Source organism: Heptranchias perlo, chromosome 7, assembly GCF_035084215.1.
Source record: "Heptranchias perlo isolate sHepPer1 chromosome 7, sHepPer1.hap1, whole genome shotgun sequence".
NCBI lineage: Eukaryota > Metazoa > Chordata > Chondrichthyes > Hexanchiformes > Hexanchidae > Heptranchias > Heptranchias perlo.
The window spans coordinates 61,686,660-61,830,838 of NC_090331.1; the positions used below are offsets into that span (position 1 = coordinate 61,686,660).

Consider the following 144,179-nt stretch of genomic DNA (forward strand, 5'->3'; position numbering starts at 1 on the left):
AAATTTAGTTTCAAAAGCCTTGGGTAAGCTAAAAGTATCATTAGAATGTTTATCCTCAGCACTTTTAAGTAGCACGGTTCATTTTTTTCAGCAACTACATAATAAATCACTAAAAAAAGTTCTTATGGTGCAATATCTAAATGCACAATGGGATGGTTAACTGTTTGGAGACCTGACTCCAAAACAGTGGCCCTGACAATGTTAAGAAGGCAGCAGCACAATAAAATTGGTTTCTTGATAGAGAACTAGAGTAAGTAAAACTATTTTAACATCGACAGTTTGGACACGGTCTCAAGGAAATTAATAAGGTATCCAGGATGTTAAATTGCAGTGAATCAGCTCCTTCAACTGTCACACACCCAGCAGAATGATGGTGATAAAGCTTCAAAGGCTTGATACTCAATATTGAAACAACACATCTTGCGGTTGAACAGGAACTCTGTCTCACTGTAACTTCTCTCTCTGGTAGGGCCGTGGGGCCTCACATGTTGAGCACTGTACAGCTTGTGACTTCGTCAACGATTATACATAATGCTCAATGAATATACATTCCCTTGAGGAATAAAAACTCCACAGGAGAAATGATCCAACCATGGCTAACTGGAGAAGTTAAGGATAGTATTAGATTAAAAGAAGAGACTTGCAATGTTGCCAAAAAAGAGTAGTGAGGGTGAAGATTGGGAGGGTTTTAGAAATAAGCAAAGGATGACCAAGAAGTTGATAAAGAGGGAGAAAATTGAATCTGAGAGTAAACTAGCAAGAAATATAAAAACAGATTGTAAGAGCTTCTACAAGTATGTAAAAAGGAAGAGATTAGTGAAAGTAAATGTGGTCCCTTAACGGCAGAGACAGGAGAAATTATAATGGGGAATAAAGAAATGGCAGAGACATTAAACAAATATTTTGTATCAGTCTTCACGGCATCATATAATCGTTACAGCACAGAAGGAGGCCATTCGGCCCATCGAGTCTGTGCCGGCAGTAGAAGACACAAAAAACATACCGGAAATAATGGGGAGCGAAAGGTCTAATGAGAGTGAGGAACTTAAAGTAATTAATATCAGTAAAGAAAAAGTACTGGAGAAATTAATGGGACAAAAAGCCAACAAATCCCCTGGACTAGGAAGTTGTGGTTTGAGTGCGGATAATAGAATTGTCAAGGAAGATCAGGTTTGTTGCTGTTGGTCAAGAACAGCATAATTCTGTCACTGAAGAAAGCAAATTAAAGATCCCATCATTTTTTAGCTATGTCACATAGAAAAAGACTAGAATTATCTTTCCATATTGCGTATTGAGAGCACACTGCCTTTATTGTTCATCATAGCAGCATAGAGCATAATCTAAATTTTGCTGTAAAGTTTGGCTTTTAAGGTTCAGTTTGCTACCCGTGAATATCACTTCTAAAAATAAAACAGACACACGTGTGAAATAACATGAATAATTTTATTTTTATTTTTCCAAATATTTAAAAACTTTCTATGTAATCCTTTTATACAGTTATGGTCACACCATCCTGCAGAAACATAGACCCGTCATCACATTTAAACACACAAGGACATCCTTTTGGCTTGTTATCTTAATAGTATATAATGGCACTCTTTCATTAAGTCCTTGACTGTTGCCTTGTATTCATAATCACACAAATGATTCTCTCAGTGAGAAAATAAAACACTCAGCAGCTGTGGCCACAACCATTTTCAGTGAAGACAATAATAAACATGAATAAACCACAACAATAGCCATGAGTAAATGCTTGCCCTCAAAGCTATGACATTCATACAGCAAATAATAGGTTTGAGGAGATAAGATCCTCTTTGGTTTGGTTGAAAGCTGTATTTTAAAATTTTCAGAAATAAAACTTACACTTTTTTTTATTTACTGAAACCTTGTGTAGGAGTTACAATCTGTCCTGTAGAATCCCTTCAATTCCATTCCCACAAAACACAGTTTTTCCCTACAGAATACACAATTTACCCCATAAGATCATGTATATTTTATAACTGGTTATGCTACAGTGGAATAATTTAAGGTTTGTTGGAAACTTTATGTCACACAATCCATAGAATAGATTCTGAAATTTGTCTGCACCCCCTTTTCATCAGAATTATTTGTTATTAAATATTAGACATGCTTTTACAATGTTCAGTTGCCCTTTTATTATAACTATGATTTTTTTTTTAATCTCCTTCATCCTTATGGTAATTTTGTTATCCTTCTGATTTAAGTGTTAAAAGAATTTTTGCCTGGTTTCCTGTTTCAGCTTAAAATCTTGTTCGGTTTCTTGAAATAAGTTCTGATAAGGAGAGATTATAAAAGTTATGGCATTCAGAAGGTTAAAATGTGGAAATCTCTGCCACAAACCATTTGTTGAAAGAGTCCATGAATTCTTTCAGATAATTGCGTGAAAAAGGAGAATACTAAAGGGTATTGAGCAATTGAGTGGGATTAGACAAGTTGCGCAGAAAAACATTGGTGCAGATTTGATGGGCCAAGGAACCTATTTCTGTACTGTAACATTGTATGCTTTGATGAATAGATTCAGATATTGGTTACCACACTGTCATGTCACCTTTTACAAATTATGGGATTGATTCAAAAAATGTTAAAGGATCCCATGGAATTTTTAAATGGGGGAACCAAACATGTATTTTGTTACATGTTTAATATAAGCCCAGCCCTCAGAAAGTTCCATCCCAGCTTGTCCTTGAAGAAATTTAGAGACTTTGTCAAATCTTCTCCTCTCCCTCCCCCCAGAAATGAAGGGCAGCCAGACGTTCAGTATAGTTTCCAAGTCCTGTTGGAATCTTTGAGAAGCTTGGTGCACACAAAGCAGAGGTTTACTCCATTTATGAGAGTTAATAATAAACACACTACACAAGTCAAAAAAAGTAATACTGCCTCAATACCAGAAAACAGCAAAATGTAAAAAGAGTAGTTTCACATTTTGTTACTGTTTTTACTCCCCAAGCAATAAATACACCAAAACATCACAAATCATATTTACAGAGAAAAAAAGTTACAATAATTGAGTACTATTTTATTTTCCAGCATTATGAAATTCAAAAATTCAATACTGCAAGATAGTTATGTAATAACTGTTTTCTTATGTGACAATTATAAGAACCTGTTTTTATATAAAATATAGAAAACGTAAAACTAATATATCATTAGGGCAGTGAACCTAAACCCTGAGGGAATGTTAAGAAGATTTTTTTTTCTTCACAAGTTGAAGTTATACCACGAGCTGAGATTGGAATTGGTCAGCTGTATAACAATGTTGGCACAAGTGAGTGAGTGACTGTACAGTAATTAGGATATTAGTTGATCAACATGACAAAGACCATCTTTCTGTGGAATTAGAATCTACTATTGCACCTACCTTCACTGCCTGACAGTTTATGAGACAATAATACCAGCTGGTTTGAAGACCAGAAATACAAGAATATTTACAAGTCTCTTGTTTCAGTGGAGGATACTTTCTTCCAACTGTGTCACAGGCCACGAATATATCCGTAATGTCCTTCATTTCATCTCATGTAAATTAAATGATTGGGAAATAATAGGGTAGCGTTTGATGATGAAAATAACTTTCAGTGCAGACTCAGCTGAGCTCTTCCATTGAAGTGAAAGGAGAAAATTCACTGTCATTGAAATCTTCATCACCAACAGGCACTCTCGGTTATTCTTTAGGTGTATGTTTCTCCTGTTTTCAGACTAATGATTTCAATGTCATGAAAACTCTTACCATTTACATATTCACTATTGGATTCATGATTATACAGACTTCCATGTACTTCTGTAATGGAAGTTCCAGTGCAAGAGGTAGAACGCATGCCCTCAGAGTGGGTCAGACTATTTCCAAACTGAATGTTGTACTGCATCCAATGGCGTCTTAAAATAGCTTGAACCTATCACAAGAAGAGAAAGAGATTCAGATCATTTCTGTCACACCAACTTTTGCTCAGTCATCTCATCTCAATTTTTACAGGATACATCCCGTGGAAGTTTCAGATTGGAACAGACCAGTTCAGATGCTGAATTCAGTCCACAGTTACTACTAAGAATTTTATTTCAAGAATAATCCTCTAATATTATTAAGTCATTACACCATTAGCAACACACTCTGCAGCTTCAATAACAACTGTATGGGGTTTGTTTTGTTTTGTGTAATGATGGAGAATTTTGGGTTTGTTTTACTGGGGTTTTAATGGTATTTTTTTAAAAAACAGAATCTTTTTTGTTCATCTTTACTAAGGGTAGCTGGTGTGTAACAGTTAGAACTGTTAAACTGCATTCAAACTGCTTCAAGATTTAAAAACCTCCATGATTTATACAGCCAGATATTGTAATTAATTATTAATAAGCAGACAATTGTTTAAAGAAAATTAAGGAAAATATAAAATCTATATTGTGATTCTATTTGACAAACATCATAGTTATTCGGTAAAGATCTATTTACATTCCCTTTAGTCCTATAAACACATGTTGACCTTAGTTAATGTAATAATATTGAGCAGTTTCTTACTGATTCTACCCATTTTATCCTTTTTGGCAGTATTTGTGCTCCTCAAAGTGACAGAGTTGCAAGCACATTTTATGTTTCTGTACCTGTGGCAAAATCAAAACACTCACAGGTCAGCTACAGTTTGCGTTACACATAAAATTATGCTCCCTCAAGCACATCACAAGAAAAGATCACAACTATACTGTCTCTATATTTATATAAACTGTTCAATTACTCCTGACCAAGCCAGATTTTCCACCAGGTTGATAATGCCATTGATAATCTTTTCCTTCTGGAAGATGGCATCGTAACAAATATTTTTCTCAGAGGAGCTCAATCTTTGCAGAACTTTTCTTCAAGAGATTAAGTGGGTTGGATGGAATTACAATGGAGCAGATGTACAAAGTCTGGGGAAGGAAGGAACTTGATGGGCCCAATGGTCTTTCCTCAATTATGTTGCCTAAAGATGGTTTCTCAAAGAGTATAATACGTAATAACAGCAGCACAACATGAAAAACACCATTACCTCTCCATTGAAGAAGCAGAATATTGTTGCCACCAATAAGCCCTAACAAAAGAAAGACACAATTACAAGTAAAACATCATTTCATTACCAGGTAGCAACTAAACGGGCTAAATATTGTGGCCCAGACTTTCTGTCTGCTCCCTGTGAATTTTCTGTGATGGCAGGATGGGAAAGTGCTTGGGGGTGTGTTCGCTGCAACCCTGCCTCCCACCCTGCCTCCCACCCAGCCTCCCACCCATCTCCCAATTCCAGGGTCAGGTGGCACAGAATGTGTCTGCCTAGATGTCGGAAGGCGTATGGAAAGAAGATGCAAATGATGGAAATATTCCTTCAGTGGACTTCCCAGCATTTGCATCATTTGAATGCTGGACACAACAGACTTGTGTCAGGCCCAGTATTCAAAGGTCAGCAGAGAGGGGCTGAGTGTAGGCATTCACAAAGAGGCCCTGCACAGGCTAAAAAGAACAGTGATTGTCTAGGTACATGAAGAATGGCCAGTTAAGCATGTAACTGGATGGTAGCTAGCACTCATGGAACTGTACATCTGCAAGTTTCAATTCTTTGAATGATTGGCACTCCTAATGAGCGACACTTGGCCGATCTGTAACCCACACAAAAAAATACAGAATATCACTGCGACCAATTAACTCAACAAAAGAAATACAAAATTACAAGTTAACATCATTTTACTGGTAAACTAAATCAGAACAAATGCTTCACAAGGTGAGGCCTTTTAATACTTAGGTAAAAAAATGTAATCACCTGTGTCGAAGTAGAGGATTGTTTGCTTATGTGAGTTGTAAGTTTCAAAATACCTGTACCTGAATCTAAATTCTCACAGAAGCAGTCTGAAACTTTTATGTTAACACATGCGCAGTCTGATGCTTAACAGAAACTTGTTGCACCATATGATGACAAAATATGGTGAGGAAGGGTCACTTGGCCTCTATGTGGAGGATATATTTTAAAACAATTTGCTAAAAATGCAGACCAATAATTGAAGAGTTTGTTCATTCTTTCCCATTTAGAAATGTAATAGTCACTGACTAATGCCTATATTCCTGCTGTACATTAAGGAGTCTCAAGTTTACACTCTTAAAAGAGAACTCCCCCACTACCTCTACAAACGGCAAAATTAAAGTGAAAAAAAGGAATCGTGTGATTTTTGCATTGTGCTAAAGTGTTGCTATGCTCCTCAGACAATTGAATTATTTAATTGGAAATGCATTCGTTCTTAGCCTTTCGGTGTATGACGTAAATTACAAGTTAGGAAATGATCCTTACCTGATAATGCATTAAAATATGCATTACATAGTCATAGACTTCTTCAGCTATTCGGCCATCCGGCTTCCATGGGACCAGCACAAACTGGATCCCAAGCAGTGGAACTAATATTAAGGTAGCCCTGACGGCCTTCATGTAAAGGTTTGACTCTGTTCTGTGTGTGACTTTTAACTTTGTTATAAGGACACGGACAATGTTCAGCAAGAAAAACAAGTTTACCTACAAAAACAAAAATGGATGTCAGTTAGGCTTTTTCTGATGTAAAGGTGTTCTTTTATTAGCCTGTCTATTTAACAGTTTCTTCATAACTGCGTTAGTCAAGATCCATTTTTTTTCCTGGACTTATATAAATAAAGTGTACTTGGATGTCATTCAAACTTACCAGTAAGGCAGCACAAATAGGGCCATGAATTATGTACAGCAGATGAGTTTCAGAACTAATCCAGCAACTGTATATAAGAGACAAAATTTCAATAATAAGTAGACTCTTACTTCAAAGAATAATAAAGTATAGTTATTTCAGTTGAAATGTAAATATATATATATATGTATATAAATCACTTACTTATCATTGTAATAAAAGCTTCTGGCTATTGCATGTATTGTGGCAGGAATAAGTGGGAACCCTGTAAAATAGAACATTAATTAGGTAAGTGATCAATGCTTCCCACAGCATAGATGTTCGGATGTAACATAGATTGCTTTTGCTGATACTGTTCCATGCAGGTTGTAGTTGGCAGACAGCTGTTTCCTTTGTGTAATGTAAAGTTAATAGAGCACTGGCTAACTCATTAACCTTCAGAAATGCCACTGGATACAATGTTAGTGTCTCCATAGAAACAGCTTATGACCCATTTCCTTGAATGTTGCATTGATATCAATAAGAAAAGTGGACACTTTAATATGCAGATAGCTTAAATAGGCTTTGCTGTAGCATTGCTTTCAGGCAAGTTTGGTTCCTGGTACAGCACATAAATTCAGGCATAGTGGCTACCAGTCACAGATGAGGGTATAGCACAAACCGGTGTGGATTTTGAGGCCTCCAGCCCTGTGGAAACAGGGCGGTATCACCCCGGAAATAGTGGGGAATGACTTACCGCTCCACTCCTGTCATTGCTGTGCTCACTGCAATCTTTCTTCAGGTCCACCACTGGGTGGCTGAAGCACCCGCCCCAGTCAGGTGGTAGGCCCCTTTAAAATCCAAATCGGGATTCTGTGACGTACGTCGGACCCCATCTGCCATTTTAGGAGAGTACTGGGCAGAGCGTGCGCCCAGTATCAACTAGCAGTCCAGCCAAAGAGGAGCCCACAATTGAGTATGTGTCCATTTTTGTAAGCCCGGAGGAGAAGCAGGAGTGCTCCTGTAGCCCCCACAAAACCAGCCTGGGCCACTGCTGCTCTGGGTACCCCTTCCCGGGATCAACACCCCCCACCCCCATAGATCAACCTTCTTCCATCCCGGAGTCTGGCCAAGCCGCCCAATATTGCAGCAGGCTGGAGCCAGAGGGCTGCTCATTTTCCACTCACATATAGCCGTTCAAATGCTAATGAGGTCCGACCTACAAAATGGACTGGGCCTCCTACCGAGACCATTGGGCAGCCAGCCAACGCACTTTGCCAGCCGAAGTCCACCTAGGGTGAAAATCTATCCCACTGTGTCAGGCTGCTAACATTATCCAAACATTTTCAACTTAACCTTTAAACTCAGTTTAAATGATTTGGTAGGCTAATAAAATAATCAGTGCATTAGTTGAGTCAATTATGCAATCACTCTCTAATGCTATAATCATGAAATGCTTATATTTACATTTTGTGCTTTACCTTCTATAATTTTTTTCTGCAATGCTCTGCCCTGCTTCCCATGCATGAAAAACAATGCTCCCCCAACAAAAACATGCATTTTGAAGTACCACTTCCACATGCTAATCATCTTAATTGTTGCTTCACAATCTTATTATCACTAGTATTAAGTGAGTTTGTATCTAATATCAATTAAAAATGATCATTTTCAGAATGGCAGGATTTTTCTTAATACTACTTGTACGTAATTAAAATTTGCAAATATATTCCATAAACATTCCTGCAACGCTAATGAATACTTAAGTGCATGCTACATTTGACGTATAATAAAATGGCCGACATTGAATGAGCCACTTCACTGCAATACTGAGCTTTAGAAAGTACATACCCCATCCGAGAAGATAATACCACAGCAAGTGTTGTTTTTCAGCAAAGACGGCAACAACAATCAGTGTGTGAAGGTAAATACCTTCACACAACATCCAGAAGTAATTGCAGCCCATTAAGTACAAATGGACGAACTGTGACACTTTACAGCTGACCTGGAAAGAAGAATGAGACTTGCAGTAAGACTGTGCAGGGGCACCTCACTTTGCACAAGCTGCATCTGAAACTATGAGAACTTTGAGAACCAAAGTGGTATTTTACTCCAGCGCTAAATATAGAACAAGTTTGCAGCAGACCACTTTATTCAGAGAAGGCTGCTAAGATAGGGAGCAGTCAGTGATATTCAGACAATAGTTCTTGCTTTATAATTAGCTAATGTAATGCAGTGGGTCACAGTTAATTACATAGTGCCAAAACTGGAAAATGTTATGCAATTAACTGGGCAACTCAATTAAACAAAGAGGACGACCTGAACAAACAGCAGATAAATTTACCCTGCTGCGTCCCTGCATTTCCGTGCAGCCTAGCAACATGTGGGAGCAATTCCTGATTAGGTTGACAGAAATTAATCACGGATGGTAGAAAATATGGAAACATAGTACATGGTAATGGCATTTTATAAATGTGGCTTGTGCTCATTTAAAATAATGTTTCACCGAAACACACAGAGTATCGTATTTGCTTATATTATAGCAAAGAAAGAATACATGGTATTTTAAAAAAACTACAAAGAAAATACACTGTTACGAGGTCATATAACTTTAGTCCATATCCACATTAAACAGTAAAGTGCCAGTGTCTACAGAAAACAGGCCCACTCCAAAGATGTGAAAGTTCATATTTTCATGAAATGAACTCTCCCTATGCACAACAGAACATTTCACAATCAAATGGATTTGAGAAAGTAAACATTGTACAAACACACTACAAATACATTTTTAAATCAAGTTGCTCCATCGAAACCAGCCACTTTTTGATTTGATAAGATATTTTGTTTCAAGTTGCTGGCTTCTGATTTTGCCTTCCGTTGCGCCAGAACTGCTGATTCAATATTAACCCTTTAAATACAAGTCACAAAACTGTTTGTATTGGTTTTAATGAAAATAAACATAAATATGTTCAAGCAGATATTTCCTTGTAATATGTTGTTTAAGTGAAAAAGTAACTAATAAAGTGAAATCTTTCAAACAATCCTTAATGAGATAATTGGCAAAACAACCAGAGGGGAGATGAGAATTTTTTTTACGCAGCGTGTTGTCATGATCTGGAATACACTGCCTGAAAGGGTGGTGGAAGCAGATTCAATAGTAACTTTCAAAAGGGAATTGAATATACACTTGAAAAGGAAAAATTCGCATAGTTATGGGGAAAGAGCAAGGGAGTCGGAGTAATTGGATGGCTCTTTCAAAGAGCCGGCATAGGCACGATGGGCTGAAAGGCCTCCTGCTGTGTTGTATGATTCTATCATTATATAAGATGCAACTTGCAGACACATTTCTCCAATTTGAATTTGCTAATTTCAGGTTGACACAAGCTGAATATTACTAACAGTATGTAAGACTCAGTAAACATTTACTTATGAAGAGAACATTATTTTCTTCGAAAGGAAATCATATCTGTCAGCAAGATTAAGATCCATATTCATTATCATGTTGAGAGCAGCAGCTGATGAAAAGAGTTCTGTGAATGAATGCTGATAAACTGAGTAAAAATATACAATAATTTGTACAGTTAATAAAATCTTTAGTTGGCTGAAAATATATTTGAAAAATATTTTCAGTGGGGCAATCCACAAAAGAGGCTAGAGATTGAAAGAATTTTTTTTGACCCAAAGGAGTAAATAAAGGGAACAGCTTCCCATCAAAAGCAGTTAGTAGTATATTAATTTACTCCTTTTATCTGGTTAAAAATTGACTGAAGGTTCGAGGGATATGTACAGATATCAATGACCAAATCATCTACTATTTCCATTCCATTAGTCGTAGGGAATATTATCTGTGGAATACAACTGGTTAGTTGTGTAGATTGTAATATTAGATTCATGTCCTGGAGCTGTGGAATTCAATTATCTTCAAAGATCAGTGAACATTTTTTTTAACAGATTTTGTTCTTCATAGAAAATGTACCAGTGATTATTCACTTTAATAAGATTCAAGTAAAGATTTACAGCAATACAGATCATACATTGTCAGTCAGAAAGAGGGGACTTGGCAGCCAAAAGGGTTTTCCTCTTTTCATACTTTCTTATGTTCTCCAGGTGTCACCAGATTTTTCTATTTGACTTGTCAATTAATTGGGACTTCTGTTTATTACCTACTTACCCAGTGAGAAGGAGAGGGGCTTAGTTTCATGGCTGTCACCCAGTGGGACTGAGGCGGTAGCAGGCCGACAATGGCAGTTCAGCACTTACTGCCTCATTTCCACTGGCGTCCGGCCCACCGCCATTCTGCAATGGGCCGGAAAACAGGCGAGTACTGCTCCCTCTCGAAACAGGTGGAAGCCTCCTTAAATATGTAAATTGGGGTCCTTCCCCGGCTGTGGGACCCTGATGCAATTTTCAGGTACCAATGGGCGGAGTGCATGCCCGACCCTCCGCGGTCCTCCCCCAGAATCCCCTCCCCCTATTTACCTACCTGCAGCAGCCAGACTCCATGATGGAGCCACTAGATCTCTGTTCCTCACCAATCAGTAAGCAGCTCAAAACGTGTGAGCAGCTTGCCAATGGTATGGAAATGTGGCTCAACTCTGAAAACTGTACCACCTATCTCCAGCCCAATGGGATCAAACTCCCGAAAATCGACCCTTTATTCTTCCCCTTAGGCATTAATGCCTTGTTCAAAAGCTTAAAGTAGTGCATGCTCTACATAGTTGCTCTGTAAGCAACTTGGTGGGCGTCCCTTTCTCCCAGGTATTAAATTCATCTCTACACCAGGCACCACTGCAGCTCACAGCAATTATCAAATGAATACTCACTGGATTACTTGCAACAAGTTTCTGATTATTTGCCACGACTGTTAGCCAGATGATGGTGATGATGGAGTTACAAACAAATGAGAAAAATAGATTTTTATGAAGCGTTATCCTCTGGCAACTTAAACTCCTATAAAAGAAAAGGAAATAAATTGCCTTATCTTGGTATTGAAGTATTCATCTCAAACAGTGTCTTTGTTCTATGAACATTAACATTAAAATTACATTGCTCATATTGCACTCAGACTAACAGCTGCCCATGTATATCCTACAATTCCACTTAATTTGATTTTAACACTGAAAGGATCAAACTATCCTTTTCGATTCCACTAAGAACCACCACACCCTAACCTCTGATTCCATCTTCTGTCCCAGCTGCTTGCTTGTGTTGAATCCATTAGTATGCAGACTCAGTGTTCTGTTTTACCCTGAGCTGACTGTCATACCCTGTATCCCATCCATCACCCAGATCACTTATTGCCACTTCCCCAATACCTCCTGCCTCTGGCCTTATCTCTCCCCCAGTGCTGCTGAAACTTTCATCCATGCCTTTGTCACCTTCAGCCTTGACCTCCACCATACATAAACTCCAGCTCATCCAAAACCCCACACCTGCATTGTGTCCCACACTAAGTCCTGCTCCCCTATTACTCCTCTCTTCAACAATCTTCATAGCTTCCTTGCCCCCCCCCCCCCACCCATGCACTGAATTCAAAATCTTTGTCCTCATCTTTAAATTCCTCCATGGCCTTATCTCTACCTTCTTCTGCAACCTCCTCCAACCAATATTTTATATCAATATGGCACTCTGTGAGTTGTGCATAAAATACAATTTAAAGACTGGAACAAAATTATTAACAGTAAAAAAAAGTCAAGCCCTATTAGTCAATCTCAGGGTTTAGCTCATTTAATGGCTATGCAAAGGTCACCTAGGACCAGGGTAAGCGCTTACTACAATGGCCATTTGTAATAACAGAGTCTTCAATAATGAGGTTTTAAGTATAATTTTGCAGAAGCAAGCATTTATAGTGCTGTGATAGCACCTCTTCCTTTCAATGCTGTGGGCCACTAAAGGATCTAAGTCATTGTCTGAAAACATTTTTTGTTTCTACTCGGTGTACAACAGAAAACAAATCAGTTTCATAAGTGACTGTCAGAATTTTATAAATGACTTTCTGCTACGTTTCCTCTGTAAATCTAGTTTAAGGAAGTGGTGTCCCCAGATAAATCTAAGATAAACAACAGCATTGTTTTCAATGGGAGTGAATAATGACCTCTGACCCTTCATTGAGATGAGATTATAAAAAAAATAAATGTGGGGCCTTGGCCTGTCATCTTTTCCCATATATATATATATATATTTTAATTAGTGATGAGTGCAAAGTTCTAAATCTCTTCAGTGCCTATCTTTAATGATACCCATGTAAACTCACCCAGATGTTTTATATTTTAGTTTATATTCCCATTTCCTCTGTGGGGCTGACTACAACATTGTTGTCAAGTATCTATGAAATAATTTATGTGTCACTTAATGTAGCTGACAATTAAAGGTACCTTACAACACTTCTGACTCCTTACAGATCTTAAACACCATTTCTGAGTCCTTACAAATCTTAACACTAAAGCATTCTGTAGGGACCATGAAAGAACAAACCGGCAATTTTTTCATGTGGTATTGTGGTAGTGGTATTAATTTATTGTCAATGTTGATGTATAAATCCTATATTCACAGATTAAGGGAGAAACTTATATACCTGCGTTGCACATTAGGTTGCTACTTAAATAACTGTAAAATGGGAAAGTGACATACTTTGTTATGCTCCATAAAAAAATCAGTTTTATAATTGAATACCCCCAGTATTATGACATTGGCTGACCACGTGCTTTATCAATATATAACGTAGTTGGTTGCTTAAACAGATTCTGTCATTTTAATACGTAATATTATTGTGTGTTCCGGACTTCAACCTCAATAAATATCTGTATAATGCATGTTTTGTCAATAACATGAAGAAATAACTGTACAACACTTACTTGAAATAAAAGAATATGCCAAGAGAAATCAGCAATGAAGCCACTGACAATCCATGCCCAATCACAGCCAAGTACAATAAGTTCAATGCTGTCTATTTTAGGAAAGAAGAAACATTTGAAATTATTGTTTTTGGTTAGGAATAAGATCAGCTGATATTTATTCTCTAGTTGTACCTTTACAAAGTAATAAATTGCAACCTTTGCAATTGATACCTTTAGTTTTTCCTTTGTACGTGCATTACACTGAGTGTAGTTTGTCCACGTTCTTATACTCTCTGGGTGTCGAAACCATTTTCCACTTTCATCGCAAATCTTTATAGCTTTTTCTATTTGAGAAACAAATAGAATAAATATATCCCAATAAAATAAGAAAGATCAGACCAAAACTTTCTGCAGGGTCACATTGAATGTAAATGGAATTTTACCAGGATGGCGGGCTGGGAACTAATTTTAATCCGCACGAGAGACTATTTACAGGTATAATCTGCATGTGCAGTTTGCTACAATCTACCTATACATCACTCAAGTTAAGTCTTGTAAAAATAAGTTACATCCACATTTATTCTTTCCAGCTGCAGCATACCCCATTGACCTCCATTAATCATCGAACAATAACCAGATCAAATGCCTTAGGCTATTCTGTAGAATATTCATCAAAAGTGAAAACGAGCTGAATGGCTCCGATTTTCCCAATTTTCTATCAGGTATCTAATAATAAATAATGTAATAATACTTGCATTTATATATCGCCTTCTCATGTTGAAACATATCAAAGCACTTCACTAAATGAATTACTTTTGAAGTGCAGTGACTATTGTTATGTGGTCAATCTGTTGTTACGTAAATATTCAATGAGCTGCTTTTTACTGTATTGGTTTTACAGGTTATTCCATTTAACTTTCTCACTCTTTAAAAAAGCAATTTATCCTAAGTTTAGGAGCAGAAGTTCAAAAGGTGAATTTCCGATAAAAATGATTTTTTGTTGGCAACTTAAATTTTCTGTTAAGAGGGGGCACCACTAATAGAATACAATTACAATAAAATTATAAGCAAACTCATGACACTATTCTAGTACTCAAATCATTATCAAGTCCAAATTGTGCTCCTTACATAATCGGGAATGATACGGTCATCCAGTTTCATGCATGCCTAATAATGCAATTTTTCTCTGCCCTAGACTACTGCAAGTTCACCTCACGCTAACTGAAGATTCTGGGTTGTATTACTATCACTGTTAAAGATCTATTTAATGTTATTCATTAGGAGTGAAATCAATAGTCTTGGTTTATAAATGTGATGCGTGTGGAGGCAATTCAATCCTAGCTTCCAATTTTTATCATGTTACATTTTCTGCCACATTGCAGAATGTTCACTATTATGTTGTAATAGTAAAAGAACTGTAATAATTAAGATGAAGTCTAACAACGCACACAACTAGAAAAATGTACTTAATAAAGGAACCACAATTTCCTTTCCTCAAATAAATCTTCAAGAATACTATCATACATGAGATTCAGGATAAAACATTCATCATAACTTCAATCAATTCAATAACATTTTAATTTGGTATCAGTTATGGATTCAATCTGAATTTATAACTAAGCTTAAGGCTATAATGCAGCAGCGTTAAATGCAAAGACCTGGGAGTTACTTTGATGCAAATGAAAGCTATTAGGACCATCTTCCCATTCTTCTTTTGTTTCATAATAAAGGTATTTAATCTACAAAGAAGCTTAACTCTTTGGCCTTACTATATTATGCAGAATCCATCACAATAACCAATATCTGGAGTGCTCCATCTTCTCAAAAGTCAACAGAGATTTGGTAACTGTGTTCTTGATAATTTTGTATTTATTTTTAAGTACCTTCCAAAATAACAAAAAGCTTGTTCCTCTTTTTAGGGATGTTTGAATTGGAATTGTGGCGAGAATTCATAAATGGTATTTCCGTTGATATTATTAGAATGTACTTGCCCAGGGAGATCAAGGCAGTCAATGCACCAGTTCTACAGTCCTGGCCTTGACTTTAATCAATGCCGCAGTGGCTATGCTTATAAGTATCCAGGATTAGATTTGTCAGCGTAGAACTATTTGTGCAGTGAAATGTTCAAGAAACTGGATCACTTCCTATGGTGCACGTTTCTTTGCTCCTCCAGTTTCGATAAGATGTGCAAAAAATACCTTGTAGTAGACTAAGGTGACAACTGGGCCTGAATGTATATATATATATGAATCATTCAGACCTACTTATGAGGTATCTGATAACGGGAAAAATGTATTTTATTTCTGGTATTTTATGTGAAATGAAGACAGCAACACCAACTTGCATTTATATAGCACCTTTAACATAGTAAAAATGTTGCAAGGCATTTCTAGGAATGTTATCAAACAACATTTGATACGAGCCACATAAAGTGATATTAGGACAGGTGAACAAAGGCTCGGTCAAAGAGATAGATTTTAAGGAGAGTCTTAAAGGAGAGAGAGATAGATAGGCGGAGAGGTTTAGGGAGGGAATTCCAGAGCTTAAGGCTTAGGCAGCTGAAGGCACCGCCGCCAATGATGGAGCGATGAAAATCAGGGATGCGCAACAGCCAAGAATTGGAGAAGTGCAGAGATCTCGGAGGGTTGTAGGGCTGGACGAGGTTACAGAAGTAGGGAGGGGGTGAGGCCATGGAGGCAGGCAGTGTTAATATTCTGTACACCATCCAGCTCTAAAAGATAATTTGCTCTTAGCACACTGATTGTACATTAAGTGTTCATTTGTCAGAGAGATACAAGTTTATTCAGTGTGCTTTCTTGCTGGTTGGGTGTGTTATGACTATGACGAAGTGCTCTTTAAATGGGAGAAACAACTGTGCTGGCGGGAGTGGTCAGGAAAGTATAAGCCTCCTGGATTGATGTGGCTTTGTCATATTTTATGATTGGAGACCAGTCAGCTGGCTGGCCTGATTCCTGGTCTGTGTTTCCCATGTGCAGAGAATGACGGGGCGTACCTAATATTGCAACATTCAGTGCAGCCTTAACCCCGTGCCACAACCGCAGGTGGCCTGTGCCACATGGATGCGCACAATAAATTTTTGCTACATCACAAAATTAGTAATTATAAGCAAAACTTAGGGCAGCAATCCAACTGGGGAGTGCTCAAATTGGGCCAAACATGCAGGGAGCGACGAGGTCCTGAAAAGGCCACTTCACAGATGTGTCCCTGGAGACCATTGTGGACAGTGTGAGGGAATGGCAAAGTGCCCTCTCATGCTAGAAAGGCAACCCACTAATAAATGGAGAGTCCTCCAGTCGTGCAGGAGATAAACACACGGGTCCCAAAATTCCACGCTGTTTTATGAGATCCAGCGTAAGATCGGGGCAACTCATTTTTCTGGCGAGCAAACTGGGGCAGAAACCACATCCACCAGTTTGTCGACCCAAATTTGACCCACCTGAATTGATTATTTAAATCAGGGCCTATATGTTGTAGCTGTGAATTTCATGTTTTTATGCTTGTCACGCACAAGGGATAAGCTAGAAAGGGAAAGATAAGGTGCAGCTGTTGCAGCGCTCGGCTGAGACTGGCAGAGGTGAGCAGCTTTTGAGCCTCAAGATTGCTGAATGTTTGAGTAGCGATTACTGCAACTGGGAATGACAAAGCAATAGTACTCATACCTGATGGATCGAAGTCTTGGAAATAGTCTGGGCAATGCTGGGCAGCCACTGTCCCTGGAGGAGTATCTTCCCAGCACAACCACCCGTCCCAGGTCCTGCTACAGGAAGGGCTTGTCTCTGATGAAAGAAAGGCATGTTTAAAATGCTGTAGCATATGCTAGAGAGTATGATAGTAATCCATAGAGATTATTGGCTGCAATCTTTTCCCAACTGTAGAACTGCGACAAGTATAATTCCATTCTTTTTTTAAAAAAGCACTGTCTTCATGAAAATATATTTGGCAAACCTTAATTAGTTTACATAGAACTACTTGGAATTATACAGCACAGAAACGGGCCATTCAGCCCAACAGGTCTATGCTGGTATTTATGCTTCACACGAGCCTCCTCCCACCTTACTTCATAGCAACATATCCTTTTATTCCTTTCTCCCTTGTGTACTTATATAGCTTCCCCTTAACATACACAAGAGCAAATTTTTTGTGAGGTCTGGTGGCAGTGTGGGACCTCACCGAATTTACCCTTCGATTTGTTGGTGACATTGAGATGTCATTATGACAGAATGGTTCATGGTTTTCCTGGTTGTTTTGCCTCCCCAAACGAACAAAAATGTTTGCGCAAAATGTTTACTCTATCAAAACCCCTTATAAGAGTAAACAAGGAGAAACTGTTTCCACTGGCAGGGAGGTCAGTGACCAGAGGACACAGATTTAAGATAATTAGCCACAGAACCAGAGGGGAGCTGAGAAGAATTTTTCTCACACAGCGAATTGTTGTGATCTGGAATGCACTACTTGAAAGGGTGGTGGAAGCAGATTCAATAGTAACTTTCAAAAGGGAATTGGATATATACTTGAAAAGGAAAAAATTGCAGGGCTATGGGGAAAGAGCAGGGGAATGGGACTAATTGGATACTGAATGGCCTGCTTCGGATTCCATGATTCTATTATTGTTAACAATTTAGAAAGAAAAAACTTGAAATAACTCGCAATTATGTAGCACCTAATCACATCTCTCTTGACATCCCAAATGCAATCACTTTTGTTATGTATTCAAAAGTGGCTGCCATTTTGTGCACCGCAAGATCGGACAAATAGCAATGAATGACCAGCTAATCTGTTTTATTGGTGGTTTTGCACAGGCATGATGGGCTGAATGGCATCCTCTGCACTGTATGATTCTATGATTCTAACATTTTTTCACAAATAGGAGAATTAAGTGCCCTCGCACTACTTCATCAGGGCACGTAAAGTTAAGACAATGTACAAACATGTCTTTCCCATTATTCTAACTGCCACCAGCAATTCTAAATGGCATAAACATCTTCATGTTAACAACAGGAATGTTGAGGCGAAAAATTTTGTAAATAAACTGATTTTCAAAATCTGTTTTAGGTTACTAAGGGTTTAGTGCTAAGTGCTGTTGTCTGTGGTCATCTGCTGAAAGGGAAAATGTGCCAGGCAAACTGCTACTGGGACCAAAAGTCCTTTTGCTAAATTTGCTGACAAGAGTCTCGGCACAATTGTAGACCAAGATGTAGCCAAACACGATAACAAAAAGCACGATGATAATCCCATTCAGATAATCCCATACATGTTCTCTTAAAAATTATAACCGATATCATTAATATTAATAAAACACCAAGTAAAGACAACGGATTAAAATATAAATAACCTATCACTAAAATATAAATCATCTATTCACTAAAAGAATAAATGTTTTAATATTTAATTAATATTTGAAAGAATAAATTTTACTTATCTTTTAAAAGTTTATAAAAAGCATTTTTCTGAGTTCTGATGAAGGGTTCATACCCAAAACATCATAGCATATGTTTTCTCTTTACAGATGCTGACTGACCTACTGTGCATTTCCAGCATTTTCTGTTTTATTTCAGATTTCCAGCATTTGCAGCTTTTCCTTCTTATTGTAGGATCATAGGATCGAGGCATTAATATCCTTTACCACCACTTCTCCTTACTACAGCACTTAACATGCCATGTACGTGCCCTGGAGCAGAAGTAGGCCATTCAGCCCCTCGAGCCTGCTCCACCATTCATTTAGATCATGGCTGATCTGTACCTCAACTCCATTTACCCACCTTAGCTCCATATCCTTTGATACCCTTACTAACAAAAATTGAGATTGTAATGTTTGTTTTATAGAGCCGGTACAAGTAAAATCAGTATTTTGGATATTTTTAATGTTTAAAAACAAGCTTCTTTTTAATTCATTCTTGGGATATGGGCGGTACTAGCAAGGCCAGCATTTATTGCCCATCCCTATTTGCCCTTGAGAAGGTGGTGGTCAGCCGCCTTCTTGAACCGCTGCAGTCCATGTGGTGAAGGTTCTCCCACAGTGCTGTTAGGTAGGGAATTTGACGATGAAGGAATGTCGATATATGTCCAAGTCAGGATGGTGTGTGAGTTGGAGGGGAACTTGGAGATGATGGTATTCCCATGTACCTGCTGCCCTTGTCCTTCTAGGTGGTGGAGGATGTGGGTTTGGGAGGTGCTGTCGAAGAAGTGAGTAACAGATGCCGGGAATTTCCTCGCCGCTGTAACTTCACCAGAAGTACAGTGGGAATTTAGTTTACGTGTTGTAAACTGGGTTTCTGACACACTTCCGGTGAAGTTAGGTCAGTGGAGCGAGAGCAGCTCTGAGGAAATTCCCAGCCAGAGCCTTTGGAACTGCAGCACCACTGCCAGAGAGCTAGTCGTCCTCACAACTCTGCACCGACTTCTGCCAAAACAGATACATCATTTGGATCGACAATCCGATATAAGGGGGACACCCTGCACACTTGCATCCACTACTGCACAGCACCCATTCACACATGCACACTCTTTACAGCCTTTGGAAGCTACAGTAACCGAAACTGAGAGATGCACGAAAGGCATTGTTTTATAACAGCTACCAGTTTGAGACCAAAGCCTGAGCTATATAGTCGGCTCCTATGTCGGTCTCTGACGTAGGAAATCAGAGGTCTGTGCAAGCATGGGCAGCGCTCTGTTCAGTGGTTTCCTCATGCTGGTTAAAGTTTTAATGGCTCCTTACTAAAAATAAAAACGAAGGTTAAAAGGTTTGCTTTCCGCCAATGATAATTGTACAGCCGCTGCTGCAAAGCCCAAGCTATGTGAGACTACCTCCCTCAGCTGGCCTCACACCTGTTCCCTAGATCTGATTCGGGCAGCCTCACGCACCAGTTACATAACGTAGCTGAAAACCACTTCATATCAATGCCAACCGTATAGTAGAAATGGCCCACTACATTAATATTAACTCCTCAATCATACCTCATCCTGCAAATGTAGAAGATAATGCTGACTGACCGCTTTAAATTGCAATCACGGCACTTTAATTTACCATCAATAAATAGATTACTTTACAGCTAATGTAAAATTGGGTAGAGTCAATAGAGTCAACCCTGAATGTAAAAGCGATCGCTGACATATTAGCATTGTGTGCAAAGATGTCGCTTCTTCCATTACCATTTTCTTTGTACATGGGAGGCTGCATAATCTTTTGGTAGCATTCATACTGTGCAGTCATTATTTTTTGCCTGGTGAAGCCAAGCTCATGGTACGGTTCCACTGGTGCACTCCTTGTATTGTTATCAGTCACGGCTGCTGCAAACAGCTGCAAAAACAAATATATCGTTGTATACATGTAATGTGTACACATCTGTGGAGGTGACAGTAAGTTAAATTGTTTTGCCATCAAGCTTTCATGCATCTCTTTGTCAGCAAAAATGCAATTTATGCTCAATAATTTACAATTTTTTTTAGAAGTTGAGCATAAGTCCCGTGAGTGCCAGGAAGTGAGCTTGATAGTTTGTCCTTTAGACAACAGCCTATAGTCGCCCCCCGCCGCTCCGCCCCCCCCCCTCTCCCCCCCCCCCCCCCCCCACCCAAATCAGCATTTCTCTCTTCAAGATACCAAAAAAATGTTATGTGGAGGTTACTGTGCAAAACTAAAGAAATTCCACCGGCGTGTTGTGCTGTGGTTCGTTACTTCAGATGTAAAGCATGCACTGACTAAAACATGACCCTTCACCAGATCTGGTTACCAGGTAACCATTCCTGCACAGGTATATATGAACCTATAAGCCCATTATCACAAAGATTTTGATATTTGAGGACAGATTAAAGTGCTGACAATAGTGGAGCCAGGACTCACTGGATGTTGTCACAGTAAAGCTGGCATATAAATAGTGTACATCACCTATACAAGCAGTATGTGCCTTCTGTACAAATGATGCAAATCTCCCAAATAAAATGCATATAACACAGACTATATTTACGCTATGTGTACCGTAGAAGAATTTATGAAGCTCAAATGAGAAAGGCTAAAAAAGTTTTAATATATTAGCAAATTGGTTTATCTGCAGGAATTTTTAAGGCCTACCTTTGAAATGGAAATAAAGAACAGAATCTGAAACAGCAGGTTCCCTTCCATCGAAGACATTGTCCAGAATAGTTCACTATTGAATATGACAGCCTGTAAAAGTAATAGAAGAAATAGCCTGAGTGACAAACAGCAACTGGAACATATTAAAATAACACTCATCTCAGAATAGGGATTCTATACTTTTCCTGCTTAATATCATATATCATAGGGATTGTACACTTTTCTTGCTTAATATCATTTTTCATAGAGATTGTACACTTTTCCTGCTTAATATCATGGTGTTCATGCAAACACCATTAGCTCTGAATTGCAGTTTAAACTTCTAAAGTACCCAAATAAATCGGATCTCAGCCTTTCAAATTCAGGTCACTTTGAGCTTGGTGCCACTTGTCCATTTAAGGAGACATTTCTACTGCAGCTTATGGTGTGAAGTGTTTTCTTCACAGCTATACAAAAGTGACAGTGTAACTCTGGGTTGGGGCCCTGATCTGACTCCAGAGAGGGATAATGTGAAACCCCTTGGAGGAGGCACTCGGGTATGACACCAGATGGAGTGTAATTGCTATGTGGTGGAGTCAATCTGGATTTTAAAGTTGCTCCCTTTGACCCCCGGGCACTTTATAAACTCATGCAGAATTTTAAATGTTTTGAGAGTCCAAGCGCTTACATCTGTACTCTTCATAATTTTAAAATTTAACAGTAAGGAGTATATGCATGCAAGGACACAACAGGGGGGAGGCTGCATAAACACATTGGAACCAATATACAGCTATTGCTCTCAGGCTGATATAAGTACACTCTCAGACAATCCTAACATAGCAACAGAGCACTCCATACATTGTCATGCTCGATATTTAGTTATTTTGAAATTATTTTTTTCTTGATGGCCTGGGTAGTACAGCAAAACAATATGAATTCAACCCATTACTGTTAGCCTGGTGATCTAATAGGGGTTGTCCGCTGCTGCATACGCATCTGTTTTTGTCTTTCCAAAGCTGAATCCCAAATACTCCCGAACATTAGACTTAAGAAAGAAAGAACTTGTATTGATATTGCACCTTTCACAACCTCAGGACACCCCAAAGCACTTCACAGCCAATGAAGTACTTTTGAAGTGTAGTCACTGTTACAATATAGGAAACACAGCAACGTCCCACGAACAACAATATGATAAATGACCAGATTAATCTGTTATAGTGATGTTGGTTGAGGGATAAATATTGGCCAGATCACCAAAGAGAACTCCTCTGCTGTTCGAAGTAGTGCCATGGGATCTTCTACGTCCTCCTGAGAGGGTAGACGGAGTTTAACGTCTCCTCTGAAGGAAGGCACCAGCAGCAATGCAGAACTCCCTCAGTACTGTGCTCATGTCTCTGGGATGGGACTTGAATCCACAACCATCTGACTCAAAGGCGAGAGTGAGCCACAGTATTATAAAATCCACTGCATAATCCACAACTCACGCAGCTTTTTATGACCAAGCCTGTAATGTATACACCCGTTTGCCAGTGTCCCTTTGTTCCTTAGCCGCTAAACAGTAAACACTTTTATTTATGATACATGCTAAATACATAACGCATGCTGGCTGCATGCCAAAAACAGTCTGCACTTCCAACAAAAAAAATTTGAAGCATTTATAATTACATGTGCTAATTTTACACCATATTGCCAAATTAGAAACTTTAAAAAAAAACTTGTGTAACATCTTTACTTCAGATCACAGAGGATCAATAGCGTATTTTCAAACAGGACGGCGTTTGTAAATGTGTCAGAAAGGACTCCATAATGTGTGACTGATGCATCAACAGCCAATCCTCTTCCCAAGCAAATCTGCTGTAAACAAATAATGATATTCATAAGGCTTCTTAAGGAAATGTGGCATTGTTTCTCTGCCTTACTTAATGACACAGACTAACTGCAGATACTTTGCTCATTCTGTAGCATTCTTGCCTCTGAATTAGAAGTTAGTGGGTTCAACTCCCCTCCCCTATTGCAGGACCTGAGCACATAACTTAGGCTGACACTTCAGTGCAGTGCTGAGGGATATGACCAGATAATCTATTTTAGTGATGTTGGTTGAGGGCATTGTTGGTCATTAAGCATTTTGGGATGTGCCAAGGTGATATTTAATACAATATAAAAACAGAAAATGCTGAAAATACTCAGCAGGTCAAGGAGCATCTGTGGAGAGAGAAACAGAGTTAACGTTTCAGGTCGATGACCTTTCGTCAGAACTGGAAGAAGTTAATGACTTAACAGTTTTTAAGCAAGTAGAGAGCCAGTGAAAGGGGGGAGGAAGGGGAGGGGAGGAAAGAACAAAAGGGAAGATCTATGATAGGGTAGAGGGCAGGAGTGATTAAATGACAAAAGGGACGATGGTGCAAGGCAAGGAGGGTGGTAATGGGACAGGTTAAGAAACAAAAGATGGGTCTAGAGGAGCTGTAAATGGCAACAGCAGAACCATTACCAGCACCTGCTGTCTGGAAAAAATGGGAGCAGTGGTTATGATCTGAAGTTATTGAAATCAATGTTGAGTCCGGAAGGTTGTAAAGTGCCTAAACGAAAGATGAGGTGCTGTTCCTCGAGCTTCCATTGAGCTTCATTGGAAAAGTAAGAGGAGAATTAAAATGGCAAATAACTGGCAGGTCAGGGTCAAGCTTGTGGACAGAGCGGAGGTGTTCAGCAAAGTGATCACCCAGTCTGTGTTTGGTCTCCCCAATGTAGAGGGGACCGCATTGTGAGCGAATACAGTATACTAAATTGGAAGAAGTACAAGTGAACCGCTGTTTCACCTGGAAGGAGTGTTTGGGGCCCTGAACGGTGGGAAGGGAGGAGATGAAAGGGCAGGTGTTGCATCTCCTGCGCTTGCATGGGAAGGTGCCGTGAGAAAGGGAGTGTTGTTGAGGGTGATGGAAGTGTGGACCAGGGTGTCGTGGAGGGAATGGTCCCTTCGGAATGCTGAAAGGGGAGGGGAGGGGAAGATGTGTTTGGTGGAGGCATCGCACAGGAGGTGGCAGGACAACACCTCTGGAATTCAGCTCTTTTCTCCATGTTTGGACCAAGGCTGTAATGAGGTCTGGAGCCGAGTGGTCCTGGCGGAACCCAAACTGAGCATCGGTGAGCAGGTTATTGGTGAGTAAGTGCCACTCGATAGCACTGTCGACGACACCTTCCATCACTTTGCTGATGATTGAGAGTAGACTGATGGGCGGTATTTGGCCGGATTGGATTTGTCCTGCTTTTCGTGGACAGGAGATACCTGGGCAAATTTCCACATTGTCGGGTAGATGCTAGTGTTGTAGCTGTACTGGAACAGCTTGGCTAGATGTGTGGCTAGTTCTGGAGCTCAAGTCTTCAGCACTACAGTCGGGATGTTGTCGGGACCCATAGCCTTTGCAGTATCAATTACAATTCAGATTTTTTTTAACGTGCTTGGTTGCAATGAATTTGGACAAACAGTTGTGCCAGATGTTGATTACACCTCAAACTGTCTACAGACCCAACGGTAAGACATAAGTAGTATGAAGGGTAAGAAATCCCAATGCAAATTTTCCATTGAAAAGCTTGAGAAATAGTGCTCCTGAATCTAAAGTCCGAATTTCAGTTCCTTGATAGGTATGAGTTTTGTTTCCGGTTTGCACTATTATTCAGACAAGGGTAAATTCAGCAACCCCATGCTCCCAGCAGGGATGCCATGCTTGAAGGAAGGGTGGGTCGGAAAAAGGGCTATGATACTGCAGCCCTGATTCCTCATGGGGATCACATAAGCATGAAATTTACTCTATTCAAATATCCCAATATTTTTGATACATTGTCAAATGATCTTTAAAGCCCAAGCTGACTAGGCACTTTATACTTCTCCATTTGATACTGCTAACAACAACAATAACTTGCATTTATATAGCACCTTTAACATAGTAAAATAACCCAAGGGGCTTCAGAGGAGCATTATCAGACAAAATTTGACACCGAGCCAAAGAAAGAGATATTAGGAGAGGTGAGGTGGGTTTTAAGGAGCATCTTAAAGGAGGACAGAGAGGTTCAGAGGTTCAGAGAGGGAATTCCAGAGCCTAGACGGCTGAAGGCAAGGCCACCAATGGTGGCAGCACAATAACAATAATGATTCAGCCTTAGCTTCTCACGCTTGGCAAATATATATAAATATATCTGTTGGAACTGCAAGTCGGTGATCATCAGCAGGAACTGCAAGAGTCTTTGGGGATGAATAGCCAGCTGGGTTTCACTTCCAAGTCTCGAACTTGAATAATGGTTATGGTTAGTGATTTCTCACACCAGGACAAATCCTGTGATTTTCGTAACCAACTACGATGTGTGATTTTGCTCCCAAATTTCAATTTCCATGGAAATTTTAAAAGTACTACTGTTAAATTACTACTAAAATAGTAGAAATTTCTGCTGAGTGCTGGAATTAGCTGGAGTGCTGTCCAAAATCAACTACACTACGGTTGATAAAGTACAGTGCTGATGGAACACTGTAGTCAATACAGTACAGCATTGCGACTATTGTAGCACAGTACAGGTGATACACTGCAACCATTACAGTATAGTACTACCATTGCACTGCAGTCATTATAGTACAGTATTGCTGGTACATTCCAACCAATACAGTACAGTAGAAGTTGATACAATACTGTACTACCTATGCACTGCAGCTTCTCTAAGCAAAGACCAGGCACTTTCTTGAAAAGCACAGCTGAGATTGGCACTTAACAGAGTGGCAGGTTGAAACTGTATCAGCTGCAGTGCAGGGGGGAGTAAAAATCAGATTTGGTGTCTCTGTCTAGTCAGTCTCAACGCTCATGATGGCACGCCAAAGGGTGATATCTTTGGAGGTCTAGCAGCAGGTACCCACTCACCTTCTTAGATGCAAGAGATGGGGTGACCTGCAAGGAGAGGAAAATGGAAGGGAAAATTATGTTTCCTCATTGGAGGGTATTGTACCATCAAAAAAAAGCTGTTAAATGTAATTTAATGATTAACTTAATGTTAATAGAATAAATTGACAACAAGCATGCTCCAAACATTCAATATATTTAAGGGAAAGGAATAGTTTACTAAAAACTAACATAATTTATTTCCCAATTTGAAAAGAGTCATGGCATTTCAAATTGGAGTTGAAGAGAGACAAATAATAATTGGTTTGAGTCAAGGAAGAGGAGCTCAATGATAGGGTGAGCTTGACATTGAATGGGCCTTTTCTCATTCTTATAATTGTATGTTTTGGTGGAATTGATGAGTAATTCCAGCAATGGTTCCTGAGAAAAACAAATCAATACCTCGCATTTGATCTAAAACTTACTCTGCCGCTTACCCACTATCTGTGAAATGGGAAAATATTTTTCAATAAACATGCTGAGAGTTACTATTTCTTACATGAGGAAGAGACTTCTGCAAGATGATAAAATGGTTTATATTCTCAAAGGGAAGCTTTCCTGTTGCCTTAATATTTCTTCTAAATAACAAAAGGATATTGTGGAAGCCAGTAGTGGGCCTTTTGATCATGTCTGAATAGTGTAAACCTGCAGTATGGCCGACTGGAAATTCCGACGTACATCTGATTTGACAAGCCTACCTCTTGGCTCCATCAAACTGCTTGGATTGTGGCTGGAAAGTTTTAGGCACAGGAGGGATCCTTGCGGACATATGGTTTGTCGGTTTGTGAGGTGGGTGCTGACTCTCTGCACGCCTTCAAGAGGGAGCTGGACCGCGTCTTGGCTGGGGCAGAGATTGCATAAAGATGGGTGGGTTAACAGTTAACGTAAGCACGGTCAATGTGATCACCCAAGGGAGTTGGAGAGGAATTTTCCAATTTTTTTTCCCTTTATTGGCCCTGGTTTTTTTGCCTCTCCCAGGAGATGACATGGTTGCGGCGGGGAGGGGTAGGACATATCCAGTCATGATGTGGGGCAGACCCACTTCTCCATTCCTGCCTGTCATTTTTGTATTCTCCTATGTTCAAAACCAATTAACAAACTCGGTGGTAAAAAATGCTGTATTTTGTTTGATGAGTTTGAATACAATGATAATAAAGGGTTACAAACTAAGGCTGAGTTAGGCTAATTTCTCAACTTTGAGTTGTAAATGACTGCATGGAGTTCCAGTTTATTCAGCGGAACAAGAATTAAAGTAACTTTTGAGCTTAACTTAGTATAGGGTACAGCTTTTAACAAGAAGTGGGTATGAAAGTGATTAGGTGCTCCAACATCAGGCTTGGAACTGGCTCAGGCTAAACCAAACTGTTCGCAACCTCAGTGTTCTGTTTGACCCTGAGCTGAACTTCTGACCTCATATGCTCTCTATCACAATTACTGCCTACTTTCACTTCCGTAACACCACCTACTTCGATCCATTTGTCACTGAAAGTCTCATTCATGCCTTTGTCACCTCAGAATCGATTATTCCAATGTTCTCCTTGACAGCTTTCCATCCTCCACCCCCTGTAAACCTCAGCTCATCCGAAACTCTGTTGTTTGTTTCCTATCCTGTAACAAGTCCAACTCGCCCATCAAACCTGTCCTCACTGACCTACATTGGCTCCCGTTTGCCCAGTGCCTCAAGTTTAAAATTCTAATCCTCGAGTTTAAATTCCTCGGCGGCCTCACCCATCCCACTCTCTGTAACCTTCGCCAGCCCTAAAAAACCCTCCACTCTCTATTCCTCTGACTCTGGCCTCTTGTGCATCCTCCCTCCCTTAACCCCAACATTGACAGTCATGCCTTCAGCTTAGGTTCAACTATCTGGAATCCTCTCCTTGAACCCCTCCATCTTTCCTCCATTAAGATCCTCCATAAAACCCACCTCTTTCACCAGGCTTTTGGTCAACCCTCTTCTTTGGCTCAGCATCCATTTTCCTTATGCTTCTGTGAAGTGCCTTGCAACATCTTTCTACGTTAAAGGAGCTGAATAAATGCAAGATGTTGTCATTGCCTCTACCGCCGTCGTGTCATCATCGCTGTTGTTAAATAATACTCCAGCATGGGTCAGTGGTGGCAGAGCAGAAGGGGGCACAAACTGGCCTTGAAACTCAATCAAGCTGCATGTATTTTTCAGGCATAAAATGGGCACCTACAGGTCTAATATGGGAGGTGGCATGTGCGCGCTCATTCTGAGCTGGAAGTGCGCCGCAAGCCATATTGGATCAGGCTGCTCAGTAGGCGTCCAGGGCCACTGCGTACACCTGTTTCAAATCCCTGTGAAAAATTATTTACGGTTGACCGCAGCGATCAGCAGCCAAACCAACAGTCTTTAAAAGGTTGCCACCCAAAAGTGAAGTTAAAAGTTTTTTACTTACCTTATTGTGGAGTCATAAGGAGCAGGAGTCCTCCTCCTGGTTCCACATTAAAACCCCGGCCCTCTGACTGCCACCGCTCGCCCCCTCCCGATTGTGTCCCCCTCTCTTGAGTCCCAGCCAGCTTCCCAGGCGGCCGATCTTGCTGCCCCCATGACCGCGAACTGCCTCTAGGGCCGCGGCTGGCACCCGCAGCTCGCAGATACTACACTATTATGGCCGATGGACTAATTTGCTGTGGTTCTGCCATCGGCCTCATTAGGTTCGTGCAGCATGTGCTGCATAGGCCATTAAATCTTAATATTCTCTTGACTGAGGTTGAAAGGATTTAGGCTTGTTTATATGTTATATTCAGATTAGCTGTAGCTTGTTAACGCATTGCAACAAGTACAGCACTGATCACATTAAATGATATGAATGCCTTATAAATGAATAAGAAATAATTTGGTGTCTTTTGATTCTATTGATAAAATATTCAAGGCAGAGGAATTTAAAGCTTAATAAACCTTTGGTAATGTGAATTGTTCCTTTATGATATCTGACTGAAAAATAGTACAATAAGTGAATTAAGAAGAATTAAGTGGATGAGGTGATAAGCATTGAGGATTTTGCAGTGCAGCCCTTTTGTCCTGAAGCTTCTTGGACTATTATCAAAGTATGGTTTTCTTTGTTATTCAAGTTTTTTTTAATGCGACACTGCAGTGAAAATTACAATGCTGGTTCATTTGATGTAGCAGGTTACTTCTTTACGTGTGACACCACAGCATGATAGGTCATGAGAGTGAGCTCTTCATTTCTGTTGTGACCTCGGGGGATGCTTCAAGGAAAGGCTTGATGCTTCCCACAGGAAGGGAGGGATAATGACAAGATGGATCATACTGGCTCATATTCTTATTATCCCTGACAGCAGCCTCAGGAGTGGTATTAGCAGAGGCCTATATGCAGACTGCCTATCCACCAGTAGAGCTGGGGAATGGTGCATGATGACAAAATATTAAAAAACTATTTCCCTGTGGTGCCCACTGAAAATAGTGCTCTTGGCATCTCCTCATGCCAAAAGTGACATTATCTTTGGCACAGAGTCTACAAACACTGGACAAACACATCAAACTACTCGCAAAATACGGAATTTCAGAGAAAGCTCAATATGGCCACTAATGACATACTGCTGCTGCTGTAACAAAGTTATCAAATGGGCCCCTTAATGTTATTTGTTGGTTTTATTCTAGCAGTTCACTCGATTGCATTCATGCAGATTGTTACACATCTCATTTATAAAGACAACGGGGGAAGATTTTCTCCGTGCGCTCGATGTTGCAAAATCATAAAGGTCTTTATAAAGAATATCGTACATTGTCACTACACCGAGAGCACTGAGGAAATCTTGCCCCAGTGATACACAAAAATACAGCTGGGGCAGTTCAGTGCTCAATTTTTACAGGCATGAATATATACAGTTAATCAGAAGTCATTTGGAATAATTACTAAAGGACATATAATTCACAAGTCTAGAATCTATATGTAATGAAGTTATGTGCATATGACAATAAGCAAGATTAAAATTAAGAAAGTTGTTTATAAACAAACTTGGATATAACACTATCATCTATAACACTGTCATCTATACCAAGCGCCACGGCTTGTGAAGATTTGCTTGCGTAGTGTAGGTTATTACAGGGGACGCAGTTAAGCAGGACAGAATCCTGAGTATTAATATCATTCTGTTCTGATATAATTCACACTTATAATTCATATTCTAATTAGGAGCAGGAATGCTTTATAGGAACAACTCTGATGAGGTACACAGCACCTCAACCAGATCTTTTCTAATGAACTTGAAACTGAAGCATATCTTTATGGATATTCTTTGCTTGAAGGCACTAATGTCGGTGAACCAGTTGCCTAGCTAGCTCTGATAGACTAATATGAATTACAATAATATTTAACTGAAAATTTTACATTAAACTTGGATCAGTACCTCATTCCAAAACAACATGATATTCATTGTCTACACGTAAACCGAAATTGTAGTACCTGGTTCATTATAAGTACAAGTGACGATTATACAAAAAACACAAAGAATTCTTTAAGATGACTCCGTGGACACCCAACCAGACCTTTGTTCTTTGTAGTTTTCTGTAACTGACCACTTTAGCTCAATTTCTTCGGTGACATTAAAAGCTTCACAGAACACAATATAGAAGTGTTGTCTACAGTCAGCTGGATGACTACCAACATGGTATAGATTACTGTACTTTGGTGAATGTGTTCCATCAACTCTGTGTATCCATAATACCTAGTTTGTAACAATTAATCACATTGTCTGGTTCAGTGTATATGCCATCATATCACAGCATTTTTAAACATCTGTCCAAAAACTGAATGTCAGACAAGTCGTTGATTGTTTAATCATTCCTATCTCTACAAGATTACTCAACCAAAGATATCTAAGTTGACTTTGCCATGTAATGTTAATAGTGATGTACTTTATTTTGCATACACACTACAGACTTGTACTTAATGTTTGGTCAAATTGCAGCAGTACAATTTTAACGTTTAATAAATGTGTTATAACACTGGCGTCATGTACCTATAAAATATGTTATGTTGCAGTAAATTTGAAAATACCTCAGTTTGTGTTTCAGTAAAGCTGTAAAAAAGCAAATCATAAAAATCTTAAGTAACACGTTTCTTCAACTTGTAATAAATATTAGGCACAGTGACAGTTAACATAACTAATTGATGACATCATTTTTGGAGTGATAATTTTTGAGAATGTGCTGATATCAAATGGAAAAGGAACACGTTCAATGATTCATAACCAGTATACATTAGAAATTAATAAGACATTTTACATTTAGCTATCAAATATTTATAAACGGGCTTCAGTCTGACATTTAACAGCTTTCCTAATAGATTATAAATGAGTTAATACAATGGAAAGCCTGATTTTATTAAACATAATATTTCATTATTTTTTCAATCCCATTACTGCTAAAATGTTATAAATGGAGGGTTATAGCTTTGCGAAATATTAAAGGGACATTGTCTCTTTTTATGGTTTTGGGTCTTTCTCTCTCATGGCTGAATCCCATCTCCTTATACCATTGAAAGTGTCAGTCCTTGCCTTGAGATCCAAGTAACATTTTGGAAATACGGCCAGGAAATGAACAACAGACCTCGTTTAATAATTGCTTTTAGCTATGGGGCCTCTTCTGTGTCTTCATAAGATCTCACTCTGGTCTTCAAAGAACAGTTGAGCATAACATCAGACCTTTTAAATTAAAATATCAAGCAAATTTATTTTACAAAAGATGAACAGAAACAGAAGAAACACTAGTATAATATAGTTATATATTTATATTAGACAATCTTCCATCTAGCTCCTTGAGTGGACAAAATAATAAAAAGATCACAATTCGAAGAACTAACCTAATCCCTTGTAAATATCTTTTACAACATACACGGGGATGGATCTTGACTTTGTGCGATGGTGTAAAACGGATGATAGCGAGTCGGCAGCCTGTTTTACATCTCTCCCGAATTTTATTTCTGATAAAGTCAATAGAAATAAAAATCGGGACAGATGTAAAACAGGCTGCCGACTCACTATCACCCATTTTACACCATCGCACAAAGTCAAGATCTACCCGTGTTTCCCCTTTCCTTAAGGAGTATCAAACTGACTGCTACCGGTTGATTACTTCTGAGATTTCACGTTGTATCTTCTCATGGATCATTGGCCACTGAAACTCCTTGGGGTGGAATTTTTGCTGTGTCCTCCTGAACTTCTGTCGTGACTTGGGCGGAAACACTGCAGAAATGACATGAATGGCCACTTGAATCATTTTTCAGGGGCTTCCATCGATTTTCCACTGAAATTATGGCAGAAGATGGGAAGAACCCCCACAAAAATTAAAGGTGCTTATGTATTATGACTGGTTTAAAGGGGCAGCCACTAAACCAAAACTGAGACAGAAATACATAATTTTTGTTACACCCCTGAGTTACAAATTTTGGGTCTGTCTTCAAAATTCTCTTGGCTTAGCCCTCAGCGGAGTTTCCCATAAGCAGACCCACGTCCCTCAGGATCAGAAGTTGACTATTACTACCCAATACTTAAATGTATGGTAACATAACCTGGGACGGAGGTGAGGAGGGGGGTAGGTGTAACAATGAGAGCCTCTTATTATATGAACTGGATGTCCCGATCCTCAAACATGCCCTCATGTGCACTTCTCCAATGTTTAAAGGTGGACTGATTAATACTTTAGTAAGATGAGGTCAGATGTGAATTGTTAAGCAGTCTTTATTTTACAGTCATCGAATAAATGTACAGAGTAACATTATAGCAAATCTGACTTACTTCACCTTAACTTCAGTCCCTCCTTGCAAACAAGAACATTAAGGCCTCCATTTTAGCACCCGCTATCGGGTGCGTTCCTGGCGGGGCGCTCCGAAAATCGGGGAATCCCGGAGCGGGTCGGGAACCCGGCTCCAACCCGCCCACTTCCGGGTTCCCCACAGATGCGCCGACGTGCGCACGCAGCCCCCGCTGGTGGGAATCCCACAGGCAATTAAAGCTAGCGGGGTGCCACTTAAGACTATTTACATTGCTATTTCAGGTCATTAACAGACCTGATTAAGGGAATATGTCTGGAGGGGTGGGATTTTAGAAACAACTGGGACTGTTTCCCGTACTGGGGGAAACACTCCTAGTTCAAATGGACATGTTGCAGCTATCAGCTGCAAAGGTCCATTTGACAGGTGGTGGGGGGAGACCCTCACTCATTGCAGGGGGCCACTCTGTCACTTGGGACAAAGTTTGGCCTCCACCACCCTCCTCCTGACAATCAAATTCACCAACCTGCACACTTACCCCAGGGTCCAGAGACATGTACCTACCTTGCGGACCCCCTCAGATGTACATCTTCCGGATGGGGGCCGCCGTAGCTGCAGTCATGACCTCCTCGGAGGGCGAACAGCATCACCAGCCTCGCCGGCCAAGCCGTCCACCTCTGACACGTGGAGCTCCACAACACAGTGCTGTGACACATCCACCTGCACAGCAGGAGGGAGGGCAACCACAGAGAGAGATGCGTCGCAGGGGGCACTACCCTCGCCACAGGGTCCACAGACCGAAGTTCAGCTTCCTGGACCTCTCTGAGCAGCAGTGCACACGGAGGCTCAGAGTCACTCGACATGTAGTCGTGGACATCTGCAGCCTCCTTCATGCCGAGCTGCTCCCGGCTGGCCCGAGCACCATCTTCTTACCTGTCGCTGTCAACGTCATCACTGCCCTCAACAACATCTCCTCCGCATCCTTCCAGGGTGCCACCGGGGACATCGCCGACGTCTCTCAGTCGTCTGCACAAAAGAGCCCTGCAAATACACCTACACCCACTCTGCAGTGACACAATGGGTGGCATCAGGTGTGGGTCTTCATTGTGATCCTCAGGAAAGGGCATTATTGCACAAACCAGACAAGATTCGCAAAGACGTGACAGTAGTGGTGCCAATATAATATGTAATGTGAGTTGCTCAGAAATTAAATATAAGTAAAAACCATGACAAACCCTCAAACACCCTTGTGCATCCCCTTCATGCTCACAACACGTTTGCCTTACACTTCCGACTGCACATATGTGATGCATGCCCTGTGGCTGCAGCACAGGTAGTGGCAGGTTGAGTGAGGCTGACTGTGAAAGAGATGCACGAGAGGGTGAGTATGAGATAGAGCCATGAGATTGTATGAGGATTGGGTTGAGTGGTAGTGGCAGGATGAGTACTGGCGAGGTGAGTAAGTGCGGGTAAGATGAGGATGAGGTTTGGGTGGGTGTGAGGGGTGATGTGACAGAGTAGTGTTGGCAGTGCAGAAGGAGATGTGGGGTGGGGGCGATGATGTGGCAGACGGAGTGCAGGGGAATAAGTAAGTGTACTCACTTTGGCTGACCTACTTATGGCATTGCAGCACCTCCTGCACTGTATGCAGGTGGGCGATATGTTGGTGGTGCAGGTGACCTCCTCTGCCACCTTGAGCCAGGCCTTCCTGGTGGCAGAGGCAGGCCGCTTCCTCCCGCCCGCCGGGGGGAAGGTCTCTGTCCTCCCCCTCCTCCTCACCCCATCTAATGATACCTGGAGTGAGGCATCATTAAACTGGGTTGCTCCATGCTGTAATTTTTCCTATTTGTTGCAGCATCTGTCAGTGGAGGACTGCCCCTTTAAATAGAGCTCCTCCAGCTGACAGACCTTACTGCGCCTGCGCAGCCCGCCCGACGCGCAGATCAGCAGCGGGGAACCCGGAAGACCAAGTAAGTGGCTCCAATTAGGCTGCGATCGCGCGCGGGTGGCAGACTGATTTCACCGGGCGCGATCCCCCCCGCCGCGAACCCGCAGCCCTGGCAATATCGAGCCCCAATAAACTATGCTATACCTTCTCTTTTAGTGGGCTAAAACACATATGACCGCCTATTTCAGCCTGAGCTTTTTTTTTATTCATTCATGGGATGTGGTCCTCCCTGCCACACTCAGCAGCCATTGTTAGGACTGACCTTAAACAAGTGTTTCTTCCCTTTTTTTGTATCTTATGTGCACAGGAAATGGTGGGGAACTCAAGCTCCAACCCCTTCCCTGACAAGGGGAAGAGCTGCCAATTAAACTGATTACCACCTCCCTCTCCCTCAAGATATGGTGGGGTCCTTGACAACTAACTCCTGTTTTCAGAATGAACACTATTATCCCAATACAAGGATACTGAATGGCAGGGATGATTTAATGGCCTACACACCCCCCGTCCCCATTGTACATCATTAAAGATAACGGTTTTAATAGCTGCTCATTAACATACCAATCCCCTTATTGCCATACCAATCTCCTCTTTGTATCAGCTGCTCCAGCATTTCTCGATGTTAAAAACAATCATTGTGAATTAACCCTGAAAGCCCTGAAGCTGAGTTCATATCAGAAACACGTTGTAGTTTAAAACAAAAATCCCTTCGAGGTCAAATAGCCAATAATTCCTAACCATGATACCCAGATTTGGCAAATTTTCAGGCAGCATCAGGTACTCGAAAAGGCTGATGCAAAAGTTTAACCACCTTACCACCATGATCATTCAGCAACAGATGTTATGCCTGCTACACTACAAACGTTTTCAAATAAGTTTTAACATTTTGGGGGAGACATTTGCGCACTGCAACCACACCAGAAGCCAGAGGCCTAAGGCTCATCCACAATTGGGCCTCGGGCCTCATTTTAATAATATAGGTGAGCTGCCAGTCACTATCGCACCTCCAGATGCAGCTCGCCCAATGCCGTTGATCGAATTTGGGCCTGTTGCTCGCTGGCAACAGCTCTCGGGTAATTCCAGGGGGTGGGGGGAGGTGGATGGAGTGAGAGAGAAAAATGCAGTGGTTGTGGGGGGGCCGCTGAGTACGGGCCAACAGTGACCTGCAGCAGTGCTACTGACCCAGGGGGAGCACATTCTGCTCCTCCTGGCTTCATGGGGGTGGGGGCGAAGTAAAATATTTTCCCCACCATTTCTTCAGCTCCCTCCAGCTGTCACTTTAAGGACTGCTGGTTAGGTTGCTGTCGAACTGGGAAAAGTAGTTGGAGCATGCAACACATGCTCTGCCTAGATTTTCATGAATTCTGCAGAAGGGTCCTGAAACAGGGGCATCACCTTTCTTTGCCTATTTAAATTGGTCCAACGCTGCTTTCAGGCAGTTGCCAAGGATGCCTAAAAACAGCGAGGACCAATATGCCGGAGCAGGACCAAGTGCTCAGAAATTGGTATACGTTGCACCCATTTTATGCCAAAAAAAATGGGCAAGACACATATCAATTTCTACCCCCATCTGAAAAGTAAGAAGTTTACAGTGACAATGTGATTAATATAACAAAATTGTTATTTCCTCTGTGATAAAGGGTCTTGCAAGGCACATCTTTACTGAAACACAAACTGAGGTACTTTCAGCTTTACCGAAACAACATATTCCATAAGTACATGACACCAATGTTATCACACAATTATTAAGCCACTTTTTATTTCTCATAGTTGGCTTGCTGCAGCCTGGTGAAATATTAAGTGCAAGTTTGTCGTACATGTGTAAAATGAGGTGTGCTCCATGAAGTACAGATTGATACTATACTCTTAAAGCTCTGGCCCTGAAAAACATGATGAGGTGCTCAAACTCATCCACTGACATCAGATTATTTTCCTCATTAAGTGATTTAGACTTTGGTCGAGTTCCTTCTTCACAGACTTTCACAGATTTTTCTCTTGAGAATGTCAGCCTTACACGCAAGGAACGTTTTTTTTTATGTCTGTCTGTGCATTTGAGGACTAATGTCTTGTGAATCTGACCCTGCTGATTGATGAGAATATAGAAAGACCTTGAAGAAATCGTACTGGGGTACCAGCAGGAAAGTTATGCATTTCCCATGGCCCTAATGCTCCAACCACCCGAGTCAAAACCCATTATTTCAAATAAGCAAATATCAAAGAAATATCCATGAAAACACAATCCTTCCATTTATGACTCGGTAACACTTTAAAATACATTTCAGCTCAATTTTCTATTTTGTCTGGGTTATCTGCAATCCTTGCATGAGTGAAAAAGGAGCACTATTTGCCAAAAGTGCCATTAAACAAAAAACATGTGCCTTGACATTGATTACATTCACTCTCTAATTCAATTGCATATGTGAAAACACATTCAATTTAAAATCCTCGCCCTCTTCTATGAAAGGCCTCTCCTCACCCTATCTCTGCAATCTTCTGCAGCTCTGTGCTTCTACTCTCTAGAATGCCCTTCCCAATCATCTCCATCTTGTCACCTTTAAAAACCTTCTCAAAAATCAAGCTTTCACTGACGCTTATAACCTCTCCTTTTCTTGGCTCAGCATCTATTTCCTTGTCTATTTGTGGAGCACTGTGGGCTGTTTCTTTACATGAAAGGCACTAAACATATCCCTTGCTTCAAATATAATCCATGTTTTCTTTCATACCCACTGTTATGTTTACCCACAATACGTCACCTGTAGCTGCAATTTATGACTGTGAATAAACAATGCAAACAAGTACACTTGATTGGCTGCTCTGGATTTCCCTGCTTCATGTCCTACCCAGAAACTTGCTTTTCTTAATTCAAATGTTGCGTTCAGGAAGCACATCGGTTCCACAACTGTTGGATCTAACAGTCGGCAAACAGGCTGTTGTTCACATGCATAGTTTAGAGCTTGTGTACCTAACTACACAGCGAGTGGTTAGGATCTGGAATGCACTGCCCATGGGGGTGGTGGAGGCAGATTCAATCATGGCCTTCAAAAGAGAACTGGATAAGTACTTGAAAGGAAAAGATTTGCAGGGCTACGGGGATAGGGCGGGGGAGTGGGACTAGCTGGATTGCTCATGCATAGAGCCGGCGCGGACTCGATGGGCCGAATGGCCTCCTTCCATGCTGTAATTTTTCTATGATTCTAATGTTTGGTTGGGGATTTTTAAACTTTTTTGGAAATCACTTGCTTGCATGTTGCTTGAAGTTGTAGTAATATTTTCAATCAAGTAAAATGTATATTCTATTACCTGCACCCCTATTGAAACTAGAACCAAACAGATTTTTATGCGAATCTAACGTCACATTTATTTTTTAAAAAAAGATTTTGCAAAAAGCAATATAAATTTTTGAAGTAAGAATAACAAAGCAGAAATACAAATAAGAAAGAAGTAGCAACATTAAAGTCACTACCTGTCGCACTCACCATTTTCATGCAGCTTCATCCCATGTCTTTCTCACTATAGTATAACTATCTCTGCACAAAATTAATCTTTAAGACAATTTTCTACATAGTCAATTGTTTTTTCCCTGTGAAGTGTCTTGTCTTTTCTAGTAGATTTGAAACATTTTGCAAGTAGAATTTGAGTATTGGATTCAAGGACATAGGAAAATATTCCAGAATAATTTTTCAAGGTTGTCTCTGGTTCAAATGATGATCTTGTGATATTAATCTGATGTTATCTTTACATGGCACTGAATTGATTAGCATCTAATTTGAAAACTTCACCCAAGGTTTCCAGGTCCAATTTCAAACAAAGTATGAAAGTCCCACTATTCCACTCAGTTTCCTCTGCAACCCTTGAAGTGTGGCATGCAAAAAACTGTGCTCTTTAGATTTTGGTTATTTTTATCTCAACATAGAATTAAACAGCATTTGGATATCACACATCTGTGATTAATGGGCCTGGAAATGATATTCTGATATGCAGTCCTCCCATCTCGAACCTACAACCTTTCTCACTGTTGAACAGATCTAACAACTCTCATTCATTTGAAGTGAGAGTCACTCATTTTGGTTGAAATATTTAACCTATTTTAATGTATCATCTAAAAGTATACTCATTTCTACATAGCTAGAATACCTCTCATGGCCCTGCATACAGAGGTACGTGGAACAGGAAGCCAAGGGAGTGCTGGATAGGCAACGTCAAGAGTGACTTGTCACAGAAAGGGATGCAGATGACTGAAGCGGCCAGGCTAGTTCAGAACCACTAACAGTGGAGTGAACTCATTTGGCCTCATCATCGCTGGTGAGCTGACAGATGGGAATTTAGTAGTACCATAATAGTACAGTATATCGGTCTCCCATTTTGATCATAAGTCTCACTCCTAACTTAAAATTATTGTCCCACAGAAAACATCATGAATGTCTACTCAAGAATACTTAAGAGATTACAATCAAATAATTTAATTTAAGAAATGGGGCAGAAATCGCTCCTGAAATAACGGAAAGCTCAACAGCGCTCACCGTTGTTAGTGGCGAAATGGAGGAACAAGTTCCAGCATTCACACATGCGCAGTGAAACGCAGAAATCCGGAACTTATTCCTTGTGGTTCGCTGGTGATATGACAGCTTCGAATTAAAGAGATATCGCTCGCTGCAATCAGAGAAATCATTGAAAAAGTGCAAGCTTGCTTATCTGCCCAGCTGGAAAGTAACTAATTACGCCACCAAACAATTACGCTTAAAAATACAGGTCTAAACTAAGTCTTAATGACTGCCAAACAACTAAAAATTAACTTTTAAAAATGTGGAGTCTCATTACTCCTTATTTTAATAGTTTTTGGTTATTAAAAAAAAATTAAATTTAAACATTGTTTTTTATTTTTCCCTTCTGCCTCTTTTATTTAATTCAATTATTTCTTACCCTCTCTTCTTTGCTGTCTATAACTGTTTTTACATTGATTTAAAATGTTGTATCTTTCACTTCCTGGCTTTCACGTTCCAAGCTGGCAGAGACAGTGAACGCAGCGTGTCAAAAATGCTGCTATCTGATTGGTCGAGGGGAGAGATCGCTCCTCTCCCAGGGTCCTAGCTTCACCTGGTCTGACGCTCGGCTCTTCTCCGCTTCCTACTCGAGGAAGTGGCCGACTGAAGTTAGCCGTAAGTTAGTGAGTTAGTATAAATCTATGGAGTGGCGAAGAATGTTGGTTCACATCTCCGAGCGATACCTGTGATTCTAATTTCAAAGATGTAAAGTCCAGTACAGAACAGGTAGTTTATCATCTTGGATGTCAGTTTCATTTTTCTCACTGATTTCAACTGAATGTAACTATGGGTTGTGTCTGTTCAAAATCTAACTTATTTTAAGATTTCAGCTCATTTGAGCAGAATCATTACCAGCTCGGAGAGGAAAAGAAACACATATAATGGTAACAGTACGGGATAAATCTTCGGAGTCTGCGACAGAGCGAGATACCTCGTCCACTGACACCATTTATGTAAAATCTTGATTACCCGATGAGCACTCATAAAATTTAGACCAAGCATAAGTGTCTATCTGACACCATGGGCTCGATTTTACAATGGTCGCGGGTTGGCAGCAGGGGGGGGGTGTTGGTGAAGGTGCATGTGGCAAACCTGCATGAACAAAACTTACCGTTTCCGACGCGATCGCATGTTGATTGATAGTGGTTAATGGAAGATCCGGCGGGGGGGGAGGGAGAGGGGAAGATCGGGGGGGGGGAATAGGGGAAGATTGGGGGGGGGAGAGGGGAAGATCGGGGGGAGAGGGGAAGATCGGTGGGGGAGAAGGGAAGATCGGGTGGGGATAGGGAAGATCCGAAGGGGATAGGAGAAGATCGGTGGGGGAGAGGGGAAGATCGGGGGGAGAGGGGAAGATCGGGGGGGGGGGGTCAGGGGAAGATCAGGAAAACATCAGGGGAAGATCAGGGGGGGTGAAGGGGGGGGTGAAGAGGGGAACATCGGGGGTTGAAGAGGGGGGTATCGGGGGGCATGGGAGGGTGAAGAGGAGAACATCGGGAGAAGATTGGGGGGGTGAAGAGGGGAACATTGGGGGGAGATTGGGGTGGGGTGAAGAGGGGGATATCGGAGCAGGAGACATCAGACATTGATTGGTGAAGGGTGCAAAGATAGGTTCATTTAGTGTTTTCACTTCCTTCCATGGTTTTTTATTTAATTTATTTAGTTTCTTGTTCCCTGATCCGGCCCTTCGTGCCTGGTTTTACCAGGCGTGAATCAGAAGCGTTGGGCAAGCCGCCCAGGTAAGTTAAAAATATTTCTAAGTACCTAATGTGTCACAGGTAAAGTACCTTAAATACCTCAATGAGGTACATTTGGCTTTTTAAGTGTCATATTGCCAGCGGGACTTTCGTTTCGGGGTCGTCCACGTGCACACAGGTGGGTCCCTGGGAAACTCGGAAGTCGGCAGGTTGAAGCTGGCTTCCGAACCCGAACGGGATTTCCACGATTTTCGGAGCCCCCCCCCCCGCCCCTAATGCACCTGCAATTGCCTCCTAAAATCACCCCCCATATGGTTATGTGTTAATGATATGGTTGCAAAGCAAATTCCATCATCACGTTGTAGAGTCGATTTTAACTACTGGCGGAGAATGGGTGAGCACATCACTACAGCTCAGAAATTGGCTGACTGTTGGAGCCTTGAGGGGGAGAGGGGAGGGAGAGAGGGGAGGGGGCCAACCCTGAGAAGGGGCCTTAGATGGGTCAGCAGCAACCCAACTCATCAATCTGATGAAGTAATTGTGTTCATCCAATGAAAAATCTTATTCAAATTAAATAATTTTTACTCTTAATGTGTCGTCTCACTATTTCTCTTTTGCAGTTGAGCTGTTTTAAATTTTGTCTTTCAGTTTGAGCAATCAAAAACAATGATTTTTTACCCAAAAATCTTTATAAATCGGAGTTAATTGCTGTCAGACTGTATGAATTTCCCAGGCTCCAGGTTTCCACGGAGCCAAAAACCTCAAAATCCACAACAACAATGGTTTACTGCTGTGTCCTACATAAACATGACCATTGTAATAATCTAGGGATCTAGTAAACTCCAGGAGGACTGTGTTCTGCAATATGTTAAAACACTGCCTGCTTCACATCACTCTCTGGCTGGGGAAAACAGCGTCCACTGACATCTGCACGGCAGTTAACATTTAATATTAACAAACAGACAAAATAAAGTCTAAAAATTTCCCAAGTGGTCCAAGCTTTGTTTCGCTGGATTGTAATTGTTCTGCCCAAGCGATGCAAGATTAGCTTTTTAAGTGGGCAACCTCACCCTCAAGTTACACTGTACAGTTTGTGTTGACGTCAAGCTTCATATCAAAGCAAAATGAGTAGTATAGCTGTCTGTGAGAGGTGAATGAGTTTTCATACTGGTATCATTATATCAGTAAGGTTTCCAGCATCCATTTTAGAATCAAGTAGTCTCTGCACTTCCAGAACAATATGAACTAGTTGACGGAAGATCGTGTTTACATTGCAATATTAGCATCACTGCAAAGCCCTTTTCCATTTTGCAGTGATGCTAATTATGCAGTATAAATCCAGGGTCAGGTCCTGATAGATGCAGTATGGAAACCCACAGGGGAGATACACTCATCCCATTTGAGTTTGACAAATCTATTTGGAGTTAATTTAAGAGTTTAGATGATGCTGAAGCCGATGATCTCTAAACATTTAAATTTCAACCACTGGGAAAAGGTCTCTGAGCATGCACAGTTAAAGGAAAACAACAAATTGAGCTAGGCAGCGTAAAAAGAATACTGACTGCTGGGGCCCATACTGCAGCTACCAATCTGAGACTAGTAGTTCCATGTTAAATGCAGCATACATGAAACATTAGACAGCACAGTGAATATCTTCTGAGGTTGGCGAGGAGGAGAGCACATGAACTGTATTGTACAACAAACGTAGAGAGAGCTCTGACTTATTGCCTTTGATTAATGTCAACTTGACCCTAATTGCAGTGCGGAAAAATGGCCCACTCCCCTTACCTTGATCATCACACACAAAAAATAAATCAATAAATAAATCTGCTGAACTCTACAGGAAGCTGAATTTAAATTTGATTATTTCTTCACAGAAAACACATCTGTGACGCACTTTGAATTTCCCAAAATCAGAATCAACAATTTGCAAGTGAACAAAAGGTCAGAAGTGTTTTAAAGTTGAATGGCATATGGAAACTGATTGCTGAGTTACATGGTTACAGATCATTTCAATTTAGCTCCATCTTATTCACTCTTGATTCACTCTTGTGGCATGAAATTTACTCATTTTTGTTAATAAGCATTATTTGTCTCTATGCATCTCACTCTTTGCTCTATAGATTTGAAAAGGAATACAATGGCTTTCACCCCTAAGGTTAACAGCTACACACATCTGTTTTCTCATTACAGCTGTAAATAACGTGCGAAAGACATTGGCTGGCATTAAAATGTATGAAAATTCATCTTGTTGGACTGGGCATGGTCCTATAAGTCTGATGTAAAGCAAAAGGCAACTTCTAACTAATTCCTCATGTACAACAACATTTTAAATCGGATGCCTAATGAAAATAAAACTGTCCAATATATCAAATCATCTCCTTTAGGATAGGCAATCTGCATTACTGTTTAGGTACATGGGTGGTGAATTCAGCTGGTGCTGGGGAACTTGCCTGCTATCAATGACTGTCCCTGCTAATCACCTTGTAAAAGCCTAGGAGCTAGATCAATGCAAATGTTTACAGGATCAAATCAGCCACAGATGGTGGCAACAAAAGAATGCCGAGCCAAATATGGTGTATCTGAACTGAGAAATCGAGAACCTGGGTTGTTACTTAGGTTCCCCAGTGTTCTCAAGGTGTCATCCTTGGCTCAGTGGTGGCACTCCCACTTCTGAATCAGAAGGTCATGAGTTCAAGTCCCACTGCGGAGACTTGAGGACATAATCTAGGCTGACACTTCAATGCAATATTGAGGGAGTTCCACACTGTTGGATATGCCATCTTTCAGATGAAACATTAAACCGAGGTCCCATCTGCCCTCTCAAGTGGATGTAAAAGATTCCATTCCACTATTTGAAGAAGAGCAAGGGAGTTCTCTCAGGTGTCCTAACCAATATTTATCCCTCAACCAACATCACTAATAACAGATTATTTGGTTGTTATTTCATTGCTGTTTGTGGGACCTTGCTGTGCTCAAATTAGCTGCTATGTTTCCTACATTACAACATGTGACTACACTTCATAAGTACTTAATTGGCTGTAAAGCCCTTAGGGACATCCTGAAGTTGTGAAAAGCACTATATAAATGAAAGTCTCTCTATGTCTTTCTCTTGCTGGATGTGGCTGTTTCCAGTCAACACGTTTTTGCTAACCTAAGTTTGTCCTGTAAAAATGATGCAGATGATCCACAAAGACTTTGAAATTGAAGCAGCCATCAATATAATGCAAAACTACAAATTTCTTATTTATTCTGTACTAGTAGTCAAAGTTCAGTATTTTTCTTGTGTTACTCTATAAAACAAAACCTCACCTAAACACAGCCAAGGTCCGTGTTAAAACAAGCTCCAATGTGTAATTGCCCCTTTAAGTAAAAACACAAGTTCCTTCAAAACATATACTCATAACATCCACACAAACCTGTACAGTAGCTAATTTGGTTTAAACTTTTTCAGCGGATTAGTAAAACTAGCAGATTCATATACAGTCTATGAGGAAAAGTTAATGGAACATTTTCTGGAGCCATTTCTATGGGAAGACACAAAAGAAATGTTTTATTCGAGAAAATGAGTAAGGGCAACCAGATTAGGTCTATGTGGATCACATTCATATAGAAGCATCAATATTTATAGAATGGAGTATCTTAGAGTGCGCAACATTTTATCACAAAATCACACTTCAAAGCACAAAACGTATCGCATGTAATAATAGGCACCACTTATAAAATGACAACATTCACTCCTCAACACAGAAAATGAATGTACACAGTGATCATTCATGTTGAGCTTTCTTTTGTAGTCACTGAATTTTTCATTTTCTCTTAAGAAACTGGTTTTGATCATTCAGTGAGTCCATCTACCATAAATGCATTGTGTGAAGTGCTTTGACCTGATGAGGCATGACACCAAAATACAAGTATCTATATAATACACGACACCATTTGGCCTTGCAGAAAGCCAGCACAATATTTCTTCCTAATTTTGCTTTGGAAATACAATTTACAATTCATAGTAAACTTCAAATTGCTGAGTGTAAATTGATAGCAGCTATTAGAATGCTATTATACTTTCCAGTAGGAAAATGTCACCTTAGCCCACTCTGGTGACAAACCATTCAAAGACGACAATGTAAGGAAAAAATAACAAAAATAAAGGCAAATAATGTGAATAAAACAATACAAAACCAAGAAATGTGATACTGTCACGGTTAAAACCAACATTTGCTAGCAAGATCAAAAGCAAAACACTGCGGATGCTGGAAATCCAAAATAAAAACAGAAAATGCTGGAAAAGCTCAGCAAGTGAGGCAGCATCTGTGGAGAAAGAAACAGAGTTAACATTTCAGGTAGGTGACCTTTCGAAAGGAGACGAAACGTCATCTACCTCCCCTTCCTCCACCCCTTTACCTGGCTCTGTACTTGCTTAAAAACTGTTAAATATTTAACTTCTTCCAGTTGTGATGAAAGGTCATCGGCCTGAAACGTTAACTCTGTTTCTTTCTCCATAGATGCTGCCTCACTTGCTGAGTATTTCCAACATTTTCTGTTTTTATATATGAGTATAAACTTCTTGTCCTCAGTCAAAATTATTAGTTTTACAAACTGAATAGTCGGATGACAGGAGACGATTAAATACCCATATGTGGCTCTGCCATGTGAGTTAGCCAGGCAGCATCAACTGTTGGGACAGGTATCATTTTACATGGCTGCCCCTGATATTCCTGACTCTTCCTTTAGGAAACAAAGCAACAGTTGATCAATCAGAATCTGCCAAACAAAAGGGCATCATTTTCATGAATTCGCAGTAAGAATTCTGCTTTCAACTCATTCAAAACCTTGCAGCTCGTGTCAAATACCGAATAAGCTCCTGAGGCCAGGCTTTCAAAAGGTCATGTCCCATAGCCAGGGTGTCAATGACAGGACATTTGGAGACAAGAATACAGAAAGCTTTTCAATGTGTCATTAAGATAACAAGCACAATAGTTCTGCTAGTTATCAGGTTAAGTAGAAACCTGAAATTAGCTCGTCTGAAATTCAGTCACTCGGTAATTGATCTATAAGAAGTAATTCTTAAATACTTTATTTAATACTAGCAGTATTAAAAAGGTCATTCATGTTGTATCCAATCATAGTTTCATTTCTAATCTTTCAATGTAAAAAAGGCATAAGTTTAACTTCCCAAAAATGATTGAAAGCAACACACTGAAATTAGTTACTGTAAGCTTCATTGTATACTCAACAACTTAACCAACAATTTTTGTAGAGTGTCCCAGGGCACCTCTCAATAGGGTTTTTAAAATTCACCTCACTCTGATTAATGCTGACATTGATTAAAATCAATTACGCTAAGGATCTAAAATAGACTTTCAACTGCAGTTTGCTGTCAAAAATGAGCAGCTGACACTTATATCAAAGCAAAATGATTAATATTTCAGTATTGATTTTGTGTACACTGTTAATTCAAAGATATGCTTAATACAACCTATGAATTTCTAAGTTAGAGATATAGGAGTTACTTCATTCTTAAAGAATGCAGGTACTTACTTAATGGAGTAGACAAAACAAAAACTGGTAAGGAATAGGCCTCAAAGCAGAATTAGCTATGGACTAACAAACTGAGAAGAAACCATCTACCAGTCATACAAGTAAACCATAAACCATGTATTCTTTTGCTCAAATAGATTTTGACATTTAATATGACTAACTCATGTGGTTAGGAAAATGCTCCATTTAACCTGACTTTAGAAGCTGAAGAACAATCAAAAACCATGGGGCCAATTTTCGGATGGCCGAGCGGGTGCATTGTAGGGGGGGGGGGGCTCCTAAAATGGCGGAATCCCAGAGTGGGCTCGGAGCCCAGCTCCAACCCGCTCACTTCCGGGTTCCCCAGTGACGTAATCGGGTGCGCGCGCAGCTCCCGCATGTGGGACTCCAGCCGGCTTTAATTGCTGGTGGGATGCTGCTTTACAGACATCATTGAGTGGAGATTTTGGCAGGGGTGCAATTTTGAAGGATCCTCAGCGTGTTACCCGTGTTGTGGGAAACACGCCCTGTTGGAGCCGAAGTGTTTTAGCCAGCAGCCAGTGGGAGATGCAAAGGATAATTTGACAGGTGGGGGGAAAACCTTATTTATTGCAGCAGTGCACTCTGTCACTTCAGACAAAGTTTTGACTGCAACACCTTTGTCTTTCCACTCAAAATGCTTAACTTATACCCTAAACTTTGCTGTGCAAACACATTTACCTACTTTGCAGACCCCTCAAACTCACACCGTCGGGATGGGGGAGGCGCCATAGCTGCATTCATCATTCAAGGACGAGCAGCCTCACCAGGCACGTCGACCACCTCTGCCACATGGAGCTCCACAACACAGTGCTGCGCCACAGGCACCTGCACAAAATAGTCGTGCAACTACACATACACCCACTGTAGGGTGACCCAATGGGTGGCATCAAGTGTGGGTGTTCATGGTGAACCGCATGATAGGGACTTATTAGTCAAGAATGGCCAAGATGTGGCAGTAGTGGTGACAATAATAATATTTAATGTGCCATTAACAAAAATCAAATATAAATAAAAAACATGACAAACTGTCAAATACCTTTGTGCATCCCCTTTTGTGCTCACAAAACGAGTACTCCTACGTGGTACTTCCCCTCTGGCTGCAGCAGAGGTAGTGGCAGGTTGCTCTTGTTCTTGCCCTGACCGATTAGATGCTTTGGGCCTATGCCCTCTGGGTTTCGGTGCCCGTGAGGGCCCCTCCAAAGAAAGCTCCACCTGCACCTGTGTAGGGGCAGACTCGGCCACCTGGAGAGGAGGCAGCATTGCGGGTACTGGTTGAGAGGAGGGCAACGGGTGAGATGTGGGAACGCTTTGAATAGCGTCCCCACTTCCACGTCCCCTTTCGCCATCATCCCTCTCCTGGGCCAGGCTCACATCACTCCTTCAACCCTGCCTCACGACAGTTTGGAGGACATGTGTGAAGCCTTGTAAGGCCAGTGCCAGAGTATCTGCCTGCCTGTTTAAGGTGGCAGAAAGTTGCTCACCCTGAGTCCGAAGGGCCGTTGTCAGGGCCTCAATGGACTCATTGGTGAGCCGTGCTTGAAGCTCGATGGAGGCTAGCCTTCCCTCCATCGCAGACATTCCCGCACTCACCCGCGACACTATCTCAGAGATGCCCTCACGTCCCTGTGTCAGTATCTCAGAGATTCCCTCCTGTACCTGTGCCACCATTCCACTCATGCAGGAGTTGGACTCCTCCATCCTCTGCGCAATTGTGGAGAGTGCGCGTGGCACCTGTTCCAGCACCTCGCAAATGTGCTGCTGTCCCTCGATTATTCTCCTTTTAAAGGAAGGCCCCTAGGGTTCAGCATCTGTGTCCAGCTGAGCAAAGCCTGGAGAGGAGTGCTCCCACCGACGCGGACTCTCCACAGCTGCCCCTGCCACCAGTGTCTGCTCGTGCTCACGTGTGTGGTGACTCACCATGTGCGACCCCAACTAACTGAGGACGGTGACCCACCGAGGTGTGTGTATCTGCGCTGGTGGATGGCTCACTCAGATGTGACGGTGCCCCCTCAGAGGCCGGCAGGTCCTCTGAGGAATTGCCCTCCACCGACACGGCGGTCGCTGAAGGCCCTGTAAGAGAACAGAAGGCAATATTGAGCATGATGACAGACGTTGAGGTGCTGAAGATGGCAAGGCATGTTAACATCATTTGCTATTGTGAGTGCTGAATGTTAAAGTTCTGTCACCAGACATTTGTTGGGTGCCGGACTCGGCGTTCCCGACAGACAGGCACTCGAGGGTGCGGCTTAGTTCAAGAACCTCCTGCTCCGCGTCTGTGAGATGACCAGATGTAGCGGCCCCCCTCCGGTCTTCGCCCTCTCTCGTGCATTCTGAGCTCTCTTCTCCTATAAGGGGAGAAAGTAGAGAGGCGTGAGTGAGGGATGGTGACGTGGCCAACCGCTGAATGCATTGGTTTGCGTGAGGCTGACCGTGAAAGAGATGCATCAGAGGGTGAGTATGAGACAGAGCCATGAGATTGTATGAGGATTGGGTTGAGTGGTAGTGGTGGGATGAGTACTGGGGAGGTGAGGAAGTGCAGGTAAGTTGAGGATGAGGTGTGAGTGGGTGTGAGAAGTGATGTGATAGAGTAGTGTTGACAGTGCAGAAGGAGTTGTGGGGTGGGGGCGGTGATGTGGAAGACGGAGTGTAGGAGAACGAGTAAGTGTACTCACTTTGGCTGACCTAGTTAGGTCATTGAAGCGCTTCCTGCACTGTATCCATGTGTGGGAGACGTTGTTGCTGCTGGTGACCTCCTCTGCCACCTCGAGTCAGGCCTTGGTGGCAGAGACAGGCCACTTCCTCCTGTCCGCCAGGTAGAAAATATCCCTCCTCCTCCTCACCCCATCCAGTAGGACCTGGAGTGAGGCATCGGTAAATCTGGGAGCAGTCTTTCCCCTGGTCTGCTCCATTCTATACTTTTGGTTCTTTGCCGCAGGAGCAGCATTGGAGGACTGCCCCTTTAAATAGGGCTCCTCCAGCTGATAGCCTGTGATGCGGGTGCGCAGTCCGTCCGCTGCGCAGGTTGACGACGGGAAACCCAGAAGCCACGGTAAGTGGCTTCAATTTACCCGCGATCGTGTGGGGAACCCACTAATTTTACTGGGCGGGTTACCCACGGGCCCAGTCGCCCCCTTGCTGCCATCCCGCCTCCCTGGTAATATCAGGGCCCATATTTCTATATTTATGGATTCATCTTTTAATTATACGTGGAATCCATAGAACTAAGTTTTTAGAAGAATAATGGCTGTAGGATGTTTCAGGGAATCTTCAGTAATTAATACAATGCTCATTTAATTTGCTGAGTTAAACCCATGTCAATGTTTATGTACAAATGACACTTAATTGTCCATGGAAATTCTACAAAACAATTCAATGGAATCTACCAAAAACTGACAGATGAAGTGTCTCAATACCGTCAGATTTATTTTACAATTACTATTAGATCTCCTGTGGTATTTACCATGGGAGTCTGAGAGCCAGAGCATGGTCATTACATTTAGCTGCTAAGATGGAGCTGTTTTATTTTAACCTTTAAGGCCACTACTCAGGTACTGTCTGTGGGGAAGTAAATAGGCAAATCTTGAGGTCAATTTGGAGCTAATTGTTGAGGCATGCTTCTGTGTATTGGCAACTGCTTTAAAAATCCCAGCTTCTACCTTTTAGGGAGAGACCAGGTTATCAAAGGCAGAAAAGAACAACTGGAAATGACTGGATTTATTTCTCTTTTTAAATGTTTGACATTTTGAAGTGTGATTGCTTAATTGTGATGTCTAAGGTGTAACAGACACAGGCAAAAAGCAAGTCCCTTTTTCAATGTACACTAGTCGATCTCCCTTGGCATTGCACATGAGTGGGCTGAACTAGAGGATAATGTAACCAATGTGGGGGAGAGGTAGGGAGAAGAGCTATACAAAACCCTGGTTAGACCGCACCTGGAGTACTGTGAGCAGTTCTGGGCACCGCACCTTCGGAAGGACATATTGGCCTTGGAGGGAGTGCAGCGTAGGTTTACTGGAATGATACCCGGACTTCAAGGGTTAAGTTACGAGGAGAGATTACACAAATTGGGGTTGTATTCTCTGGAATTTTGAAGGTTAAGGGGTGATCTGATCGAAGTTTATAAGATATTAAGGGGAACAGATAGGGTGGATAGAGAGAAACTATTTCCACTGGTTGGGGATTTTAGGAGTAGGGGCACAGTCTTAAAAATTAGAGCCAGACCTTTCAGGAGCGAGATTAGAAAACATTTCTTCACACAAAGGGTGATAGAAGTTTGGAACTCTCTTCCGCAAATGGCAATTGATACTAGCTCAACTGCTAAATTTAAATGTGAGATATAGCTTTTTGGCAACCAAAGGTATTAAGGGATATGGGCAGGTATATGGAGTTAAATCACAGATCAGCCATGATCTTATCAAATGGCGGAGCAGGCACGAGGGGCTGATTGGCCTACTCCTGTTCCTATGTTCCTATGTTCCTAACAGGAAGGAACATGAGGCAGATGAAAGGGGGGTAGGGGAAGGAAGAGCGGGATGGGAGGAGGCAAATAAGAGAGGGGAGAGGGGGGCAGAGGAGGGGAGGCTAGGAGGTGGATCAGAGAGGAGGAGATGGAGAAGACAATGGGAGAAGAGGGGAGAAAGGAGGGAGAGAGGAGAGTGCAGAATGAGAGAGGAAGGGAAAGGAGATGGGGCGGTGAGGAACAGATAGGGGAGGAGGAGGGGGAGGGGAATAGTGGGGGGAAGGTAGCTAAGGATCAGAAAATCATCTTAGGAGTGCCGTTGCAGGAAGATCATCTCAGGTTGCGAAGGCGGGGTCACCCGAAACACTACTAGTGGAACCAGAGTAGTTTAACGTCACTGTATTAGAGTTCTTGTTGCTCTGTTGCTCAGTGGGATGCTACACTGAATGGATGTGTGTGAAGCGCTGTGGGGATTTTTAGAGAGAGAGCTTTAGAAACACTAGTGGAGTTCCTGAAAGTGGACACTGTGATTTGAACAGAGAATCACGGGCTGGGCCATCACCTTCATCAAAATTCTACAACTTGCATTGAAACCTGGCTTGTCTTTGCCTGTCATTAGCTCCTGGAATTCCTCCCCCTTCCCTTGGCCACTGAAATGCATTAGATGATGGCCTCGTCCAGAGTCCAGCCAGCTCATGGTAAGCTTGTTAAAAAAAAATCTCTGAGAACTCCGTAAGAAAAATGACACAAATTCTCCAATAGTTGCCAAATAACTAGTCTCTGACTGAAAGTAACAACCATTCTGTTCTCATGTGGGAAAAAAATTGTGCATAAGTTTAGGAACAAGAGGACGAACAGCAGACATTTGTCCATTAACCCAGCAGAAGGAGGAGGATATTGATATACTGGGATCCCGCTCAGCTGAGGTAATGGGGGACCAAGACATGGGAGGTCCTGCACCCACAGTTGTTTCATGCAGGACAATGCTAATGTTCAAAGACCCTATAAAAATTTAGTTTTCTGAAATTCATACTCTGAGGAGATCCTTACATGAGCAGACTAATAAAGAAACAATGGAAAGCAGGAAATTTGTTGCATTTCTCTGTCTTTTTCTCTACAGGAGCTGGAAGCAGGGAAGAAGAAGAAAGAAATGGACTCAATGGCAGGACCCTCAACAGCATGAACAGGCAGCAAAAATTCTCCACGCCATCATTCACCCTCTCAGTCACACTTACCAACCCAGATAGAGTAAATCTGGTGGGGGGGAGGGGGAGGGAATATCTGTAGTTGTACTGGGTACTGCATGCAAAAAAGCCAGAGGAAGAGGTGGTGGAAGTGAGATAAATGTTCCTGTGCAGAGGTTATGGAAATATCAGCCCTTGGCTGAAGAATGTTTGGATGATGATTTCAGGGGTCTTAGAAAAGATGTTACAAGGTAGAACATCTAAGAAAATGTACAACACGTGGCAGGGTTGGTGGCTAAGTCCAACACTCTCCTGTGTGGCAACGTCAGAGAAAGCTTCCTAACAATGCAAAGTAGCCTGGTGCAAGTAACAGCTGCAATAATCTCTGCTCACGGCCCACAGAACATAGAAGCCTAGAGGCAAGTCATCACCTCCAATGCACAATGGAGAGAGTAATATCTATCTAATTCTGAGATCTCCAGGGTGCCATTTAGGAGGGATTGCAAGAAATTTGGGATACTCTTTCTCATGGATTAAGATATATTTGCATTTCCATAAGGCCTGTTTTCCTGTGGATCTGTTGGGACCAATATCCTGATGCAGAGATGAGGAGAGCAGAAGATGGCTCTTAAGATTTTGCCTTCCAACAACACCAAAGAGTTTTCTGCTCAGTCCCCTCAGATACCTTCACAGATATGGGAGAAAGTCAGCAGGTTATGGCTGTGGAGATTCCAAACCCAGAAAAGAAGTCTGTCGTGGGTCCATCCCATGACTCAAAGGACCTGAGATGAGGGGCACCTCCATCCCAAGATATTCATAGTCATATGGACCAGCTGTCCACATCTCAGATCCCAAACTTTCAAGTTGCACTTAGAAGTGTTAAACTAGGAATGAAGATGAAGTGAAAAGTCACAATGGTTGTGCACAGTGATTCTAAATAACTTTTTAGTTATCAAGTTTCAGAACTCTGACATGACTGTTGTTGTAAGAAATATTGTTATGATGTTCAGGATTTTTTTCTGCTGAAAACATGATGTTGCACTGGAAGTAAGATGTTTGTTGACTTGGGGGCCCTCAAGGGACTTCAACTTTTAATGATGAAGGGCCATAGATTTAAATTATGTGGAGCATCATGGTTATTACAGATGTCAAATAACTATAAACTGATCAGACGTTGTTGAAAGTCTCTCTAATAAGTTTGTCTCGGAGCTCTCACCCAGCAATTGTCTGTGTCCCTGATACACCCTCCACATGTCCAAGATCCTCTGTCTCAGGGGACTCAGCTTCTGAGTCTGTCTACTCTTCAAGCATCTCAATTTCGAGGCTTTTCTATGGAGAAAAATTGTGAAGGACACACCAGGTCAACACAATTCACGAGACAACATCAGAAGCACACTGTTGGGAGCCCCCGGCCTATCTGGGCACCTAATTCTTCCCTTCCACATGCCAATGGTCTCTTCAATTTTAATTTGAGTGTGATTTTGAGCCTTTTTGTGGAATTTCACTGCTTCGCTGGTGGCCCTTCTCAATGGTGTTAACAGTCACAGTAGTATTTGATAACTCTTGTCTCGAAGAAGCTTCTCCTTCATTCTGAAAGAGTACAGGGACACTGGACTGGCGAAGGATAAATAAATCATGGCAGTTCCCCGCATGCTGGACACTGACGGGCAGAAACATGTAGTCATGCCCTATTTGGGCATAAAGGGAGTGGAATCCTCTTTGGTTCATATAATGATTTGGTTTGATATTGGGGGCTTTTATGGCCACGCGAATGCAATATGTAGTTGCAAGCACTGATGTAAATCCAGCAATCCTACTCACTCAATTTTCTTTCTCATATGTCAAATGTAATGAGCTGGCTTGCCCTGGCAAAAAGGAAATTAATTACTTACCATGCAATAATGGACAGCAAACTGACTGGCCAGGCTGAAGTTGCCTGTTGCCACTTGGAATGAGCCTCTGGCCAAGAAATTAAGTGCAGTAATGACTTTCTGAGGCACAGTAAGTGCCGTCCTGTTTCTTAAGAAGGTTTGCAGATTTCCCTGTAGAATGGAGCAAAGCTCTACTGCAGCCTCCGTACAGATAACTCTAGGCAGATATTCAAACAAGATCTTCTCGGTTTATATTCTCTGATGGCTGGGTATCTGCAGGAGGATCTGTTTCTTCTGCGATGCTGCCTCATAAGGCTGGCCTCTTGGGTTCTTTGCTGTTCTCCTACTTTTCCTCCTCCAACATGTACAGTAAATTTTAGGCAAATTTCCCACACAAAAAAGTCTGGAAATAGACTTCCAAATGATTTTGGAGCCTCCAAAATAAAGAGCAAACATTTTTTTGACAAAGGACCAATCCAAAGTGCAGTCTCTATCTAACAGTAATAACCTTTAAGATCCCAGCATCAGCCCTGTTCAGCTGCTGTTCTAAGTTGCCCCAGTTTTACAGTGGCATATGTTAGATCAGCAGATCCTATGGTAGAAATGATGGAAATTAGGACTGATAATGTCATCCTGATCTAAACTCACTATTTGCATGGCTGCAATTTAGCTAGGGCTGGCACATCTTACACCGTCCCTTACTTAGAGTACGACTTAAATGGGACGTAAAACCAACAGATCCAATCTAAATCCCAAATTCCAACCCCCTTCCCTGATAGATCTGCCAGATTTACTCCCTACCAAACCATCAGAGTTTCAAGGCCTAGTTTGTTTTTATACATAATCAAAACAATGAAGAATAGTTTACAGAATAAAGTGGCTACAACATATGGGTCCTTATTACTGACTAGAACAAGTAAACAAAAGTAAATAAGTAAAATAAATTTACATAGAATTACATCGAATTTGCAGCACAGATACAGGCCAATTGGCCAGTGTTTATACTCCACATGAGCCTCCTTCCACTCTATTTAGTTCATCTCACCCTATCATTCTATTACTTCTCTATCCTCCCTAAGCACTCAGCACTGTACTGAGAGCTTCAGAGCAGTCACCTCTGAAATATAGTAAACATGTGCTTAAAAAAACCCTGTAGGGAACAAACGCATTAAGCCCCCTTTCCCAAACCACAATTCCCTGTTAACAAATATAGCCTTTGGTTTTTTTTGTGTTCATTTATTTCCTTCTCATATCTTCACTGCTTAAAATGTATTTCGACATAAAAAATGTTGAAAAACAAATAAAGGAGAGGTAAGTGCAAGCAAATTACTTTGAATTTTAAGCTTGTGATGAACAGTATACAGTCCTACCATTGGGCAACACGGTAATGCTTTGGGAGTTATGTATTTTTAAAAATTTTAAATAGACATTTAATTGGCATCAGATTGCTGTATCGTTAAAAGAGTAACTTTATATTTGTTTCAGGGGACTACCCAATAATTGAAACTGAGTAGTTCCATCCACACTTTCAATGAGTTAACTAGCCTTCCTTGTTGGTGTCCTGACTGCCCTCAAGTCAAAGTTTACCGGCTGAGAATTCTCTACCTGAAATCCTTTTATGTGAGTCTGCAGACTGGGGAAAGTAGACAAATCAATGACCAGAGCTTTCCACTTCTGCATTCGCCAGCCTAAAATGTTCTACCCATTGACTTTGGGCTGGCATGTGCAGAAGTAGAAAATCTCAGCCATTGTCATTGGTGGTATGCTAGAGAGGAAAGTAATGAATGTCCCAATCAGTGACATGAAAAGTTTCTTTATGTATAACAATGTGCCCCGGCTGCTCAACTTTCATTCAGCTTGATTGTGAAGTTGAACTCTGTGAGGTCAATCTAGGAATTGCATCAGCTATGTATGGCACTACATCTGGAATTCTTCTGAGATTGGTTGATGCTGCACATCTTCTGCAATCTGTTCCACGATGAAGCCCCTGTGCAGTGAGACGGTGTTTATAACATAGCAGGGAACAATAATTTGAAACCCTTTGCTGGGCTGCAATGTAGCACACCCCTAATCAGTGCAGGCTTAAGGGTGCTAATGGTATGTTTTACCAAGACCCTGGTAGCACTGTGTGCATTATTATATAATTCTTTACTTCTTGCCCTTGGATTCCTGATTGGATAAGCAGCTATGGCTGCAGTAGATAGCCTTGTTCCCCAGCAGCCATCCATCCAGTCTTAATGACCCTTCAAATTATTGGGAAACCATGAATTGCTGTAAAATGAATGAATTAAGGTAGCTGGCAGGGTAAAGGGCATTAAAGACACAAAAAAGATAGAATTGGAGGTAGAGGCCCGTGCAACTATTGGCATCAATAATGTCCTGTATTTTGGGGGAATCTGTGCAGATAAGTGCTGGTCTCTGTCATGTTGCCTTATGTTTCCCAAGGGGACTTCAGGAATTGAGCTTTCTGAACAAACAAGGCATCTGTGAGCTGCATGATACATGTGTACACTGAAGGTTGGGAGATTTGTCAGGTATTTCCTGCTGTTGCTTGGAGTGACCCATAGTGTAAAAGTTCAAGGCTGCAGTTATCTTGATTATGACTGGCAAAAGTCTCCCCTGCTGTTGAAGTGATTTGCAGATCTGGCTGCCAGAGTGTGCAAAGTTCAATGATGGCTTTCTTTGCAATCATAGTCTCTGCACATTTCATCCAACATGTCCAGATACAAATGTCTTGGATTGTGAACATATCTTGCAGCATAAAGATAGGTCCTCATTGATCTCGAGTTGCAAATGTGCCCTGCGATCCTCTTTTTCTAGAACACCCAAACAAAGAGGAATGCCCGAAGGATCCTATAGCTCCCCCAAAAGAAGCACTCAATGCCTGTTTGTTGTGGAAACAGGCACAGGTAACAGATAATGGGCAGCTTTAAGAAGCCCTGAGTAAGGCTCCAATAAATGGAACTAATTTCTTTTTAACCACAGCAATAATATTAGCACAGAAGCAGTGATTGACAAACAGTTACACAGAAAGCAGCAAAATGGCAATACATTTTTAATGGCAAAGACCCAGCATAATCCAGGGGTGTAACAATACTATGGCCATGATATCTGAACCAGATATTTGTTTCTTTCACATGTGCCTTGAATGCTTTTCCAATCTTTTCAAAAGTGGACTGAGGAAAATTCTTCCTTTAAGGAAAGAGTCATCCCAGGCAGTGCCTGTTTTATACAGGTGCTGAATGTCTAAAGTGCTGTTCAGACTCCAAGTGCATTATGGGACCTAACCCTCATTAATATTTAGTTGGGGCCTTAATGAGCTGAGCATGTAACGGATTTTTTTTTATTCGTTCATGGGATGTGGGCGTCACTGGCGAGGCCGGCATTTATTGCCCATCCCTAATTGCCCTTGAGAAGGTGGTGGTGAGCCGCCTTCTTGAACCGCTGCAGTCTGTGTGGTGAAAGTTCTCCAACTGTGCTGTTAGGTAGGGAGTTCCAGGATTTTGACCCAGCGACGATGAAGGAACGGCGATATATTTCCAAGTCGGGATGGTGTGTGATTTGGAGGGGAACGTGCAGGTGGTGTTGTTTCCATGTGCCCGCTGCCCTGTCCTTCTAGGTGGTAGAGGTCACGGGTTTGGGAGGTGCTGTCGAAAAAGCCTTGGCGAGTTGCTGCAGTGCATCCTGTGGATGGTACACGCTGCAGCCACTGTGCGCTGGTGGTGAAGGGAGTGAATGCTTAGGGTGGTGGGTGGGGTGCCAATCAAGTGGGCTGCTTTGTCGTGGATGGTGTTGAGCTTCTTGAGTGTTGTTGGAGCTGCACTCATCCAAGCAAGTGGAGAGTATTCCATCACACTCCTGACTTGTGCCTTGTAGATGGTGGAAAGGCTTTGGCGAGTCAGGAGGTGAGTCACTCGCCGCAGAATACCCAGCCCCTGACCTGCTCTTGTAGCCACAGTATTTATATAGCTGGTCCAGTTAAGTTTCTGGTCAATGGTGACCCCCAGGATGTTGATGGTGGGGGATTCGGCGATGGTAATGCCGTTGAATGTCAAGGGGAGGTGGTTAGACTCTTGTTGGAGTTGGTCATTGCCTGGCACTTGTCATAGAGAGAGAGAGAGTCATAGAGTCATACAGCACGGATAGAGGCCCTTCGGCCCATCGTGTCCGCGCCGGCCATCAGCCCTGTCTACTCTAATCCCATATTCCAGCATTTGGTCCGTAGCCTTGTATGCTATGGCATTTCAAGTGCTCATCCAAATGCTTCTTGAATGTTGTGAGGGTTCCTGCCTCCACAACCCTTTCAGGCAGTGAGTTCCAGACTCCAACCACCCTCTGGGTGAAAAAGTTCTTTCTCAAATCCCCTCTAAACCTCCCGCCTTTTACCTTGAATATATGTCCCCTTGTTATAGAACCCTCAACGAAGGGAAAAAGCTCCTTAGTATCCATCCTATCTGTGCCCCTCATAATTTTGTACACCTCAATCATGTCCCCCCTCAACCTCCTCTGCTCCAAGGAAAACAAACCCAATCTTCCCAGTCTCTCTTCATAGCTGAAGCGCTCCAGCCCTGGTAACATCCTGGTGAATCTCCTCTGCACCCTCTCCAAAGCGATCACATCCTTCCTGTAGTGTGGCGACCAGAACTGCACACAGTACTCCAGCTGTGGCCTAACCAGTGTTTTATACAGCTCCATCATAACCTCCTTGCTCTTATATTCTATGCCTCGGCTAATAAAGGCAAGTATCCCATATGCCTTCTTTACCACCTTATCTACCTGTTCCGCCGCCTTCAGGGATCTGTGAACTTGCACACCAAGATCCCTCTGACCCTCTGTCTTGCCTAGGGTCCTCCCATTCATTGTGTATTCCCTTGCCTTGTTAGTCCCTCCAAAGTGCATCACCTCGCACTTTTCCGGGTTAAATTCCATTTGCCACTGTTCCGCCCATCTGACCAACCCATCTATATCGTCCTGCAGACTGAGGCTATCCTCCTCGCTATTTACCACCCTACCAATTTTTGTATCATCAGCGAACTTACTGATCATACCTTTTACATTCATATCCAAGTCATTAATGTAGACCACAAACAGCAAGGGACCCAGCACCGATCCCTGTGGTACCCCACTGGCCACAGGCTTCCAGTCACAAAAACAACCTTCGACCATCACCCTCTGCCTTCTGCCACTAAGCCAGTTTTGTATCCAAAGTGCCAAGGCACCCTGGATTCCATGGGCTCGTACCTTCTTGACCAGTCTCCTGTGGGGGACTTTATCGAAGGCCTTACTGAAATCCATGTATACCACATCCACCTAGTCACCCCCTGGTGTCTGATGCGAATGTTACTTGCCACTTATCAGCCCAAGCCTGGATGTTGTCCAGGTCTTGCTGCATGCGGGCACGGACTGCTTCATTATCTGAGGGGTTGCAAATGGAACTGAACACTGTGCAATCTTCAGTGAACATCTCCATTTCTGACCTTATGATGGAGGGAAGATCAGAAATGGGATGTACAGGCTCTGAACACCACAGGCACTTGTGGGACTTATTTTATGTGCTGTGTACACAGGCTGTTGGACAGGACCCAGGTTTCGGCATCCCATAATATGAACAGCAGGTGCCCAATACACAGCAGCACTACGGGCACTGAAGATCATATAACTGGCTCCATACTGTAGTTAAGGATAATTGTTAGTCCTGTAGTGTGCTCTCCAAATCAAACCTAAGGGTGCAGGTAACAAAAATATAAAATGTTGGAAACGCTCAGCAAGTCAGGCAGCATCTATAAAGAAAGGAAAAATATTAACTGCCCTGGATAAGGGTGCAGGTTTCAGTGCTTAGAGACTTGGTCTGTGTTGGAAATTGCCTTTCTGTCATAAGCAGAGTAAAGGTATTGCGAGAAAGCCTGAACTGTATCAGGCACATTAAGCTTGGACTTGTCTTCAAATCATCACAGTGTTCATTTCATATTTTGCCTTTCTCAAGATTATTGCTAGCTTGTGTAATAGGACTTTTTATGTGATTTTTGTGTGAAGACAAAGGTTCCCACCAACAATATAAATCAGCTGACAGTTTGATACCATGTTATTGCAGATGGAGCTTTGGCTAGTCTCAGCTTGGAGCTAATAAAGCAGTAGATTCCAATTATCCTCTCACCAAAATCATTATCAGAAGAAACTGCTGCCTTTCAGTGCACTGCGCCACTTTAACAACAAAGTCCCTGTCATGTTTTGGGACTTTTTTGATCAATTTTGCCACAGAAAAGACTTGGAATAAAAGAATTCCGTTTAAGGGTTGCGTTTTAAAGTGGGCAGCAGCGAGTCGGCTGCTGTTTTACACCCTGCTCGATTTTCTTTCGATTTCCATTGACTTCAATAGAAAGGAAAATCAGGCAGATATAAAACGGGCGGTCGGCCCACTGCTGTCTGTTTCCCACCCTGGGGGAACAGTTAATATTGACCCCAGTTGAGTAGTTAAATTATAAAGAACTAGGTTTTGATCTTGATTCCCCAACAACTGTAAATGATAAGCAATTTGATTAGCCTGTCCTGGCCTTCCTTAAACACCTCGCACCTGTTGTGTTGGCAAATCCCTGGTTCCAGGAGCTCAGCAGGGGTTGTCTGGGATAAGCTTTCCTTTGGGTTATAAACGCAGGGAAATAGTCAGGTTTTTTTTAAACAGAAATCTGCAAGTACAGTCAGGTCCAGCAAAAGCTGCAAGAAGTTTAGAATGCAGGAGAGTCATTATTAAGTTATTTTGTTTAATATTGTTGATCTATTGATGTGGGGAAGTATAGCATGTTCAGTAATTTGTTGTACTGTTTGAATGAAGTGAGTCCAATTATAAATGTTGCTGGTTATTTTTTGCTCACAGACTATGAAATAAAGTAACTTAACAATTTGTACTTGGCCTTGTCTTACAAGATATTTTCCTCAGTTCACAATTGAAAAGATTGGAGAGGCATTTGAGGCACATGTGAAAGACACAAATATCTAGTTCAGATCACATGGCTGTAGTATTGTTACACCCCTGGGTTATGCTATGATGTAATTAGATTTTAGGCAATGTGAATCTACCCCAGCACATATGGGGTGTGGGGTCCACTTAATAAAGCAACTAAAGCTACTGAATCCAAGTGAATATTTAAGACACGACCCTAAGCTTGTAACAGTCTCCAGAACATTGGGACTCAAGGCAGACAACTAAATGCAAAGAAGGAGCAAATGAAAAGGATAAATGTTGTAAATCTGAAATGAAAATGGAAATTATTTGAAATGCAAACTTACTTCTGGTGAACGATTAAACAGCACCCAAAATATTATCCTATCTTCATCTTTCAAATGCTGATTGACCAGTTGAAAATTCTAGCATTTTTTGTTTTTATTTAAGAACAGCAAAGTTCTTCCATCATCAGACCAAGGACATAAAGGGGGAGAAATTGGTTCCCAAATTGACAGCTGGCGACTTCCAAGTGTCCAGGGCACCCGCCTAAGACAGGCGTTAGGCCCCTTTGAATATACTAATCAGGATCCCAATGCCTGTTTTAGGATCCTGCTACCAAATTCAGCATAAACCGACTAGAGCGTGCACCGCTCATCTTCCACTCAGTTTTTCCAGATCTACAGCGACCTAAACAGCAATTCTTAAAGGGAAGGCCGCTGACGAAAAGGTAAGTTAACTTACCTTAATGTGGAGGCAGTGGGAGCAGGAGTGCTTCTCATGGCTCCACAACAATACTGTGGGTCGCTGCCTGTCCAGCTCACCCCCTTTCCTGTTCATCTCCCCCACCTCCCTTCCCCGCACCCTCAGGACTTACCTACGGGACGCTCACCAGTTTTATGCAGATAAGGCCCGGGGCCCAATTTGCAGCAAACTTCAGGCCGACATCTTCGGGCCCACATTCCAGGCGCGAAGCCCACTTTGCGCCGGTTTCTCCCGCTACACCAATTTCTCCCCCACGATGCTTTAAAAGGGGAGTAGCTTTTTATAACCCATCCAATTGATATTTTTAAAACAATAGGATATTTCTTATTTTCAAACTCTTTTACCCTTTCATGCAGCTTTAGTGATTAGCCTATCGAGAGGTATAAACTCCATTAATCGGTTGTACTGTTTCCCTGGGTCCCCCCTCCCACACCCCCACCTTTTGACAGATTCCCATTCCAATGCTCTCTTGGCCGGCTTCCCATTCTCCACCCTCTAAAATTCAGCTCATCCAAAACTCTGCTGTCCGTATCCTAACCCACATCAAGTCCCACCCATCCATCACCCCTGTCCTTTCTGATCTATATTGGCTCCTGGTCCCCTAATGCCTCCAATTTAAAATTCTCATCCTCATGCTAAAACCCCTTCATGGCCTCACCTCTCCCTATCTCGGTAACCTCCTCTGGCTCTACAGCCAACCCCCTCCCCACCAAACTCTCTGTTCCTCTGACTATGGTCTCCTCTGCATCCTCCCCCTAATTTACTCCACTATTAGCGGCCGTGCTTTCAGCCACCTTGGCCCCACGATCTGGAATTGCCTCTGTAAACTCCTACTCAACCCTCTTCTCCTTTAAGACCTTCCTTAAAACCCACCTCTTCAACCGAGCTTTTGGTCACCCCTCCTAATATCTTCTTCTTTGGTTTGGCGTTCATTTTTTCCCTCTGTAAAGAGCCTCAAGACCTTTTTTCTGCATTAGCGGCACTATACAAATGCAAGTTGTGGTTTTTGATTATATCTTTTGCACTAATGTCCCTGTGCCTCCCTTAACAAATTACATATATATACAGTTTTACAGATTAGTATAATTAATTATTGTAATGGGCACAGTGCAGGCAGCCCTGGCATGGAGATGAATAATATCAGGGGAGATAAATTTATTTTAATCAGTATTAAAAACATAACTATTATTGTTTTTTCTCCTTAGAAAGGTAGGAATTTACATCCCGCATGTATAGTTATGTAATAACAGCATTCTGCATTTTCAGAACTGGCATGCCAGTGTTAGGATCAAACTTAGTACAGGTGTCGTCAGCAGTAACACGGATTGGTGAGTTACTATTTCAAAGTTGCCAGGGCATTTGCAAACACTCCTGCCAAATGGATGTGCAAATAATGAACAGGTGTTACTCTACAGATAGATTTCAGCTACTTTATATGTTGTGCTAATGAACGAAGTTCAGTTTTTAAAAAAACATTTTTAATGGTATTTGCCATAAATCACACCTTGTGGTGCCCCCTTGAGGCAGCAGCTTGTACTGCAATACAACTGGGAATGCCTGGCTGCTTGATGGTAAAGAGTTAATAGTTAATATCCAAAGCAAGGCTGCCACAAATTTACCTCATCTGAAACAAGTCAAAATTTGCTTCTATTACAAGGCATTCCAGGATTTTTACCAATGCTTTGCAGATTGCATTCTGCAATTCCCTCCATTTTCTTTCTGTAAAAACGACAAACCAGTGGCGTGGCTTTGATCAGAAGAAATATCTATCTGAAATTGCCCCGTCATTGTTTTGTTTCTTATGGTGCGCTTAATTTTCGTTGTTACTCCCGTCATGTAACAACGAAATTAAGCGCACCATAAGAATAATATTTCCCAGAGCATTATTATTATTTTAAGTACAATAAATTAAAGTAAGCAAAAGTTCAAATTTGATTGCCAACATTACTGGATGACTGTGGACTAAGTATTTAACTCCGACACTGCAGCGTGTTATCCGTGTGCAGTGACCCCTCTCCCTTTTCCCCCTTTGCTTTCTTCCATTCTGTTTGGTCAGCAGTAAATAACTTAATAATTCAAGACGCTCTAAAATCCGAGGGATGAGACGAACGGTGACTAGTTAACGCATTTGTGGGGAGACACCATCGACAGCTTATATATAAATTAAACTACATGCTTATTCTTGTCAGTAAGTTTATGCTTTAACTTGGGCGGGATGCAAAGCTGGACATGATTTATTTATCTTTATTTTTTATAAATGTATCAATATTTAATGCAACGAAAAAGTGACAAAGGATTTTATGGCATTGCATATTCTGCTAACCGCAGTTACCCGTGCAGTCTGTCTCGGATAAGCAGATGCTTGCAATATATTTACAGACACTATAGTTAAAACTTCATCATAAGATTAGGTTAGTTAACATCTTAAAGATGGGCCATTCGTTAGCTGTGCTACGGTGGGGATTTTTGTACTGACTGATGATCTTGATGGTGTGGGAGACCCATGCTGGTTCATATATGTTGCTAAAGTCTTATTCTGCCAGAACAGAGGGACATGAGATCTGGGGTCTAAAATAGAAAGGTATGTTACAACCTCAGCCGCAACTCCCGCTTCCAAGCGTTAACCCTTAATGTCTACAGCACACAAAAAAATACACAGCACTTTTTTCTACAACCTAATAATACATGCAAACGATATAATGTTTATTTTTCTCAAATGAAACCCCAATGGTAAGTAAGCAGTTTGCTGCTGGACTGATGTGAGATATGAAAACACGACTCACTTTGCTAACACAGGGGACTGCAGTTATTTTTACAGATGCTAATTCCGCTGTGTACATGCTCTGTATAATATATCAGGAGATGGCTTTCGTGGGAGATTCTTGAAGCTCCGGATAAATCTGGTGTTAGGTGACAGAACAAACAAGAGTGTGTTGTACTTACCAACCAGAACTGGACTGAGGTCCCAGTCAAATAGTCCTCAGGAATGGGGCAGTCTCTGAGCGCCTCTCCAGCTGGCAATAGCTCGTCCTTCTGTGTAGGATGTGGAAAGTGAGGGGGTGTCGAGGGTTAATCCAGATCAGTGCTGTCTGTCACCGTGATTTGCACTGCCAAAGTGTGGAAGCTCCTCTCGGGCTGTCTGCTTTAAATTAAGTGTTGGAAACGCTTTCGGGGAGTGAGTGATCAGGACAAGAGCATCATCATTAACAGGAAAGCCTCCAGCTTCCTGTTACATCACTCTCACCCCGCCTTCAGCTCACTATCAGTCCCAGGGGCTGAAACCCAAGCTTTATTCAGTAGCCCATCGACATGTCTACATGGAACCCCCTACCCCCCGCCCCCCTCCCCCTTCTCCTGCACCCTGTGGAAACTGGTGCTGGTATTGTCACATTCATTCAGGGTAAAACAGACTGTCCGGGCAAGATTAACTCGGATTCCAGATCAGCACAATTATAAATTCATACCAATAAAGTTTGCCGAAACACAACCTTTGCCGAAAGGAAAGTCTTCAACCAGGAGACTGGCTTTAAGGTCATGCTCCCTTCTGGGTGGAGCGCAGCACACACAGGAACTGGGACAATGTTGAGTTCCCGATAGCGGACATGTCCAGATAGTGGAGGGTCACTGGAAATCACCGTCATTGCCATCGGCAGGAAATATTAATATAAAAATAAAAGCTATCAAAAACCCAGCACGGTCCCAGTTCCAGTCAATGCTATTCAATAATACCCATAATACTCAGACAGGTAACACTACACTATTTGGGGGAGGCGGTCCTGAACCCCCCAAGGCACTAGTCATCAGTGCTCGGATGTGCTCCCAATAGGGACTCCTCACATTGTGAGACCAGGTTCCAGCACTGAGTAGTCTTGAGACGGTCACGAAGGACAAGAGGAGAGTGACTGGAGAGACCGATGGGACAGAGTCCACGGGCCTGATTCTCTGACAAGGGCCCCCATTGTAGAGGTGTCAGCATCTTACACCGACCTCCAGACCTTTCCCTTAGACACATACCATTGATTTTATCACCGCGTACTGCCCTAATGAAAAGCAACTACCACTAGAGGTGGACATTAAAAAAGCACTGAAAGTCCAGCAAACCGAATTATATTTAGAGAAATGTTCAAATCATGGGGCCAAGTCTCCCCGCCGGCTCAGAACAAGAGACCAGCCCGATGGGACAATTATAGTTTGGGGCATTGCGCGCTACCTATAGGACAAGTCCGTGCAGTCTAATCGGTTGGTGTCTTGGTGTCTACCTCTCCTCGGTATCCATCTCTCCTTGTGTCCACCTCTCCTGGTGTCCATCTCTCCTTGTGTCCACCTCTCCTGGTGTCCATCTCTCCTTGTGTCCACCTCTCCTAGTGTCCATCTCTCATTGTGTCCGTCTCTCTTGGTGTCCACCTCTCCTAGTGTCCATCTCTCCTAGTGTCCATCTCTCATTGTGTCCATCTCTCCTAGTGTCCACCTCTCCTTGTGTCCACCTCTCCTAGTGTCCATCTCTCATTGTGTCCATCTCTCCTAGTGTCCACCTCTCCTAGTGTCCATCTCTCATTGTGTCCGTCTCTCTTGGTGTCCGTCTCTCTTGGTGTCCATCTCTCCTTGTGTCCATATCTCCTAGTGCCCATCTCTTCTTGTGTCCATCTCTCCTGCTGTCCATCTCTCCTTGTGTCCATCTCTCCTAGTGTCCATCTCTCCTTGCGTCCATCTCTCCTGCTGTCCATCTCTCCTAGTGTCCATCTCTCCTAGTGTCCATCTCTCCTAGTGTCCATCTCTCCTAGTGTCCATCTCTCCTTGTGTCCATCTCTCCTGGTTAGTGTTAATGTAACCTTTATCTCGCATCGAAATAGGTGATTTTCTGTTTGAATTGGACCGTTCTAAACTGCCAATCTCCTTATTCTGAAAATGAAAAGTATGATCAGAGAATCTCGACTAGAAACGGTAGATGCTGATGTTTGGCTATCTTGACATCTTATTCTTCTGTATGGGAGTCAGCACGGCTTCCGCGTAGGTCAGAGGTGGACAAGTTGTGAAGTGTCGAGGGCGATGCCGCAGACACTCAATGCTACCGAATGTGGTAAGTAATGTGATGACTGACCCATCCGAACAGCCGGTAACACTCCCCAACATAAAAACCATGTCGGAAAGAGCTTCCTTCAAACATTACAGAATAGGTTCAGCACCTGGGACAACACCGAACTCATCAGGGACAGTATCAAACTGTCAGAAGCTTGAATTGTACACATTCCACAGTTACATGTTTGACACATGGGTTGGAGAGGTTTATGGGGTTTAACTGATCCATTTTCAGATGTCGTTTTTGTATTAAACTATGTCAATCTTATTATTTCAACTCACAATACGACTATCTGAAGCAATACGATGCGTTAGTATATTTACTGCCCTACACAAAATTGACATGAAGGATAATTCATTGACCGAGGGGCTGCTGTTCTCCACGTCCCTCCACTCTGTGCAGTGCTGTCTACAGACACGAAACGACAATCTGGTTTTAAGGATGGAAGGTCAACTCGATACACTTGGGGTCTCGTTGGACCATAATCTGCTCCTCACCATCTGCAGTTTTCAGATACTGACTCACCTTTCACAGAGCTGGAGGGAGTGGTTCTGCAGGATGCGAACGGGAATGATTTTAACAGGAACGTTTACTGAAAGAAAAGCTTTTAAAATAACATCGTTGACAAAGCTACGGACACTTCCGATGAATATTCTCATTTCCTAATTCAGTGCAAGATCTATCAATCTATTTTACTGGGGAATTAAATTCGCTGTATTCCACTACAGCAGTTCGTTTTTTGTAAGAAAACAGGTACACGAAAAAAATTGCATGTAATAGTGGAAGGAATGCATCGTCGATTGATTTTTAATGAATAATCCTATCAGAAAGTGGCGTCTTGACAGCTTTCTAACCGGTGGAAATGTCACAAAACTTTACCAGTCCGAGGCTGGCACAGGAGGATTTACAATGCAGGTGACTGGCGCCTCCTAGCGTCGACTGTTCGAATGACACGAGAAGCCACCGACTGCCCAAACCCTCAGTCACACTTGCTTCTTCATACTGGGGTTATTATTTAGAATCATTTTGTTGGCAGCATGTCATTAATTTTTTAAACTATTTTTCTCAACTTGTTCACACATTCTCCAGCACTCGGATTTCAGATTTACTGAGCTTTTTATTTTAGCTTTCGCCACTTATTGTTTTGGGCCTGTATTAAAAATAAAAATAAAACAATGATTGGATAGTTAAAAGTAAAAGAAACCTATGAGAATGTGATAGAAAATATGTCGAGGAACCAACTAGGGAACAGGCTATTTTAGATCTAGTATCGTGTAATGAGACAGGATTAATTAGTAATCTTATAGCTAAGGATCCTCTGGGGTAGAGTGATCATAATATGATAGAATTTCATATTGAGTTTGAGAGTGATGTAGTTAAATCCGAAACTAGGGTCTTAAATTTAAGCAAAGCCAATTATCTAGGTATGAGGAGCAAGTTGGCTAAGGTAGATTGGGAAATTAGATTAAAAGATATGTCAGTAGATAAGCAATGGCGAACATTTAAAGAAATAATTCATAATTCTCAACGAATATACATTCCCTTGAGGAATTAAAACTCCACGGAAAAATGATCCAACCATGACCAACCAGAGAAGTTAACGATAGTATTAGATTAAAAGAGGCTTACAATGTTGCCAAAAAGAGTAGTAAGCCTAAGGATTGAGAGGGTTTTAAAAATCAGCAAAGGATGACCAAGACTTTGATAAAGAGGGAAAAAATTGAATATGAGAGTAAACTAGTAAGAAATATAAAAACAGTTTGTAAGAGCTTCTACAAGTATGTAAAATCGAAGAGAGTAGAAAAAGTAAACATGGGCCCCTTAGAGGCAGATTCAGGAGAAATTATAATGGGGAATAAGGAAATGGCAGAGACGTTAAACAATTATTTTGTATCTGTCTTCACAGTAGAAGCACAAAAAACATAGCAGAAATAGTGGAGAACCAAGGATCTAATGAGAGTGAGGAACTTAAAAGTGATTAAGATTAGTAAAGAAAAACTACTGGAGAAATTAATGGGACTGAAAGCCAACAAATCCCCTGGAGCTGATGGCTTACATCCTAGGGTTTTAAAAGAGGTGCTACAGAGATAGTGGATACATTGGTTTTGATCTTCCAGAATTCCCTAGATTCTAGAATGGAGTCCCCGTGGATTGGAAGATAGCAAATGTAACCCTGTTATTCAAGAAAGGAAGGAGAGAGAAAACAGCGAACTAAAGGTCAGCTAACTTGATCAGTACTAATGAAAATGCTAGAATCTATTATTAAGGACGTAGTAGAAAATCATAATATGATTAGACAGGGTCAACATGGTTTTATGAAAGGGAAATCGTGTTTGACAAATCTATTAGAGTTTTTGAGTATGTAACTAGCAGGGTAGATAAGTGGATGTAGTATTTTTGGATTTTCAAAAGGTGTCACACAAGAGGTTGTTACACAAAATTAGGGCTCATGGGATTGGGGGTAATATATTAGCGTGGATTGAGGATTGGTTAATGGACAGGAAACAGAGAGTAGAAATAAATGGGTCATTTTTGGGTTGGCAGGTTATAACTAGTGGGGTGCCACAAGAATCAGTGCTTGGGCCTCAGCTGTTTACAATATATATCAATGACATAAATGAGTGGACCGAGTGTAATGCATCCAAGTTTGCTGACGATACAAAGCTAGGTGGGAAAGTAAGCTGTGAAGAGGATGCAAAGAGGCTGCAAAGGGATATGGATAGGTTAAGTGAGTGTGCGAGAAGGTGGCAGATGGAGTATAATGTGGGGTAACGTGAAATTATTCACTTTGGGAGGAAGAATAGAAAAGCAGAATATTTTTTAAAAGGTAAGAGACTAAGAAATGTTGGTATTCAGAGGGATTTGGGTGTCCATGTACACGAATCACAGAAAATTAACATGCAGGTACAGCAAGCAATTAGGAATTAGCAATTATGTTAGTTTTTATTGCAAGGGGGTTCGAGTAAAAGAGTAACAAGGTCTTGCTGCAATTATATAGGGCTTTGATGAGACCACACTTGGAGTACAGTTTTGGTCTCTTTACCTAAGGAAGGATATACTTGCCTTAGAAGGGGTGCAATGAAGGTTCACTAGATTGATTCCTGGGATGAGAGGGTTGTCCTATGAGGAGAGATGGAGTAGAATGGGCCAATATTTTCTGGAGTTTAGAAGAATGAGAGGTGATCTCATTGAAACATATAAAATTGTTAGAGCGCTTTGCAGGGTAAATGCTGAGAGGCTGTTTCCCCTGGCTGGAGAGTCTAGAACGAGAGGTCACGTTGAGTATATTCAAGACTTTGATCGATGGATTTTTGGACACGAAGAGAATCAAGGGATATGGGGATAGGGCAGGAAGTGGAGTTGAGGTAGCAGATCAGCTATGATCTTATTGAATGACGAAGCAGCCTCGAGGGGTTGTATGGCCTACTCGGCTCCTATTTCTTATGTTCTTACGTAACCCATGTCCAGATCAACTGTGATCAACAGCTTTCTTCCACAAAATGAAACAAAGGAAACAGAGAAGGAGAAGGGACATGACAGTAAAGTCTGGAAATGTGTGAGAGCATGACAAGAAATACTGACCAGTGTGGTGACGTCTATTGTCATTGATTATAAGAAAATCTAGACTCACGCACCATTAACTCTCCTTAAGAAATTGTCTAGTGGATACAGGTTTAAAGTTTTCTGCCATAAACAAACTGTATGTGAAGTTTCTTCTGTCGTTTCTCCCTCTTCTTTCTGAATGCTGGAAGCCCATAAGCTGTGGCTGAGTTATCCAAACCCTGTCCGCCACCTCCCACATCTTGCTAGCAGTTCATTTAATTGTCCCACTCTGGCACAAGCCCTCACCCCAATGTATTTGTTCTCATTTTCATCTTGATAAAGAAACACTACTGATTTTTTAAAGTCAAATCAATAGATTATTTTTTCTTTGGACTCAAAAGAAATCTGTGCTCCTGATGTGGAGCTTTGCCCCCAAGGCGCATGTATTAGGAATTTAGGGACCCACCTGTTGGCCAGAGGCTGCAGAAGACTGCTGAGCTGAATTTGAAGTGCTAACAAAGACACTGACCTTTTGAACTGAGGTGACCTGGAGTTCAGTCACTGGTCTGAACTGGCCAGAACCGGTTTGAATTCGTTCCGCTTCTTACAGAGACAAAGGAACGGTGATGCTACCTGGGCTCTTGGAACAGAGCCAATCAGGGGATGACATCGATCACTCCAGCAACTTTGAGCCAACCGGAGAAGACAGCATCGTTCGAAAAGACAGACTTGGGGAATAAAAACTGAAGAGTTGCTGGTTTGGTCTCAGTGTGTGTCTTTGTTTGTTTGTGGGCAAGAGAGAGAGTCAGTGTGTGTTTTTGTTGGTGTGTGTTTGTGTCTTTGTTTGTGAAGGAGACTCTGGGAGACTCTGGAGACTAACCCTCGTGGAAGTGAATACCTTACGTCAGGGACGTAAAGACTGCGTCGGGGACGTGGAGACGACGTCGGGAGTAAGAGGGAGAATTGCCTGGCCAGCAGCGTCTCTCTTTTCCGGGTAATATAATATCCTTTCTATTCTGGGACCACTCTGGGAGTGTTATCAGGAAAACCTAGTGGGTGTGCGTTTAAAGCCTAATACTCGGGGAGTATTACTCAGGAAACTTAGTGGGTGTGCGTTTAAATCCTAGTTTGAGTATAAACCTGTATAACCTGCTGTAAACTACATGCCTATATCTAACTAGACGTATAAGCGGTATGTACATGATCTAATAACGTTAATAAAGCGAATTGAGAATTAAGAGAGAATTGACTCTTCCTCTGTGTACTAAGCCAAAACCGTTAACCGGTGACTTCCGGTCAACACCCCCACCACAGTTTGTCAACCATTAAGATCGAGAGTCTTACTCTCATGCTAAAACATATGTTTATGAAAATTACTCCCCTTCCCAAAAATTGACACTTAAGTCCTTGTAAAAGTCAATCAAGAGAAACTGGTACAGTTTTGCACTGAGAGTAAATTGGTGGAGGTAACTAAATATGAAATTTGATTTCATTCCTCACAATCATACATGTGCGTTAGTTGTATGAAGGAAAGGCAACGCTTCAAAGTTTTAGCAGAGCACTGATAGGTAAGGGTGCATCAACCATAGCTGGTTACCTTATAGTAGAACCATAGAACTTTACGGCATAGAAGGAGGCCCCAACTTTTGTCCTGTCAGCAAATTTCAATATCATGCTCCCTATGCCAAGTCAAGCCATCTATATAGATGGAGAACAAAAGAGGGCCCAGTACTGATCCCTCGGGTACACCACTTCTAACCCTTTTCCAAACTGAGCAACATGCATTAACCCAACCTTTTTTTTCCCTATCCACCAACCAACTTTCTATTCATGCTGCTGCATTTCTTCTTAAACCATATACCTAAGTTTTGGTAACACATTATCAAACACCTTTTAAAAATCTATATATATTACCTCCGTTACATTCCATTTATCTATAAAATCAGTAAGTTCTTCAAAGAAAGGATATTATTAAACTAGAAAGAGTGCAGAAAAGATTTACTAGGATGCTACCGGGACTTGATGGTTTGACTTATAGGGAGAGGTTGGATAGACTGAGATTTTTTTCGCTGGAGAGTAGGAGGTTTAGGGGTGATCCTATAGAAGTCTATAAAATAATGAGGGGCATAGATAAGGTAGATAGTCAAAATCTTTTCCCAAAGGTAGGGGAGTCTATAACGAGGGGGCATAGATTTAAGGTGAGAGGGGAGAGATACAAAAGGGTCCAGAGGGGCAATTTTTTCACTCAAAGGGTGGTGAGTGTCTGGAACGAGCTGCCAGAGGCAGTAGTAGAGGCGGGTACAATTTTGTCTTTTAAAAAGCATTTGGACAGTTACATGGGTAAGATGGGTATAGAGGGATATGGGCCAAGTGCAGGCAACTGGGACTAGCTTAGTAGTATAAACTGGGCGACATGGACATGTTGGGCCGAAGGGCCTGTTTCCATGTTGTAAAGTTCTATGATTCTATGATTCTATAAAATACTATATTAAATTTATGAAATACAATTTGCCATTAACAAATTCTTGCTGGCTATCCTTGATTATCCCATGCATTTCTAAATGCTTGCTAATTTGATCTCGAATTATGGATTTTAAGAGTTTACCCATAAACTAAGTGCTCTGGTTTATCCTCTCTCTTTGAGCAGATGCTTTACATTGACTACCCTTCAGTCATCCAGTACAATTTGAATATCTAAGAAGGATTGAAAAATTGTGGTCATAGTTCTGCTACCTGCTCTCTGACTTCATTCACCAGCCCAGGGTGCCTACCATCAGCGCTCAGTGACTTACTATGAATTTTATTAATTTTCTCAGACCCAAATCCTTTTTTACAATGCAGCAAAGTTTTAGGAAAGGGTAGCCTGGGAGTGCAGAGGGCATGGGAGGCACATTATTCACAGAACAAACTATCTCAGCCAGTGTAACTACCACAATAGACACAGCTACCTGGATGTCATTGAGGAACACCAGCAATGCTGTGACTCAGGTGTGCCATCTGGTCCATGGACAATTAACCATTTAAACTACATTCAATGTTTATGCTACGGGATCCTTCAGACACCCACAGGGGACAGCAGTCAATATGTCATCCATCATCAAAGTCATATTTTGTCACACACCCATTTACAATCACTTAAATAAGGACCACCAGTGGCTGCAGGAAAGACAGCTATAATTCCATCACATCACTCACTTCTCCAAGATGCAGAACTCCTCGTAGAACTGGGAGAAGTGTCCCTGCTCTCATTTCTTACCTGACTGCAATTTTGTATTTTGCTACATTTTGTGTGATAAACTGCTTGCATCTATTTCATGCCTTTGCCCCATTAAGGTCCTAGATTCGATGCAAAAATATTTTATTGAACACCTAACACAATTTGCCCCAGGTTTGCTCTTTTTTCTGGGTGAAAGAGCTTTTAAAATAACAAAGCATTGTATTTTATTGCAATGTTTCCGAAGTAATCCTTTTTAGGACGGTATTGTTCATGTTAGGCATTTTTTCAATACTTCTAAAATTTTATGAATATTAATGTCTGAATTCTTTTTTGAGGCTATCTTTTTCTACTCATTAAGGTAAGTTTGTTTTAAAGTACCTCAAATACAGTATTTCATGTTTGAGGTGTAAGATGAAAGGAAGCATGATGGAGAGATCAGCAGGAACCAGAAAATATCTGCAGACCTTGGCACATTTATCTGCCAATGATTGAGGACAATTGCTCCAGTTTGTTCAAGATCAGCAGGGAGCCAATGATAGAGCTTTGTCACTTGCAGCAAAGACACGTACAGCCAAATTGTAACATAGGGAGGGCACTGCCTAAGGTTGACAAGGTCATCAATTCCCTCAATTGTTAGGCTTGTGGTTCATTCCCAACTAACACTACAATATCAGCTATTGTATTGCTCACACAAGTATAAAACTGAATGATGCATTGGTCAGCATTTTTATCTCTTTTCCAGAGATGGTATGGTCGCCTGATTTCACTGCCCAGCTCCATTTTCCAAGGGGTCACTAAAACCCATCCTAGGTATGAATTCCAATGTTTAAATGTATGAAGCTCTTGGAAAATGTAAGTGTGGCAAGGCTTCCAATTGTAAATTGCAGCTGGAATGTGTGCCCTACCTAAGTATGCACATGCATGAGATGCAATGAAAATGCTGTACGGTTGTGTGAGGGATTGGTATGGGTGAGCAGTAAATGCGGAACAAGCTGGCAGGCCATATTTTGAAGCCCTCTACCTGTACTTGGTACCTCTACTTACCTTGACAGATGCCTTAAGGTATGCTGCCTTCTGCATCTGTCCAAGGGCCCTGCAGATACTATGCACAGCAATGAACCTGGTCACAACTGCCAGCATGATGCACTGTTATCTTGTGGGGTGGGTGCCCTGCAGTGCCAAACAGGGCAAACCCTTGTCACACCCATCTCTTGCAGCAACATGTCCACTTCACTAGCAACTAAACAGGGCTATGAGGGCTGAGCTGCTCTGTCCTTTGACCTCGACAACTGGATTTACCTTTTCTTGCTTTTTTTTCCTACCACTTTGTTCCCCTACCCACCATACAGCTTTTGGAAAGGTTGACAAATATTTCTTTAAAACTATTCTCAGCCCTTCTGAAACTGAAAGACATTTTGCTCCTCCCATCCCAATGCAGCCACTTACCTTTATCTTAACTGCTGAGTTGCACAAGATATGCCAGCTCTTCCATCAGTGCACTGCTTGTGCCCAGGCCAATGTGCATAAGGAACATATTCTAATGATTTAAATGACCTGACCCTTAAGTTCAGTACATTGATCTGATCCCATTATTCCATCATTGCGCAAATGAAATGCAGCCACTGCCATAAAATTATATATGTCAATGAATGCTTTCTAGAGAGTGTGCATGATTCTTCTAATCTGAGGTGAATGAATGTTTAAAGCAGAAAGGAAGAAGGAGCATGTGTTGATGACAGGCATGGGACATATAATGCAATTATGTCTGTTGACACCTCCGCATAACCCCCATACCCAGCAGAGATTCAAAACAGGAACTAGAATCCTCAGGAGCAAGGTACATCCAATAATTCAGACTATCCCAGGGAGGGGGAGAACAAGGCATTATAATATGCCTTTATGAAGATAGGTAGCTGTAGCCCCATCTCCAACCCATGCTTCCTTTGAGGTGTGACTTCTCCACTGGGAGAATGGAATGATATCTAAAGACTTTTATTTTCTAACTTCTCAATTACTTTTGTGAGTATCAGGGTCCCTTTGCTGATCACACCAAGTCTGAGTAACATTAAATCCTTACATTTCTATATTTGCATCTTCAGGATTTTTTTTGCACATCCCATTTAACTTGGCCCTGCACTGTTCAGATAAGTGATGGTATCAATATTACATTTACTGGAGGAAGGAAGGAAGGAAGGAAAGAACTTGCATTTATATAACGCCTTCCAGGATGTCCCAAGTATTTCACAGCCAATTAACTACTTTTGAATTGTCACTGTTGTAGTGTAGCAAAGGGGTGAATGAAGATCCAAACCTATTGTTCTGTCCCTCTAAATATTGGACAATACATGGCTGTCAGTGAGAGGTGATGACCAAATCTCAGGATTCTGATGATATCAGGAAGTTTCAGCAGTTTTCAATATGATTAAAACTAAGATTCAGCTACCATTTATCCCTATCATACAACTTTTATTCGTTACAATACATACAAGATAGCGTTTGCATTTATTAAGCTTGTCCTAGTTGCTTATTGCTGTATTTTGCACGGTATTGGTTTTCAGCCACTGTGACACGGAATTTATGAATGATATAGCTGATGGGATTCTATAGATTAGATTTATATCAGATCTTAACATATACAGCATCAGTTGAATGGCAATACAGCCATACTGATTTTTTGTGGTGTCAAATTATAGGAAAATATAGTTGGTGGAATATATTGTAAAACATCAACTCAATATTTCTGACTCATTCATATTACTAATCAACAATGTTAAATCAAGTGTAGTAGGTTAAAGTGCTGAAGCTGTTTTAAGAGAACTGATTTACAAGTGGCAGCTTTGCGTCCCTCCCAAAGTATTATTGTGCGTGCGATAGATTTGGAAATCTCGTTAATTCAAGTGACTGAAAATATACATGCAAAGTATAAATCATAATGCTGCCGGGTCTATCACTAAAATTCTTTCCAATTCTCACTTACCTTACCACCCACTCTCAGGCTTGGGAGATTTCTTTAATTTTCCTGCCTTAGTTTCCTGTTCTGCCTCACTCCTTCCTTTTCATCAGCATCGTGGGAGCTGTGCTCTAACATTCAGATTACTGTTCGTGCAGTATAAAACCCCAGGTTGTTCACGTGTTACTGTGCACAGCTCCATTATTCGGTAACGCAAAGTTAATCAAAAATGGAACAAAGGCTGTTTTAAAAACATCCATCTTTCCCACACCAGTCACCGTGATTCTTTTAAATACGTGTTTATATTTTTGCTTTTTTTTCTTATTCTTCCCCTCCATTCTTTTAGTTCCTCCCATCCTATGTACTATTCCCAGGTGAAGGGTTAGACTGGTGACCCGCTCCCAGGCACCTGCCAGTGCCACTCTACAAATGTCAAGCTATAATTAATTGTATGAAGGCAGTCCAGTGTGAGACACCAATTGCCCCTCCCAACGGGAAGCCATCTGGCCTCAGCTCGAAACCTCCCCAACAGCTAAAGTTCGGATGAGAACAAATGTATAAATCTGATTCTAAACAACTTTTCTTTGCCTGGGCCAGTTTTTGCAGGTGATTGCGCTGCATTGTACAAAGGACACAAGCATATTCGCTCACTTACCAAAACATACTTAACGGGCTCTTTTTCTACATGTGTTTATTAAAGTCAGAACATTTATGAGAGCCCTCTGCTGTCCTATTACACACTTAACATTTCACAGCAAATGCAATGTGTCCCTGGATTCAAGAAACAAGAATTTTTAATCCAGCAATTTTATAAGGTGTGTGCATATAGAAGTTACCAGGCAATACAAGTTCTGGCATCAGCAATACATTTCTGCAATATTAGAGTATTTCATTTCAAATACCTTAATATACAGAATCTATTGGAACATAACCATATTGGAAAATACCTGTAACTTTAAGGTTGAAATTTTTTTCTGATTTGTTGAATAATTATATTTGACTAACCAGTGTATAGGCTTAATGAGCATGTTTTTAAACTTTAGGGAAAGAGCTTTCAGTTGAAGTTTGCATTGTTCAAAACTCTTCAGAACATGGAACAATCATGGCATGCTTGCGGTGCACTATCACGTTAAATACTACAAAGCATAACTTCATCAGCAGTTTTTGGTTACAAGAACAGAAATTCTTATTGGCTGAGATTCTTCCTTTAGTAAGTTGTCTAGACCCGGCATGTGCAAGGTATAGTGGAACTTGTTTTGTTGTATCATTCCAGAGGGAAACAACCTATCAGATGTAAGAGGTAAGGTTTTGGATTTTCCATTATAGCCAATAAAATACCACTGAAAAGAACATTTTCACCCAGGTCAGGTGGAATGCTCCAACAATGTGTCTTAGTTCCAACATTAGAAGAATATCCCCTACTGCACTGGAATGATTGTTTTTAAAATGCAAGACTTTTAGTAAAATTATTCTGTACGCATATATTGGGTTCACTTCAGCTACAATCCTGTTGCGACAATTGTTCGCAAGTACAAACAGTTATGTATTGTGTTACTGACACTGTTATTTGTAGTTAGAAGACATTATATAATTAGTGAGTGGGGTGGGACTGTGGTCATGGAGTCTGTTGTGTGTGCAGAGGAGGAGGCAATTTAAGTGACTATTCTTCTTGTGTCTTGGTGGCTCGGGGCTGGGATGAATGCCATCTTTCCTCTCAAGTTGGGTAAGCCAGCCTTAAGACTCGAGAGTTGTCCTGGAGCCGGGAGATTGTTTACCATTAGAAAAGAGGACACAATATATACAATATGTGCTTAGTTCCATGTACCATAGGCACATATCCTCAGGCTTTTCTTTTGAGGGAAGAGTGCCAGCCTGCAACACATTATCAATAATTAAAATAAGGGGCATGCATCTTCATGGGTGCCTGTTTCCACATCCTACTGCAGCCACCTCTGTGGCACTCTGACTGAGGTTGCCAAATTAGGTCGCTTCATAATGTTTGGCCATGTCGACCAGAAATCCAGTTGAGCCTGCCCAAACATCACTCCACATTGGATCCTTACAGACTTTCATCTCAGAGAAGTGAAATCCATATTTAAACTGATAGTATATTTAGTGCAACTTCAATTATCCAACACAGCAGTTTTTAGCCTGCTAACTTTCCCTTCAGTTGATGTACATTTTAATACTACAATTTTATAAGTAATAGCACAGCTCTCAATTTCACCATCACCTTGGTCCTCTTTACACCTACGTTTGGCAGCTAGGGCTTGAAACTGCTCACTTAGTTGCTCTTGGTGACTTCTTAATCAATATATTTCTGTGCTGCATAAGATTTAACATTCTTTTTCTCTTTCAGGAGAATGCAAGGTCACCAAGATAATTGTCACAGGAAACTTCTCTTGTGTTTATGTCAGTGGTTTTCAAATGTTTGTGTGGAGGAACTCGCTGCAAATATTGACACACTCCCATGATTCCCCATCCTAATTTGGAAAGACAGTGCCAGCTATCCAACGGGAAACAGTTCTGTCTTTGCAGAAAATGATCAATAAAGCAACAGATAAAGAAAAATTCAGAAATCCGCTGACAAGACAGACTTAAATCTGATAATCTTGGGAATCCCCTCAATGACCTCCTAGGGACCAGAGACTCCAGTTTGAAATCCTATGGTTTAAATGATAAAGATTCTATGTTGATGTTGACATATATGCTGTAGTGCTCTATTACAACCAGGTGCTATATAAAGCTGATCAGAAAAGGTTGCTAAAAACCCCTTCAAAGCAGATAGTAACTGCAATTAGATCAGTGAGGAATGTTCATTATCAGACTTGATTTTATTGTGTGGATGGATTGTAAAAATAGTACAAAGAACCTTTAAGCTATTTAACATTTGTCAGAAATTAGCTGCCATAATTATATATGCTTTAGAATAATTAAATAATTTGAACAAAGTTTTAGAATTTTCCCGATAGCTCAGTTGATAAAGGCAACGTGTAACCATGCCATAGAGAGCAGGAGGTCCGAGGTTCAATCTCGTCTGTGCTGAGTTAACCTGATGTTGGCTGAGTCAGTGGTAGGGCCTCAAACAAATTAACCTCAGCACCAATGGGTTAGGGAGTGGAAAATTGGCCAAAGTCCCTGTTCATGATTGTTATCCAGTGACACCTACTGGCAGTTGTTGCCATTGAGTGAATATATGATATGGCTCAGATATGATGGGGGGAATTTTAACCCCCCTGGGATGGGTGGGGTTAAATTCTTAATGTGAAACCAGATCCCAACCAGCTGCGAACGCACCTACTTCAGGTTTAACTGGGGCGGGTTGGGGGGCAGGCGAGTAACCTGCTCTCGAGAGGCGGGTCAATAATTAAAATATGTTAATAAGGCTGCGTGCCTCAGATTTTAGGAGCCATTTAGATTTAACGGCTGAGAGGCAAGTTTCCCAGGGCTCAGGAAACCCAGCAGCTAAAGCGAGATGAGATCTGCCAGATCCAGCAGGTAAGTGCCTTTCCTGCACTGCTTGTGGGCCAGGAGGAGCAGGAGTGCTTCCCCCCCGGCCCCCCCAAGCAAACCTCACCATGATCCGCTGAACACACCCCCCCCATCTCCAGACCCACTCCCTGCAATCTCCAGATGCCTCACGATCCGTTACCCCCCATAATCTCCAGGCTGACCCCCGATCTGCCTGCCCCCCCCCCCCACCCCACAATCCAATGCCGACCCATGGGGCTCGATTTTTGGACGTCCGAGCCGACGGGTTCGTGGTGGGGCGGCTCCGAAAATCGGGGATTCCCAGCGCGGGTCCGTAGCCCGGCTCCAACCCGCCCACTTCCGGGTTCCCCAGTGATGCGCTTAGATGCGTGCGCAGCCCCTGCATGTGGGACTCCCACTGGCAATTAAAGCCAGCGGGATCCCACTTAAGGCAATTAATTACATAGTTCAGGTCGTTAGCAGACCTGATTTGTAGGATATTTTAGGAGGGGTGGGATTTTCATCTCAACTGAACATGTTTCAGCCACCAGCCTGTGGCAGCTGCAAAGGTCCATTTGACAGGTGGGGGGGGCGGAGACCGTCACTCATTGCAGAAGGCCACTTTGTCACTTTGGACAAAGTTTGGCCTCCACCACCCTCCTCCTAGCAATAAAATTCATCAACATGGAACCTCAACCCCGGTGTGCAGACACATTTACCTACCTTGCGGACCCCCTCAAACGTACATCTTCCAGATGGGGGCCGCCCTAGCTGCAGTCATGACCTCCTCAGCGGACGAACAGCATCACCAGCCTCGCCGTCCACCTCTGACACATGGACCTCCACAACACAGTGCTGTGACACATCCACCTGCACAGCAGGAGGGAGGGCAACAGCAAAGAGAGATGCGTCGCCGACGTCTTTCAGTTGTCTGCACAAAAGAGCCCTGCAAATACACCTACACCCACTCTGCAGTGACACAATGGGTGGCATCAGGTGTGGGTCTTCATGGTGATCCTCAGGAGAGTGTAGGGGAATGATTAAGTGTACTCACTTCGGCTGACCTACTTAGGTCATTGAAGCACCTCCTGCACTGTATGCAGATGCGTGATATGTTGGTGGTGCTGGTGACCTCCTCTGCCACCTCGAGCCAGGCCTTCGTGGTGGCAGAGGCAGGCCACTTCCTCCCGTCCACCGGGGAGAAGATCTCTGTCCTCCTCCTCCTCACCCCATCCAGAAGACTCCTTTCTGCAACATCAGTCAGTGGAGGACTGCCCCTTTAAATAGGGCTCCTCCAGCTGACAGCCTATGATGCGGCTACACAGTCTCCCCGGTGGGCAGCTTTCCAGCGCGAAACCCGGAAGCCAGTGTAAGTGCCTTCAATTAGGCTGCGATCGCGTGCGGAGCACCCCAAATTCACTGGGCGCGTTACCCATGCGCCCAGTCGACCCCCCACTGCCAACCCGCCTCCCTCCTAATATCGAGCCCATGATCTCCAGCCCGACCCACAATCTCCTCCCCCCTCCTGTGATCTCTTCCTCACCCCCCCACCTCTCTGGTCCCCGGCTGCCGCCTTCCAGCGCAGGCCTTCCCGCTCGACAGCCAGCCGGCCTCTCAATCTGGCTGGCTGCCGTGCAGGAAACAGAGAAAAAAAATTCACCAGGTCCTGCCATTAATTTCAGCAGGACCTCCGTGTGCCCCATATTTCCAGGTTTCCTAGCTGCTAAATGTCACCCGCGCTCCCTCCCCACCTCCTCGAAATAATATCGGGTTCGATGTCTCCCTTGGATGGAAGGTTAGCAATACCCACCATCTAGACTCACACATGCAGAGTGGCCACATCGGCAAGGTATTGAGGAATGACTGTGTCTGTGGAACCATATGGCAGCAAAAGTTAATGCTTTCAGTGGAAGAGGGTAGACATTCTTGTTGCCGTATCACATTCTCGTGTTTCTCAGTATCCTTTGATAAAATGCCTAGAACATTAAATAAAGCTAAAACACATTGATGGATAATGAAATACTTTATGTCACAAAAGCATAGCATCTTTGCTTAACTACCATAGTAATGTTGTGATTAATACGTTTTGCCACAGTTAACATGACATCCCTAACCAGATACGGAGAGGTATTAAAAAAGGATGATTTACTTCAGACTGGCATATACAGCTATGTCTTTTTTTTCCAGAGCTTGTTATTTCTTATAATCTTATGCATTTATATACTGCATTATACTATATCAAACATGCTCTATCCAATAGAAACAGCATATTGAACTGTGAACCACGGCTATTAATAACATTGTGATTTTGCTTTATAAAAAGATAGCAATCATATAAAGGCAAAGTGTTATGACTTGGATAAGCCAACAACCTCAAACTCCTGATCTAATAGCAACCTATTTTCAGATAACGGTAATCACATTCATTTACACAAACACATGCAAGGAGGATTCTTGTTACATTAAAAATAGTTTCCAGTGTACAGTAGCTGAGCCAAATGGGTCTCAATTATTTTATCACATTGTTTAAAAAGATAAAGTAGCTATGCGCTGAGCGAAGAAGAGTTTTCAACATATGGGCCAGGACTTTCCACTTCTGTGCTCTCCAGCCCATTAAAATGAACGGGGCTGGCCATATAGTTAAATTATTAAGTCACAACCATGTGCTCATCAGAATTATATTAAAGGTTACAGTGTTCATTAAGAAGTGATTGGCACATCTCTTTTGTTTCTTTGCTGGACAATCAATGTGACGTTGGAATTCGCACTGAAATGCATAACTTCACTGCAAAAACATTATTAAGTCACCTGCTCTCTGGCAACAAAGACAATGCTGATTTTTTTTTAAAAAACAGCTGAAAAGCTGATCTGCTGTATCAGGTGAATAAGAAATTTGTTGATTATTATTTTTCAATGCTTTTATCCAGGAGTGCCATGGTGGCTTTACTTAGCGTATGGTGTAAGTTACCTAAAGAATTCTCACACCCAACTCCTTAAAGGCCCTGTGTCACTGTGAAGACTGTCTCAGGCCCAACAGTAACTGCATCTTTCTGACATTGCCTACAGGGCCCAAGACTTGCCATCTATCATGGATGTGAGTTTGCAGATATTGATAGCTGATGACAATGACAACATGCTATTGTCTATACTAAAATTGTTTTTGCAAACAAGAAAACAGACTAAACAGGGATGTTTAAAAGTGCAGAGCTTGGCATCTTCAGGTCAAACGTAATTTAAATTTCAAGAGATTGTAAGGCTTCTCTTCAGTGTTTGTTTGAACACTTCCTGTATTTTCAGCCAATTTTAGGGCTATTGCCTTCTGGATCCTGAAAGTTAAAATAAAGAAATTTAAATGTTGTGAAATTCATTTAAATGTTCAACTTGTTTTCTTCATGGTTGAGGCAATCGCTGTTGCACTGAGAGGTGCTTAAAGATGTACACAAGAGCATGCTTGGTAAAACTGGGAAGGATGAGCATGGGGCCTTTTGTTGGTCTCATGCAGGATACTACCTTTCTGTGACGTTCAGATACTCTGAAGAAAGCATAATCCTATTTATCAAAGCAGCATTTAACAAGGAAGACATGCAAATCACTCATCTGGTTTAAAAATGTGTATTTATGAATGAAGCCAAAGTACCACACATCAAACAGATCTGCGTGGAGTATTCCAAAACTGTCCTTCAGCTTAGAATGGAGGTTTAAAGGGGAAGGAGGGTTTAGGGGAGTAAGTTTCATTCAAAGTACTCCACCTTTTTATAAAAGAAAATAATACACTGAGTGTAAATTTCTTGTTTGACATCAATTTTATTGCTGAGTTGAAGCCTCTCAAATAGAGTCTCCCTCCTTGTTATGTCAATCCTGTGATGTAATGTTCTCACACGTCCTGGAGGGACTCCACTGTGATTACTGGGCAATGTGACTGTAAACTGGCCTGAGGACTGTTCCCAAACCATCTGACCCATGAAAGGCACCCAACCCCAGGAAACAACACGATAGACAGAGAAACCAGGCTGGCTTGAAGGTCTTGCTCTCCACTGGTTGCAATGAGCTCACTTCAGGGCATTTCCCGTAACTGGTATCACCAGATTGGTCCACCGGAGAGGGGTCTGTGGCTAAAGATTTCCCCTGGCCATAATGTGCTAATGACATCAGAAACATAACAGGAAATTTTCCTTTGATTGGAACATTTTTACAATTTTGCTACAAATTATAAACATAGGAACAGGAGTAGGCCATTCAGCCCCTCGTGCTTGCTCCGCCATTTGATAAGATCATGGCTGATCTGTGATCTAACTAAACATAGGAATTGTTTGCTCCAGGTCAGCAAGAAAACTAACATTTCAAAAAAAAATTTACAGTGAGTTTATAAAAAGGGAGAAATACTTATTGTACCAGTCTAGCTTTTAATTTTTTCATATAAAGCCAGCCTATGTTTTATCCTTTACGTCATGGCTTTTTATGTCACATGTACAGTCGGCCATTTGTGAGCCATTAATTTTGGAAGAGATCTGTCTGAAATTTGTAGTCTGTTAGGGCATGAGGGACCTATTGACTTGGGTTGGGAGGGAAGAGACTATCTGGAGAAAAACTTTGAACAATAACCTCTACTGTTACACATTTAGATTTGTCACTTTTCCTTTTAAATAAAACATATCAGTTTGCAGGCAACAATTTTCACCCATTCAGGAAATTAAATTACTGGTGCCCTTAAGGCTCTAGTGATAGAAGCTGAACTCTTATTCTGGGACTTAGGTCTGAACATTCAAAATTAGCTACTCTTATAGGGTGACTTTCACTGGTTCCCAGCCACGAAAATAAGAACTTTTCATTTTATGTCATCATTAATCAGTAGAGGGAGCTGTTGGTTTTTGGCTCAATGTCCAGGTTTTTTTCCCGAATCAAGTAAAATAATAAAACACCCAACAACAATGGATCAACATTAAACAGCTGGCTTTCAGTAGAATGACAACTTCATGAAAAATATACATTTAAGATGTATTCTGGAAATGGAGCCAAACTTTGAATAATGTTCATATATCTGATGTCAAGTTTGGATTTATTGTCATTGAGTTCATTAGTTTACCCTGGTCTAACCATGTTTTGAATAGTTTGAGACATCTTCAACAGAAAACATACGTCATAGCAAAATTATTTCAACATCCAGCTTAAAATGGACATCAGATATTTTGTTTGCAAGTTTTCAGCTTAAAATATTTTTAATATGTTTAATGTTGCATTTATGAATAACTCCAACATATGCTGAATATACCCTAAAAGGATTTTTCATTGTATCATCAATTCTATATATACATTGTCTATAAGAGTGTATTTATACAGCATAATTACTATTACTTTTAAAACTTGTGGTGCTCATTATGTTCACTGTAACTCAGAATCTACTATATTTAACTTTATCCCCACCAGCTCCTACTACAGTATTAAGCAGCACAAGAACAGAGGCCATTGTTTCACGACATATACCTTTTCTGCAGGTGCGACGACATATCTGTTTGTTGTTAAAATTGTTCTGATTTCCTCCACATCCACTGTAGATAAAGGTGTCGCAATTGTCAGTGGAATGGTTGTAGAAGTATCTGTTTATGGAAGCATTGCAGCCACCTTTGTCTGCAGGGGCCTGACAGAAGGTTGGGAGATCTGAACGCAAAACTGTTGAGACAGAGATAACATATTTGATGTCCAGAAAGTAACACCAAAATTATTTTCAATTCCATAAACAATTGTGGTCCAGGCAATATTCTCCAAGCTGCAGTGACCATCTACTGTCCCTATTGCGCTGCACAAATCAAATCAGCAATCTGCCATTTTTAATATCACAAAGTCTCTGTGGAAATGCCCAGAAGGATCTCACAACTTCAGGGAGCATTTCTGTAGTTCTGCTATCATCTTTTTTGTCTCAGTTAATACACTTCTTTTTGCACATTAAACATTCCTGAATTGTTTTATTACTTCCAAATGTATCTTTAATTTCTCCTATGCAACAGGTTCCAGTGCTTTATATTGGAAAATAGAATAAGGCCCTGATTTTGACTCGGAGCAGGAGTTGTGTGGGAGAGCAGCCCGAGGCAGTTGGCAACCCACCCCGACCTCGGCAGCATGAGGCCCGGGAGGTTTTAACTCTCGCCTGATATCAGTGGGCAGTGGCAGTCTGCCTGCTTGTCCTTTCCATGTCCTTTCTCCTTGTAGTTATCCTTATAAGTGTCAGCCGTGGCTCAGTGGTAGCACTCTTGCCTTTGAGTCTGTAGGTTCAGGCCCCACTCCAGAGACTTAATAACATCTAGGCTGGCACTCCAGTGAGACAGTGCTACACTGTCGGAGGTGCCGTCTTTCAGATGAGACATTAAACCAAGGCCCCATCAGCTCTCTCAGGTGGAGGTAAAAGATCCCATGGCACTATTTCAAAGAAGAGCAGGGATGTTCTCCCTGGTGTCCTGCCACTAAAACAGATTATCACAATTGTTGTTTTTTTAGGACAATGCTGTGCACAAATTGGCTGCCTCGTTTCCTACATTATAACAGTGACTACAGTTCAAAAGTACTTCATTGGCGTGGGTAACGCGCCCAGTGAAATCGGGGTGCTCCGCACACAATCGCAGCTTGATTGAAGCCACTTACCATGGCTTCCGGGTTTCGCGCTGGAAAGCTGCGCAGCAGGCGGACTACTCATGCGCAGCATAGGCTGTCAACTGGAGGAGCACTATTTAAAGGGGCAGTCCTCCACTGACTGATGCTGCAGAAAATAGGCAATATTACAGCATGGAGCAGCCCAGGGGGAAGGCTGCTCCCAGGTTTAATGATGCCTCACTCCAGCTCTTATTGGATGGGGTGAGGAGGAGGGGGAGGACAGAGATCTTCTCCCTGGCGGGCGGGAGGAAGTGGCCTGCCTCTGCCACCAAGAAGGCCTGGCTCGAGGTGGCAGAGGAGGTCACCAGCACCACCAACATATCACGCACCTGCATACAGTGCAGGAGGCGCTTCAATGACCTAAGCACTGCCAACACTACCCTATCACATCACTCCTCACACCTACTCAAAGCTCATCCTCATCTAACCTGCACTTACTCACCTCACCAGTACTCATCCCGCCACTACCAATCAACCCAATCCTCGTACAATCTCATGGTTCTATCTCATACTCACCCACTCATGCATCTCTTTCACGGTCAGCCTCATTCAACCTGCCACTACCTGTGCTGCAGCCACAGGGCATGCATCACGTATGTGCAGTAGGAAGCGCAAGGCAAACGTGTCGTGAGCATGAAGAGGATGCACAATGGTGTTTGCTTTAATTGCTTTAAACGGCTTTAATTGCCGGCGGGAGTCCCAAATGCGGGGGCTGCAGGCGCATGTCAGCGCGTCACTGGGGAACCCGGAAGTGGGCGGGTTGGAGCCAGGCTCCGGACCCACCCCGGGAATCCACGATTTTCGGAGCCCCCCCCCGCCACGACACACCCGGTCGCGGGTGCAAAAAATCGAGCCCATAATGTCTGAATGTTTTCTCTTTATCTTCAATCGTTTTTGGTAGCTTCCTCGTCACTGAAGCTGGCTTTCTCCTTGTTAAGTTCTCACTCTCTGTAACTTCCTCACTCCTGTTTCTTGAAGCTCCATTAAAAGATTTTGAAGTATTTAAAATGATAGAATATACCAATACAGACTAACTCCTCCCTAGACCCAATTCTTTCAGTCCCAACTCCCTTAAATAAAGAAAAATACTTTGTGTTGAGCCAAAATCTCACTCCAGTGTTAGTTTCACTCCCTGCCTCTGGAGACAAAGCATGCTGGTAACAAATGTGCATGGCGAGGGCCACTATTTTGTTCTGGTAGTCAGTGGGCGGAGCTCTCAGCTGTCTACACAGATCCATAATGAGGTTTTCACATTCACAAATTTTTGAACAACTGCGCAAGAAGTTCCAGACAAGGACCAATTTTATAAAAATATGCTCCGAGTGGGGATCATTGCTCGTGAGAAATGTGGATTTGTAAAATCAGGTCTACAGTGAAAACAGGTGGATTGGCAACATAGGTAACGGCAGCATTTTGTGGAAACAGTTCCTTTCAGTGTAAGTGGTTTTTCAATGTAAACGGGAGATTAGATACACATATTTAGGATTGTGGGGCAATTCAGCAAAATGTGCTTCCCTTTTTGAAAGGAAGAACTTGCATTTATATTTTGCCTTTTATGATTTCAGGACGTCCCAAAACACTTCACAGCCAATAAAGTACTGTGTAGTCACTGTTGTAATTAATATAGCAATTATTAAAAATAGGGTAGCAGTGACTTATACACAAATGCAACAATAATTTTCTTAAAACAGCCTCATTAAAACTCTCTGATCAAGTGGAACAAACTAAAATTTAATTGCAGCTCCTTCTTCTAGCAAATATCTGGTTACCTTTTATAATAGGAAGGAGGAGGAATTTTAAAGTTGCATAGAGAGAGACAGACACTTATCTTATTTCAGAAGCAGCATGAGGCTGATCACAGTGTCTTGTGCCAACAGCCAGAAGTGCCCAAGGACAGATACTGTGACAGGGAATGATGGAGAGTTCTCTTCTTTGGAACAGAGTTCCAGCATGGCAAGGGATACACCCGCTTCTCCATATCTACCTCAGCCCCAATTTCCTGGGTCAAGGTTCATTGAGTATGCATGGCAAGATCCCAGCGAGATTCTCGCTATCAAGAGATGTGGAGCAAAGGCAGGTAAATGGAGTTGAGGTACAGATAATCTAACTGAATGGCGGAAAAGGGCTGCGGGGCTAAATGGCCTATGCATCTTCCTATGTTCCTAATAGGGAGCCTACCAGTGCAAGTAAGTAAACTCTGACGGTGCTGCAGTGGGTATGCCACTGCAGCACCAGAACAGGCAGCAAGACATCTTAAAGGAGAAGATGCAACCCAAAAATCAAAAGGAAGGCTCCTACTGAAGGCCTTGGCCTAGACAGGGGCCTTCAACAGGTAAGCCTTTTTGGCCAACTGGAGGGAGAGGAGGCTGGCAACAAAGCCCTCTCCTTCCATTGGGGGAACTTGGAACTTTACTGCTGTTTGCTGAGGCCTACTCCCACCTTCCACATGCTGGTTCTGGGAAGTGGCAGTAACTGAGATAGAAAGGAGGGAAATCCCCAGGCACCAGGGTCCTGCCTCCACCGCCACTTGCATGCGGTGGGTGGGGAAGAAGCAGCCAGCACCGGTCCCAGGGTGGGAACGGGGGAGGGGGAGAGAGGAAAATGCCAGTCAGGCAATGAGGAAGCAGTAGGCCACATCATCCAAATTTTTCGACATTCTGCAATCCTGCTCAATTTCAGGAGGGACACGGGGGAGAATTCTCTGCAGCGTGCCAAACATTGTGCAGTCTCCTGCTATCTGTTTACATTCCAACATGTGGTACTTTGTATCTCTCCTCAGAAGGATGAAGGAATGCCAGCATTGATATCTAGGGTCAACCAGTCTGACACTGAACCAACTGAGCTACCAAAGCTACACACTGAACAGAAAATTATCCAAATAATTAGACAATTATTACAACAAGCTTACATTTCCTCTATAACTATTCATTTAGTGCAACAGTCTCAGCTTCCAAAGAAATAAATAGTGGGAATTTTGACTGTTGAACGTTTTTACAGTCAAAGGAATAGATTTAAAATTCCTGTCACCGAAGATCTGCTGTAATGTTCCAATCCTTTGATTAAACTGTATCCATCTGATTACTGAAATTCTCTTACAATGTGCAGTTGAAGAAGGGGCGTAGTGAGAAAGATTAGAGTTAACAGCAGTTTTTTGTTCATTATACAATTTTGCGTTGATGATTGACCGCTGGCTGACAGCAAGGTCACTTTGCTGGATGCTTAGGCTGTGGGATTTCTGAAAAACTACCAGCAAGCTTTGAAGATGACTTTCAGATACCCATCCCTTAACACCGATAGAACGTGATGTGGTTTTAAAAATGCTAGAAGCTATACATAATGTGATGATTGCATTTGGGAACACCTTTCTCAACGAGGAGTAACATTACAACAGTGACTACACTTCAAAAAGTACTTCATTGGCTGTAAAGTGCTTTGGGATGTCCTGAGATCATGAAAGGTGCTTTATAAATGCAAGTCTTTCTTTTAACTGAATGCATAATCAATTCTGAGATGAAATACAGCAATTGATTGAAAAATCAATTCCATAGACTGAGGAAGGACCATATTGATTAAGAATATGGCCAAAATACACATTGGATTGAGGATCAATCCCTCAGTTTAAGGCATAGTCCACAACAAATGCAATGGATATGTTTTTGAGGAATATTGTATGCCAAATCTGGATGACATACATGGGGTAGAAATTCGACAGGGTCAGCCTCGGTTTTTTTTATTATTCGTTCATGGGATATAGGAGGTGAGCTGCCTTCTTGAACCGCTGCAGTCCACGTGGTGAAGGTTCTCCCACAGTGCTGTTAGGTGCCTAGTGGTCCATCCAGTCTTATTATTATGACATTTTTTAGTGAGATTTTACAACTGAGTGGCTTGCTTGGCCATTTCAGAGGGCAATTAAGAATCAACCACATTACTGTGAGTCTGAAGTCACATATAGGCCAGACTGGGTAAGGACAGCAGGTTTCCTTCCCTAAAGGACATTAGTGAACCAGATGGGTTTTTACAACAATCCGGTAGTTTCATGGCCACCATTACTGATACTGGTATTTCAATTCCAGATTTTATTTAATTGAATTTAAATTCCCCAGCTGCCATGGCAGGATTTGAACTCATGACTCCAGATTATTAGTCCAGGCCTCTGGATTACTAGTCCAGTAACATAACCACTATGCTACCGTACCGTCTCATTAACATTTTACGTCTGAGCTGCCGGTGCCTCTCTCGCGTCCATGAGCAGCTCACGCATTTGAGCAGCACCAAAGTCAGGCCACTTGCCTCGCCAGCAGTGGCCCAGAGGTAAGCCCTGGGAGGGGAGTTGGAGCGGACAATGGGGATGGGGCGATTGCAATGACTGTGGAGTCGAAGGAGTACTCCTGCTCCTCAGGAAGATTTTTGTAAAAATTGGCATTGAGAAAACTTACTTTTAGTGGGCGGCCGCAACAGCCGCTGAAGATTCTGAGCTGCGCGGCCCAATGTTTGTCCTGCTCACTGCTGCTCAATTTCACAGAAGGGGCCTAAAACAGACTATGGGCCCCTCATTTACATATGTATGGGGCCTAATGCCTGTTTTAGCTGGCCCCCAGGGGTGCCTGAAAATGGCTTGGACCAATTTCAGATCGATCATTTTTCTGGCATCCTTGGGGCAGGACATTGGTCCCCGACATTGGGCCTCATTGCGCCCAATGGGTGCAACGAGGTCCATTTTCTTACCCCGCCTCTTGTTTGCATTAGTACACTTCTGTTTCCACTTGTACACTGGCAAAAATCTTTTTTATGTTGTCATTTGCAATTGCCTATAATGCAATCTAACAAACAGACTATACAATGAAGTCTGTGAATTTTTTGAATGTGATTAAGGGTTAGGTAGGGCTTGTAAGTAAAATGATGGAAAAGGTTGGTTAAAAACTGCTGGAGTTTTGGGTAATAGTTTCACATTTGAATATCATTTAAATTAAATTCTTAAATGTTGCATCAGAAATTAATGCTCACAAACCATCCAAACTGATGATGTTTATTTAACAAGCTACTTGCATGTCCTTCACGAAGGGGTGATTTCAATGGAAATGAAAACCGGACGGGTTCTGTAACAGGCGGGCGATCTACTATTGGTGCATTCCTACCAAACTCCACCATTTTGCCGCCCAAGTGAAAATTACCACCGGTGAGTTTGAGCTTGCAAACGTATTAACACCTCCACTACCATAGTAGATAAAGAAGTGTTTGTCGGCTAATATTGCAAACAATGGATGTATATCTTGAAATATTGAGCACTGATAACATAATTTGGTACTTGAGTGTCAGAGGAGCTGAATTAACAGCAGAGATGGTTATCAGCAGTACTGGAACAAAAATACCATACAAATTTACAGAGCAAGGATGGGGGAGCAATTCTTTTTTTATAAAGAAATCAAAGTGAAGAGCCAAGGTCCATAATGTAGAACATCACCAAAGCTGAACAGAGTGAAAGAGAGGACAATACATTATCAGGAAGTGGTGATTAGGTGATTCCAAGTTTGGGTTTTAAAAGCCGTACGATTATAGAAGGAAGGAAAGATTGAGGTTCTGGGAAAGAATCAGACTAGGATATTCTGCAGTAAGGAACAGCATGCAGCTTACAAGGAACAAGACAGAAAAACTCAGAGGAGTATTAACCATAATGCAGGACAATCCATATTTTAGATATAATTTTTCAATATACTTCTGTGCAGTATTTCACCCCTCCCACATTCACCCCAAGGAGATTATGCTTCCTTCATTTAAAGATTATACCCCAAAAGGAATTCTTACGAAAAAAAAAGTTTGGAAATTCCAGATGTAGAGTGGGAAAGAAGAGTAATGAGATGGTTTGAATCGGGAAACAATGAAATAAGTTCTGCAAAAGCCACTGAGCTAATAAATTGATATCAAAGACTACACAGAATGATCAATGCACAGGGCCCAGAATGTCCTACCTCATGCAGTGTTTTATTTCTCATCGCAGAATGTGAATCATCATCATGGTATAAAAATATGGTCCAAAACATTCCGGACATTTCTATGAAACTTTCTTTTCAAGAAAAACAAACAGCCGTTTATGAAGCTTCAAATAAAAAAAAATCAAAATATTTTCCTCCCAAGCATTTAACTATTTTTTAAAAAATGAGTCAAAACATCCTTTGGGGTAGTTGCTGTTGTGTCTGGAGCTGGTTAAATTGTAGTAGGGATTTATTCCATAATATATCACCTGTCAGATTCTGCAAATCCTCAGCTCTCTTGCCAGCTCACATGAAAGCTAACAGCAGTATTTAAAGTATTGCAACAGAAGGCAAAACCAGAGCAGTGGATTCCTGTTACTATCACTTTCCTGCCTGGCAGCCATATAAGGGACCATTACAGGTATCGCTACAGCTGTCTCCCTCCTTCTCCCACCAACCACCACTCCATCCCACCCATGGAAATATTCATTACAAATCCTATTGCAATGGAAGCGATATAAAGTAAACTTATTGCAGTAACTCCTAATTGTAATTTTGAATCTACAATTTAGAGGGGGAGCTGCAGTCACACATACAGGGCTAGTGCAACTAGAAAGTAGCCAAACTATATCTGAAAATTTAAGGGATGATTTCATGCTCTCAGTGGGAAGCTGCACTTGCAGGGAGCGTGAGTTGGAGAATCGAGGCTACAATGTTGTTGCCCTGTCTCTGTCCCACCTTCCCTGTAAGCATAGCTCCCCGCTGGAAGTGCGGGATCACAGAATCACCCCCTTTAATGTACTAATAAAATACAACCACCAGGATAGCTCATAAAACCATCCCGCCATATAGGATTAACCACCCTATCAGCTGGTATAAAGGTGGTTACAGCCATGGAAGGAGAGTTCACATTGTGACCCGTCAGACTGCTGATCAGCCTGCGAATCCATCCACTATTTCATACTATTGTCCAAGGGGAAGAGTGTGAAGATACAAAAACAACAACCAGCATAGGCAGATGTACGAATTGTGCACACATTTATTTTCTGGAGGGGTGAGAAACAACAGAAATTTGCCAGTCAAAGATTAATTTCGAAGCTTTCTTCAAAGTAGACGGCCTGTGCATAAGTCGCCGGGCTAATACACAAGGAAATCACCACACACAGTCACACATTTGCATCACTTCCTTCAGGCAACATTACGAAAGCTTATATAGAACAGAAGAGCACCATTTTAATGGAGCTGGTACTGGTAAGAATTTGATGATTTAGAAAAAAGAAATCTTGCATGGAAGAAGTTATAGCTCATATTTAGGGCGCTAAATTGGGCCGTGTAGCACCCGTTGTTTCGATGCTACATGACCTCTTCGACATCCAATATAGCGTCTTGGATGCGCATACACGTTTCCTGCGTGACGTGCACCAGACGCCATTCTGGTATAGGAGTTGGCACAGGCGCAGGTAACGAACGCTGGAATCATGCAAAGTAGGGAGAAAATGGCTTCAATCAGTGTGTAACGCTGATTTAAAGTGATAGACATCATTTTGGGACTTAACGCTCAACTCAATGCACAGTCTTAACCCTAACCATCTGAAATTGTCTTAGAATGCATGGAGGACCCCCCACCAGTGCTGTTTAAAAGGACCATGCAGGATTTACAGGTTAGTGGCTGGATTATTGCCTCTAGCTGCCGAGACATTTGTAACTGTTTTTGGAGGTCTCCTAGACTTCAATACTAGGACGCTGGGACGTAGACTAACATTTAGAGCCAGGACGTGCAGAAGTGAAGTTAGGAAATGCTTCTACACACAAAGAGTGGGAGACGTTTGGAACGTTCTTCTGTAGACAGCAGTTGATGCTAGCTCACTTGCGAATGTTAAATCTGAGATTGATAGATTTCTGTGAACCAAAGGTATTAAGGGATATGGGGCTAAGACGGACACATGGAGCTAGGTCACAGGTTCACCATGATCTCACTGAATGGTGGAACAGGCTCGAGGGGCTAAATTCCACGGCCATTTGCTGCCTCTTGATATGCGCCACCTTCTCCTGCAAGAAAGCGGGACATGTGCCTGGGTGATCTGCCTGTCATGGTTGAATAGCTGCCAGTATGTGTGGCCTGTGAGTTGTGGGTGGGCGGCTTGAAACAGTGGTAATGTGTAAGGGTGAGAGGAAGCATCTGATTGGAAGAATTGAGTACTGATGGAAAGAGTTTATTGGTATGTGGGGAATGGGGGAGTAGTGCATGGAGCAGTTGGTAGGAGACGCACTTGACAGTTGACCTCACTCACCTTGACCACTCATGTCAAAGCATTGAACTTCTTCCTGCACTGCATCCATGTTCATGATGCTGTGCGCCTGGCATTGACTTCGTCCCCCACTGCCTTTTGAGTATATGTCTGGAGGGCCTCTTGAACCCCTCTCCCCCACACCCCCCCCACCCCGTGGATATAGGATGTCCCTCCTTCTGCCCACCTCTTGCACCCAAGGTCTCTAGTGCATCAGCAGAGAACCTTGGTGCATCCACTCTCGCAGGCCAGGTACCAACTCAGATCGGCAGATTGATGAGGTCTGGTGTGCAGATTGGAAGATGTGGGATTTAGTAGTGCGCAACCTTTATTCAATGTTTTAACATAACTCATCAGTGTGTAAACATAGGGATGGGATCTGCATCCGTGTTTTACGTGTGCGATGTCTGATCTCTGTTCAGACTCCATGCAGACAGTAGACTATTATTTTCAGCAAATAACAGGTACCAGCTACCTTTAAGAGATTCCGAAGAAACATCCATCCTTTAAGAGATTGCGCTCCCTCTGGTGGTGGACAGTGCGAATTGCATTGATTCCACGTGCAAGGCCTGGAAAGGAACGCTGATTGCAGGAAAGTGCACCCTTGGGTCCAAACTTGCATCCTGCCTGCGCAGAGTCCGTTTGGCAGGGGGTGGTAGCGTTTTGGGCGGTGATAGCATCGTGCTACCACCGCCCAAAATGGACCCTTATCGAATTTTTCCCCCTTAGTTCCTACTTAGTTACAAATTTACATTTCAAGTTTCAACTTTTCAAACTGTAGCTTCAAACAATTTGGAGGTGAGGTGGGATTTCATATTGAAGGACAATTAGGTTCAAATGTGGCTTATTGGACTCGTTTTGGATTGCCCCAGCAAACAGCACAGACACAATGGGTTGAGTGGCTCCCTCTATGCTGTAAACTTCTGTAGTTCTATTGAATTGAAGAAGTGAGAAGAGGAAAGAGAAAAGAGGGGAAAAATAGTAAGGGGGAAGAAATGAGAATGGGAATAAAGACAAGAAGGAACAATGGTGGGGGGGGGAATGAGAAAGGGGGAATATCTGAATGGTACTGTACTGACAAATATTGCCATTGCATTGTATATTAAGGCGTAACATAAGTTAGGCACCTTTAGTCAAAAACTATTTGCTATAATTATAACTTCAGTCAACACAAGGCGCCACAGTTCTAAAACCAGTCAACAGGATTATACACAAAAAATACATTTCTGTTCACATATTATAAGTAACCATAGAAACCACAACATACAACATCTGTAGAGAAAACATGTCACCTTATTATATTTAATGACTGTGTTATTTTCTGTTTACCTCATTCACTCATACACTGAGTATAACCTCAATCACAGCTTACCTCACTCGGTCATAAACTCACCAGGGGTAATTTTAACTTTAATCACTGGGCGAAAAACGGGTGAAAGTGAATCGGTAGCCCATTTTACACCTCGCTCAATTTTCAGTGCTAACCTCACTTGGTGCTAACTCTGTGCTTCATGCATGGACTTGATGCTAGAAAGCTTCAGAACCATGTAATAAAACAAGATTAGCTGATGGATCTGACAAGAACAAAATTCACTTCTGTCAGTTAGAACCACTCCCTTGGACAAATAAGGCATCTTTTGCTTCAGTTTTATTGTTGGTACAGGGCTGATACTAGTACCATTTTAGTACAGTCCCCACTGCTTCTAGCGGGCACATTGGTTATCAATGCCATTTCCCGCTATATGCGGCGGATGCTGTAACCAAAAAATTTAAAATGAATACTTTGGTTCAAAAGAGTACTCCCCTCCATCCAAAGCCTGTGATAAAGCTGCGGGGCTGGTGTCCTCGAGTACCTGACAGCCTAGCTCCTGAAAGTGGTGGGCAACGCGGTTCAGAACGATGAGAAGTCGCGCATCATCCCCTGCAACGAGGAGCTCAACAATCCGGTAACAAGGGCTCGCAGGAATTCCAGAAGTCCTGGGGAGATTGGAGACAGTGGGGCTGCTGTTGCACATTTGAATGAGTATAATGACAGTCATTTTCTTCTCTTGTCCTTAAATAATGCAATCATGAAAGGATCACCAAGAGCCATGAAAGGATCTAATGGTAATCGCACTTTAATGAGGTATGAACAGCTGAGGCAAAAAATTAGTGTGCTTGAACTGCCCGAAATAGTCGGCACGCTCAATGGGGGTGAAATTGAGCTGTATAGCGCCCATTCTTTAGGCACTACGTGGCCAACTAAGCCTCAAAAATGGGGTCCGAGATGTGTGGGCACACTTCCAACAGGAAGTGCGCAGGACATCATCTTGGTAAAGGGGCTTGTGCACGTGCACCTAACGACCGCATGTAGAGTAGGGAGATTATGACGCGAATCAGTGTGCAAAACTGATTTAAAGGGACCGCTGCTATTTTGGAACTCCACACTCCATCCAATGCACTGCCTTAACTTCGCACAGCTGAACATGACTTAAAGGGCATGAAGGTAGATGCCAGCTACAACACTGGCACCTACCCGACAATGTGGAAAATTGTCCAGGTATGTCCTGTCCACAAAAAGCAGGACAAATCCAATCCGGCCAATTACCACCCCATCAGTCTACTCTCAATCATCAGCAAAGTGACAGAAGGTGTCGTCGACAGTGCTATCAAACAGCACTTACTCACGAATAACCTGTTCACCAATGCTCAGTTAGGCTCCGCCAGGACCACTCAGCTCCAGACCTCATTACAGCCTTAGTCCAAACATGGACAAAAGAGCTGAATTCCAGAGGTGAGGTGAGAGTGACGGCCTTTGTCATCAAGGCAGCATTTGACCGAGTGTGGCACCAAGAAGCCCTAGTAAAATTGAAGTCAATGGGAATCAGAGGGAAAACTCTCCAGTGACTGGAGTCATACATAGCACAAAGGAAGATGGGTAGTGGTTGTTGGAGGCCAATCATCTCAGCCCCAGGATATTGCTGCAGGAATTCCTCAGGCCAGTGTCCTAGGTCCAACCATCTTCAGCTGCTTCATCAATGACCTTCCCTCCATCATAAGGTCAGAAATGGGGATGTTCGCTGATGATTGCACAGTGTTCAGTTCCATTCGCAACCCCATAGATAATGAAGCAGTCCGAGCCCGCATGCAGCAAGACCTGGACAACATCCAGGCTTGGGCTCATAAGTGACAAGTAACATTCGCACCAGACAAGTGCCAGGCAATGACCATCTCCAACAAGAGAGAATCGAACCACCTCCCCTTGACATGCATTAGCATTACCATTGCCGAATCCCCCACCATCAACATCCTGGGGGTCACCATTGACCAGAAACTTAACTGGACCAGCCACATAAATACTGTGGCTACAAGAGGAGGTCAGAGGCTGGGTATTCTGTGGTGAGTGACTCATCTCCTGACTCCCCAAAGCCTTTCCACCATCTACAAGGCACAAGTCAGGAGTATGATGGAATAGTCTCCACTTGCCTGGATGAGTGCAGCTCCAACAACACTCAAGAAACTCGACACCATCCAGGACAAAGCAGCCCGCTTGATTGGTACCCCATCCACCACCCTAAACATTCACTCCCTCCACCACCGGCTCACCATGGCTGCAGTGTGTACCATCCACAGGATGCACTGCAGCAACTCGGCAAGGCTTCTTTGACAGCACCTCCGAAACCTACGACCTCTACCACCTAGAAGGACAAGGGCAGCAGTCACACGGGAACAACACCGCCTGCACGTTCACCTCCAAGTCACACACCATCCTGACTTGGAAATATATCGCCATTCCTTCATCATCGCTGGGTCAAAATCCTGGAACTCCCTTCCTAACAGCACTGTGGGAGAACCTTCACCACACGGACTGCAGCGGTTCAAGAAGGTGACTCATCACCACCTTCTCAAGGGCAATTAGGGATGGGCAATAAATGCTGGCCTTGCCAGCGACGCCCACATCCCATGAACGAATAAAAAAAGGACCCCCCAACAGCGGTATTTAAAGGTATCATGCAGGAGCTGCAGGTTAGTTGCTGGATTATTTCTTTTGGCTGCTGGTGCATTTGTCTGTGTTTTTGGATGTTTCCTATACTTGGATAAAGTTTCAATACTCTACAGGGAGTGGGCTGGCTCGATGACAGGCAACAACAAGGGCACTGGCAGAGTGGCAGGTGTGGGACAGGAATGCTGCCATCCTGAGATAGGATAACAGGTTGATGGTCCATGGAGACACTGCCACTTGCAGCCTCCTGTTATGCGCCATCTTCTCCTGCAAGAAAGAAGAAAGTGTGTCAGTGAGTGTCCTGCAAAATGTTTGGGTGATGTGGCTGTCATGGTTGAATAGCTGCCAGTGTGTGTGAACAGTGAGTTGTGGATGTGAGGCTTGCAACTGTGCTATGTGCGCAAGGGTAAGATAAAGCATATGATTTGAACGGTTGAGTACTGACTGAAAGAGACTGTTGGTAGGTGGGTGATGGGGGTGTAGTGAATTGAGCAGTGGATGAGGCTCGTGGTGCAGTTGGTAGGATGTGCCACTTGAAACTTGAACTCACTCACCTTAACAACTCGTGTTAAATCACTGAACTTCTTCCTTCCCTGCATCCATGTTCTTGGAGCTATGCTCCTGGCATTTACCTTCTCCGCTACTTCCTCCCACTGTCACTTGAGCATATGTCTGGAGGGCCTCCTGCCCCCCTGCGGATACAGGTCCTTCTCTCCACCTCTTGCACCAAGGCCTCCAGTGCATCATTAGAGAACCTTGGTGCACACTCTCTCACAGGCGCAGCTATTCTTCAAAGTATTACAGTACTGAATCACTTCACAAACAACTTCCACCACTTCTTGCAGCCACAATGCACCTCCCCTTTAAGATGTGCAGGCTGCCTTTAAGAAGCAAGAGACACTCGCGTTATCAGGGCCCCCTGCTGATGCGTGCAGCCAATCAAAAGTGCAGGTAGCACTGGCTGCATGCAGCAAACATTTAAAATAGCAGGCAGCACAAATGTAATGACCGAGCGCAGGTTAATCATGTACCGCACTCCCCATACACGTTTTCAGGGGTTATGCAATTTAACCCCCAATATGTTTTACGCGACATCTTTGTAATTGACGCTTATGGCGATGGCTCATGGTTAGTGCGGACGGTGTACGTGGTGGGGACTGTAGTGCAATTGAACAGTATGGAGTTACAGTATCACTGTGCACCATTTTCAAACTGGGGAAAGTACAGTTCTGGACAGGTATAATTGGGCACAAGTATACAGCCTGCTTGGTTGCCTCTAAATGGCTGAAATTGCTAAAATTAGAAAAGGCTTTCTATCATTATAAAGTCGATAACAGCAATGATTCCCTTTATGAATGGAGGAGAAGTGTGTGCAATCTGATGCCTTATAGCCACAAACATCTTTCAGACTGATTAAAACAGGTGGCTTCCTAATTAACATTTAATTGTCATTAAAATAGCAGTATCTCCTTCTCGGAGTGTTTTGAGACCTATATTGATTGAAATCTCAAGTACAAGAAAGGATGTTGCTTCCAGTTTGAACTTATCAAATTATTTATTTCTAATTATTTATTATTTTTGTTACACTCGTTAATCTATTTACATACTTCCATTCCTAAATTGTCCCATCTGTGCAGAAATCACTGACTACCCCTCACTCTACTGAATAAACAGTAACTCCATATGGTTAGCACAAGATATGCTGTGGCAAGCACTTTGAACATTAATGAAGTTAATAATGGACACACATGTGCACTGTCTTGCCAAACTGAGAGGACAACTGAAGGACAGGGTCGCAAGTGGAGACCATTAATCATCTGGCTTAACCACTTACTGGACAGTGCATACATAGTCCATTATTGCTACTCAGTCAAAACCTCAGTACGTTTTTCTCTCCAATTCCACAGGGATAGGTCAATGGAGAGTAAAATTGGGCAGAGTGTAAAACGGGCATCCGGCCCGAACTTGCCCATTTCCCGCCCAGCGGGTTAGGTTAACATTACCCTTCATATGTTTGAACTTATTTATTGAACTCCGATTTGTTCCTGCAGCCTCTCCCACTGCTATGACTGCCAAGCACAAAAGTCCTCAATCAAAACTGAGAATAACTTGCAGCCAGGTTTCAGTGCTCCCACTGCCCAAAGAAAATACGTATATAGCAGAGTTCATACAAAGGTCATTTCTTTATCTTACTCCTTTGCTTCTCTGAAATTGTTCTCCTCTCACCTGAACCATCGCTTAAATAGCTGAGGAATCAGGGTAACCTGCCTTTGCCTGTAGATCCGGATTCACAGATAACAGTGGAAGTGGATTGTCCACCTCAGGTGCCACCTCACCTGCCTGACATCCCTCCTTTGCTTCTCCTCTTCTGCCTTCAAATAATATAAATGTAAAAGTATTTCTATAGAAAATATCCATGGTGCTAATGTAAGTCACACCAACTGAAAATGGCAGTGTCAAAACTCTTGGCACAAACAGTTTGAAAATAAATTGCCAAACAAAAACAAACATAATGTTGCCCTCTTGCTGGTTCCAAAAATCTAAATTTGAAAATGACAGCTTCATCGTAGATGTTGGCTTCCAGTCAACAGGCAATCCAGCAACTTGGAAGAGTGTCTGGTTTATATGGGCAGGCTGAATGCACATCACGTATATGTCAGAAAATTGCACGTGCTTTCATTTAAATCAGTTTCAATATAATTGTAATATTTAAATGAAGCTATTACCATCCACGAATATCACCCAACCAGAAGCTGTTAATACAGGAGGAGATCAATACACTATGACACTGGCATCTCAGGAAACAGGATAAATCTAACCCAGTCAATTACTGCCCTATCCGCTTCCTCCAAATCATCAATGAAGTGATGGAAGGAGCAATCAACAATGCCATTACCAATAACCTGTTCACCAAAGCCCAATATAGGTTCCGCCAGAATCACTTAGCTCCAGACTTCATCACAGCCTTGATCCAGAGAGGAGAGCAGCTGCCCTTGACATCAAATACAGTACTATGACACAAAGATTGGTGGCATTGTAAGCAGTATAGATGAAAACATAAAATTACAAAGGGATATTGATAGATTAGGTGAATGGGCAAAACTGTGGCAAACGGAATTCAATGTAGACAAATGTGAGGTCATCCACTTTGGATCAAAAAAGGATAGAACAGAGTACTTTCTAAATGGTAAAAAGTTAAAAACAGTGGATGTCCAAAGGGACTTAGGGGTTCAGGTACATCGATCATTGAAGTGTCATGAACAGGTGCAGAAAATAATCAATCAGGCTAATGGAATGCTGGCCTTTATATCTAGAGGACTGGAGTACAAGGGGGCAGAAGTTATGCTGCAGCTATACAAAACCCTGGTTAGACCGCACCTGGAGTGCTGTGAGCAGTTCTGGGCACCGCACCTTCAGAAGGACATACTGGCCTTCGAGGGAGTGCAGCGTAGGCTTACTAGAATGATACCCGGACTTCAAGGGTTAAGTTACGAGGAGAGATTACACAAATTGGGGTTGTATTCTCTCGAGTTTCGAAGGTTAAGGGGTGATCTGATCGAAGTTTATAAGACATTAAGGGGAACGGATAGGGTGGATAGAGAGAAACTATTTCCGCTGGTTGGAGATTTTAGGAGTCGGGGGCACAGTCTAAAAATTAGAGCCAGACCTTTCAGGAGTGAGATTAGAAAACATTTCTGCACACAAAGGGTGGTAGAAGTTTGGAACTCTATTCCGCAAACGCCATTTGATACTAGCTCAATTGATAAATTTAAATGTGAGATAGATAGCTTTTTGGCAACCAAAGGTATTAAGGGATATGGGCCAAAGGCAGGTATATGGAGCTAGATCACAGATCAGCCATGATCTTATCAAATGGCGGAGCAGGCACGAGGGGCTGAATGGCCTACTGCTGTTCCTATGTTCCTACCAAGGAGCCTAGCAAAACTAAGGTCAATGGGAGTAAAAGGGAAAAGTTAGGAGTGGCTGGAATCATAGTTGGCACAAAGGAAGCCAGTTATAGTTATCGAAGACCAATCATCGCAGCCCCAGGACACCACTGCAGGAGTTCCTCAGGGAAGTGTCCTCGGTCCAACCATCTTCAGCTGCTTCATCAATGACCTTCTCTCTATCATGAGGTCAAGAGTGGTGCTGTTTGCTAATGATTCCACCGTGTTCAGGTCCTCTGATAATGAAGTGGCCTATGCGTAGCAGGACCTGAATAACAGCAGGCCTTGGGCTGACAGGTGGCAGGTAATATTCATGCCATGTAAGTGCCAGGTAATGACCATCTCAAGAGAAAGCGCTGCCATCTTCCTGACCTTTAATGGCACCACCATCGCTGAGTCCCCCATCATCATCATCTTCAGGGCCACCAAAGGCCAGAAGCTTATCAAGATCATCCATAAATCACACTATGGCTGCAAAAGCAGGTCAGAGGCTGAGTATTCGGCAATGCACGGCTCACCTCCTAACCCCTCCAAACCTCGTCCCACCTACAAGGAGTGTGACAGAATACTAACCGCTTGCCTGGATGAATATAACCGCAAAAACACTCATGAAGCTCGACTTCATCCAGGGCAGAGCAATTTGCTTGATCAGATTCCCTGGCACTGGATTCAATATCCACCCCCTCCATCACCAGTGTGCGATGGCTGCAGTATTTACAAGATGCGCTGCAGCAACTCACCATGGTTACGTTTACAGCACCACTCTTTCTTGTTACCTTTACCATGGGGAGGACAAGAGAAGCAATGTCATGGGAACACCATCACTGCCAAGATCCCCTCCAAATCACACACATTCCTGACTGGGATACATGTTGCCATTCCCTTATTGTTGATGGATCAATATCCTGCAATTCCCGAACAGCATTGTGGGAGCACCATCACCATAAGGCCTGCAGTTCAAAGAGAAAGTCGACCCCCACCTTCTCAGGGCAACTAAGGATGGGCAATAAATGCAGCCTAGACACTTCCCGAGAACAAATAAACACTAGGTGAGCACAATCTCTTCCCAGAATCCAGAATGCATAATTACTGTTCTTAACTGTGAAAATCTTGGCACAAAATGTAGTTTGCTTTTATGCCCCTTCTATAAAACTCCTGCTACGGAGATATTTTGAGCCCCACCCAATTCTCCATGTTGTATCAGATAAGAATGTAATTGTAGGTTGGTTCTGAGTCACATTATTGTTTTCAAAGGGATGGTATCACCAAGGAAACTGAGTACAAAATGCTTAGCCACATCTTTACATAAAGGGCAGCACAATTATGTAATTGGCGCTATGTATAATGTTATTGAAGCACTGGTCCTGTTTTTTCCTGTGGTGAGATATTTATTGCATATTGCCTATTTTACCATCTCGTTGTCTTAGGACACAAACTTTGAAGGAGGACAGGTAACTTGACCCTGGATCTCCTCCAATGCCACTATGTAACTAGATGTTAGGAGGTCCTAACATCTAGTTACATAGTGGCAAGAGTCAAAAATCTGCTACTAAAACCGGTAGGCTCTCCGAGGAAAAGCGAAGATTTCCTCGTCACACATTAGGTGCACCTGGGGCACACACCTATATAGGAGGCCCCGACCTAGACTTGGAACCCCAGGTGGGGGTCTCATCCACTATTCTGGTGGCCTAGCATGCTGGGTTTTAGCAGCAGCCGTAGATGTTCCACCCAGCTATTGAGAGGCTGAGAGTTCCCAGCGTTGAGTAACCACGGTCCCTCACCCTTCAGTGCCAGTGGTTTTGTTTGGGACGGGTGGAGGCTCCAACCTTTATGTTGGGACCTGGTGTTACTCTGGAGAATGCCAGAAGAGTCATAGGTTTTTGGCCCCTGGCCTCTACTTTCTACCTCCGCCCAGGGCTACATAGAACCTATCCGTGTTTACATATAAGGGTTGATTTTAACCCCTTAAAATCACCCTAAGGATTTACTATCCTGCCGATGTCCCACTGTCTTTGATTTTAACCTGGTCTTCTGAGCAGACAGCAAGGACAGCCGCCGGAATCCGGGTTTAATTTAGGAGATTGAGTGCAGATGACATCATCAGGGCCTGACTGCTATTTTAAACAAGGGCCTGAGCAGGGAAGTGGTTGTGGCTTTCCAGCCAGGTCAACCTAGTGGAAAGAGCAGCAGGGAGCAGAAAAGGACCCAACAGATAAGTTTTAAAACTTTTTTTTTACTTTCCTTATGGGCCCAGGAGAAGTAGGAGTGCTCCTCCGGGCCCTGCGTGCAAAATTAGGCCTCCCATCCCGATCTCAACACCTTTTCGAGCCCCCTCCCAGTGACTTACCTGAGTATTGAGGACCATTCCTTCAATTTGTTTAAGAGATGAGCATTTTTGAATTGGAAATGTTGATCTCTCACATATTTGCGCAGAAATGGTTTGGTTATGAACGCAGGTGCATCCTAAGAAAATCAGTTGCATTTGCTACTAAGATAGGGACAACTTTATAGTTTGGTTAACCCCATTACCTTCATCAGCTATATTTACAATAGATTATCTGGTCATTTATCTCATTGGGACCTTGCTGTGTGCAAATTGGCTGCCATGTTTTTTTACATTACCACAATGATTATGCTTCAGAAGTACTTCATTGGCTGTAAAGCGCTGAGGTCATGAAAGTTGCTATAGAAATGCAAGTTTTTTCTCTCTTAAAACCAAAACAAAAAAAGATTATGCAACTATAATGTAAAATATTTTAGGAATGTAACTTTGATGCATTATCTTAATCCTGTCTAAGCTTAAACCTTGTTACTAGAACAAGCTTGAAGTGAAATGATTCAGAATGAACTCATTTACCTTTTGTTTTGTTGCATACATTCTGGCAGTCCTTCTCAGTTCGGAAGTTGTTCTTGTTTCCGAAGCAGCCCCCATAAATAAACCGCTCGCACCGTTTTGTGTGCTTATTATAGAAATACCGATAAAAAAGTCCTCTACATGGTCCAACATCAGCTCCCATACGGCAAGGATTTCTTCGATCTGTTAAATATAGATATTTTTATATTATTAATAGCACAAAACAAAAGTTTGGAAGATTTCTAGTTCTTTGTTTACATTCAGTTGCGCAGTATCCAACAGTCAGGACAGGTAATCCAATTGGTGCTATCTACTATTCATTTTGGGGACCTCCATATCAATTAAACCTTAGCCATCGTCATTATTCAATAAATGCAGACACATCGGGCTCAATTTTGAAATGGTGGTGGGTTGGCAGCGGGGTGGGGGGGGGGGGTGAAGGTGCGCGTGGCAAACCCGCATAAACAAACCTTACCGTTTCTGATGCGATCGCATCGTAATTGATGGTGATTAAAGTTCTCTCCAGGTTTTGTGCCCAGCAGCCAGCCTGATTGACAGGCAGGCTGCTGTCAGGAGCGGCCACGCGAGCAGGGGGAGAGAAAGAGAGGGAGCGAGACGTCATCCGGCGCTGGAACGGAAGATCGGGGGTGGTGGGTGGGGGGGGGGAGAGAGAGGGGAAGATCGGGGGGAGGAAAAGAGGGGAAGATCGGGGGGGAGGAAAAGAGGGGAAGATCGGGAGGAGGAAAAGAGGGGAAGATCGGGAGGAGAAAAAGAGGGGAAGATCGGGGGGAGGAAAAGAGGGGAAGATCGGGGGAGGAAAAGAGGGGAAGATCGGGGGGAGGAAAAGAGGGGAAGATCGGGGGGAGGAAAAGAGGGGAAGATCGGGGGAGGAAAAGAGGGGAAGATCGGGAGGGGAGAGAGGGGAAGATCGGGAGGGGAGAGAGGGGAAGATCGGGAGGGGAGAGAGGGGAAGATCGGGAGGGGAGAGAGGGGAAAATCGGGAGGGGAGAGAGGGGGAGTGAAGAAGGGGAGATCGGGGGGGTGAAGAAGGGGAGATCGGAGAGGGGGACATCGGAGCGGGGTGGAAAGGTAAGTTGATTTTATGTTTTAACTTCGTGCAATGGTTTTTTATGTAATTTATTTTGTTTCTTTTTGCCTGATCCGGCCCTTCATGCCTGGTTTCATCAGGCGTGAATCAGAATCCGTGGGAAAGCCGGCCAGTTAAGTTAAAAATCGTTCTAACCATGTAATACGTCACAAGTAAAGTGCCTTAAGTACCTCAATGAGGTACATTTGGCTCATTAACTTCCGGATTCGGGACGCCCGCGCGTCCGTGGGGAAGTCGGACGTCAGCGGGTTGGAGCCAGCTTCCAAACCCGAACGGGATTTCCCCCATTTTCGAAGCCTCCCCTCCCCCAACGCATCCGCAATTTCCCAGGAAAATTGAGCCCATCAAAGTTCACAATCAGACTATCTACTGCAGATAGGCATGTTTCTCCATTAAATTAAATAAAAAATATCTAATCGCTTTTGCCAGAATAAATATTTTTAAAATAAAAATGATAATTTAAAATTTTAATCCCAAAAAAGTTTCTGGTGTCCTTTTTAAAAAAAAATTGTGTTAAAAGATCATTTGAGACAACAGCAACAATTTGCATTTATAGAGCGCCTTTCACGTAGAAAGAAACAACCTGAGGTGCTTGACAGAGGCATAAGGAAATAAAATGGACTCCAGGCCAATGAAGAAGATATTAATAGGAATGACCAAAAGGTTGGTCGAAGAGGTGGGACCTAACAAAGGCCTTAAAGGGTGAGAGAGAGTTGAAGAGGCAGATGGATTTAGGGATGGAATTCCAGAGCATGGGGCCATAGACAGCTGAAGGCACAGACACCAGTGGTGGGGCGAAGGTTGCTGCATTTATTTTCATATACTTTGAAACATATATGAAAATATATACTTTCATATATGTTACTATCAAGCAATTATATTGAGTCTATGACTTTGGTGAAGGTACAACTGGGGTTTATTGTGGAAGCTTAGAAATAGACTGGTTTGCCCTGCTGGTTTACACTTACTTACCTGCTTGCCATAAAGAGGAAAAAGCAAAGCAAAGCTGCCACAGGGGTAACTTAGATCAAAAGCTGAGGATGGCTGTTGTTAGGATCTTAAGGATGAGTTGCTATGTTTCATTGTGCTGTTAGATTGTGTGCAAGAATCCAAGCAAATGGAATCTGCATCAGGAACAAATTAGAGATGCTGTTTAGTCACTAAACCATCGGCGACTTAGCACAAACCAGGGATCAATGCCTTTACCAGTAAACCATCAGGGAATCGGGACAGACAGTTAACTCATGTCTGAAGATCAGAGTATGTCACTCTTGACTCATCCTGTCTTTCAGCATCAAATCTGGACCAGCACCAAACTTGTAGGCTAATAGAAGGAAGGGAGAAATTAAAATACTGATTTAAAAAAAAATCAATGCAGTAAATGTAAAGTTAATAGAGCAATGACGAGTACTTGGACAGCAGTGATGGTTAACAATGACTCTTTATGTGGCCTTATCCTAACTGACTCAGTGAATGCTTTCAGCTTCTTCATTATCATTACTTCAGTTGTTCAACATATTCCCCAGGAAATAAATGCTAGTGAAATGATCATATTCAACTAATAGTGAAACAATTAGCGAAGTTTTTTATAACCATACTTTAAAAATTGTGAATTTAGTCACTTAATGTATGCAAATACAAAGCTCTTTGTCAACAATATTTTCTGTTTGTGTTATTATGGCTGCAGCAGCTTATCCCTCAATGACTGTACGTCATACAGTTCAGGCTTCAAATTATAAAACTGTAGCCTAACCACTAATGCCAATGAATAAATACTGTAACTGAACTCACAGAAACTATGGGAGGGGAGAAGGGTTCTCAGTTTAACATCTCATCCGAAAGACAGCACCCTCCAACTGTGCAGCATTAGACTATCAGCGTACATTATGTGCCCAAGTCTGTGGAGTGGGACTTGAACCCACAGCCTTCTGACTCAGAGGTAAGAGTGCTATCACTGAGCCAAGGCTGACACCTACGATAACACTGCTTAACTGTCTGGGAGCCCTGTCCAAGCCAATGAATTGTTTTTCACCATGTCCACTCCAAGAGCCACTATTTCAGTTCAATAAAGATCTTGCAGTTACAACTTTAATACTGGAATAAACTATCTACTACTTCACTTCTCTTCACCTGTGTTAAACTTTTAGCTGTGTAGTCTTTCCACAATCCTGCAGGAAACTATAAAAATCCACCACCGGGAATTCCCTTGGGGGTTCTCCCCCAGGACACACCAAAACTTCGGCATAAGAACGTCGCAGACCACGTTTATGCCACATAAATGAGGTTTCCACCAATCTCCCAATAAAGTTACAGCGCCAATTGGTAGAACCCTTGAGGAAATTCCTGCCGCACATCTTTTACATTCACATTTCACAAATGATAAAGATTTGAAATACAGTGTATCATACGTAGGTCATCTTGCAATTTTCCTCTAATTTCATCATTATAATGTTGGGAAGCCATTCATTGCTGAGGGTAGAAATTACAATCAGCAATTTCACTGTACAAACACTTAACGTGTTCATACCAAATTCCTGCCTGCTATTTTAAGAGAGACATTTACGTGTTTATTTTAAATGAGTTAACAACTTCTCTGAAATAATGGCGAGAGGAATTTGGTGTAAGCACATTCAGCATGTATACACTAATATCGCCAGAGTCAAAGTAAATGATTAAATTAAGGTAATGTGTCATTTCCACCAATAATAGACATTTTTTTATAACTTCCTTATTACTCTCTTTCCAAATTATACAAATATAAAAGTTTGATTTGTATTTTGCCTTTGTTTGAAAAATAATTTTGGAGTTAAATTCACTGGCTATTACTTACAAGTACTGGCTATTACTTACAAGTACCGGCCACAAAATATCCTGTGCAACTAATCAAATATGATATACCGATTTAATCTCTTTACAAAATGCAATGTGGTGCACAGTTGCGATGATATTATTATAACAGATGAAGTTGAGATCAAGACCACTATATTCTGGGATTGTTATGTTCTGTCTGACAAAGTAGATTATGCTTGTTTACTACAATCAGGGTGAACTGGTTCCAGAGTCACGGGGGTCATTTTGACTTTGGGCGATGGTGTAAAACGGGCGATATCGGATCAGCCACCCCGTTACGCATCTCTCCCAATTTACACTATCGCCCATTGTCAAAATTATCCCCCCAGTGCTTCAAGCTGTATATTGTAAGAAACAGTGGTCCTTAAAGAGTGCTCCGAAAATGGCTTCAATTTTCTTTTCTTTATTTCTATAGGGCCAGGGTGACCCTGACCGGAGAGTTACCTCAGAGCGCCTGTTCAGCACTGGCAGCTCACCGGCTGTGTGCTAATGAGGCCCAACCACCAAAATAACCACTAATATTTCTTGTGCTGTTTTTTGACCGGCCACCAGTGGTCTTTTTCTCCCAAGGGGTTACCAGTCCTATGCCAGAGTACCTGTGTAAATTGGGCAGTAAGTCACCCGACGCTATTTTTAAGCTTCTACTGCCCTGATTACACCGGGTGGATGGAGTTAAAATCAGTCCAATGGAAGTGTCCAGTACGTCTGAACTCGAGAGAATATTTAATTTGTACCAACGACGAAAGGACCCTTAAAACAAACAGCAGATAACAGAAACCAGTTTGAAATTGCTAATTTAGGGCCAGCTGAAATTTCATAAGACACATATGTTCAAAATTTTATGATTGAAACAGGATGGATCTTAGATCCGTTGTGTCAGTGTTGTTTATCTATATGATCAGTGGCATATACAATACGCAATTATATCAGTTCTTTAAGTTACATCATATCCTCTGCATCACTAATGCAAGCTGAATTCATGCTTTAAATAATGTACAGCTGACAATGAATAGTGGGAATGATTTTGAGATCTCAGTGAAGCGTAGCTAGGAATGGCTAGCTGCTAGCTCAGTTAGTCAAAAGCACACTGTGCAGAATGGCCTCAATGTTCTGGGGTCTGCTTGTTTGAATAATTAGAATAAGCTCCTAGCACAGCTTTGGTTGTGTACTGGCAGGTAGTCAATGTGGCAATCTGTAGCAGTTCAAATTTAAAGGGATGTGACTATTTGAAAGTCAGTGGCTGCATATGGGAGCAAATATTGGTTCAGCCTTTATAAAGAGTCAAATGAATTTTAAACATTTGTCAAGGGTGAAATAGTGGCAGGCAAAAATGAAATGAAAAGAAATCCAATGTGGAGGCATAAAACCAAGTCTGTGGGAAGTGGTGGAGCCACACATTACCCAAATCTATTTGATGGCTGACAAAGTGGATGTGTTGCTGCATGAGTGTAGGGCAATCTCCCTAGGGGTTACCAGTGCACCGTGCTTGTCAGGAGGTGGTGGCTATGCTCAATGGTTTGTACAGTATATGGCTGTCATCCACGATGCTCTTCTCTCTCTCTCTTTCGAGAACCCTACCACCCAGGAAAAGTTCTGTGCCCTGTTAAGCTGGTGCCTCCTTTCCACGGGGAAAGTGAAAAGCACATTTTCCTTACAAACAAGATTTCTGTCACTTGTTGGATGCACCTGTAGACAGCCAATTGTCTAATTTGGCATACGTCGCCAGCGGTAGCTTGGGAAGATCCAGTGATGCAAAAGTTTCAAACAGTAGTAACCTTCACACCATGGGCAATTACAGGTACAAGTTGTCCGCAGGTTGGCCTCCAAAAGACAGCAAAGCTGTGTAGCAGCCTCTTTTGTGAGGCAGAAGCACTGAAGACAGGTCTCTCTAGCAAGCCAAGGAAGGACTATCTGGGCTAATATATGGGATGTGTATGTACACTATGCATGAGGTTTAGCTGCACCTGCCTTTCTTGTCCCTTTAGCAACTGCTCTTCCTCCTCTAAATATAGCAACATCATTAGAACCCCCCCCCCAAAGGAATTTCCACCCTGCACACTTTGTTTTGCTACAAGTGAAACAGTACCTAGAAGCAAGGCTGCTGTAAGAAACAGTTATAAATTAAAATCAAACATAAACAGCAACAAAATTTAAAGCTCCAGTGAAAATGCAGATAAAGCAACATAAGCAGTTGAAAAGATGCTAACTTTCCAACCAATAATGAAAGGTGTTGCCCATCTTTAGGAAGCCAACTTTTAAATGCCAAGCCCAATCTACGCAGCGTTGGTCCCACCGGTAAATTTGTGGGGCTCATAGACATCCCAAGTGGATGCCTAAATCAGACATTAGGCCCCTTGAATTAGTTAATGAGGGGACTAATGCCCATTGAAGGACCCCTTTTTCAAAAGTAGTCAGCAATGAGCGGGACAAATGTTGGGCTTGCCCCGCTCAGGATTCTTCAGCGGCCTCTGCTGCCGCCAACAACAGGTAAGGGTAAAAATGTTTGTTGAAAGAAACCCTTCCTGTGGAGCCAGGAGGTGCAGGAGTGCTCCCCCAACTCAACAGGCGTGGAAACCGCCACCCCGCCCCCGGAGTCCGCTCCAACCCCCACCCGGGACTTACCTGAGGGCATCTGCTGCCGAGGCAGACGGCCCTAAATTTACATCTCCCATCGGCCGAGCTGCCTGTGGAGGTGTAACCAGTGTCAGCAGCTCGCCCTGAGAATGTTGTTGAGGCCCGAGGACCAATTTCTATTGATTCTCGGGTCTCTTGGTTTGGGCGAGCGCTGGTGACACAGCAGCGAGTCTGGATCCAAAAACGGTCTCAGATGTATTTTTATCCCTATAACCTCATGACTAAGTACACTTTGTACCTAAATGGCAGTGTACGCTGCTCTTGACTGAGCCTGTCTTTTCGGATCAACTCTGGACCAATGCCAAAATTCTAGGTTCGTACAAGCTGGGAATAAAAGTGAAGTGCGAATTAAAACATGAAATCAATATGTAACGTGAAGTGATTAATGATGAATACTAGGGTGGGAATGATGATTAACTATTAATGTTTAGGGAGTCTTACGTCAATTGGCTTGGTGCATGCTTTCAGTCTTTACATATCAGTGCCCCACTTATTCAGCATATTCCCCTGACAAATAATGTCAGCATAATAACCAAGCAAAATTAGTAAGGCAAGGAATAGGGAAATTATTTATACCTGCTATCTCAAAACTGTGTTTACATTGTTTTAGAGGATCATATGCATACATATATAGTCAAAAATTATTCTTTGGGTCAGAGAAGGATACTCTAAAAACACGCTGCACTGCTGTACTAGCCATTAGTCTGCACAAGTTGCTCCTTTCTTATAAGTGTAATGATTTGAGCTTCCCTTTCAGGCTTACAGCTAGTGCCCTTTAGCTTCAAATTTAAGTTGTGCAATTGAAAAGTTTAGTCATTGCCAAATATCAAGTTGTTTTGCTCTTCCAATTTCATGGAATTCAAGAAGAATTTTCTGTTCCTGAATGTGTTGCCATGGGCCTCTCCTGTCAATTAACACGCATCACACTGTAAGTCCCAACATTACTGTCCTGCTTCAATAATATGTTAGCAGGAAGAAAGCAAATGGTCAGCAGAAACAAGTTAGTGGCTGCTGCTTCTCTGGGACGAGGGAAGTAACTGGACTGGAATTATTAGTAATGTTTTTGAATGATTTTACACTGTTCAATCATTACAGAAATACTTTCAAGCAAAAAACCCTTAAGATTACAACAAGATTTCAAACAAAATGTGCTTAACGCAAGTTACTACGGAGTAAGGGGAGAGAGATTAACCACAGACAATTTCCCTATTGTGATAAACTGAACAGTCTCATCATTAAAAAAGGAATTTCAACCATTGCAATATTTTTAAATATCTCAGCACCATGTGGTATGTGGCCAGAAAACTCTAACTATTTCCCTCACCCCATAGCTCTAAATTTTTTTGCACTGCAAATTGTTGGAAGTGCGAGCTGATAACGAGACATCGAAGACCTTGAGAACAACAGACTATCTCCTTAACATAAGAACATAAGAAATAGGAGCAAGAGAAGGCCATACGGCCACTTGAGCCTGCTCCGCCATTCAATAAGATCATGGCTGATCTTCTTCCTCAACTCCACCTTCCTGCCCTTAATGTCCAAAAATCTAATCGATCTCAGTCATGGAATATATTCAACGACTGAGCAGTCACAACCCTCTGGCGTTGAGAATTCCAAAGATTCACAACCCTCTGAGTGAAGAAATTTTTCCAATGAGATTTAAGGATTGAGAAAGAAACAGAGGAATGATGGAGAAGGAAGATAAATTAGAGTGGGTGAATTAAAGTCAAATCAGATACAAAAGAGAAATAAAGAGCGGGAAAGAAAGATTGGATTAAGAGAAAGAGAAAAAGAGACAGAAAGGAAATATAAGAAAAAAATAAAATATTTTAAATTTTAAAAATCTCTAAATGAGACTCCACAATTTCAATGGTGCCCTTTTTGGGGCCAGAGAGATTGAGTGGCATTGCAGGAACATAAATCGCCTCATTAAAAGGGTCCTTACATTGTATCAGCCCTATCTTTGTGTAATGAGTTTAATTCGTATTTACTGCGCAAATGCAGAAATTTCTTGAAATTCACGAGAAGGTTGAGGGCGAACTGTCATTTTCACGAGGCTAATGGCAGAGCGATGCAAATCGTCCAGCAACTTGTGGTGATTTGCAACTTGCGGGGTATCTCTTCCTCGCCACAAATTGCTGGACAATTTACATACTAATAACGACGTGCGCATTAAACTCGCCGTTAATTTGCCAGCAAATTCTGGCCCAATAAATTGAAAAACCGTGTATTTTATTTTCATACAATCATTCCAAATGTCCCTTAGTGTAACTATTTGCTCACATGACTGATGAATTAGTCATATCAGACAACAAACAACAGGCTAGGTGATATACTTAGCAATGAGTCCACAATAGTGTTGTCTATACTGAAGCAAGGACAAGCTGTCTTGCATCCAGCTGAAAGGAAGAAATAGAGAGATTCAGACAGCTTTTCTCAAGTGACATCAATAGCTTTGAGACTGGCTATATGTGATGTCAGTGTTTACTAACACTATAATGGCTAGGTTGTTATCTGCTCACAACATATCCAGGTAACCTACCGATTTCTGTAGATACCCCAATGGATATATTTTCATTGTTACACTAAGGGACATTTGGAATGATTGTATTTTCCAGCACATTTCCTGGTCTTTTGCTCTTGGAAATATTAAGAGAATATATGTAAAATTGTATTTTGCTGATACAAGCCACACAGTATAAAATAAACTTTTTTTTCATTTTATGTGGATCTCTAAACACTTAGGATTCAATTTTAACCTGGAGCGGGTGTCAGGCAGGTGAGGGGACGAGGCGAGTGCGGAACGCAAGTGCTGACCTAAGCTTTAGGCCTGGGATATTTTAACCCCCAGGCCTCATTTAAATGTCACCGATTCACATCCCACCTCTTCCGGGCAGGAAGAGGGCACAAAGTGGCTGCTGGCAGGGGAAGACCAAGTGGCCAGACGACTCCCAGGTAAGTGGTGGGGAGAAAGTTTCGGGAGAGTCTCACAAGAGGGAAGGGGGGAATTCTGGAGCTGGAAAAGCCATTGCTTTCCTTTTGGGGCCTGGAGGAAATTTTCTGAGTTACTTGGAGGACTTCTTCATCCTTCCCACCAGCTGCCAAGCTGATTCAGCCTGACGGGAAGATCATGGTGGCTTCCCTGCTCAGGCCCCAGATGAAACACCATTGGGTTCCAATGATGGAATGGGACCCTGATTTGCATAAATTCATGAGGCTCCTGCCTGCTTTAGGTGGGCGTCTCATCTGCCTGCAGAACCCTGCAAGTTAATATCGGAGACGGCGGGAAAGGGTCGAGTTCCAAGCACGTAATTACCCACTCATTTTTAACTGCTCACCGGGCAGTTCGGTTTAAAATTGACCCTTTATTCAGCAATTGAGCTGTCCTATTTACTGTATTCCATATTTTGGATGGTTTTACATACGGTAGAAAGGAAGAATTTTTTTATTTATTACATCCTTACATACCACTAAAAAAATAAGATCTAGATATCCTGATTCAACACAGCATGTGTTATATTCCAACAATGAGCTTACCCCTCACTTTACACTTTGCCAGGCATTCTTTCTTGGTTTCAAAGTTGTTTTCATTTCCATTACATCCCCCGTAGATAAACTCTTCACATTTCAATGTGAATATGTTGAAGTAATATCTTTTGTTTATAGCTTTGCAGTGCCCACCATCAGCCTTTAGTGTGCATATTTCATGGCCGTATGGCAGCTCCTGGAGCTTGTCATCTGAATGATAAAAAAGATAAGTGTTATTCTTATTAGATTTAAGTAAATGAAATATTGATTTCAAGTGAAAGTTTCATTTGGTGATGTTTTCCACATAAGATTTTGTGTTAAATTTTCCTATCTCTTGTGTCTGATTTCAGAGTTCTAAAATATCAAGGAAACCCCCCTACTGCCGAAAATGTAATCTTTTTCCATTATGAGCATTGTAAATTAAATCTAACCTGATGCAACACAGTTCTGGTGACAAGATACCTGCTATTACTGTAGTAATTTGCTTCCACTTTCTTTGTTGCTGAGACACCTACTGACTTCAAAATGGTGTCATTTATTTTCCCTATTTCCAGAATACTGTCAGTTTCCACTGGATAGAGCTTAATCTTTAATCTGCTAAATCAACTTGCATGGCATATGCTTAAGTCCAGCAAATAATTGGATGAGAACTTTTAGTATTGGAATGCAGATATGTAACAAGTGCTAAAGGTTTTAGCATGTCTCATCACCTTCATACTGTTGTAAGTACAAATATGCGGCTAACATTCTGACCAACATAAACTTCAAATCAATTACAATATTTAAAAATAATTAAAAATCTAGTATTTTTTTAAATTGCAAACACTTGCAAAATTCCCTGTACAGTTTGAAGATGAAAGAATTTGGGCTTTCCTTTTAAGGGACTGACTTGCATTCATATTTTTATTACAACAGTAACAGAATTTTGAGATCATTGAATCATACAGCACAGAAAGAGAACATTCGATCCATCGTGCCTGCTCTTTGAAGAGCTATCTAATTAGTCCCATTTCTCTGCTCTTTCCCCATGGCCCGGCAAATTTTTCCTTTTCAAGTATACATCCAATTCCCTTTTGAAAATTACTACTGAATCTGCACCCAGCACCCTTTCAGGCAGCGCAGTCCAGATCATAGCACCTCGTTGCGTAAAACAAAAATTCTCCTCATCGCCCCTCTTTTGAGATGTTTTAATCATTAACCATTAGGAATTATTTCAGACTCCGGGGACAGTGGCAGTTGGGGAGTTTGACTGGGGCGGTACACCTGTCACACTGTAACGCAGGTGTCCTAAGGCGAGCTCATGGAGGACAGAAACCTCCCGTGGAGCAGAAGGGCAAAAGCTCGCTTGATCTTGATTTTCAGTATGAATACAGACCGTGAAAGCGGGGCCTCACGATCCTTCTGACCTTTTGGGTTTTAAGCAGGAGGTGTCAGAAAAGTTACCACATGGATAACTGCCTTGTGGCGGCTAAGCGTTCATAGCAACGTCACTTTTTGATCCTTCGATGTCGGCTCTTCCTATCATTGTGAAGCAGAATTCACCAAGCGTTGGATTGTTCACCCACTAATAGGGAACGTGAGCTGGGATTAGACCGTCCTGAGACAGGTTAGTTTTACCCTACTGATGATGTGTTGTTGCAATAGTAATCTTTCAGTAACCATTAGGAACCTTCTTATCAATAGTGATGAAAACCATACGAAGCGGCACTACAGAAGGTGGTTATTAAAGAGTCACTTGTTTGTGAAAAACAAAACTGGTGAGAGATGAGCCCTCGAAAACTATCAGAACTAGTTACCGTTATAGAGTCAACCACGATGAGGCAACATAAAACTCTGAAATAAAGCCAAAGAAAGCTGCACAATCTTAGAACAACGCAGCTCAACTACAACTTAGCTCAGTCAATTGATTGATGCCCCATCTGAAGTGTCCTCAAACCAGTAAAACTCCTTTGTGAGCTACTATTAGCTCTCTAAGATTACAGCATAATGACTAAGACAAAAATATTTCCTCACAAAAATATCACTGTTAAATGTACGGAAGGTACTTACCATGGTTACAATACAGAAGTAGCCCGGAGATGTTATAATGTTTATGTTGATGTCTTTATAAGTCACTACTTTAAATATATGAATCAGAAATACTACAGTATTAAAGTAAAGTGGAAATATTAAGGGAAAATAATTAGTACAAAAAAGGACTTCCGTACCAAATAAAAATCAGTTCTGCACAGGACTGTGGGCCAGAATTTCCACTGGGCAGTAGTGATGGGGGGTGTAGGAAACGTGCAAACTGAGTTTTGAGGGGCAGGAATCCAGCAGTAATCCTCCATGCTACATTTTCCTGTTTCACTGTCAATATAGCACCCAATTTCGGGTGGTAAAGCGGTGGAAAATCGAGGCCTTAATGTCATGAACATTACTTTATATGTTCCTCTAAAATTTGGGAAGGAGGAACAAAATAGTATGTTAGATCTTCAGGAAATATTAATCCAGCAAAGTGAAAACAAATGAAGTGTAGATTCAAGATAGAAAAAACACAGGAAACTGATCAGAAGTGGGATTGCCTACTTTCCTAAAGTCTGTAAGCTTTCAGTTCTGCAATTTACTCCACGTTATGACCATAATCCAATCCATATTGGTCAACAAAGTGCAGAGTACTAAGCAATATCTAATCTGCCACGCAATTCATGCTGGAAATATGCATTCAATAAACTACAACTATATCAATTTAGGATGTGAGATGTGGAACATTAAGCCCTCATGCCTTACGGTATGACAAGTGAAATAAGTTAATCTTCCAGGTTCCTGTATACTTATGGTACAGACACAAACATACATACGAACACACGAATTAAGAGCAGGAGTAGGCCATTCGGCCCCTCGAGCCTGCTCTGCAATTTGATAAGATCATGGCTGATCTGATTGTGACCTCAACCTTACTTTCCCATCTACCTACTATAACCTTTGACTCCCTTGTTAATCAGGAATCTATCTAACTCAGCCTTAAAAATATTCAATGACCCTGCCTCCACCGCTCTCTGGGGTAGGGAGTTCCACAGACTCACGACCCTCAGAGAAAAAATTTCTCCTCATCTCCATCTTAAATGGGAGACACCATATTTTTAAATTGTGATCCCGAGTTCTAGTCTCTCCCGCAAGTGGAAACATCCCCTCAGCATCTACCCCTTCTAGTCCCCTCAGGATCATTACATGTTTCAATAAGATCACCTCTCATTCTTCTAAACTCCAGTCTATACAAGCCCAACTTGTCCAACCTTTCTTCATAAGATAACCCCCTCATCCCAGGAATCAGTCAAGTGAACCTTCTCTGAACCGCCTCCAAAGCAATTATGTCCTTTCTTAAATAAGGAGACCAAAACTGCACACAGTGTTCTAGATGTGGTCCCACCAATGCCCTGTACAACTGGAGCAAAACATCTCTACTTTTATATTCCATTCCCATTGCAATAAATGACAATATTCCATTTGCCTTCCTAAACACTTGATGTATCTGCATATTAACTTCTTGTGATTTATGTACTAGGACACACAGATCCCTCTGTACCTCAGAGTTCTGCAATCTCTCTCCATTTAAATAATACACTGCTTATCTATTCCTCCTGTCAAAGTGGACAAGTTCACATTTTCCCACATTATACTCCATCTGCCAAATTTTTGCCCACTCACTTAACCTATCTATATCCCTTTGCAGACTCCTTACGTCCTCTTCACAACTTACTTTCCTACCTAGCTTTGTGTCATCAGCAAATTGAGTAACCATACATTCGGTCCCTTCATCCAAGTCATTGCTATAGATTGTAAATAGTTGAGGCCCACGCGCTGATACCTGTGGCACTCCACACGTTACATTTTGCCAACCTGAAAATGACCCATTTATGCCTGCTCTCTGTTTCCTGTTAGCTAACCAATCCTTTATCTATGCTAATATGTTACCCCCAACACCATGAGCTCTTATTTTATGTAGTAGCCTTTGATGTGGCACCTTGTCAAAAGCCTTCTGGAAGTCCAAGTACACCACATTCATAGGATCCCCTTTATCCACGTTGCTTGTTACTTCCTCAAAGAATTCTAATAAATTAGTCAAACACGATTTCCCTTCAATAAGCGTGTTGACTCTGCCTGATTGCATTGAGATTTCCAAAGTGCCCTGCTATAACCTCCTTAATAATAGATTCTAGCATTTTCCCTATGACAGATATTAAGCTAACTAGCCTGTAGTTTCCTGCTTTCTGTCTCCCTCCTTTCTTGAATAGAGGAGTTACATTCGCTATTTTCCAATCTGATGGGATCCTTCCAGAATCTAAGGAATTTTGGAAAATTAATACCAATGCATCTACTATCTCTGCAGCCACTTCTTTTAAGACCCTAGGATGAAATCTGTCAGGACCTGGGGACTTGTCAGCTTTTAGTTCTAATAATTTTTTCAAAACCCTTTCCCTGGTGACTGTAAATGATTTAAGTTCCTCGTCCCTTTCACCTCTTGATTCACAATTATTTCTGGTATGTTATTGATATCCTCTACAGTGAAGACGGACGCAAAATATCTGTTCAATTCATCCGCCATTTCCTTATTCTCCATTATTAATTCCACAGACTCACTCTCTAGAGGACCAATGCTCACTTTACTTACTCTTTTCCTTTTTAAATACCTGTAGAAACTCTTACTATCTGTTTTTATATTTCTAGCTAGCTTTCTCTCGTACTCTAATTTCTCCCTCCTTATTATTCTTTTAGTCATTCTTTGCTGTTTTTTATATTCTGTCCAATCTTCTGACCTGCCACTAATCTTCGCGGAATTGTTTGCTTTTTCTTTCAATTTGATACTATCTTTAACTTCCTTACTTAGCCATGGACGGTACGTCCTTCCCCTAGAGTCTTTCTTTCTCACTGGAATGTATTTTCGCTGAGTGTTATGAAATAACTCATTAAATGTCTGTCACTGCATCTCTACTGACCTATCCCTTAACCTAAGTTCCCAGTTCACTTTAGCCAGCTCTGTCTTCATGTCCTCATAATTGCCCTTATTTAAGTTTAAAACACTAGTCTTAGACTTACTCTTCTCTTCCTCAAACTGAATGCGAAATTCAATCATATTGTGATCACTGCTACCTAGAGGCTCCTTTACAATGAGGTCATTAATTAATCCTGTCTCATTACACATTACCAGATCTAGAATAGCCTGCTCTATGGTTGGCTCTAGAACGTCCCGCTCTATGAAACTGTCCCAAAAGCACTCTATGAACTCATCTTCCAGGCTACCTTTGCCAATCAGATTCTTCCAATCTATACGTAGATTAAAATCACCCATGATTATCGCTGTTCCTTTCTCACATTATTTCTTCCTGTATACCCTGTCCTACAGTGTGGTTACTATTAGAGGGCCTATAAACTACTCCCAGAAGTGGCCTCTTGCCTTTACTATTTCTTATCTCTACCCAAACTGATTCTACATCTTGGTCTTTAGAATTAAGGTAATTTCTCTCTATTATACTCATGTCATTAATTAACAGAGCTACCCCTCCACCTTTTCCTAGCTTCCTGTCCTTCCGAAATGTCAAGTACCCTTGAATATTTAGGTTCCAGCCTTTGTCATCAACTAACACAATTAACAGATTGCACACAAGTGCTCCTAATTTGGCTTTTCCGCATAAAATACACACTTGGGCATGCCAAAGCAACCTCATGAACTATCTCACAGGAAATTGTATTCACTACAACCTTCCTCATCTTAAACAAATGTTAAAGTTGCTTACCTTCTGGTTGACAACTTTGAGCACAGACATCATTTGATGTAAGGTCAGAAATCATTTGCTGTAAGGTTGGAGACAACCCAATTAAATTTTATGGGAAAGAGGAAATTAATCCTAAAGTTAACGAATTGTTTAACTTCAAAAGTTACAGATTGAGAGGAGAGTCACAAGGCCAGAAATGCCTGGTTATAAGTGACAGCTGTTTCTTGTCTAATTCCTGGTTGGTTAGTGACATCCTACCTACATTTTTATTTCAGTGCATATATAATTTATAGTTAGAAAAAGTGGAAGAGCTCAATTTATCAACCATCCCCATTCCTTTTTCCAGCCAGTATGGCATTGCTGCTTTATAGCAATATGTAAGACAGCAGCAATATTTAATGGAATACAAATCCTCCGCTGCTTTGCTTGGGGGAGTCTCTGGAAGATCTGAGAAAATTAGCCAAGCCCTGTGCAAACAAAAATGTATTCTACCTGTTCTTGCACGTCTGCGCGAACAAATGACATCATAGAGGTGGTTAATATCTGAGCCGCATCAGATTCTCATTCTAATTTTTGTAGTGTAACAACAATAGCAGCCAGGGAATAAAATCGTTTGCATCTTTTGAAATGTAAAATTCTTCCAGGTCAATGTACTGTTAAACTGAATAAAGGTAACTGGCACAAGAACCAGAGGCGAGATGAAGAGAATTTTTTTTACGCAGCGAGTTGTTATGATCTGGAATGCCCTGCCTGAGAGGGTGGTGGAAGCAGATTCAATAATAACTTTCAAAAGGGAATTGGATAAATACTTGAAGGGGAAAAATATGCATCGCTATGGGGAAAGGACAGGGAAATGGGACTAATTGGATAGCTCTTTCAAAGAGCCAGCACAGGCACGATGGACCAAATGGCCTCCTTATGTGTTGTATCAATCTATGATTCTATGAATAATATATAACCCTGAAATAATATATATCCCAAAAATACAAGACAAATGTACAGTCATTACCAGCTGTAACTCATCATTCCTTGGAATTCTAAGTAATAATTCTGTGTCATTATCCTAGGCACTGATTCCATGTTTACTCAGTATTTCTGCAATGGTGGACTTTACTGTTCAAGTTAATTACACTCTGTGAACTAAATTATTTTCCAGGTGCCATACACTTCTAGATATCAAAGAAATCTATGAATTTTACCAAGTTCCACAAATTCCAGCCCCAATCTCTTTGCCCTTGGGATCAGCAATTTAGATATTTCACTGAAAGAACAAAATAAGTACTTTTTAAAATGAAATATATTTACCTCATTGCTGGTGCCAACAACTGATGTTACATACATAGTATTACATAGTATTTATAGCACAGAAACAGGTCATTCAACCCAACAAGTCTATGCCGGCGTTTGTGCTCCACATGAGCTTCCTCCCACCTTACTTCATCTCACCCCATCAACATATCCTTCTATTCTTTTCTCCCTCATGTACTTATCTAGCTTCCCCTTAAATGCACATAAGCTATTCATCTCAACTACTCTATGTGGTAGCAAGTTCCACATTCTGACCACTCTCAGAGTAAAGAAGTTTCTCCTGAAGTCCTCTGGATTTATTAGTGAATATCTTATATTTATGGCCCTTAGTTTTGGACTCCCCACAAGTGGAAACATCTTCTCTACATCTACCCTATCAAACCCATTCTTAATTTTAAAGACCTCTATAAGGTCACCTCTCAGTCTTCTCTTTTCAAGGGAAAAGAGCCCCAGCTTGTTCAGTCTTTCCTGATTGTTATAAACTCTCAGCTCTGCTATCATCCTTGTAAATCTTTTTTACACCTTCTCCAGTGTCTGTACATCCTTTTTATAATATGGAGACCAGGGGGTCGATTTTAGCACCCGCGATCGGGTGCGTTCCTGACGGGGGGGGGCCACGAAAATCGGGGATTCCTGGGGCAGGTCGGGAGCCCGGCTCCAACCCGCCTACTTCCGGGTTTCCCAGCAACGCGCTGACATGCGTGCGCAGCCCCCGCATGTGGGACTCCCACCGGTAATTAAAGCCGGCGGGGTGCCACTGAAGGTATTTATTTTGGTATTTCAGGTCGTTTACAGACCTGATTAACGAGATATTTTAGGAGGGTTGGGATTTTACAAACAACTGGGACCGTTTCCCGTACTGGGGGAAACACTCCCAATTCAAATGGATGTGTTGCAGCCATCAGCCTGTGGCAGCTGCAAAGGTCCATTTGACAGGTGTGGGGGGGAGACCCTCACTCATTGCAGGAGGTCACTCTGTCACTTTGGACAAAGTTTGGCCTCCACCACCCTCCTCCTGACAATAAAATTCACCAACTTGCACACTTACCCCAGTGTCCAGACACATTTACCTACCTTGCGGACCCCCTCAGATGTACATCTTCCGGATGGGGGCCGTCGTAGCTGCAGTCATGACCTCCTCGGAGGGCGAACAGCATCACCAGCCTCGCTGGCCACGCCATCCACCTCTGACACGTGGAGCTCCACAACACAGTGCTGTGACACATCCACCTGCACAGCAGGAGGGAGGGCAACAGCAGAGAGATGCGTCACAGAGGGCACTACCCTCGCCACAGAGTCCACAGACTGAGGCTCAGCTTCCTGGACCTCTCTGAGCAGCCGTGCACACGGAGGCTCAGAGTCACTCGACATGTAGTTGTGGACATCTGCAGCCTCCTTCATGCCGAGCTGCTCCCGGCTGGCCCGAGCACCATCTTCTTACCTGTCGCTGTCAAAGTCACCACTGCCCTCAACAACTTCTCCTCCGCATCCTTCCAGGATGCCACCGGGGACATCGCCGACATTTCTCAGTCGTCTGCACAAAAGAGCCCTGCAAATACACCTACACCCACTCTGCAGTGACACAATGGGTGTCATCAGTTGTGGGTCTTCATTGTGATCCTCAGGAAAGGGCATTATTGCACAAACCAGACAAGATTCGCAAAGACGTGGCAGTAGTGGTGCCAATATATGTGATGTGAGTTGGTCAGAAATTAAATATAAGTAAAAACCATGACAAACCCTCAAACACCCTTGTGCATCCCCTTCATGCTCACAACACGTTTGCCTTACGCTTCCTACTGCACATATGTGATGCATGCCCTGTGGCTGCAGCACAGGTCGTGGCAGGTTAAGTGAGGCTGACTGTGAAAGAGATGCATGAGAGGGTGAGTATGAGATAGAGCCATGAGATTGTATGAGGATTGGGTTGAGTGGTAGTGGCGGGATGAGTACTGGCGAGGTGAGTCAGTGCAGGTAAGATGAGGATGAGGTTTGAGTGGGTGTGAGGAGTGATGTGACAGAGTAGTGTTGGCAGTGCAGAAGGAGATGTGGGGTGGGGGCGGTGATGTGGCGGTAAGTGTACTCACTTTGGCTGACCTACTTAGGTCATTGCAGCGCCTCCTGCACTGTATGCAGGTGCGCGATATGTTGGTGGTGCAGGTGACCTCCTCTGCCATCTCGAGTCAGGCCTTCCTGGTGGCGGAGGCGGGCCACTTCCTCCCGCCTGCCAGGGGAAAGATCTCTGTCCTCCCCTCCTCTTCACCCCATCCAATGATACCTGGAGTGAGGCATCATTGAACCTGGGAGCAGCCTTCCACCTGGGCTGCTCCATGCTGTAATTTTTTCTATTTGTTGCAGCATCAGTCAGTGGAGGACTGCCCCTTTAAATAGAGCTCCTCCAGCTGACAGACCTTACTGTGCATGCGCAGTCCGCCCACCGCGCAGCTCAGCAGCGGGGAACCCGGAACAAGAGGTAAGTGGCTCCAATCAGCGTGCGATTGCGTGCGGGGCAGACTGATTTCACCGGGCGCGTTACCCACACGCCCAAACGCCCCCCCGCCGCCCTGGTAATATCGGGCCCCAGAACTGAGCACAATGTGGTCTAACCAAGTTTCTATACAAGTTTAACACAACTTCTCTGCTTTTGAATTCTATTCCTCTAGAATGAACCTCAATGCTTTGTTTGCATTTTTTATATCTTTGTTAACTTGTGTCGCTACTTTTAATGATTCGTGAATCTGTACTCCTCGATCCCTTTGTTCCTGCTAAATTATGCAGGTTGAAAATAAATAGAAAACAGGAAATATGCACATTAGTACAAAGCACAAGGATTTAACTAAATCATAGTTATTTGGGATATTTTTTAATGAGAACAGGCCAAAAACTGTAACAATTCAGAACGGAGCCATCAGCAGCTAGTTCTGGAGCACTACACTGCTGAAAACTATTACCTACTATTTTGAGCATGTCAAATATGGAGCACGTGGACAGTGAAATGAAAAATCCAAATAACTGTACAATTTAGTTCTAAGTATAAAGCATTGCATCGAAGTTAGTAGGTTAACCCACCATAGTTGTACTGTTACTTCATTCAACTGGAACCCATAAATGATGGGTTATGGTAAGTTGTAACCCATTGTCTTTTTCTTGCTCAGTTATAAGTGTGGGTCAGTGGGAAAGTCAGTTCTTGAGATCTTTAGTTGAGTTGATTTTTCAGGCTCCACAGTACGTGCACCAATGTCCTACTGCTCTGATATTTCTCCTTTATACTTCACACTTACACTTAGTACATTCATCATTACTGCCTTGGGGAGCTCGACTTTTACAAGACTTGCAAGAGAGTTCCACCCAAAACTTTCTGGCGAAAGGGTTTACATATTTTCGAACTGTGCGCGCTCAGTAACGCACTCAAATACTGATGAGCTGTGCAAGTTTGATCGCAACGAGGATGCAAGTCAACGATTCCCTAAACAGTGCTTACTGGTCTTTACCTGATGTCTGGGCAGTCGCGTCGCAATCCACAGCGAGCAGGAGCACGGCCGCATTCAGCAGAGTGAAGAACATGCTGGACCTGAGAATGGCTCGCTCTCACCTCAGGGTGGCTGAGATTGCTGCAAGTCGGCGCCGATCTCTCCACTTCTCCTCTTCTGCTCTTGCTCTCGAAGTTCTCGAAAGAAAAGTCCCACCTACTTCCGGCTGCTGGATGACTTCACACTGAGAAGCAGGACTATTACCCCATCTGTAACCATCAAGTTATCACATCCTGTGACACATCCAGTAATCATTACAAGTGACGTGTCGTCGGTTAGTGTTCATTATTTCTGATCGATAAAGAACAAATCAAATCAAGTGTGGAGGTTGATGTAACAGCAGGGTCCGTTGTTTTCTGAAAAATCACCTCACACACTTAACGTATGTTTTTCTTGCTCAGCAACTGGATACAGCTACATTCAAAAGAGTTTTTGAAATTATGCAACATCCATGCCAGTGCAAATGTGCCAAAAAAAAACTGACAAGAAGGTTTCTGTCTTGACCATATTCCTCCAAATAGGTTATTGGATATGTGGCATTGACATCAACTTCCGATGGTAAAATTATCAGAGGTATGGAGGAAGGGATGTGGATTATTATAATTTTTTATTGTAAATGAAAATGCTATGAAGAATAGAATTGTGATCCTCTTTCGACTCAACAATATCATTAAACACCCCCTTCCATTGGGCACGGAAGGAGTTTTAAAATGCCCTTTAGAGTGCACAACTTTGGGTTTCGCCACTGAGCCAGTCTCACCTGTGATTACTGAATGACATGGATGCATTTCACAGTGGTACACTGCCCATCTTTCTATTGTTTGCATGCATCCCAAAGATAAAGATTATGAGCAAATGTGAATCGCTATGGGATCGGAGTGCTGTTGTCCAATTACCAAAGGCATGAAAGCAGCACTGATAAGATTTGGTCATGTTTCAGTGGAGGCAAAATGCGTTAACCTGCAACTAAAAGGATTGTTACTGAGGTCTGTAGTTACTGCCACTCTTACATGAACATGTTCTTAATGCTGCTTCAAAGAGCTGAAGTACATCTGATACTTTTCCTGTTTCCACATTGTGGTATATGAGACATTATTACTGTCAAGTCGCCTTTACCATTAGCAATGTCTAGCTTCGGAATATAATTTATATTGTGAAAATTTAAACTTTCATATAAGCTTCTCCCCCCCTCAGTTTTCTCCTCTCCTCTCCTGCTCTCCTTTCCTCTTCCCTCCCTTTCCTCTTTCTCCCTCTCCCCACAATACTGGCGTAAATTCTTTGGGCACCAGAAGACCTATGGGGGGGATGAGGGGGGTGGGGGGGGGTGCAGAAATTAGTCTGGGCTTGTTTCTGCTGGCAGCGGCCCTCAGGTAAGTTATGGGAGGGGAGTTGGATCGGGCAATGGGGAGGGGGGAGCGATCGCCAGGACTGCAAAATCAGGGGGAGCAATCACACTCCTCCTGGCTCCGCAGAAAGGTTTTTTCTTAAATAAAATAAAATACATACTTTTGGTTGGTGGTTGTGGGGGCCGCTGAAGAATCCTAATAGGGAAGACGCGAAGCCTGCCTCGCTCATCAAGAACTAGTTTCTCAAAGGGTCCTTCACAGATGTTAGGCCCCTCTTGAACATATTTAAAGGGCCTAACATCTGTTTTAGGCAGCTGCCTGGGTGCCTAAAATCCGGTTCCCACAAATTTAGCAGTTGGACCAATGTCTGCGCAGTTTGGGCTGAGAATCAGGCTCAATGCATACTAATTTCTACCCCATGGTGCGTTATCCAGGTAAGTGAAACAGTGAGTGTGGACAATGTTACAGTCCAATCCAATCCAGTTATCAACCAATATCCATACATGTGCACGTTCCAGCAAAGATTGCTTCATAGTGATCAGGAGTAGGGATGCTGACTTATTTTCTCACTCCATAGCACATAGTGCTATGGGATTTTTTATGTCCACCTGAGAGGGTTTAATATCTCATCTGAAAGCAGGCGCATCTGATAGTGGAACACTCCCCTAAGTGTCAGCATGAAGTGTCAGCTATATTATGTGTTCAAGGCAATGGAGCGGTACTTGAACCCATGACTTTCTGATGCAGAGGTGAGTGTGCTACCACTGAGTCAAGGCTGACCCTTCTTAAAACGCATCTTTTTGACCAAGCTTTTGGTCTCTCCTCATTTGAGATTATGGCAAGTATACGTATGATTAGAGACTATGCTAAGAGAAAGCAAGTTGCATCTTTGCGTATTTATATATCAAGGGAAAAATATATCTCACTGTGTTAAACTTTGTACTGTTTGTTTATCTATCTTAAGCAAATGAAACTATTTGATCAAAGCCTGTGTCTCGACTCAGTAAGACTGTTTATCTGTTTATTCAGTCTGCTATCTTTATAACAAGGAGAGCCCATGTGGCAGTATGTGATATATTTCAGTCGTTGGTGTATGGAGTCAGGAACTTTATTATGATCTCTGATCGTTTCTCTAAATATTGGGTTGCAAAAGGTGCACTCCAAATCATGCAGAAGAAAAAATTTGCTTTCATATAGCACCTTTCATGACTTCAGGACATCCCAAAGTGCTTCGCACTTTTGAAGTGTAGTCACTGTTATAATGTAGGGAAAGGGGACAGCCAATTTGTACAAAGCAAGGTCCCAAAACAGCAATGAGATAAATGTCTGGATAATTCTTTTTGGTGTTGTTGAAGGATAACTGTTGGTCAGGACAGCTGAAGAACTGCCCAGTTCTTCCCAAATATTGCCATGGGATTTTTATGTCCACCTGAGAGGGCATCAGTTTGTCACTACTGTGTTGAAGTGTCAGCCCAGATAATATATTCAATCTTAACCATGGCAAAGGTCACTTTTATTGCACTCCCTAGTAGATTGATGTTAACTATAATTTTCTTTTTAATGACAAGACTTTGAATGTGAGTCTGAATTTAAGAGTTTACCATGAACCTATCACTGTGTCATCAGATGGTGAGGATTGGGAATGGATAAAGAAGTCATGGCCATTTCCCATTCAATTCTCAAATGTGTGTCAGTGGGCTGCAGTCTGAAGGTATGGGAAGCAATTTCAAGGACATTCTCATGTCATCCGATGTGCATTTTTTTCTTTTTTTATTCGTTCACGGGATGTGGGCGTCGCTGGCAAAGCCGGCATTTATTGCCCATCCCTAATTGCCCTCGAGAAGGTGGTGGTGAGCGACAATGAAGGAACGGCGATATATTTCCAAGTCGGGATGGTGTGTGACTTGGAGGGGAACGTGCAGGTGGTGTTGTTCCCATGCGCCTGCTGCCCTTGTCCTTCTAGGTGGTAGAGGTCGCGGGTTTGGGAGGTGCTGTCGAAGAAGCCTTGGCGAGTTGCTGCAGTGCATCCTGTACACACTGCAGCCACAGTGCGCCGGTGGTGAAGGGAGTGAATGTTTAGGGTGGTGGATGGGGTGCCAATCAAGCGGGCTGCTTTATCTTGGATGGTGTCGAGCTTCTTGAGTGTTGTTGGAGCTGCACTCATCCAGGCAAGTGGAGAGTATTCCATCACACTCCTGATTTGTGCCTTGTAGATGGTGGAAAGGCTTTGGGGAGTCAGGAGGTGAGTCACTCGCCGCAGGATACCCAGCCTCTGACCTGCTCTCGTAGCCACAGTATTTATATGGCTGGTCCAGTTAAGTTTCTGGTCAATGGTGACCCCCAGGATGTTGATGGTGGGGGATTCGGCGATGGTAATGCCGTTGAATGTCAAGGGGAGGTGGTTAGACTCTCTCTTGTTGGAGATGGTCATTGCCTGGCACTTATCTGGCGCGAATGTTACTTGCCACTTATGAGCCCAAGCCTGGATGTTGTCCAGGTCTTGCTGCATGCAGGCTCGGACTGCTTCATTATCTGAGGGGTTGCGAATGGAACTGAACACTGTGCAGTCATCAGCGAACATCCCCATTTCTGACCTTATGATGGAGGGAAGGTCATTGATGAAGCAGCTGAAGATGGGCATTGTTTGTCATCGCAGCATCCGTCCACCAAACATCCAAACCATTCATGACACACTTTACAAAGTCATTTTCCTATTTATTGAAATTTTCTTTAAACATCACTTTTGCATATTTTCTACTTTAAAGCACTTGTGTCCTTTTCTTTTTTTATGGTATCTCAGATCATGTCAATCCCAGATTAAGGAGAATATTGCGGTGCTGGAGAGAGAGGATGTCTCGAGAGGTCAAGGGCAGAATCTATTTGGTTAGAGTTAAGAAACAATAGAGGTGCAATTACATTACTCAGTGTATTCTATAGGCCACCAACTAGTGGGAAGGATATATGCAGGGAAATTAGAGAGGTGCAAGAACTATAGAGTAGTGATAATGGGGGACTTCTACTATCCTAATATAGACTGGAATAGTAATGGTGTAAAGGACAACGAGGGGGAGGAATTTCTGAAGTATGTTCAGGAGAACTTTCTTGATCAGTATGTTTCCAGCCTAATGAGGAAGGAGGCATAGCTGGATCTGGTTCTGGGGAATGAGATGGGCCAAGTGGAACAAGCGTCAGCAGGGGAACATTTAGAGAACAGTAATCATAGCATCATAAGGTTTAGATTAGTAATGGAAAAGGACAAGGAGTAATCGAGAGTGAAAATACTTAATTGGAAGAGGGCCAATTTCAGTGGGTTGAGAACGGACCTGGCCCGGGTAAATTGGAATCAAAGATTGGCAGGCAAAACTGTAATCGAACAATGGTTTGGGTACATTCTAGGTACAGTCCCATGACGGGGAAAGGTAGGGGAAGCAAAGTCAGAGTTCCCCGGATGACGAAAGAGATGGAGAGTAAGATGAAGCAGAAAAAGGTGGCATTTGACAGATGTCAGGGTGATAATGAAAGTGAGAACCAGGCTGAATTTAGAAAGTACAGAGGAAAAGTGAAAAAGGAAATAAGAGGGGCAAAGGGAATAGACTGGCAGCTAACATGAAAGGGAATCCAAAAATCTTCTATAGGCATATAAACAGGTAGTAAGAGGAGGGGTGCGGCCGATTAGGGACCAAAAAGGAGATCTACGCATGCAGGCAGAGGGCATGGCTGAAATACTAAATGAATACTTTGCTTCTGTCTTTGCCACGGAAGAAGATGCTGCCAAAGACACAGTAAAAGAGGAGGTAGTTGAGATACTGGATGGGCTAAACATTGATAAAGAGGAAGTACTAGAAAGGCTGGCTGTACTTAAAGTAGATATGTCATCTGGTCCAGATGGGATGTACCCTAGGTTGCTGAGGGAAGTAAGGGTGGAAATTGCAGAGCTGTTGGCCATAATCTTCCAATCCTCCTTAGATATGGGGATGGTGCCAGAGGACTGGGGTATTGCAAATGTTACACCCTTGTTCAAAAAAGGGTGTAAGGATAAACCTGGCAACAACAGGCTAGTCAGTTTAACCTCGGTGGTGGGGAAGCTTTTAGAAATGATAATCCAGGACAAAATTAATAGTCACTTGGACAAGTGTGGATTAATAAAGGAAAGCCAGCATGGATTTGTTAAAGGCAAATTGTGTTCAACTAACTTGATTGAGTTTTTTTATGAGGGTTGATGAGGGCAATGAGGTTGATGTGTATATGGACTTTCAAAAGGCATTTGATAAAGTGCCACATAATAGTTTTGTCAGCAAAATTGAAGCCCATGGAATAAAAGGGGCAGTGGCAGCATGGATACGAAATTGGCTAAGTGACAGGAAACAGAGAGTAGTGGTGAACAGTTGTTTTTCTGACAGGAGGAAGGTATACAGTGGGGTTCCCCAGGGGTCAGTACAAGGACCACTGCTTTTTCTGATATATATTAATGATTTGGATTTGGATTTAGAGGGCACAATTTCAAAATTTGCAGATGACACAAAACTTGGAATTGTAGTGAACAGTGAGGAGGATAATAATAGACTTCAAAAGGACATAGACAAGCTGGTGGAATGGGCGGACACATGGCAGATGAAATTTAACGCAGAGAATTGCGAAGTGATACATTTTGACAGGAAGAACGAGGAGAGGCAATATAAACTAAATGGTACAATTCTAAACGGTGCAGGAACAGAGAGACCTGGGAGTATATGTGCACAAATCTTTGAAGGTGGCAGGACAGGTTGAGAAAGTGGTTAAAAAGGCATACGGGATCCTGGGCTTTATAAATAGAGGCATAGAGTACAAAAGCAATGAAGTTAAGTTGAACCTTTATAAAACACTAGTTCAGCCACAACTGGAGTATTGTGTCCAATTCTGGGCACCTCACTTTAGGAAGGATGTGAAGGCCTTCGAGAGGGTGCAGAAAAGATTCACTAGAATGGTTCCAGAGATGAGGGACTTCAGTTACACGGATAGACTGGAGAAGCTGGGGTTGTTCTCCTTAGAGCGGAGAAGGTTGAGAGGAGATTTGATAGAAGTGTTCAAAATCATGAGGGTTTAGATAAAGTAAATAAAGATAAACTGTTTCTATTGGCGGAAGGGTCAACAACCAGAGGACACAGATTCAAGGTGATTGGCAAAAGAACCAAAGGCGATATGAGGAAAAACTTTTTTACGCAGCGAGTAGTTATGATCTGGAATGCACTGCCTGAAAGGGTGGTGGAAGCAGGTTCAATTGTGGCTTTCAAAAAGGAATTGGATAAGTACTTGAAGGGAAAGAATTTGCAGGGCTACAGGGAAAGAGCGGCGGAGTTGGACTAGCTGGTTTGCTCTTACAAAGAATCGGCATGGGCTCGATGGGCCGAATGGCCTCCTTCTGTGCTGTAACCATTCTATGAGTCTATGTGCTGTCCTGGCTGAAAAGGCAGGAGTACTGTTTATCCTCTGATCTGGAATGCACGGCCTAACAGGATGGTGGAAGCAGATTCATTAGTAACTTTCAAAAAGAAATTGGATAAATACTTAAAAAGGAAAGATTTGCAGGACTATGGTGAAAGAGCAGGGGAGTGGGACTAATTGGTAGCTCTTTAAGAGAGCCATCGCAGATATGATAGGCCAAATGGCCTCCTTCTGTGCTCTCTGATTCTATTATTCTAGGTCTTTAACTATGGCCAGTTTACCAGAACAGTGCAGCTGACTTGGTCTGAAAGATTTCCAACAAATCCGTGATTTTTCCTCAGCTGTCCTACAGCAGCACTGACTGAAATTTGTATGTGGTGAATCACAGGCATGAATCCAAGTCCTGTGGCCCCGTGTTTTGCAGCTTCAGTACAGTGTCTTTTCATGCTCTCTTTTAATATAAGAGTTTTTTTTAGAACTTCACATTGTTTACATATTTCAGCAGCCTACATTTTGCTTGCATGACATTTGCAGGGGAGTACCTGAATACATTGATACAATAAATTTGTTGCCATGAAAGGATATACTTGGATATACATAGTAATGTTACATAAGCTTTAAGATCAGGATCTTTTTGTTGGTAGTGGCAAAGGGTAATTGCACCGAGCTGTACAGGGCTGGCCCATCTTGTCTCGAGACTGAGTCCACTATTCTTATGCTTGGAGTGGGTGGTATACTCCCATCTTCTCACTTGTATCTGCCTGACTTTTCCCCTAGTAGTGGTGAGCTGTGAAGGTGGTGAAAATGGACTTCCTGTTTAGGCTTCTAAGAAAGGACTGAGAATGTCTGTTGTTTATTTCAAACTGAGTTCATGAGTTTATGTGGAGTTCACATAGAGTAAATGAATAATGAGCACAGTAAAATAAAAGTCTGTGTGGAAAATATTTGTGATTCACTCTTGAATTTGTTGCTTGTGGTTGTAGAGGCATAACAGTTGTGATACAATAATGAAGCAGTCCGTGCCTGCATGCAGCAAGACCTGGACAACATCCAGGCTTGGGCTGATAAGTGGCAAGTAACATTCACGCCAGACAAGTGCCAGGCAATGACTATCACCAACAAGAGAGTGTCTGATCACCTCCCCTTGACATTCAACGGCATTACCATTGCCGAATCCCCCACCATCAACATCCTGGGGGGTCACCATTGACCAGAAGCTTAACTGGACCAGCCATATAAATACTGTGGTTACAAGAGCAGGTCAGAGGCTGGGTATTCTGTGGCGAGTGACTCACCTCCTGACTCCACAAAGCCTTTCCACCATCTGCAAGGCACAAGTCAGGAGTGTAATGGAATACTCTTCACTTGCCTGGATGAGTGCAGCTCCAACAACACTCAAGAAGCTCAACACCATCCAGGACAAAGCAGCCTGCTTGATTGGCACCCCATCCACCACCCTAAACATTCACTGCCTTCACCACCGGCGCACCATGGCTGCAGTGTGTACCATCCATAGGATGCACTCACCAAGGCTTCTTCGACAGCACCTCCCAAACCCACGACCTCTACCACCTAGAAGGACAAGAGCAGCAGGCACATGGGAACAACACCACCTGCACATTCCCCTCCAAGTCACACACCATTCCGACTTGGAAATATATCGCCGTTCCTTCATTGTCGCTGGGTCAAAATCCTGGAACTCCCTTCCTAACAGCACTGTGGGAGAACCTTCACCACACGGACTGCAGCGGTTCAAGGCGGCGGCTCACCACCACCTTCTCAAGGGTAATTAGGGATGGGCAATAAATGCTGACCTCGCCAGTGATGCCCACATCCCATGAATGAATAAAAAAAATACTAATGTTACTTTCCAAAATGCAATGTCGATACTGTAATTTTATGCTGAGAATTTGAAAGTATCAGAGCAATCTGATATTTATAAATATTAACCACAGTTAAGATGTGAAAATAATCTTATTCGACTGTCCAGGCATATGAATCTGGGGTGAGAAGAGTATGGCCATTCATTAAATGAGAATAGCCACATGAAAGCAAGAAAGAACTTTGATTTATATCGTGCCTTTCACATCCTGAGAGCATTCCAAAACACTTTGCAGCCAATGAAGTACTTTTGAAGTTAATTACTGTTGCTTCTAAGCAAATACCACAGCCAATTGCACACATCAAGGTCCCACAAACAGTAATGAGCTAAATAACCAGTTAATCTGTTTTGTTGGCATTGGTTGAGGGGTAAATGTTGGCCAGAATTCCCCTTGTCTTCTTCAAATACTGCCGTGGGATCTATTACCTGAAAGGGCAGTCATGGACTCAGTTTAACGTCTCATCCATACTTAGTACTGCAGTGATGTGCCAACCTAGATTATATGCTTAAGTCCTGGATTGGGACTTGAAAGTAACATATTACAAAGATGACAAAGTTTGAAGCTGAAAATTCTCCACATAGCAAGTTCCATTCTCTATTATGCCATCAGTTAGAGTTACAGAGTAGAAGGAAGAAAAAGACAAGAAGTGATCCTGCCTATTTTAATGCATTCCCAAGTAGACATCTCAAGAATAACATTATCTGAGGCTTGAGAGTAGGCTCCCTGCCTACTGGCAATGGTTAAATGATCCCTGACAGAGAAAGATCCAAAGAGGACTAGAGATTGTGTGACCAAAAAGAGAAAATTATATTAGTAGGATTTGATTGTAGTGACATTATCAGATCAGTGGATTTCCCTTTGATAATTGATTGGTAATAGTGTAGGATAACAGGGAGTGGGCTGCATTGTTACATTAAGTGAAATTTTTATAATTATATTAGAAAAACGAGGGTGGTCAAGAGCAATGTGGGCCCCTTAAAAACTTATAATGGTGATATTGTAAATGAAAATAAGGAAATGGTGGAAATGTTAAATAATTACTTTGAGTCAGTATTTACAGTAGAGGAAGAGGATAGCATGCCAGACACCCCAATGAAACTAATTTTGAATCAGAGACAGGGACTCATCATAATTAATGTAAGCAAATTTACAGTAATGAAAAAATAATGGCACTAAACAGTGACAAATCCCCAAGACCAAACGGTTTCCATCCCAAGGTTTCAAAGGAAGTAGGTGAGAACATTACAGAAGCCCTAATTATAATCTTCCAAAGTTCTCTCGATTCAAGAACCGTTCCTTTAGATTGGAAAATGGCACATGTCACTCCGCTATTTATGAAAGGTTGAGAGGGAAACCAGTGAATTATAGACCAGTTAGCCTAACATCCGTTGTCGGGAAATTACTAGAGTTTATAATTAAGGATAGAGTGACTGAACACCTTGAAAATTTTCAGCTGATCAGAGAGAACCCACATGGATTTATAAAGAGTAGGCCATACCTGACGAACCTGATTGAATTTTTTGAAGAGGTGACTAAAGTAGTGGACAGGGGAATGTCTATGGATGTTGTTTATATGGACTTCCAGGAGGCATTTGATTAAGTTCCTCATAAGAGACAGTTAGGTAAAGTTGAAGCTCATGGAATTGAGTGCCTGATTAGGAAATTAGCTGAACGACAGGAGGCAGAGAGTAGAGATAATGGGCAGGTACTCAAATTGGCAGGATGTGACTAGTGGAGTTCCACAGAGATCTGTGTTGGAGCCTCAGCTATTCACTGTATTTATTAACGACTCAGATGATGGGATAGAGAGCCACATATCCAAGTTTGCCGATGACACAAAGATAGGCAATTGTAAACAATTTTACAACACCAAGTTATAGTCCAGCAATTTTATTTTAAATTCACAAGCTTTCGGAGATTTTCTCCTTCCTCAGGCAAATGTTTCAAGATCTCCTTGAAGCCTACGCATTTATACATATTGAACAATAAAACATGGTGTTTACAGACTGCCCCTGCAACTGCCCGTTGCCAAGGCAATCACCGTGTTCAGACAGAGAGGTGTTACCTGCAGAACCTCCGAATACACATTCAACAAAAAAACAAACAGGGAAAAAAAAACAGAGAAAAAAAAACACAGAGAGAGGCAGAAACATCCGGAAGGCAGAGAGAGCCAGCAAATGACCCATTATATTAAAAACAGATAACATTTGTTCGCTGGTGGGGTAACGTGTAGCGTGACATGAACCCAAGATCCCGGTTGAGGCCGTCCTCATGGGTGCGGAACTTGGCTATCAATTTCTGCTCGACAATTTTGCGTTGTCGTGTGTCTCGAAGGCCGCCTTGGAGTACGCTTACCCGAAGGTCGGTGGATGAATGTCGGTGGACATTCATCCACCGACCTTCGGGTAAGCGTACTCCAAGGCGGCCTTCGAGACACACGACAACGCAAAATTGTCGAGCAGAAATTGATAGCCAAGTTCCGCACCCATGAGGACGGCCTCAACCGGGATCTTGGGTTCATGTCACGCTACACGTTACCCCACCAGCGAACAAATGTTATCTGTTTTTAATATAATGGGTCATTTGCTGGCTCTCTCTGCCTTCCGGATGTTTCTGCCTCTCTCTGTGTTTTTTTTTTTCTCTGTTTTTTTTTCCCTGTTTGTTGTTTTTTTGTTGAATGTGTATTCGGAGGTTCTGCAGGTAACACCTCTCTGTCTGAACACGGTGATTGCCTTGGCAACGGGCAGTTGCAGGGGCAGTCTGTAAACACCATGTTTTATTGTTCAATATGTATAAATGCGTAGGCTTCAAGGAGATCTTGAAACATTTGCCTGAGGAAGGAGAAAATCTCCGAAAGCTTGTGAATTTAAAATAAAATTGCTGGACTATAACTTGGTGTTGTAAAATTGTTTACAATTGTCAACCCCAGTCCATCACCGGCATCTCCACATCACAAAGATAGGCAGCATTGTAGATGGAAGCAAAGATCGGCAGCAGTTTAGATGGAAGCATAAAATTACAGAGAGATATTAATAGATTAAGTGAATGGGCAAAACTGTGGCAAATGGATTTTAATATAGGCAAGTGTGAGGTCATCCACTTTGGACCTAAAAAGGATAGATCAGAGTACTTTTTAAATTGTGAAAAGCTCAAAACAGTGGAGATCCAAAGAGACTTAGGGTCCTTATACATAAATCATTAAAATGCCTTGGACAGGTACAAAAAATAATCAAAAAGGCTAATGGAATGCTGGCCTTTACGTTTAGAGGACTAGAATACAAGGAGTTAGGAGTTATGCTACAGCTATCCAAAGCCCTGGTTAGACCACACCTTTTTTCTTATTCGTTCATGGGATGTGGGCGTCACTGGTGAGGCCAGCATTTATTGCCCATACCTAATTGCTCTTGAGAAGGTGGTGGTTAGGTAGGAAGTTCCAGAATTTTGACCCAGCAACGATGAAGGAACAGTGATATATTTCCCAAGTCGGGATGGTGTGTGACTTGGAGGGGAATGTGCAGGTGGTGTTGTTCCCATGTGCCTGCTGCCCTTGTCCTTCTAGGTGGTAGAAGTCGCGGGTTTGGGAGGTGCTATTGAAGAAGCCTTGATGAGTTACTGCAGTGCATCCTGAAGGTACACACTGCAGCCACAGTGCACCGGTGGTGAAGGGAGTGAATGTTTAGGGTGGTGGATGGGGTGCCAATCAAGCAGGCTGCTTTGTCCTGGATGGTGTCAGGCTTCTTGAGTGTTGTCGGAGCTGCACTCATCCAGGCAAGTGGAGAGTATTCCATCACACTCCTGACTTGTGCCTTCTGGATGGTGGAAAGGCTTTGGGGAGTCCGGAGGTGAATACCAGCCTCTGACCTGCTCTTGTAACCACAGTATTTATGTGGCTGGTCCAGTTAAGTTTCTGGTCAATGGTGACCCCCAGGATGTTGATGGTGGGGGATTCAGCAATGGTAATGCCGTCGAGTACTGTGTTCAGTTCTGGGCACCGCACCTTAGGAAGGATATATTGGTTTTGGAGGGAGTGCAGCGTAGATTACCAGAATGATACCTGGACTCCAAGGGTTAAATTACGAGAAGAAATCACACAAACTTGGGTTGTATTCCCTGGAAATTAGAAGATTAAGGGGTGATTTGATTGAAGTTTTCAAGGTATTAAGGGGAACTGATAGGGTAGATAGAGAGAAACTATTTCTGCTGGTTGGGGAGTCTTGGACTAAGGGACATAGCCTAAAAATTAGAGCCAGGGCTTTAAGGAGTGAAGTTAGGATACACTTATACACACAAAGGGTGGTAGAAGTTTAGAACTCTCTTCCGCAAATGGCGTTTGATGCTCGTTCAGTTGTTAATTTTAAATCTGAGATTGACAGATTTTTGTTAACCAAAGGTATTAAGGGATATGGGGTTAATGATCTCATTGAATGGCAGAACAGGCCCCAGGGGTTAAATTGTCTACTCCTGTTTCTATCTTCCTACATTCCTATGTTCCTAAGGACAAACCTGGTGACAGCATTTACTGATTCTAATGCTGTGCGAGGCTTATCCACCTCATCCTGGTTGTGCCTTAAGTATTTTTACATGTGACTCAGCCACCTGTAAAATTGTCGGTTTTGCTCACTATTGATGTCTTATGGAGAGCAAAGGTAGACAAGACAAGAAAAGGCAATTCTGTTACTAACTAGATAATTTCAGATTGCATGATTGAAGCTATCTAGGAGAATAATTTAGCTGGGCAATTACTGAATAATATTTAATAATTATCTTTGTAAAACTTGTATGTGGCCATTAACACCATGTGCCAATTGTTTCATATATACAGGACATGAAATTTCTTCTATATACGTGGGACATGGAATTGATTCTACATTTGTGATGTAGCAATTGGCACTATCTCCCTGCAAGCCATCATCAGTTGAGGGAAAAACTCCAGCAGAGGTCAATCCATAGCAATCAGGAGCAGGACCCTTGGTTGTTTTTCTCCCCCCCCCCTCCCCCCCTCCACGCCCCCCCCCCCCCCCCCGCCCCACCTCCAGCCTATGCCAACAGAAAGAACCCTTCACCTCAATATTAATGTGGCTGAGGCAGACTTTTAGTTTTATAATTTGCTTAAAAATTGACTATTTGTTTTAAATTCTGCATGCTAGCCTTTCCTGTCATACCTAGTACATAAACAAGGCAGGGAGAATGTCCTTCTTGGTACTTTCTAATAAGGTTACGTTTAACAAATATATTAAAAATCTTATATCTACATACAGTTCCTGTCAACTTTTCCTATTATAAATTCCTATGTCCACATTTATAATGGAAACTACCTGTGTAGATTTGTCACCTACCCACAGTGGAATTACTGTATGACTATAAAATGAAGACTGTCCGTGTGCCCTAGTGCAATTATCTCCACCCTCTAACCTCACTTCACTGAAGACTATACTTGGCTTTGACTTTCCATGTGTAACACCAAAGGATATCAACAAATATATATTACCTTTTCCCAGTTTCAATGTGTACAGAGCTAAAATTATTAAAATGTAGCACTCTGAGGGTTTACTTGTTTCCTTGTTTGTTTAATAGCATTTTCATGAGAAAGCACCAGATATAGATGTTTAATTACAGACACAAGTAGTGTACTAAATAATGGAAGTATAATCGTACCATTGTTATCATCTACTTCATGGTGTGTGGATGAATGAACGGGATGTGTGCTTCATCACCTTATTTTGTCACTTACATTGCATTCTTCAGGTTGAACCAGGCTTTAGCCATTCTTAATCGTTAATCAATGATTAAATCATAGAATTATAGAATCATAGAATGATACAGCACAGAAGGAGGCCAGTCAGCCCATCGTGTCTGTGCCGGCTCTTTAAAACAGCTATCCATATAGTCCTACTCGCCTGCTCTTTCCCCATAGCCCTGCAAATGTTTCCCCTTCAAATATTTATCCAATTCCTTTTTGAAAGTTATTATTGAAACTGCTTCCACCACCCTTTCAGGCAGTGCATTCCAGATCATAACAACTCGCTACATAAATTTTTTTTCCCTCATGTCGCCTCAGGTTCTTTTGCCAGTTACCTTAAATCTGTGTCCTCTGGTTACTGACCCTTCTGCCACTGGAATCAGTTTCTCCTTATTTACTCTATCAAAACCCTTCATAATTTTGAACACCTCTATCAAATCTCCCCTTAACCTTCTCTGCTCTAAGGAGAACAATCCCCGTTTCTTTAGCCTCTCCATGTAACTGAAGTTTTTCATCCCTGGTACCATTCTAGTAAATCTCCTCAACACCCTCTCTAAAGTCATGACATCCTTCCTAAAGTGTGGTGCCCAGAATTGGCCACAATATTCCAGCTGGGGCCTAACCAGTGTTTTATAAAGGATAAGTATAACTTCCTTGCTTTTGTATTCTATTCCTCTATTTATAAAGCCACGGATCCCTTATGTCTTTTTAGCAGCCTTCTCAACTTGTCCTACCACCTTCAAAGACTTGTGTACGTACACCCCCAGCTCTCCCTGTTCCTGCACCCCCTTTAAAATTGTACCATTTCGTTTATATTGCCTCTCCTCATTAGTCCTACCATAATGAGTCACTTCACACTTCTCTGCGTTAAATTTCATCTGCCATGTGACTGCCCATTTCACTAGTCTATGTCCTCCTGAAGACTGTTACTATCCTCCTCACTGTTTACTATATTTCCAAGTTTCGTGTCATCTGCAAACTTTGAAATTATACCCTGTATATCCAAGTCCAGGTCATTAATGTATATCAAAAAGAGCAGTGGTCCTAATACTGACCCCTGGGGAACACCGCTGTATACTTCCCTCCAGTCTGAAAAACAACTGTTCACCACTACTCTCTGCTTTCTGTCCCTAAGCCAATTTCGTATTCACACTGCCACTGTCCCTTTAATCCCATGGGAGTTAATTTTGCTAACAAGTCTATGATGTGGTACTTTATTAAATGCCTTTTGAAAGTTCATATACACATCCTCATCAACCCTCTCCGTTACTTCATCAAAGAACTCGATCAATTTAGTCAACTTTAACAAATTTGTATTGGCTTTCATTTATTAACCATATTTTTCCAAATGCCAATTAATTTTGTCCCAGATTATTGGGGTAAATTTTAGCTCCCAAGAACTTGTGGGCTGGGGTGGGGGGGGGGGTGGGTTGTAAAAATCCTCCATTTTCAGAGCGGGTCTGCATCCCGGCTCCAACGCGCCGACTTCCGGGTTTGACCCAGACACATTTGGATGCGCGCATGCTTCTGACACCCGGAAGTCCCGCCGGCACTTAAAGCTGGCGGAACAGTATTTAACGGACCAATTGAGGTATTTAAACCACTTAAAGCTGTTAACTTTTTGAGTATTGACCTACACAAACTGTTTTAATTTCTCCTGAACATGTCTCTTGTGGCCTCTGAAACACACCATGGAAACGGAGGCGAGTTGCAGCCGGCCCTCATTTGGACTTTTAAACCAGTGATTGAGACATCTGGAAAAAAGATGAGTTTTTGCAGCAGGGCAATCAGTTCTCTCAGACAAATCTTTGGCTGGAAGTTCTTTGTGTTTAGACTAAGATTTCTTGGTTCACACTCAGAATTCTTGTGTTCAGACATATTTACCTACATTTTGGACCCCCTCAAACTGACAACATCTAATGCAGGCTCTCCACAGCTGCCCCTGCCACCAACTATCTGCCTAACAGGACCCATTGAAGTGTGAGTATCTGTGCTGTGCCTGGCAGGATATGATGTGACGGTGCGCTTTCAGAGGCATGGAGCTCTTCTGAGGAATCACCCTCGTCCATGCCTTGTGCCTCTTCATCAATCCTTGAAGGCCCTGGAAGAGAACATGGGAACATAAGAAATAGGAGCAGGAGTAGGTCATATGGCCCCTCGAGCCTGCTCCACCATTCAATAAGATCATGGCTGATCTTCAACCTCAACTCCATTTTCCCGCCCGATCCCCATATCCCTTGATTCCCTTAGAGTCTAAAAATCTATCAATCTCAATCTTGAATATACTCAACGACTCTGCACCCACAACCCTCTGGGGTAGAGAATTCCAATTTTACCAGGTTTCCCACCCATGTATTCACTCCACATACTGAGTTCCCGCTGGTAGGTTAAAATTTACTCCATTGTCTAATAGTTTCCCCACCAACGACGTTTGATTGACTGGCCTGTAGTTGCTGGGTTTATCCCTCTCCCCTTTTTTGAACAGGGGTGTAACAATTGCAATCCTCCACTCCTCTGCACCATTCCTATATCTAAGGATGATTGGAAGATTGTGGACAGAGCCTCTGCAATTTCCACCCTTATTTCCCTCAGCAACCTAGGATGCATTCATATCCGGATGGGGTGACTTTTCTTCATTGAGCACTGTCAACTTTTTAAATACCTCCTCTTTATCTATTTTTATCCTATCCAATTTCTCTACTACCTCCTCCTTTACTGCTATGTTGGCAGCATCCTCTTCTTTAGTGAAGATGAAAGTACTCATTTAGTACCTCAGCTATGCCTTCTGCCTCCACAAGAGGATCTCCTTTTTGGGCCCAATCTTCCGTTGACTACCCTTTTACTATTTATATGTTTATAAAAGACTTTTGGGTTCCCTTTTTATGTTAGCTTCTAATCTATTCTCATACACTCTCTTTGCCACTCTTACTTCCTTTTTCAGTTCTCCCCTGTAC

The 144,179-nt window shown here is 42.3% G+C and overlaps 2 protein-coding genes across 2 annotated transcripts; both read right to left on the bottom strand.

Annotated features, from left to right (window-relative positions):
- Window positions 1-1,424: 1,424 nt before the first annotated feature.
- calcrlb (calcitonin receptor-like b) lies at window positions 1,425-65,382 on the bottom strand. Its single transcript, XM_067987698.1, has 13 exons — window positions 65,128-65,382; window positions 21,574-21,666; window positions 20,658-20,805; window positions 17,168-17,284; window positions 13,719-13,831; window positions 13,506-13,597; window positions 11,475-11,601; window positions 8,503-8,656; window positions 6,880-6,940; window positions 6,697-6,763; window positions 6,315-6,533; window positions 5,031-5,072; window positions 1,425-3,908 (listed from the first exon to the last, which is right to left on the bottom strand). The coding sequence occupies exons 2-13, from the start codon at window positions 21,631-21,633 to the stop codon at window positions 3,687-3,689; spliced, it is 1,422 nt and encodes a 473-aa protein (XP_067843799.1). The 5' UTR covers window positions 21,634-21,666; window positions 65,128-65,382; the 3' UTR covers window positions 1,425-3,686.
- Window positions 65,383-82,446: 17,064 nt separating this feature from the next.
- On the bottom strand, window positions 82,447-127,003 carry LOC137323334 (carboxypeptidase inhibitor SmCI-like). The gene is made up of 5 exons (XM_067986818.1): window positions 126,797-127,003; window positions 116,254-116,454; window positions 106,128-106,307; window positions 85,924-86,109; window positions 82,447-83,768 (listed from the first exon to the last, which is right to left on the bottom strand). Exons 1-5 carry the CDS (start codon window positions 126,867-126,869, stop codon window positions 83,752-83,754), a joined length of 657 nt encoding a protein of 218 aa, XP_067842919.1. The 5' UTR covers window positions 126,870-127,003; the 3' UTR covers window positions 82,447-83,751.
- Between the last annotated feature and the right edge of the window lie 17,176 nt (window positions 127,004-144,179).

Excerpts from the sequence above, each read along its gene's own strand:
- calcrlb (XM_067987698.1), bottom strand. The coding sequence starts at position 21,633 with ATGTCTTCGATGGAAGGGAACCTGCTGTTTCAGATTCTGTTCTTTATT. Across the intron at positions 17,285-20,657 it reads TCCCATGTACAAAGAAAATG|AGACAAGCCCTTCCTGTAGC; the intron begins GTAATGGAAGAA and ends TTCTTTCATCAG. Across the intron at positions 6,941-8,502 it reads GTATTATCTTCTCGGATGGG|GGTTCCCACTTATTCCTGCC; the intron begins GTATGTACTTTC and ends TCTATTTTACAG.
- LOC137323334 (XM_067986818.1), bottom strand. The coding sequence starts at position 126,869 with ATGTTCTTCACTCTGCTGAATGCGGCCGTGCTCCTGCTCGCTGTGGAT. Across the intron at positions 116,455-126,796 it reads CGCGACTGCCCAGACATCAG|ATGACAAGCTCCAGGAGCTG; the intron begins GTAAAGACCAGT and ends TTTATCATTCAG. Across the intron at positions 106,308-116,253 it reads GGCAAAGTGTAAAGTGAGGG|ATCGAAGAAATCCTTGCCGT; the intron begins GTAAGCTCATTG and ends TATATTTAACAG.